General features: G+C 41.5%; 2 protein-coding genes across 4 annotated transcripts; both read right to left on the bottom strand.

Annotated features, from left to right (window-relative positions):
- Positions 1-1340: 1340 nt before the first annotated feature.
- On the bottom strand, positions 1341-48763 carry LOC116874314 (beta-galactosidase-1-like protein 2). 2 transcript variants are annotated; one of them, XM_032868984.1, is made up of 19 exons: positions 48662-48763; positions 34534-34731; positions 32951-33019; positions 32300-32395; positions 30442-30550; positions 25450-25542; positions 22518-22599; positions 16046-16116; positions 12815-12899; positions 11043-11180; positions 10376-10456; positions 9874-9980; positions 9065-9205; positions 5445-5516; positions 5089-5167; positions 2734-2821; positions 2322-2433; positions 1778-1894; positions 1341-1517 (listed from the first exon to the last, which is right to left on the bottom strand). In XM_032868984.1, exons 1-19 carry the CDS (start codon positions 48745-48747, stop codon positions 1431-1433), a joined length of 1911 nt encoding a protein of 636 aa, XP_032724875.1. In that variant the 5' UTR covers positions 48748-48763; the 3' UTR covers positions 1341-1430. The 2 variants fall into 2 exon arrangements, with proteins under 2 accessions (XP_032724875.1, XP_032724874.1); XM_032868983.1 differs by lacking the exons at positions 1341-1517; positions 1778-1894 and having other exon boundaries at positions 1992-2433.
- Positions 48764-59118: 10355 nt separating this feature from the next.
- On the bottom strand, positions 59119-100391 carry LOC116874313 (beta-galactosidase-1-like protein 3). Of its 2 annotated transcripts, none has more exons than XR_004383967.1 (20): positions 100352-100391; positions 99478-99603; positions 99106-99321; positions 92996-93064; positions 92379-92474; positions 91090-91198; positions 87639-87731; positions 86112-86193; positions 85078-85142; positions 71617-71701; positions 69952-70089; positions 69266-69346; positions 68507-68613; positions 67514-67654; positions 67121-67192; positions 66493-66571; positions 65972-66059; positions 65574-65689; positions 59346-59462; positions 59119-59205 (listed from the first exon to the last, which is right to left on the bottom strand). XR_004383967.1 is itself a non-coding variant. In XM_032868982.1 (20 exons), exons 1-20 carry the CDS (start codon positions 100372-100374, stop codon positions 59140-59142), a joined length of 1965 nt encoding a protein of 654 aa, XP_032724873.1. In that variant the 5' UTR covers positions 100375-100391; the 3' UTR covers positions 59119-59139. The 2 variants fall into 2 exon arrangements, 1 of the variants encoding a protein (XP_032724873.1); XM_032868982.1 differs by having other exon boundaries at positions 65578-65689.
- Positions 100392-113628: the final 13237 nt, after the last annotated feature.

Below are 113628 nucleotides of genomic sequence, written 5' to 3'. Positions count from 1 at the left end.
TCCCAAGGAGGTGTTGGCTTTCTAACTTTGATTACTATTGAAGATAATCCAGTGGCAGTACAATACAGATGTGACGTGTGAGGAAAACTCATCTGCTAACTCACCCACTAATGGAGAGCTCTTGGCTGTCCAGCAGATTCTTACCACCTGCCCAGCAGTGCCAGAATGGCTTCTGGCCAATGATTTCTCCTCCCCAATGGCACTTCCAATCCACAGTGACATTTCAGGCAGAATGAAGGTCAGAAGGGAGGTGGTAAGGAACCAGGGACTGGATCATCCACTAACCAGGTAAGTCAGTGTCAAGACTCTGAGTGCCAGTTGGGATAAATAGGTGCCTAACCCTACAACGCCTTTGCCGGTGATAAACAGGGGCACAGGATCAAAAAAGTATCACCAAAAGGGGTTTGATTGAATTCTGCTTTATTGCAATTCAGAACAGTGAACCTGAGCTAACCCAATGGATTCGATCCCTAGAACAAGCGCCGCAAATTTGGACAGACAATTGCAAAGGAAGGCTGCCTCTCCTCCCTGCTGCTTAAGTTACAGGAAGTAGAGGGAGCAAGACTGAGCTGGAGGCAAGATCTGGGTTAGACCTGCAGGCCCCGTGGCTATAGCAACATTTCAGGGAGACTACCTGCCCAGGCCCCTGGATCTGGGCCTTTAGATCAGGGTGTGGTTCCTACTAGGCTCTGCATTCCCTCGTCAGGTGATGCTTCTTCTCACTGAGTAAAACTGGAAAGACCTTCTAATTCAGGAAGGTAAGTAGCTGAGTATTTCTGTTTCTCCTAAGTTTGGCTTGTCATCCTGTCAGATGCAATTAGAGTAGAAATGAGAAGGAGAAAATGTGTGTGTCTCTCAAACGAAGTTTCTTCCAGAATCCCAGAGAAGACTTGGAGGTTTGAGAAGAACAAAGTTGATTCAGGCGACACATCCACCTGCTTCCCTACCCTCTGCAAATGGTAACAAATCTTCTCTTTCAGATGAAAAGGGCCAGGAGGGGTGTGGCTAAGCACAGGTGAGAACATCATAGGAGCAAATCTGTGTCTAGAAGTCATGCCCAACTGAGGGCCCCAGATGTCATCACGTGGACATCTGATTAGACATTCCTCCCTAGAGAGGCATCCCTCTGTCCTCTCCCAGAAGAGAAGGGAAGTAGGGAACATCCCATCAACAAAGCCCAGTCAAGAAGCCACTTAGGTAAGAAGTAGGTCCCTCCTTCCTATCCCACTTTTCTTCTTCAGTTCTTCAAAGTTTAAGGTCTTGAACTGAACTAGTGGACCCTGCTGAACATGTGGCTGCCTGAGGATGCTACTTCAGGCAACTCTCCCGCGTGGGTGGGTGTGAGGCAGCAGAGCACCAGGCTCTGGTCAGCTGGGAGGATGGTGGTGCTCTCCTGCTTCCCACCACCAGGGGGCGTGGGGCAGTGCTGCTCATTCAAGGTACTGGCTCCTGCCTAGGTGGGGTGTTTCAGTGAACTGTATCACAGGGCCTGCCATCTTCTCCTCAAAAACAATAACCTGGAGGGGAAAAAAGTGCTGGTATATGACAGCAGCAGAGGTTTGTCTTGGAGCCAGATGACAGTGCCTTAGGGGAAGGGACTGAGAACCACGCCCACAACTGGTTGGTACCAAGGAGGAATGCAGAAGGGGCAGGCTAAACCTTCTGCTCCCTCTCCCACCCTAACAAGCCTAAACAGACTGTGATCTGGGCCTCCCTGGGAAAACACTGTGATACTGGGGAGGGCTGAGATGCAGGAAGAAGTTGCAAGTGCTCCCACCTGGTTGCTGCCTTGATCCAACCAAGCACCTGGGAGGTAGAGGGTCTCCTGGGGTCCAATGTTCCAGTAGCGTCCAAGGTTTTGGCCATTGATGAATACAACCCCCTTCTCCCAGCCCTTTAAGCAGAATGGGAAAAGGATTAGTTGACCACAAAAGCCACCAAATATAAAGTCACATGGGAAGACAGAGATGGACACATGCCATACTCTTCTCTCAGCTTCTAAGATATCAGTGTGAATGAATATTTCAACACTCATGAGGTTAACACATGGGTATTCTATCTCCTGAATCCACTAGCTTTGAGCCTCCTCAGCAAGGTACCCAAGTGCACACCTGGACCCTGAGAAGTACCACCCGGTGGTTCTTCTGCTCTGAGTCCACTCCCCCACCCAAGGAAGGCCCCAGAGGCCCTTCAGAGAGGCCAACACAGAGAATCTCTCCGTGCAGATGGTATAGAGGGCTCCAGCAAGAGCAGGTACAGGGCTTGGGTTCAGAGCTCTCTGAGGGAAGACTGGAGAACCCAGGCAGGGAGGAGATACAAACCTCCAGCTTCATGAAGGTGTCAAAAGGGGAAAGGGAAATTGACAAGGCACCCAAAAAGAAAGCAGGGAACGTAGGTACTTCAGGGATAGGGCTCCACTTGTCAACGCTGAACCTATGAATAGAATGGAAGACAAGAAAGAAAAGAGGACACTTTCTCAAATTTGGACTCTGTCTCAAATCTAATTATAAAGGCATTCCAAATCCCACCCCCAACCTGTTAATTAACTAAGGTATCACGGAAATTTCCTAGTCTCTAGCACTGGTACTGCCCCTACCTTGGGCAAGTTGCTCTGGGCTCTGGGTCTGTTTATACTTGAGTGGGAGGGTCTAGGGCAGAGCAGTTCTCCAGGACTTCCTGGCTCTTACTGCACATTATCCATGGCTTCACACACTTCATGGGGTGGGGACTCACCTCTGAAAGAAGCTCTTTTTCATATCCAGGCTGTAGATTCTGAATTTTTTCAGGGGAGAATCATTCAGATAGATATTTCCAATTAAACCTGTGGGGAAAGAGGCAAGGAAACATGAATGAGGTCAAAGGCAGGGGCACAACTGACCCAGCTAAGGCCCTGCACATACATGGAGAATTTCTGAAAAGTTCCAGTTAGGATTCCTCCAGAAGTATATACTCCCTACAGAGCTCTTCATATGGCATAAAACCTTCTCTAGGAATCCCAAAGGAGAAAAGAATGAGTAAAAAGCAGCATTTGCCAGGACCTCCCAAGGATTTGCACAGAAGAATAATTCCGAGGGTAGTGAGAGCAGAGACCATCACTGGGTGAGAACAATCTCTAGTCTCTCTCTGAAGGGGAAGCTCCCATTTGGGGATAAGAATTTCAACACAATAAAATGAGGCCCAAAGGGCAGATAATCAAGAGGTCACAACAGTTCTAACTTAGCTTCAAGGTCAGATTCAGTAGGGTCCCAGACTAAACAGACCTAATAACTCAGCCAAAAATCTTCTACATGACCTAGGACTGAAGATAAATATTTAAATTGTGAACAGATGGCAACATGACTTGAGTATCTGAGTCTAAGGATCCACACACACACTTGCATAGTCATTAGCTAGTGGCTTGGGGAAGGGGCCAGCAATGTTAGTCCTGGAGCTGCTCCCATGGTCCTCACAATCATGGAGCCACTGAGTTTCTTGAGAGGTAATTTGAATAGGCTGGGGAGTGCAAACAGGTCTCATGGAGCCTGAAGAATCTTAAGTTGCAGGTACAGGCATGGATGGTGGGGGGTCCGTAACTTATAAACACTGAACTGTTCCAAGGGATAAGTACTCCACAGTGAGAGTCCAGAGCATATCTTATTCAGGAATGTGGGGAGGCAAAGACTGAGAGCAGGGTAAGGCTGGCAATCCCTTCCCACAGACAGGAGAGTGAAGGAAGTGAAGATAGGCCTGGAGATGGAGCTCCTTAGGAGAAGTGAAGATACAGAGAGGAACACTGGGGGATTGTTTAGGGGAAAGGAAGGTAAGCCTGGACAGTGCTAGAAGCTACCATGAAACCTATCTGGAGAGAGCCAAACCCCAGGACCCAAGAAAACCCCAATGGCTGGGGCCACAGTGCTTCCCAGGCAGGAAAGGAAGGGATGCACAAGTTTCCTCATTACAAAGGCAAACACCCATGAGAGAGCTGGGAGGCCACCAGCATCTCTTACCATAGTAGTATTTATTTGTCTGAATTCTTATGTTATAACATGAAACCACCTACATTTTGACAGATGAAAAGGAAGAGGCAAACTTAAGCAGAGAAGGTTTAGAAGACCAGGAAAAATAAAATGAGTTGGAATATTCCTAGGGGAGCACTCCATCAAGAGCATTTTGTTTACTGTATATACTACTACCTCCTCCCCACCACAAATGAGATCATCAATGGGTTTCCACAATGGGTCAAGAAAAGAAATTCTGGGGCACCTGAGTGGCTCAGTCAGTTAAGCGTCCAACTGTTGGTTTCGGCTCATGTCATATTCTCGGGGTTGTGAGATAAAGCCCCGGGTCAGGCTCCATGCTCAGCACAGAGTCTGCTTGAGATTCTCTCCCTTTCCCTCCCTCTCTTCCCCTCCTCCCACTCACATGTGCGAATGTTCTTTCTCTCTCTCTCTCCTTCTAAAATAAATACATAAAAACTCTAAAAAAAAAAAATAAGGAAAAGAAAAACTCAGTATGGAGACCCAAGAAGGCAGGGGTCCTATGCCATTTTTGGCTTCCTGGGAATCCCCTTACTTAAGCTTCACCACCCCTAGCCCAGCCCCAGCAGATAGTCCCCTGCTAAAGCAGACTACAACCCAGGGAGCTCTGGAGAGGCTTGCTCAGTGTTCCCTGTGTGTTCACCATGGACATGTGAACCACATGCATAAGAAAGAGGTCAGAACGCACATGGGTCTTTTAAGAAGGCCCACTTCCACCTCTCTCCAGTGGGTTTCCGTGAGTTAACTCCATCCCATGGGCTTCAATGAGTTAGCTCCCTCCAATGGGCCTCTGCAACCTACCTCTCTCCAGTGGGTCTCCATAACCCACCCCCTCCAGTGGGTTTCCATTACCTGCCTCCCTCCAATGGGCCTCCACAAATCTTCTCCAGTGGGTCCCATGACCCACCTCCCTTCAATGGGTTTCCACAACCCAGTTCCCTCCAATGGGCCACCATGACTCCACCTCACTACAGTCAGCCTCCATCATTAGCTGGTGCACTGGTTTGAAGAAGAGATAGTGAGGCATTGCTGAGGACTAGAAGCTCTTCTCTCAGCATGTGCTATGACCCACCTTTGCGCTGGTCATCAATGTTATTCCCGTAGTTGACTCGCCCGCGATTCTCCACCAAGATCCGCAGCCTGGTGTAACCCTGCCAGGAACATAGTGGTCGATAATGACCACCTGATTACCCAACCATAAGATCACAGCTGCACCTCAGAGTCTCTTTGTGGAACCCCAGCTCTTCCCTGAACTCTGGGGATGAAAGAGTACCCACTGATCAGAAAGCAATGTTTTGCCCCTCTTTCCATCAGCAGCTCTGTGGTTAAGGAGCCTCCTGTCTTCCAAGTCTTCCTCTTTGACTCCCACCAAACCTGCTCAGGAAGCAGCTGGTGCTAGCCATCACCCAGCTCCCCAGGATAACAAACCTGGATCAAGGGAATAACAATCTTCTTCCTTTCATAGTCCAAGAATCCTACAGACACTGTGTTCACAAATACCTGCAAATGAACAGACAGAAAGCATTCATGTGTCAACAGAAGGGAGGCATAGAAGGGATCTCTGATAAGCAAGGAAAGGGGTAACACTATGTATGTGCAGTGGAAACAGGGGTTAGCCAAGCACAGAAGAAAAATGAATGCCCATGATTATAGCTGATAAGGATGGCAGAGCTGATGGTGATGGGCCATTTCTAGTAACAGGCAGATATGTGAGGAGAGAGAGTCAGATGCATTTGGTAGGGCTTGATGACTACAAAGTCACAGGAAATAAGAGAAGATACCCCAAGATTAGAGGAGAATTTAATGGTATAGAATTTTAAAAAAATAGTAGAATAGACCAAGGAAACTAGGAGCTGGTTTTTTGAAAGAATCAGTAAGACCAATAAACCCCTAGTGAGATTTATCAAATATAAAAGAGAAAGGACCCAAAAAAATAAAATCGTGAATGAAAGAAGGGTGATCACAACCAACACCAAAGAAATATAAACAATTTTAAGAACATATTATGAGCAACTATATACCAACAAATTAGACAATCTGGATAAAACGGATGCATTCCTAGTGACCTAGGAAGTGAACCAGGAAGAAGTAAAAACCTAAACAGATCCATAACCAGCAAAGAAATTGAATCAGTATCTCCCAACAAACAAGAGTCCACGGCCAGATTGCTTCCCAGTGGAATCTTCCAAATATTTAAAGAAGAATTAATACCGATTAATACCTATTCTTCTGAAACTGTTTCAAAAATAGAAATGGAAGGAAACTTTCTGAACTCATTCTATGAGGTCAGCCTTACCTTGATCCCAAAACCAAAAAAGACCCCACCAAAAAGGAGTATTACAGACCAATGATGAACATGAATAAAGAAAAAATTCTCACCAAGATACTAGCTAATAGGATCCAACAGTACATTCAAAGGATTATTCACCACAACCAAGTGGGATTTATTCCTGGGCTTTAAGGATGGTTCAACATCCACAAATCAATCAATGTGATACATCATATTAATGAAAGAAAGGACAACAACCATATGATCCTCTCAAATGATTCAGGAAAGGCATCTGATAAAATACAGCATCCTTTCTTGATTAAAACTCTCCACACTGTAGGGATAGAGGGAACATACATGCATAAAAGCCATATATGAAAAACCCATAGTGAATATCATTCTCAATGGGGAAAAACTGAGAGCTCTTCCCCTAAGGTTAGGAACATGACAGGTATGTCCACTCTCACTACTGTTGCTTAACATAGTACTAGAAGTCCTAGCCTCAGCAATCAAAGAACAAAAAGAAATAAAAGGCATCCAAATCAGCAAAGAAGTCAAACTTTCACTCTTCACAGATGACATAATATTCTATGTAGAGAACCCAAAAGACTCTACCCCAAAATTGCTGGAACTGATACAGGAATTCAGCAAAGTAGCAAGATATAAAACAAATGCACAGAGTTCAGTTGCATTTCTGTACACTAACAGTGAGGCAGAAGAAAGAGAAATTAAGGAATTGATCCCATTTACAATAGCACCAAAAATAAGAAGATATCTAGGAATAAACCTAACCAAAGACATAAAGGATCTATACTCTGAAAACTATAGAACACTTATGAAAGAAATTGAGGAAGACACAAAGAAATGGAAAAACATTCAATGCTCATGGCTTGGAAGAACAAATATTCTTAAAATGTACATGCTACTTAAAGCAATATAATCCCTATCAAAACACCATCAACATTTTTCACAGAGCTGGAACAAATAATCCTAAAACTTGTATGGAATCAGAAACAATCCCAAACAGCCAAAGTAATGTTGAAAAAGAAAATCAAAGCTGGGGCATCACAATTCCAGACTTCAAGCTTTATTACAAAGCTATAATCATCAAGACGGTATGGCACTGGCACAAAAACAGACACATAGATCAATGGAACAGAATAGAGAACCCAGAATTGGACCCTCAACTCTATGGTCAACTAATCTTTGACAAAGCAGGAAAGAATATCCAACAGAAAAAAGACAGTCTCTTCAGTAAGTGGGGTTGGGAAAATTCGACAGCCAGATGCAGAATGAAACTGGACCACTTCCTTACAACATACATAAAAATAAATTCAAAATGGATGAAAGACCTAATATAAGACAAGAATCCATCAAAATCCTAGAAGAAAATACAGGCAACAATCTCTTGACCTTGGCCACAGCAACTTCTTGCTAGACACATCTCCAAAAGCAAGAGAAACAAAAGCAAAAATGAACTATTGAGACTTCATCAAGATAAAAAGCTTTTGCACAGCAAAAAGTCAACAAAACTAAAAGGTAACTATGGAATGGGAGAAGATATTTGCAAATGTCTTCTCAGATAAAGGGCTAGTATCCAAAATCTATAAAGAAGTTATCAAATTCAACACCCAAGAGATGGAGAGGAGAAGGGAGTTGGGGGAAATTGGAGGGGGAGACGAACCATGAGAGACTATGGACTCTGCACAAAACTCTGAGGGTTTTGGAGGGGTGGGGGATGGGAGGTTGGGTGAGCCTGGTAGTCGGTATTATGAAGGGCAGGTATTGCATGGAGCACTGGGTGTGGTGCATAAGCAATGAATTCTGGAACACTGAAAAGAAATTTTAAAAATAAATAAATTTTTTTTAAAAAATTCAACACCCAAAAAACAAAAAAATCTGGTCAAGAAATGGGCAGAAGACATGAACAGACATCTCCAAAGAAGACACACAAATGGCCAATAGACACATGAAAAAATGCATATAACCACAATGAGACACCACCTTACAGTGACCAGAATGGCTAAAATTAATAAGTCAGGAAACAACAGATGTTGGTGAGGATGCGGAGAACGGGGGGATGTAAACTGGTGCAGCCTCTCTGGAAAACAGTATGGAGGATCCTCAAAAAGTTAAAAATAGAGCTACCCTATGACCCAGCAATTATACTACTAAGTATTTATCCAAAGGATATAAACATAGTGATTTGAAAGGGCACATGCACTCCAATGTTTATAGCAGCAATGTCCACAATAGCCAAACTATGGAAAGAGCCCAGTTGTCCATTGACAGATGAGTGGATAAAGCAGATGTGGTATATATATATACACAATAAAATATGACTCAACCATCAAAAAGAATGAAATCTTGCCATTTGCATCGATGTGGATGGAGCTAGAGTGTACTATGCTAAGCAACATAAGTCAGTCAGAGAAAGACAAATACCATATGATTTCCCTCATGTGGAATTTAAGAAACAAAACAGATGAACATAAAGGAAAGGAAAGAAAAATAAAGTAAAATGAAAACAGAGAGGGAGACAAGCCATAAGACACTCTGAACTATAGGAAACAAACAGAGGGTTGATGGAGGGAAGGTGGGTGGAATGATAGGGTAACTGCGTGGTGGACATTAAGGAGGGCACGTGAATATATGAGCACTGGGTGTTACATGCAACTGATGAATCGCTAAATTTTACCTCTGAAACTAATAATGCAGTGTATATTAGTTAATTTGAATTTAAATATTTTTTTTTTTTAAAAAGAGAAATCACCCCTACCTGTCCCCGGTCACGCACAAGACCACTAAGGATGCCCGATGAAGCAATGGTGGTCTCATACAGAGTGTACCCAAAGGACTGTCCATTTCCATTATTTACTGGCAGGTTTTCCATATTGACTGGTTTTTCAGAATTGACTGGCTGCATAGAGGAGAATATGGGGAGATAAGGCTAGGAAGAGGAGAAAAGAGGCAGCAACCTCACCTTGAGACTTCTGGGGGAATGCAGGGTAGCAGACAGATCCCCACCTGGGACTAGGGGGTTGGGGGAAGAGACCCTCTAACCTTTTCTTCTAGTTTGACCTCTCACTATACAAACATGGAGAGCCAATCCAGCTGATAGGCTCTCCAAGCTCCAAAATTCTGATTTTTGACTTCTCATCTCATTAGCCCTAAGGCTGTCCAGGATCAAAGGGATGGCAGATGTGTGATAACAATAGAACAAAGCCTGGAAATGTACCAGACCTGTAGCCTTTCAACCTGCCTTCATTTCTACATCACTGCACTCCATTGGGTCAGCTCCAGGGGTGCACCCTCTTCTCAGAGGGGATACAGCCCATTCACATGCCTCTTTACCCTCTCCCTGTCCACCAAGGCTGGAGAGAGACTACTACCTACTGTATTACCCAGTTTTTCTTCAAGTTCTTTTTGTTCCTTTCCACTCCATACACTAACGCAAGTTTATTCTCTTTCCTCTGAGCTCTAAAGTCAGAGTGGACCTTAAAGCTATCAAATACTCGTTTTTCTCCCTCCACAGTCCCACTGGCCCACCTAGTGACAGTCCCAGCTTCCCTGCCCCAAGGCACTCACCTCCTCCATGTACTTCAGGGCATCCCACAGTGACAGGTATAAATACGGTCTCAAGGGCTCATACGCAGTCTTGGGAAGAAGGTCAGGTTGGGGAGGAAGAGGGACACCTGCAACACAGACAATAGGGTCATCCCAAGAGGACCCAAAATCACTGCCACCTCCAACCTCCCCAGGCCCTGGCTCCTTTCCGCAGTTCAGTGTGCTCCTTTATCCTAGAGCCAAGAGGGAAACATTCTTAGACTGCTTGGCCCCACTTAGAAAAGCACCACAGGGGTGGGGGGTGCAGGGGACTTGACTTCCTCATATCCTCAGGAGTCTTAACACCCATTGGAAGGTGAAGCTGGTGACACACAGACCATGATAAAGAAAACAGTCTCTCAAATTTGCCTGTCCTTGTCTAGGGACATTCTTGCACACAAGTCAACTGGGGTTGAGGTAGGGTAGGGAGTCTCAGAGCAAAAAGGGCCCAAGTTGGTGCTTGAGTCTTCTGTCTTCCAGGTACCTGAGATAGAGCCAAAGAAACCTCGGAGCTTGAAGTACTTGGCTGTGTAATCCCCAGCCTCTGTCAGCACTGCATCATAGTCTGCAAGACACCAGAATGCTGTCACTGGTCACCTGTGTCACAGAACAGTGTCCACAGCAGCAAAAAGAGAAAGGAGAAGCTGGGTACGGCAGCAAGGTCCTCACCCCAGCAATTTGGGAGGCACAACACTTTTGTGTTGTGTGAGCCATCAGTCCAAATACAATAAGTACTAAACACTATGAAGTACCACCAACAGTGCCATGGCCATGGCATGACCCACAATTTTCTGCAGCTTGCCTGACTTCAGAGGACTGTCAACCTAAAGGATTCAGAGGTCACACATTTCAAGGGCCTGAGTAGGGAGAAGAGGCTACCTTCATCAAAGGACCTTCCCTCACCCTGGCTGTACCTTTCACTTCCTCCAGTGACTTCCAAAGGCTCATAGGCATGTCAGTGGGCTTTAGTACCTCCTACTGCTCTATAAGTTTAAAACTGATAATCCAAGAAAAACCATCCCTTCCTCAGGCACTGTAGAACCAAATGCATTAAAGGTGACAGACACTGCCCCTAAAGGACTCTGCATAAAAAGCTCCAAACATGCAAATGTGGGGTGTTCCACGAAGGGCCAGTGTTGGGGAATACTTGCCATAGCTGGTGACATCAGATTTGTATTCATGAAAGTGCATGGCTCCATTTATGAAGCCAAAGTTGGTACCTCCATGGAACATGTAGAGGTTGATGGAGGAGCCAGCATCGAGGATGGCAGACACTGTTTTTAGAACCTCTGCAGGAGGAGGGGAGAAAGGGGATGTGCAGAGCGAGTCATAGTTTAGGACCAGCCACAAGTCCTGTTGACATTTCAGCTTTCCTGATCTCCCCCCAACCCCATCAAATTCAACTCCCTAGCTCTGCCCTTCAGCTTCCACTAGAGCTGCAATCACAGAAGATGAAGGGTATGAAGAGAAAAGGGCCAGCAAACACCAAAGCCCCCAAGCTGAAGCCTTCTAGTTGTTTGTTCCACCATGGCCAAGTCTCCAATGACTATGGTCTGAACAATGGCAGCCTTCTACCTCCACACTTCTCAACAATTACTCACACTTGGTAAGGTGCAAAAGACTGGACTCCTAATTGCAGCTGTAATTTCTGACCACCTCCCCAATCCCGCCTCTATTATAGAATTAACCAAAAATGTGAAAGATAACATCAAAGGAGAAATATACAGTATTAACATATACACACACACACACACACACACACACACATATATATATAGGCAATCAGATTGACAAATATTAAAAATTATTTTAATAACCAGTGTCAATAAATCTGTGGGGAATATGTATTCTCATTTAATAATAGTAAGAATTGCTGTAGTCTTCTGAAAGAGCAGTTTGGTACATATATATCAAAATTGAATTAATGCAGCATTCCACTGGTTAGGGAATTCTATCGGTTATTCTAGGGCACTAATATGCCAGGTATGCAAAACTGGATGTTCAAGCATGGTCGCTGCAATGGCATTCAATTAACAAAAACCACTGGAAACAACCTAAATGTTCATCAATAAGAAAATGGCTAAATAAATTGTTGTTTAATCATCAATACTACAGGGTTCTTTCTGTTCTTTAAAACGGTGATGGAATCTCTCATAGAAGTCTGTTCATTTGTGTCCATCAGGGCACAAGCAAGTAACAAAGAGCAGATAGGATTGCAAGTGTCCATATCTCTGTGCATGAATTTAGGGCTGCAGACAGACACACAGAACTGCCTGCACAGTATACAACTGACCCTCAAACGACACAGGTTTGAGCTGCACAGCTCCACTTATGCATGATTTCTTACAGTACAGTGCTGTAAAGTATTTTTTCTTTCTTATGATCTTCTTCATAACCCTGTCTTTTCTCTAGCTGGCTTTATCATAACAATACAGTATATGATACAGATAACATACAGAATATGTGTTAATCAATTATATGCTATCAGTAGATCTCTGGTCAATAGTAGGTTATAAGTTGTTAAGTTTGGGAGGAGTCAAAGTTATACCCAGACTTCAAATGTGCAGGGGGTCAGCACCGCTACCTGCCGCATTGTTCAAAGGTCAACTGTATTTGTTTTCTCTGGGCTCTGGGCTTTTTATTTCTTCTTCCTACATTTTCTGTATTTGCTGGGTGTTTGCAATAGGCATGCACTGCTTATCTAATTATAAAAAACATGATAAAGCAGTGTTAAGGGTCCTACCATTCACGTCAAATGTCAGGACACGTGACTCTGGAATATCAACAGCTGATTATGACATGCAGATAATCCAGGAGCCTTGTACCCTACAGCTCATTTACATCAATTAGCAGGTTATTTGGAACTGATTTTTATTTCATAGGTCAATACACATGCTGGGTTTAGGTACCGCAAAGCGCTTACCAGAAGAATCCAGGATGTTGTGTGGGCCTCCCCACGAGTCAAACCATCCTGTCCAGTACTCCATCACCATCTTGGGCTGAACCCTCTGCGCATCACAAAATGAGAAGTTAGCTGGCCAAAAGAGGCAAGGGGAAGTTCTTCCTTCAGGGAAATCCCAGCCCTTCTACCCTTCCAAATCTTCCCTGACCACACACTCCTTGCTGTAAGAGCCATCAAAAGCAGTGCACAGGTGAGGACCAAAGGCATCTGCACCAGCTTATCTTCCACATGTGGCCTCCACACTGCAGGTAGAAAGTGGAATGAACTACCAAAGCTGGTGCAGGAGACCCTGATGCCTTAATGTGGTTTTAATGTTACATACGGAGCTGGCAAGAGAACACAGGGATATAAGCCTGCATCAGAATGCAGCATGTACTCTGGGAGACTTTTCCTACATGGCTTTCTGGGTCAAACCACACTTTGCCTATCCTCTCTCAGGGAAAGAGAATGTTCTAACAGGATAATTCCATTTCTGACAGGCAGAAATGGAGACCCCTCAGCTGCTGTTTCCCTTTAGCTGGAAGAGTCAGAGGGCTATAGAGAGGGCCCCTCTCTGAGGTCTAGCTTAAACATAAGTTTACAAAACTGGACACGAAAATCAGGGGGTTATTTAGCACAGTGAGTCATGGTACAGGCCCTGCAGCCTCAGAATCTGGCTCCATACCTTGGCTAGGATGTTTGATAACAATTAAATCCTTAATATTACTTCAGAATACTGCCTTTGGTGCGGGGTTGCCCCAGGGATGTAGAAACGATTCCCAGAACCTTGCTCCACTGTACTGTTACTATGCTGTGTTTGCGGGAGCACCAGAGCATCAGGGGGGAGATATAAGGACTAACATGCTGGTGTTTCAGTTCCACACCAGAGAGCTGTCCTCATTCATCAAGTACTTCCTCCGTTAGTGATGGCCTTACATTTAGAGGGCAACACATACAGAGCAACAAAATCTGGTCCAGACTCATGGGGTAGATTTATTATCTGCTGAGTAGGAGATACCAACCATGCCAGAGGAAAAGCCAAAGTAGTCACAATAATTTTTTTAGCAAGGCTGGTGGCTGTCTACCTCCCAAAAAGGGGATACACTGTACCATGTTTAAGTCCCTAAGGGAGAAGTAGATTCTCTGTGCCACATGTCAATAGTCTCCACAGTTAAGAGGGGGCTCCCTGACTTGAGGGTGCCAGGGTCAAGAACTGGGGCGCCCACCAGCGGCACAGGTCACTGCCTTGCATGTTGTAGTTAAGAGATGAAGTTCTGCCTCAGTCAGACTGTGCTCTGCCTCCTCACGTGCCACTTACTGGGTGCTCTTTTTGTTCTCAAATCTGTCTCCCTAACTACACATCCATGACCACAGTAGTCAGCTGACCTGGTTCCTGGGAGAATTACATGAAATAATGCACATAAAGCCTTTAGCACATGGTGCCTAGCACTTGGAAAGTACTCAAGAAACACTCATGTTAATTATCTCCATCACCAGACATGCACAGGAGGGCGCGGTGGGGTGCTGTTGGACATCCCAAAGATTAGCAGAGCTGCGCCTGTCCTGTTTGATCATCCCAAGCAGACTCTGATCGAAGTCCCCTTTCTTGACGAAAACAGACATCACTGAACTGCGGACAGAAAGGCCGTTTAATGGAGCTTGTCTGTCAGCAGGATGACCCGGCCTGGGTACATAGGTGTGGGGCCCCTATCTAAGGATGACCATAAAGGAAACAACATGAAACCTTGCTTTCCTGGGTGCTTTCCAAATATTACTTCATTTGATCCTCAAACAACCCCATGAGTAGGTACTATCATCATCCCCACTTCACAGAAGTGGAAAGAGAAGCACAGAGAGGTGACACTCTCTATCCAGTAGGCAGAGACTGCTCACAGTGTTCTATACCTGCCTTAGACAGCACTCAAGTACGATTCTATTTAGTTGCTTGGCAATTGTTTCTTTTTGTTTATCTCCCCAGGTAGGTCACAAACCCCATAAGGGCAAAGACCTGCCATCTTAGTCACCACAAGGTAACAGGGCCTAGCCACATTCCACACACAGAGCTGGCACTCAGTCAACACTGGAGGAAGGAAAGAAAGGAAAAAGTGGCTAGACCTGGGCCCTCTGGGAGAAACTGTCTCTCCCTTCACTGGCCTAACAAAGTCTGCCTGGCGTCAGGTCCCATCCTGTCTCTTCTCTTCCTGGTCACCGGCCTTGCACATTCCACTTATCCTCCTAAACTCAGGTATTAGTCACATCATACACACAGGTGGCCCTCATGCTCCACAGCTTCACACTCCCCTGGTGATTTCATATGGATGTGCCTTTGGGCCTACTTCTGCTCCAAGAAATGAACAGGTAGAATGGAGAACAGCCCCAGCATCTCTTCATTTATGGGGGATACTCATGTTCCAATAGCTCCACAGTAGGCCCGGGGAATCAATGCCTACACCTAATAGGTGGTGACAGTTTGGGGCATTCACACCCTTCAGTAAGACAGTGAGAAATGGGGCCCCAGCTCTGTGAATGGGCTGCCACTACCATGGCCAGATCCCACTGGCCTCCTAAGGAGAGACATGTGAACTCAAGAGAAGAGAAATCAATCAGAATAGGATTTAACTATAAATTCCCATCAACCTGAAGGATGTGAACCTTATATTCAGAAACTCCTCTCTTTTGTGACCTGGAACGGCCCAGGCCTCCCATCTTGCTGATGACAATGATATTTCTAGGCCCAGGGGGGTCTTATGGGTTAAGGTCAGACACACACAGTATAGGTCAGGAAAGTTTCTCTCCTCAATCGCAAAATGAGCATATCTGGGGCTAATAGAGTCCACAGAATTCTAGTCCAGAGCCTCTGTGAACACACTAAGCCTAGGCCTCCAAAAAGGGCCCCTTTCTCAAGAGGCAAGAAACCACATCCATGCATCAGTCTATACAACACCACCTTGGAGAAACACTTACACTCCTACAGCGCTTCCCTACCTGAGGGCATGGCAACACAGGGGCCACAGGGGTTGAGAGTCACAGTGCAGAAGCTTGGCTGTGAGGTGAAAGTCTGAGTGAGCCCAGAGTCCTTCTCTCCCAGAGCCCTGGGTATAGCTGTAGGTACCTCACAGCACTGTACACTTCCTGACAGAGGCTCCACTTAGCTCTAGGACTTTCTACACGCACGCCAAGCAGAGCAAACAGCTGCCCCTGGGCCAGACTTACCTGCACACTTAAGAGAAAGTTGGTTAATAACTGCAGTTCATGGTGTGACTGCAAGTTGATGGTGGCCAGCACTGTGAATGGGAAGGAGAAAGAGAAACAAAGCATGTCTTAAAGGCAAGGAGACTTTCTGAGCTAAGCCAGATCTTTCCCAATTTACCGGCAAAATAAATTAACCTTGGCATTGTTTCCCACCTCCAGTTAGAGTTTAGTTCCTCGGATGTCAAGAGATTCATCTAGTTCCTCTCAGAAACTCCACCACTCAGCACAGAGCTTACAGGGCAATCATTCACTAGGCATCTGTTCTTGACTAATGTAATTTTTACAAGCAGAGGGTACATTTCTGGTAATTATTCTTTCATAGGAGCCTAGAGTCTGATCTTTGTTTTGCATCTCAAGCATCTAGTGCAAAGTAATGATCTAAATGAAGACTCCCCTTTTATTTCTTAAATGAGGGCTAATTTTCTATTCCATCCCACAATGTGTCCATTTTTTAGTTTAAAGTTATATATTTTTTTAAGATTTTATTTATTTATTTGACAGAGATCACAAGTAGGCAGAGAGGCAGGCAGAGAGAGAGAGAGAGGAGGAAGCAGGCTCCCTGAAGAGCAGAGAGCCCGATGTGGGGCTCGATCCCAGGACACTGGGATCATGACCTGAGCCGAAGGCAAAGGCTTTAACCCACTGAGCCACCCAGGTGCCCCGAGTTTAAAGTTATATTTTAAATGGCATCAGTGAAAGGTATGCCCAAGAAAGATGTGCTACGTTTGGCCTACCCCAGCTGCAGAACTTGGCTTCTGAGGCTCCTTGCCTGCCTGTTGTCTGCTTGGACAGCAGGCCTCACATGAACTGGGTTTGGCCTGAGCTCCAGCAGGTCTGGGAATGCATGAAAGAGATTAAGCAAGCCTGCCAAGCTGGCTACCCTGATACTCTCCTATTGGACATAAGCTACTGATTACCAGTGATTAAAAACAAACAAACAATACCTGAGGCTCCAGGAGGTTAAATAACTTGCCTCAAGATCACACAACTGGTAAGCAACAGAGTAGGGCTGCAACCCAGACCCATCGGACACTGACCCATTGTCCTGTGATAGCACCATCCTCCAGCAAGCCCCTGGATAAGACCCTACATCCAGACCCCTCCTCACCTAAAGGAGGAACCTCAAAGACAGGAGGCCTGTCTGAAAATAAGCAAGCAGAAATCTCAGGAGTGAACAGGATTAGCATGGCTAACAACATGGCATCTATTCCTAGTCTTCCTGAATCCTCACTAATATAAAAATAAAGGAATCCAAAGGTGGAAGGCCATAAAGAACAATATCTAGAGAGGAGACAAAGCAGAGAGGAAGTTTCAGGAAAATCTCAGGAGGCTGCAAAGAGCAGTGGGTCAGTGAATGGCCCAGGAGAGTGGAAGAAGCTTCAACCAGCTCCCCAATTCCAGCTGCAGTCCTTGTCTCAGATCCCAGGCTCTGTGCAGCCAGGAGCACACTTCCCTCCCCTGCCTCACACACTCCTCAAACCTCTTCTCCACTGGAACCCTACCCCAGGGGACCACATTCTCTGGGAAAGCTGAGGCCACATGTCTCCAGGTTGGAATTGGCACAGCAAAGTGTGAAATAAGGGATGTGCTGCAGATCAGTAAGGGCCATATCAGCCAAAGTATTCCTGTCCATATCTCCTGCTGGCTCCCAGGATAGCTATAGCAACAGACCAAAGGATTTGTCCCTGCAAACACTTAATAGAGCTAAAGACAGTATCTCCAACCACCAACATTTCGCCTTCCCTCCTGGAAAGAGCACACCCCAGCCCAATCACCCCATGGGAAGCACACCTTCCCCAGCCCCTTCTGGCACTCAGCTTCCAACTGGCCATTTAGTGCCTCCTCTTTAAACTGCTCAGTCAAGAGCCAGACAATTGAGAAAATCCCCTCACATGGAAGACTGAGAAGAACTGGTAAATATATATATATATATAACGTAAAATGTCCTCAAAGCAAAGTAAGAAAGATAGGGTCCATTTTAAAAGTATGCCATGAGAAAAGAAATATATTCAAGAAAAACAAGACGCAGGAAATAAGAGAAGGATTACATGACAGAACTTGAGGAAGTCACCCAAAAAGTGGAACTAAAGGGCAGAGATACATCAAAAAGATAAGCAACTTAGAGAATAGATATGAGAGTCCAATCTACAAATAACAGGAGTGATCAAAAGATAGAAAAAAGAAAGGAAAGCATACAAAAAAAATGCACTAACTGGATATTCCACTGGCAAGTACCACAACTGTTGTCAATTCAAATAACGCACAAAAGTTCCACAGAAGAGAAAAAAAAATCCCATACCAAAGAACATCATTGTGAAATACCAGGATACCGAGGATTAAGAGAAAATCCTGTTATTTTCTAGAATGGGAAGGAAACACACACACACACACACACACACACACACACACACCCCAACAACAACATATAAAAGGATCAGGAACCAGAATGTCCTTGTACTTCAGCAGTGACTGCGGGTGCTAGAAAATCTGGGCACAGTGCAGAGAAGGGATGGGGCAGGAGACCCAGAGTTCAGCCTCCCTCCGGTGAAGCCAGGTAGCAGGCTTCCATCAGGTCAGGGGTGGTGGGGTCTCAGACCCACCAAACATGACACAGAATCTGATATATACAGGTATTTGGAACACGTGTGACAGGAGTTTGGGAAATCTTTGGTAAAGGGTTTATTTTATTTTTTAAAAAGATTTTATTTATTTGACAGAGAGATCACAAGTAGGCAGAGAGAGAGAGAGAGAAGCAGGCTTCCTGCTGAGCAGAGAGCCCGATGGGGGACTTGATCCCAGGACCCTGAGATCATGACCTGAGCAGAAGGCAGCGGCTTAACCCACTGAACTACCCAGGCGCCCTAAAGGGTTTGTTTTAAAGAGAAGGTGTAGGGAACACCTAAAATTAATGTAACGTGTGTCAGCTGTGTGTGTGTCAAGTCAAATCTTTAAAAATAACAATAAAAGAGAAAGGGGAGAGAAAAGAGAATTGAAAAGAAAAATAAACGGGATAAATACACCGAAAGTGAAAACTAACCCCACCGAAAGCGAGTCATTTCACAAATACTGCCCCGAACACCGCTCGCACCGCAGCACCCACCGGGTCAGAATAGCCGGAAGGCACCGGCCAGGGTCGCGGCTGGGGAGGAGGAGGAGGAGAAGGAGGAGGCAGCATTTCTGGTATCTTTACTTTACACTTTACTTTAATTACGTTTTTAAGTAATTGAGAAAAGTTCTGCGGACAGCAGGCAGAGCTCAGGAGGTCAGGGCTAGGGTGCATGGCCCCGGGAGGGAAAGGAGGGAAGGGCGGGCGGGGGGTCGCCAACGCGGGGGGTAGAAGAGGGTAAGGAGATGAAGGGGTACGCGGGGCGGGGCGTCGGGGAGGGAGGCGGCACCGAGAGGGCGGAGGCAGGGAGACAGGCAAGGCAGGGGCGGAGGCACGGCGTGGAGGGTTGGAGGGAGGCGGCACCTAGAGAACAGAGGCTGGGAGGCGCGGAGGGCGAGGAGACGGGTAGGGGGCGAGGAGACGGGTGGGGGGCGGGGAGGGGTGCGGAGGCGGGGAGGGGTGCGGAGGCGGAGAGGCGGGGAGGCCCCCTCTGTTTAAAAAGGGGGGTGGGGGCGGCGGGGGGGGGATGCGGGTGGGGGGCGGGAGCGGGGAGTGGGGCACGGCGGGGGCGGGCCTTGGAGGAGGGCCTGGAGTCCCACGGCCAGCCTCGCTGACTCCCTCCATGCCCTGGAGGCCTTGCTCAGGACCGTGCTGACGCGCTAAACCTGTGCAGCAGTCTCCAAAAGAGACTTGCCTACCGGCCCTGGCCGCAGCCCCTCCCAGGCCCCCCGGAAGGACTGGGCCGGCGGAGGCTTTGGAAGCGGACAGAAGGGGACAAGTGCCATCGCGTGGAAGTGGCGGGAATCGCTGCTGGTCCTTGAGAAACCCAGTGGGTTTGGGGAAAGGGACTGACTTCTCTTGCACATTCATCCAAGTCACACCCTGAGTGGCCCCCGCAGGCCGTCGCTGGCCTAGGGCTGCAGAGATGAAAGGCCCTATCTGTTCAGTCTAGTAGAGGGGAGGGCGACGCCGAAGGAACCGGAACCGCGGCGTCTGGCCATGCAGTAAGCTGGTGGGAGCCCTCAGGAAGCATCAGGCAGCTGATAGGAGGCCCTTCCACCACCATCGTCCTTATGAGCATGAACCATGTCCAGGCACAGGGGCACAGCCAAACAAGAGGGAATCCAGGCCCTGGTGGAACTTACAGCCGCAAACAGGTAAATAAAACAAAGAAACTATCTAGAATGTTAGAAGGCAAAAATAAAGCAGGGCCGAGGGGCTGGGTGAACTCCAGAAGCAGCTGTATTTCAAATGGGTGCTCAGGGGAAGCCTCACTATGAGGTGACCAGGCAGAAAAGTGGGAGGATAGGGAACAGCCATAAATGGCTCTGCAGGAAGGCTGGGGGTGTCCAGTATGTTCCAGAAACAGATAGGAAGCCAGGAGGACAGTGGAACAGGATGGCAGGGGGAAGGGGACCAGGAGACACCTAGACAGGTCACAGAGGTCAAAGGCCAAAGGAGGGCCTTTGAGGACTTTCTCATAACTTGTGCTTCAGTCTGAGGAAGGCAAGGTAAACCTGCAGTTAAGGTGAGGCCTGAGGGGATCCAAATGACATTTGCAAATGCTGTCATGTTGAGAAAAAGTTGTGCAGGCGTCAACAGTGAAGAAAGATCAGTTCAGTGCTGTTTCAACAATGCACATGAAAATGATGGTTATAGCGGAAGTGGTAAAACTTACTTGGATCTGGATAAATTTGAAGATAAAACTAAAGATAAAAAGGATTTGCTGGGGCACCTGGGTGGCTCAGTGGGTTAAAGCCTCTGCCTTCAGCTCAGGTCATGATCTCAGGGTCCTGGGATCGAGCCCCGCATCGGGCTCTCTGCTCAGCAGGGACCCTGCTTCCTCCTCTCTCTCTGCCTTCCCTTCTGCCTACTTGTGATCTCTGGCTGTCAAATAAATAAATAAAATCTTTAAAAAAAAAAAAAAAAGGATTTGCTGTGTGTCACGCATACCCTGAGAGTGCCTACAAAGTTTAGGGCCTGGGCAACTGGGGGAAATGGAATTGCAATTTACTGAGAAAAAGACTGAAAGTGGGGCAGGCCCTGGGAGGAAGACAGTTCAGTTCCTGGCAGGTTCCAGCGATACGAGCAGACTTTCTGGGGTGCTGTATGCAATAGGCAGATGTACACCTGAGGCAAGAGTTCAGGAAGGTCGCTCATGGTGATATGCGTCTCACACTCATCAGCACACACATCAGGCTTAAAGGCACCTAGATCATATCACCAGGGTGGTGAATGTAAGGAAAGGAGGAACATTCATTCCAAGAAGTGAGGGGTAAAAAATTTAAATATCAGAACTCAGGGACAGAGAAGTGACCAGTGGGAGATATCAGTTAGGAATAGCCTGTGAGGTCAGAGAAAAACCAAGAAATTGGGTCTCAGACACCAAGGAAGAAAAACACTTCAAGGGAAAGAGATTGATGGTTGCTGACAAAATCAGAGAGGTCAGAGGCGACAAGGACAAGCATTTAAATTTGAAACATGGAAGTCCCTGGCAACCCTGAAAAGAACAGCGGCAGTGAAATGGCAAGGGTAACATGACCGCCACGGTTTAAGAGAGATGGAAAGGAAACAGACTGTAGCAGCCATTGAGCATGGCATGGGGAGATCTCTTGAAAGGAGAGCAGAGAAACACAGCAGCCTCTGGATAGGGAAATGAGCCAATAGAGTTGTTTTAGAAGAGAGAAATAACAACATGTTTATATGCTGATGGGAATGACCCAATAGAGAGAGAAAATCTGATGACCCAGGGCAGAAGCAGGAGTTGCTGGAGCAATGTCCTTGAGTAGCTCAGGGACAAGGGGCTTAGTGCACAAGGGTGAAGCTGGGCCAGTGCCTCTACAGTAACAGAAAGAGACAGAAAGAGTAAGGGGAACAGATGCCCTGTACTACTGTATAATTGCTGCCCAGCCAGCTGCCATCACCACAGGGGCTGGACAGTGGTCAGCCATCTCCATGATTTTGGCAGGGTTTGACTAAGCCACCCTAACAGGACACCCCATCCTGATTCATCTGCTCTGCCTTCTCTGTGGACATTCAAAAAGACCTTCCTTTAGGATGACCAACTCACCATTCCCGTCTTGCAGTTTGCAGAGCACTATTAGTGTCCTGAGAGAGTGCTCAGCAGAAGTGGGAGACCAGAGATCCGTCTGCCACAGATCCTCCAACCCTCTGAGGCCCAGAGCTTCAGGCCCGATGCCATGCAAATGGGAGAAGCTCAGACATCAGGGAAACTCCACTGGTGGCCCAGGCCATTTGGGGAAGAATGCAGAGTGAGGCTAGGGTGCTGCCTCCCACCCTCCCCCCGCACAGCTTCCAGGCAGGCACCTCCATCCATGACTCCCTTTTGCAGGCCATCCTTGTTGTCGGAAGTCAACAGCAATTCCACAATACCTCGGTCCTCCAAGGCCTGTGGGGGGAAAAGAAAACAAGTCAATAAACAAGTTCCTCAGAGTTGGGAAGGGACAGTTAGAAAGGAAAGAAGGAAAGTTTCAAAATAAAGCATTTACTTCACCATGGAAAGTGGACAGAAACCTATCCTGTTTATGCTCAACATGTTCAACAAAGCTCCTATCAGCTGAAGTCCAGCGGAGGAAAGGGCAGGGCTGTCAGACTCTGGAATCCCTTGGCTGCCACAGATCTGTTGAGGGGCCAGTTCTCGCTAATGTGCTGTTCCTAGATGGGCCTATGCAGAGGCCAGCTTGCAGGGGGTCCATGAGCAGGTCAGGACCTCCTGACCCTCCTGACCCTCCAGCTCCCCCCACATCAGAAAGAAGCAGCCCATTCCTCCCCTACACTGGGCAAGGGTGGGCTCTGTTCAACACAGTCACATGCCCAAGACATGCTGCATGTGCCCAGTAAAACAGGAAGATCTCCTCGAAAGTTTTCAATCAAATGAAGAAGTAGAAGAAGCACACGCTGTGCTGAAAGACAGTAACCATTTTACTACTCAGAGTAACTGCTACATTTATGAACCACTTACAATCATGGCAGGCCTTTTGCTAAATACATAGACTGTCCTATTCACTCTTCTCAATTAATAACTATACAGACAAAGAGCCTCAAAGAGGTTGGACAAAGTGTTAAGGGATACAGAGCAAATAAGATAGTATGGACCTGAATCCAGAGTCTGTTCACCTTGGAAGGCTCTGCTCTCGGGCTGTGGGCTCTTCTGGATCAGAAACCCCAGCAAGGGGAACTGTCCTCTAATTTTCCCTGCAGATATTTTGACAAGACTACTTATTTTAACCAAATTCTTTGGGAAATAGGTGAGATAGAGATAATCCAGTAGGTACATAATGTTCATGTCCAAAACCTACAAGCAGAGGGGGCCCTAATTCTCAGAAACAACAGAAGCTGCAGAAGTTCAATTCATTAAGCAGGGTGAGATTTTTATTAAAATCTGGACTCGGCACCTCACAACTCTCGACCCAGTCATTTGCCGATATATAACAGGCTTTGCCTCAGTTCCTACCTTACACATACAGCATCGTGTCGGTTGGGAGGGTGTAACCTTCTTTTACAGCTATACTATTTACACTTGACTTTTCACAAGCATTATTTTATTGACTGCATACCATAAGGGGTAATTACTATTTCCTGAGCACCAGTGAACTGTCAAACAGAGGTAGGGGTCTTGTGTCTGTAATCTCACTTCATTCCCAGAGCAGCCTTGGATAAAGGCATTCTTAACTCCACTGAGCACATGATGAAGCTAAGGCTCAAAAAGGTCAGGTGTTCGACCCAAGGTCATCCTATGCTGATGGTGTCTGTATATCTTCAATATCCAGGAAAAGCTGCATGGCAGCTCTAGGAGGGGATCCTCCCAAGAGCTCAGGATGACGGAGGATGACAGAAGCTGCAGCTTCTCTTTGTGCATCTGTCTCACATGTGGATGCCTTCCCCAGACACCAAGGAAGTTGAACTGGAGAAGCCCCTGAAGGGATTGCACTCTCCCCTCCACCCATCAGCAGAGCTCTCCTTCTCTACAGCTCAGGACACAGTAAACACCTTCTGGAGAAACCCCAGCATTTGAGAGACAGTCCAAGGAAAGGAGTTACAGAAGCCCTCCAATCCTGAGGCCTGGCTGGGATCTTTCTAGCTAATTCAAAGGCAAAGAGGAAGCTGGAAGTGTGATCTAAACAGGCTGCAGTTGGGCTTGACTATCAGAATGGAAGCTGATTCTGGAGCTCCCCTTCCCAGCTTTGGGAATGCCTCTTCCTGGAGACAGGCTTGCTCCCTAGAGACAGGGCTTTCTGCAGGTGATAAGAAGGGGGCAAGACTACATGAGAGCCTATAAGCTGGAGTGCTTGAGCCTGTGTGCAGGGACTGAAGTAATTTCCAAATGGAAAATGAATCTGCCTATGGCAGCAGAAGAGATGCTGACATCAAGGGCCAAAGCTAAAGCAGCTTTAATTAGGTGGATTCCCTAAGGCCACTTACCATTTCCTCAACCCACACCATGGCCTGTCCTTCTAAGTACTATAAAACCACTGCCAATAATCTATCAAAGTCTTATTTACTGACTACTTACTATATGGCTAGAATAGTCCTCAGCCAAGTGATCTCACACACATGCACAATTCAGAGAGGCAAATTTTCTCATTAGTCCAACTTCAAAGAAGAGAAAATGGAGGTTTAGAAAAATTAAGGCATTTGCTCAAGGCCTTAGCTACAAATGGATAGAAACCAGAGCAGAGTATATCCCTGTTCTTTCAAGTGTCATCTAGCCCTGCCCTACCCTGATCTGCCACACATTAAATCAGTGGTTCTCAAAATAACCCACACATTGGAATAAGAACCCAGAGATTCTTATTTAATTGGTATGGTAGATGGCCTGGGCACAGGGATTTTTAAAGTGATGTTCACATGTTTAAAGTGATGTTTAAGTTCACATGAAGCTGGGAACCCTTGCATTAGATGCTGGAATGAGAGCAGCCTCTACAGAGAGACTTCACTAGTCATCACACTCAATGAAACTTTATTTTCATCCCTTTATTTTCAGCCACTGCAATACCATATATGTACTACAACCCACAATTAGACTCAATTGATAAATGGTGATAAAAGTGATGACACCACTGAAATAAAAGTATGGTGAAAGGATTCACTAATTAATAAATGGTGCTAGGAAATTAATAAATGGTGCTAGGAAATGTGGTATTAATATGAGAAAAGAATTAGACCAACATGTCACATCATAGCCCATACTACATTTCAGAGGAAGGAATATGAAGAAATAAACCAAACTGACTCTTACTTTCTTGATGTAAGGCATATAGGCGGGGTCTTTGTTATAGGAACCATATTCATTCTCCACCTGCACAGCAATGATGGGGCCTCCATGCTTATACTGGGGAAAGAGATAAATAATCAAAAGCTGAGTTTGTAGTGGAAACTGTACTAATTTCACCACACTTATCACCAGTTACCAGCAAAAAATTCCATTTGAAAGCAAAAGTCTCAAAAGATTTGGTAATATAATTGAGAAGGATGTCAGTAAGACACAGAGTAGGTAGGGAGTTCCAGGTCCTCATTCCCTTATGGGAACATCGAATAAACAATTATAGACCGACTAAAATAACTTTTTAAGAGCTCTGGAAATGTTTAAGCAAATCAAGAAAAATGCATGTTTAAAAGCATAAGAAATCTCCTGGTGTTTTTCCTCACCCTTGCCCCACCTCCTCGCTGGCATAGCATGGCATAGTCAGAAAAAAGCAACCCAATCCCCAGTTCCCTCCCTGAAGACAGAAGGAGCAAAATGGAACTTGTTTGCAATATTCTGGACTGTCTGTAGGCTTCCCAGTAGACTAGTTTCTGTCTCATCTGACTTGGAGCTCATACAGGAAATGGCATAGCTTGGACCTCAGGTTGGAAACAATACAAGGCAATGAAGATCACAACATGTGAAAATTTCAGGGGGTCTAAAGGCCCATGTATGCCAGGTACAAGGGGTTATAGGTAGAGGAATATGATAGAACACCTAAGGCCACAAAAAAAAGAAAGAAAGAAAGAAAGAAAGAAAGAAAGAAAGAAAGAAAGAAAGAAAAGAAACTGAGGTGAGACTCTTTGGGAAATTAAGATATGTAAAAGTAGCCAGGGAAAATTAGGAGGAAAAAAAGGTGGCACACACACACAGGCCAGACTAGACACATACCCAGAAAACATCTGAGAAGATCTAAAGCCATCACTCCATTGTGATCTTAATGCTTAGGAGCCCGCCAAATAATGAAGGTGTTCCCTGCTAGTCTGTAAAGACTGAGAGAGGTAACTGTTGTTTCAAATGACCAATTTTCAACAACAACAACAACAACAAACACAGGCAAAGAAACAGCATAACATAGCTCATTCAAAAGGATAAAGTATATCTCTAGAAACATTCTTTAAAGAACACACACTGGACTTACTAGACAAAGATTTTAAAACACACACACACACACACACACACACACACACATACACATTTTTTTTTTTTCAAAGAGCTAAAGAAAACATAGACAAAGACATCAGGAAGAGGCTATATCAGCAAAGTGAAAATATCAGTAAAGAGAAAGTATTAAAAAAATAAAATTTCTGCAGCTGAAAAATACAGTATCTGAATAGAAAAATTCACCATAGAAGTTCAACAATGGATTCAAACAGGAAGAATGGGAAAACTTGAAGACAAGTCATTTTAAATTATTCCGTCTGTAGAGCAAAAAGTGACAGAATGGGGAAAAGTGAACAGAACCTGAGGGACATACACAACATCAATAAGCAGATAAATATACACATTGCAGAAATCCCAAAAAGAAGAAAGAAACAGGACAGAGAGATTATTTGAAGAATTAATGTCTGGAAACCTCTCAAATTTGAGGAGACATAGATATACAAATCCAAGAATCTTCAGTTAACTCCAGGTAGCATTAACAAAAAGACCAAACCAAGACACATTACAATCAAACTGTCAGAGCCAAAGACAAAAAGAGATTCTTGACAGGAGCAAGAGAAAAGCAACTTGACATGTATGAATGATCCCCAATAAGACTATCAGTGGATATCTCACCAGAAATCTTGCAGGGCAGTGACAGAAGGATGATATAGTCAAAGGGCTGAAGGGAAAGGAAAAAAAACAAAAAACAAAAACCCTATCAACCAAGAATTCTACATCCAGTATAACTGTCCTTCAAAAAATGAGGGAGAAATTAAGACATTCTCAAATAAAAGTTGAGGGAGTTTGATAACACTAGAATTGACTTATGAGAAAGGCTACACAGAATCCCTCAAGTTGAATGAAAAGATGCTAGACAGTGGCTTGAAGCCACAGGAAAATACAAAGTTCTCCAATAGAGGTGAATGTCAAAAAGAATGAAACCTTGCCATTTGCAACAATGTGGATATAACTAGAGGGTATTATGGTGAACAAAATAAGTCAGTCAGAGAAAGACAAATACCATACAGGGAGGTAGAGGTGTAAAGGAGTAGTTTTTGTGTGTAACTGAAGTTTAGTTGGCACCGATATAAAATAGAGTGTCATAACTTTAGGACAGTATCTGTAATCTCCACAGTAACCACAACGAAAATACTATAGAATATACACAAAAGAAATGAAAAGGGAATTAAAACTTGTAATTATAAAAAAACAACTAAATACAAAGGAAATTAGTAATGGAGGAACTACGGGAAAGAAAAGCTATAAAACATAGAGAAAACAAACAAAAAATGACCAAAGTAAATGTTTCCCTATCGATAATTCCTTTAAATGTAAATGGACTAAATTTCCTAATGAAAAGACTTAGATTTCGACTCGAACAATGCTATAGATCAAATGAACCTAACAAATACATAGAGAACAGTCCATCCAATAACACAATACACATTTTTCTCAAATGTATACAAATGGAACATTCTCCAAGACAGATCATATGTTAGGCCACAACACAAGTTTTAATCATTTTAAAAGACTGAAGTCATATAATGTATCTTTTCCGATCACAACAGAATGAAACTAGAAACCAACAGCAAAAAGAACAATGAAAAACTCACATCTCAAATTCCCAGAAATATGTGGGAATAAAACAACACACTCTTAAAAACAACCAATGATTCAAAGAAATCAGGAAATATCTTGAGACAAATGAAAATAAAAATTCAACATAAACTTACAGGATGCAGCAAAAATGGTGTTAAGAGGGAAATTTATACCAGTAAACACATTAAAAAGGAAGAAAGGGTCTTAGGTCAACATCTAACTTTTCACCTTAGGGAACTAGAAAAAAGAAACAAACTAAACTCAAAGGTAGCAGACGGAAGGAAATAATAAAGATTAGAATAGCGACAATAATAGGTAATTAAAAAAAAAAAAACAGAGAAAAAACAACAAAACCAAGAGTTAGTTCTTTGGAAAGATTAACAAAATTGACAAAACTTTAGTAAGACTAACTAGCATAGCAACATTATTCACAATAGGCAGAAGCAACCTAGGTGTCCATTCATGAATGAGTGGATAAAATGTGATACAGACATACAAAAATTATAATTCTGTCTTAAAAAGGAAGGAAATTCTGACACCTGCTATACGTGCTACAACACGAATGAACCTTGAAGACATGCTAAGTAAAAGAAGCCAGTCATAACAGGACAAACACTATAATTTTACTTATATGAGGTACCTAGAGTGGTCAACTTCATAGCAACAGAAAATAGAATGGTGGTTGCCAGAGGTTATGGAGAGGGGAGGTGGGACATTAATGTTTAATGGAAAGTTTCAGTTTGGGAAGATGGAAAAGTTCAGGAAATGGATGGTAGTACTGTTTGCACAACGATGAAAATGTATGTGAACTCTACACTTTAAAATGGCAAAAGTAGTAAATTTTGTGTTATGTATATTTTGCCACAATAAAAAACAAAATAATTATGTTATACCCAGAATTTTTTTTTTAAATTTCTGGTACACTACTTCCGTACTTAAGAATGCTTCTGAGCCATATTCCTGGATGACCTTCCCTACAACCCCCGCCTCTACCTCCAGCACCCAATCTACTACAAACTGCTGAATCATCTCAGTAATCCCATCTTCCTTGCAAAAATCTAGGCTAATAATTTCCTGGCTTCTTACTTCTTTCATGATTAGGGTTTCTAGGTTTAATTAAGAAGTAAAAAATACAAGATAGTCAGCTAAACTTGAATTTACAATGAATACATTTTTATGTAAATTATGAATATTATAATGTAAGTACATCCCATGCAATATTAAGGACATATTTATACTAAAAAACATACTCCTTGTTTAGCTGAAATTCAAATTTAATTGAGCACCTTGTGTTTTATTTGCCAACCCTATAAATAGTCAAGGAATTCCTTTGGTCTGTGTGTGCTCTGAACATTCTAAACGATTGACTCAAAAGCATGGTTTTTTAAAGATTTTATCTATTTGTCAGAGAGCGAGAGAGAGCACAGCAAGGGAAGCAGTAGGTAAATGGAGAAGCAGGCTCCCTGCTTAGCAAGGAGCCTGATGTAGGACCCTGGGATCACGTCCTGAGCCAAAGGCAGCCACTTAACCGAGCCATCCAGGTGCCCCAACTCAACAGCAATTTTTGTAGATGTACTAATTTTTTTATAAATGTACTAATTTCTCAGCATGATTCTTCTAATTTTTATATACTATTGGATTAATTATTCCCATTCCTGCCTTTTTATTGCCTCCAAATATTACATACAAGGATAAGATACTTTCTCCCCAACACTGATTTTTTATCACCTATGTTTTGAATAAAATGTGTACCACACAGCACTTTTTTGGTAGGTAGCCAAAAGATATACCTTGAAAAGTCATCAACTGTAATTTTATAACCACAAAAATTCCTGCTGTCTTACAGGTAAGGGCCCATCCGTTTACGCTCCTCTCCATGTAGGACTGAGCCAGTAAGTACACCACTGGTACTGGTACTGGGTACTGGTACTTGCACAACACCAGTTGGCGGGTTTTTCAGTTACCAAGACATCACATGTGGCAGCTCTGACACTGTGAAGATGAATATCAGTCCTTGAGCCTGTCTATCCCTTCAGCACTTTGCCACCTAAGACAACACCGAAATATATCTTTTAGAAGACAACTATTACAAACCCCTCCAATTACAGATCTCAGGCAGTGGAAAAGAATGCATTCCTGTGTTGAAAGGAACTGTGAGCCCCTAGTCTGAGAAGTCACCTAGGACTATTTACTCCCGGTAGGAGACAGCTGAAGATCAAAGAGAAGGCTCCTTGCTTTTACCTGGAGTGGCACCACCCTGGACATCAGGTGATCAAAATAAAGGTCCACTGCTTCCGTGAAGCCCTTGTAAGTTGTTCTCAGCCTCATGCCAGAATCTTGGAGTAACCAGCTTGAATAAAAGGGGGGGTGGGAATTAGTTTCACTGTCTGTGAGTTTATTCTGGATAGGATGATGGTGGGGGAGAAAAGCAGCTTCAGAGTCCTGGGGGGAGTGAGACCATTCCCACCCCACTACCTCCACTCAGCCAGGAAGGCAGATTGTGCAAACAGATCCAGAGACAAACACTGCCACAGCTCCAGCCCTGCACTCTGCACTGCTTCCCTACAAAAAGACAACCAGCATGGCTAGGGATTTTATTTCCAGTTTTATGGCTATATAGATAGGTCTGGCTGCCAGGCAGTGTGAGAAAAGCTTTTCACTGAACGCAAGGCCCAGCGTTGAAGCATTTACTCTAAAATCTCATTACAAAGCAGTGAAGCCAAAGGGGTTACGGAATCACTGGGGCCAGATGCAACCTTCCAGTGTCACCCAGAAAACCATTCCTGACACAGAGGCCATCAGAGGCTAATCAGACTTCTCCCCACTGCTCTCCTGGCTGGCGGGGGAGGGGGACACATTAGCATCAGCCTCCTCAGCTCTTCAGACTTCAGCTCAGGGGAGTTGCCGGTGAGGAAGAAGGGGAATGTTTTCCACAACTTGTCCATTGTGATTGCATTCCCCAGATCATATCATTCCTTCCAGAGCTGGAGTCAGAAAGTTTTCCTTCTCACCTGAAATTTCTGAGAAAACACTTATATTTTCTTATAAAAGCTCTGATGGTTCTCCTAATTTGGAAGCCCTGAACAGGTCAGAAAATGATCAATTTATGTTAGGTAAAAATGCCTGAGGAAAGAGCAGCTTCCTCGAGACGGATACCTCCACCCTCCATCTCACCTAGAAGGGTCTAGCTTCTCATCAACACTGGGTCTCTGCTATTTGGGCCTCCCTAGGGTGTGCCCACATGCCAGGATATGAATGGACAGTGCTGCCCAGGAGGAGGGCTAAGTGCTGGAATTCCCGCTGCTTCTGAGCTAACACTTAAATTCTGTCCTCCTGGCAGCTCCAGCTGAGCCTGAGGACATCGCTGACACAGAGATTTCTAATCCCTAGGTGCAGGGGGAGGGCACTCTGGCTGTGTGCACAGCCTTGTCAAGGGCACAGAGACAAGGAGGTGATCCTAGGGATCAAAGGAAATGGAGATAGAGGCTGCTTGGATCCCTAGGGTAGGGCTGGGTTGCGCTGGAGACAAAAGAGAAAACAAGGCCTGGGCTGGTGGCTGTGCAGTGGGGAGAGGCCATTCCCGAAGGAGCCCACAAGGCAAACAGGACCAGTCTTCCTCCCTCTTGGGGCAGCATGGGGTAGAGAGAAAGTGGATCTAACCATCTGGAACACCCTAAGGATGGGAAAGATTATACCTATTAACAAGAAAGTCTTTTTTGTTGAAAGTTAATGGCAGTAATAATGAGGACAAGGAATGAATGTGGTACCAGGTGATTACTGTCCAGATTTCTACTCCAACCGCAGAGAACTCTACTGACCTTATTGGAGATTACACATCCTAACATAATTCACTAAAGCCTGAGATTTGAAGATAAAACATAAAACAAAAACATTACTTTGTTTCTCTTATACTTTATCAAATAAAGTGACATCATTTAAAATGGCCTCCTTTGGTACCACTTATTCTGAAAAAGAATTTCGGTACAAAATGAAAAATATACTTTAGTAGCAAAATTAAACCTACATTTGTAATCACTATTTTGCACAAGCACAGAGGACAGTTCAAGCCACAGCTGGAGCCCCACATAGCCCCACTCACCTGGGCAAGCCCCCGAGGTCAATCTCACTGCAGATATAAGGGCCTGGACGCAGAATCACCCACAGCCCGATCTCCGCAGCCATCAGCACAAAGGCCCTAGGGAGGTCAGTGTCAGCAACTCTCAAGACACAGAGGAGGAGGCTGGAGACAAGCCCAGCATCCCAAGGTGGTGGAGCTGCCCAGCTCCTCTCCTCCCTGCCTTCAGAGGCCCTGGGAGCTTGGTTCTCACCTGCTCCCAGACTAGGACCTTCTCCACAGCCCCACTGGGGGCATAAGAATGAAGGGTATTAGACAGGGTAAGGGGGTCCTAACAGTGAACCTGACCCCAACCGCCTTGCTACCATAGAGAGGCAACCCCTGTCCCAGCCCAGGTGGCTGGATCACACTGCAAAGCAGGACAGACACTGGGGTTTAGGCACTGCTGGGCTACTGTGAAGAGGTTTGGACTCAGAGTAGGCAGACCCAGACCCCCAGGAGTAACAGGTTCATCGCGAGATAGCATGTGGGTCCTGAGAATAAGGCTCCTGACCCGCCTTTCTGTGGTTCTCAAAGCAGAACCGAGATGGTCCCATGGTTCGTAATCAACCCCAAGGGGTCACCTCTCTGCCTCCCCACCCCAGGCCAGGCCATAGAAGCAGCAACAGCACTTACTCCAGGTCCAGGTTCCCAGAGAAGTCAAATTTGCCTCTTTCTGGTTCATGGAGATTCCATGGAACATAGCTGTAATAGAAGATAATTACAGGATTGAGCTTTTCATTTATTCCACTTTGTCATCTAGATTACCTTCTTTATCCCTAAAATGCCTGAGGATATATTAGGTACATTGTTGTAATGGTGTCAGGATTGTAACCAAGAACTAAGTGAAGAGATCTAGGGACCTTAGAGAATCCAGGGCCAGTCTCTGGATGGGGTGTGGGGGCTAACATGTCATCTCCTTAGGAGAAGTGAGAGAAGGCCAGTAAGATTTCAGTAAAGCCTAAGATGGGACCACAGGTCAGCTTGAGCATGCACTCCACTCCCCCTACTTCCTCCTCCCTCCCCACCTCTCTCATTTTTCCTTCATCAGAGGAAAAAAAAAGTAATTTATTAAAAGAAAAAGTTAAAAGTAAGATAAGAGGAAACCTCAGTGGTCAGTCCTATTTTTACTAAAGAAACCAAAATTCCAAAGAATTCTTTCCTTGTATTCTCTTTAGAAGATAAGTTATTTAAAGGGCCCAACTCAAGAGGCAGAGATATGGGGTGATGTATGACAGTAACACACATCAGTAACCAGTAACAGCTGGTCCTCTCCTGGACCCCCACCCACCCCAGCTTCCAATGGAGCCCTCTCCAGCTGCAAAGAACGTGCTCAGGTGTAGGGAGAGGTTTGCTTGCTTCCAATTCAGACTCAGGAGTTCCGTGTTTGAGAAAATACAGATTACCTAGCTTTAATAACATAGAATGCTTAGCTTGCCATATTCCCACAAGATTGAGGATTCCTATGATGTGTGAATGTACCCCTAGGACCAGAATTTACATATGCAAATAAATGGATCCTTTTAAGTAATCTTTCTGGAAAATTATATACATTTGTTTCAGCTATGTTGTGATGGCCCAGAACATTCCTGTAATTCTTTTTAGAAATTGTCTACAAAGCTACCTCATAAACTGTTCAAGAAAATCCACATCCTTGATCTATAATCACATATTTCTGCCTGAAAATGCTTTCCCAAGGAAGCTATTTTGAAAAAGATCTTACTCATTTGCTGAATAAACTATGGGGTGGTATGTTTGTTTAAATATATCTATATCTATATCTATCTAGATATAGGTATATTTATCTATATAGATATATCGATGTAAATAGATATAGACGTATATATATTCGATAATTTAATCACCCCCTACACCTACACTCACCTCCTTCACTGTATACCTTTGTATGCCATTGCTCTTTCTATTCCTCTAAAGCTTATGCATCCAGCCTGTCTTCTCATCCTCACAAACGGGGAGCGCTGTGCAGGTGAGGGAAGGCAGTTGTCGTACCTGGCAGTCCTGTGCAGAGGACTGGGCTCCTCCTATATTTTTCCTCACAAAATTCAGCCCAAAGATTCTCTTCAGGGACAGCTCACATTCAGGATCTGGCAGGGCTGATCCTGCCAGATGGAGACCCACAGTCTGGGCTGCGTTAAAGAAGCCCAATACACAGATGCCACAGATGCCCATGCTTGGTGGTGGGGTGGGGCAGCACTCACGTGGTGAGGGTATTCAAGCCACAGGCTTTCATCTTCAGCAAGCGGTCCCTCCAGTACTCCTTGGGCACCCGGAAATAGTGCATGGAGCCCCCAAAGATCCAGAAAGTGGAGTCCTCCAGCATGAAGTATTGGCCGTTGGCCTGCAGCCCTGACTGCCGGTGTCTTAGCCATGCAGGGATCAGATTATACCAATCCGACCTGCAAAGAGAAAAGGCAGCTGAGACCTTGGCTCCTTCTCAACAGTGAGCAGGGGTACAGAGTCTTAGGAGAGAGGCTTTTTATCCTCCTCCACAGGCCCTCCTTATTTCTAAGACGTCCTGCTTCCGAGGCCTTCAGAAAAGGCTCCCCACCCTCTGATTTAGTCAAACGTTAGAAGGAGTCTTTCTTTAGTACACTCATCTGCACCCCACTGCAAGGGAAGAGCAAGCTGAGGCCATAGTCAGGAACAAGACAAACACAAAGGTCAACAAGGAAACTATGTGCTAACAGGAGAGAGGACGTGGTGGGGGCACACAGCATGGAAAGGGTATTCGCAGGGGAGTACAGGATACCCAGGACAAGTGTGGCACAGCTTGTTCCTACAATGGCCAGCTCTTCCAGGCCATTAGACTTAACATCAAAGCAGCAGCTACTTCAAATGGTACCTCTGAGCCACCCCACGGTCACAGCTGCCCGGCTTGAGGTGTAAATACCTAGAAGGAGGTTAGAAACAGCATCTGTTCATTGACCAACTTTCCAAGTCTTAATTATTATCTAAAGATTAAGTTCAAGAGATAATCCAGCACAACAGAGAGCCCCATCTGGGAGGGCTGTTGGAAATTGTTAGTCCCTAAAAAATCAGGTCTTGACCAAGGGGAGTCCCCTCAAACTAATCCTCATGATTAGAATTCCCTCCCTCTCTTATCCCCAGTCTCTTAAGGCCATGGAAGAAACCCAGCAAGAGACGCTGGGGGAGCCCAGAAATTGAGGAGTTTGAGGACAGGAAAGAGCAGTGTGAGTCTGAGAGGAAAGCAAATTTCAGCTGATCTGCCTTTTCTGCACCCACTTTTCATTACAGTTCCTGACATTAGAGGGCGTAGTGCCCCTGCAGGGCTCTTCTACGTTAAAAAAAGCTCCCCAAACTGCTGCCCACCTGTCTTTCCATTCATTTTGTAACACTGGCTACAACTGTGCCACTGAGAGACATGCTCTGTTTAAGGCCCAAATTGCTCCACTCAATCAATATTGATCATCACTGACTGGAGACTGTCATCTCTTAGAAGAAACAGAGATGCATGAACAAAAATTAGGCTGAGAGTTTCCATCTTGATTCTGGATTCAACAATTTTCTGTGTCCTTCAAAGGGGCAGCTCCTTCACAGAGCTTTGGTCTCTCTGGGGTCCAGTAGTGCAGGTCACGGGGGCACAGGGCACAAGCATGTTACACATCCATAGATGACTCTCCCAGTGTGATCATGGGATGAGCCACCCCTTCCACTCTCCATCTCTGCCACAGCTCTGTCCTTTTCCTACGTCCTTTCCCTACATGCCAGCCAGCTTCTCCTCTGCCTACAATGCCAACTGCTTCAGCTCTGAACATAAACTTGCATACTCTACACTGCAAAACAGCCAGAGCCCTGCTACTGATGGAAAAAAAAAATGTTAATGGCATTTAGTGAAAATCCAGTGCAGGGGTGCGTGCTCCTCAGGAAGCTGGCTCCCATCCTAACAAAGCTTCTCCAAGCCACAGACCTCACGGTCCTATACGGCATTCTGACACATACAGTCTTTCTACACCTCAGTGCACACATAGATAATTACAAGTCGGTGTCAGAGTGCTGTTGTAAGGCAAGCACAGAGATAAGCCCAGGGCTGGCCTCTGGAGCATATGACCCATGGAATCCTCCAGGTCCCCATGCTTAGAAGGCTCCCTTGCAACAAGTAGTTAAATAAACCATAGAGATCTAATGCACAGTATAATGAATATAGACCATATTGTACTATAATTATGTCACATGATAAATATTGTTAGAGTGGCAATCACATTACAATATATAAATGTATCAGAGCACACACTGTATACATGGTTTCAGACACTATCTCCAACCTGAAATTCTCAATGTTTTTTAGACAAAGGCCCTATATTTTCATTGTGTACCAGGCTCTACAAATTAGGTAGTCTGGCCTAGAAAGGGCAGAGCACAGTAGCTGAGATAAATATACATATATACACACACACATATGTAATTGTCAAATGAAGAAATTATCTAAATTATCCAGGTAGAGTCAGAGAAAGCTTCGTCCAGAAGATGACACTGTCACAGGTTGGAAGGCAGACAATATGAGAAAGCAGAAATTATCTAAATTATCCAGGTACAGCCAGAGAAAGCTTTGTCCAAGATGACACTGTCACGGGATTGAAGGCAGACAATATGAGAAAGCAGAGGGAACTAGGGGCAAAAGCATTAAAAAGTGAGAGCATATCTACTCAAGGACTAACAAGCAGACAGGTGAGGAGGCTGTGTGAGCACGTGGACAGCCTGGGGCCCCTCGGCAACACGGGCCTGGCCTAGCACACACCAGTCCCAACCGCAGGCTACCAGTCTGTAACCGGTACAGAAACTGAGATACTGGGGCGCCTGGGTGGCTCAGGTGGTTAAGCAACTGCCTTCAGCTCAGGTCATGATCCAGGAGTCCCAGGATTGAGTCCCTCATGCATCCAGCTCCCTTCTCAGTGGGGAGTCTGCTTCTCTCTCTGGCCCTCCCCTCTCCATGTCCTCTCTCTCTCCCTCTCTCATTCTCCCTCAAATAAATAAATGAAGTCTTTAAAAAAAAAAAAGAAATATACTTTTAGAGCAATACATGTCATTTTGTGTCTGTTGAAGATCATCATAAAAGACTTGGGCACGTACTTTGTGAACCTTTTCATTTCCTTTTTCTAGTACCTGTTTTCAATGTATTCGATAAAGTAACATGGGGTGGGGAAGACTTTTAAAGAAGAAAAGGAAAATGATGCTGCAGCACAGACAGATTGAGAAGTACTGCTTGAGACCAGAAACAACAGTCTGTCTTTGGGCAGTTGTGATCAGAGCTGAGAGGACAAACATATTGACCCATTGGGTTTAACAAGCTTAGTAACCAAATGGATGCAGGACGCGTGAGACCAAAACGGTGTGAAAACGCTTCATCAGCACCCTTCCTAGCACTTGACTGAGGTCGGCCGTAGGACAAGAAGGGAGGTTCGGGTTTAGCCACAGCGGTTTTCACAGCTGGCCCCATATCTGAATCACCTGGGAAGCTTAAAACTAAGGAATGCATAAACATTGGGGTACGGATGGCCCTTCTTTTCACTACATCTGTATCTTTGGGGTAAATACCCAGTACTGCAATTGCAGTCACCAAACTGTGGAAAGAACCAAGATGCCCTTCATCGGACAAATGGATAAGGAAGATATGGTCCATATACACTATGGAGTATTATGACTCCATCAGAAAGGATGAATACCCAACTTTTGTATCAACATGGACGGGACTGGAAGAGATTATGCTGAGTGAAATAAGTCAAGCAGAGAGAGTCAATTATCATATGGTTTCACTTATTTGTGGAACATAAGGAATAACATGGAGGACATAGGGAGATGGAGAGGAGAAGGGAGTTGAGGGAAATTGGAAGGGGAGATGAACCATGAGAGACTATGGACTCTGAAAAACAATCTGAGGGTTTTGGAGGGGTGGGGGGTGGGAGGTTGGGTGAGCCTGGTGGTGGGAATTATGGAGGGCACTTATTGCATGGAGCACTGGGTGTAGTGCATAAACAATGAATTCTGTTATGCTGAAAAGAAATTTAAAAAAAGAAAAAGAAAAAAAAACTAAGGAATGTGCAGGCCCCACCCCTGACCAATTAATGACAGTGGAGGTGGAGCCCAGGGATTGGTGGTATTTACAAGCTCCTCCACAGACCCCATGAGGCTGAGCCCCTGGAGGGTTTCACAGGAGGGCTTGGGGCAAATCAGGGGCCCCAATGGCCAGAGATGGAAGAACAGAAAGTGCCATAGATATCACTGACCACTTGGAAATTTTGTCGACAGCCACTCATGGGCAAAGAAAATTAATTTGACCCCCTCCTTTCTACTTCCCACAGCCCCCAGGACCCAGAACTCCTATTGCTCCACAGGACTGCAGTTGTGTTATATTACAGTTCAAACGTCATTTGTGGATAACCTGGGGACCTCGTTACTATCTTCTCTAAAGAGAAAAGTTCCATTTTCCAAGTGATTTAGAAAGGATATTTCAGAATACAGTCCTAGGGGCACCTGAGTGGCTCAGTCCATCAGGCCCTGAGATCAAGATCTCAGGTCATGAGTTCAAGCCCCATGTTGGCTCCACACTGGGCATGGCACCTACTTAAATTAAGAATAAGAATAAGAATAAGAATAAGAATAAGAATAAGAATAAGAATAAGAATAAGAATAAGAATAAGAATAATACAGTTCTTCCAAAGGACCACCTATATGGGGAAACAAAAACAAGAACAGTATCTGTAAGAGGAGGATCTAGACACGAATCCTGGCCCTAACCTTGTAGCATGGCCTCCTTGGGTCAGTGAAACTAGCCGTGTGGGAATGAGTTTCTTCCTCTGTGAAACGGGGTGAATGCCTGTCCTAACTGCTGTGAAGGTCAGATATAAATGGAATACTCTGTAATGTGTTATAACAGAGTTTGTCACCATTTGAAATAAGTTTATTTTTGCATGCTGTGCATATTAGAGAATAGCCTCAGTGAGGTTTTTTTTATGTCCTTAATGTGGAATAATCCCAATCTTTCCATTCTTCACCATTTAATTTACTGTCTAATCACATTTTATATGGAAGATTTTGTGACATCATATTACAATTTCTAAAATGTTACAATGAAAGTTCTATCCACCAGGACCCTGTCAAACCAACCCAGCCCCCCAACCAGTGTCAGCAAACCCCAGGTGTGGGCCAAAGCCACCCTGCCTCCTGTCTTTGTGCAGCCAGCAAGCTACGAATGTCTTTCACATTTTTAAGTGGTTGGAAAAAAACTAAAAAAACAAGATTTGGGGACACAAAAAATTATATCAACTTCACATTTCACATTTCAATGTCCATAAATAGTTTTACTGACACCCCGCCATGCCCACTCTTTCCAGTCCTGACTGTGGCTACTTTGGGCCACAGTGACGTTGCTATGATAAGAACACCGTACAGTCTGCAAAGTTGAACACATTTACAGGAAACTTTTGCCAATCCTACCCTAAAGGATGAGGCCTGGGATACTCAAATGAGGCTTCAGGTCCCCTATGACCACAGTCTGGACCTCCTAGCCACCTCCTTGCTCTGGCTCTTCCCAACCCCTCCACCCCTCCACCCCATTCTTTCCTTTGGCCACAAGCTCCTGGTGGTCTGGCTGTGTCTGAGGTTTCTCATACCACACGCACAGGAGAGTTTGGTGTCCCTTAGTTTTCATCACATCTGCTCCAAAGCACACACTCTGCCTTCTTGCCTCATGTACTCACTAAGCTTTATGTACTCTCCCCTCCTGACACCCCCAGGCTGGCCCCAGGCTAGAATGAGGAAGAACTGATGGACAGATTCTCTTCTTAAACTCAGGGAGTGTACTGACAGTCCAGTGGTGAAAATACACACATGCACACACAAAATTTCATTATTTTTAAAGACAGTGAAAATACAACTTAGCAATCGCTCCACTGGGCAGCACTCCTTATTCACTGGCCAGAGCTTCAAAGGAACAGTCTCCAACTCACCAAGCTCATATCACTGACCTTGACTTTAAGGTGTCTCCCAAATGCTGTGAGAGCCTCCCTTTCCCTACCCACTCAGTGCAGAGGTATATACAGGGCTGAAAGTGCTCTCTGTGACCCCTTGTTCCAACATAATCTCTGCTAGTAACACACTCTCCCTAATCTGTCCCCTAGCTAATCATTAGGAATTCTCCTTCGGGCAGGGGGGTGTTGTCTCCAGATGTGGTCTACACCTGCAGAGTATCTTCATCTGGAATTTGCTACAAATGCAGAAACTCAGGCCTTAACTGAGACCTGAATCAGAATCCACATTTCAACCAGACCCCAAGGTAAAGTTTGAGAAGCACTAATCCATATCTTGTCCTTGATATATGTATTTATCATCCCTTCCTGGATAGAGCTTCTATTTGCTACTGTCTTTATGTGCTATCATTTTCTAGATTTTTTTAAAAAAATATTTCCTCTCAGTGCTTCTTAAGACACATGAAGCTAACACTGCAAACAACTAAAGCTAGCTCATATCAAATTCCAAATTCTGGAGAATTCAACTGTTTCCTTTCTGAAAATCTTCTGGTAGGTTACTAAATGAGTTTTTAATATATTAATGAAAAGGATGAATTCACTGAGAAAATGAGGATGATAAGTGTGGGGTTTCTCCAAGGAATTCACTGTGAGGAAATGAGTTAATACACATTAGAACTTCATAAACGAGAAAGCACCATGCAAATAGTTATTAATACTGATAACAGTCATTAGTACTAGAGATCATAAATTAATAATGACCCCCATGCTTCCTGAGTTATTAACTCAGTAATAATAAAATAAAGAAAGTGGAAACTGTTTGGTTACATCAGGTCAGAGAGACTTTCCTTCTAAATTAGGCCTGTTACCAAGGAGGTAATCAAATCTTTAAGAAACCCTTATTTCTTTTGCTTTTCCCAGTGAGCAAGTAATTCATGTTGAAACTTTTTTTCTTTGGATTGTAGAAAGCTTTTATTTATTTATTTAGATTATGGAAAGTTTGTTTTTTGTTTTTGGGTTTTTTTTTAAGTAATCTCTGCCCAATGTGAGGCTCGAACTCAAAACCCAGAGATCAAGAGTCAGATGTTCCACCAACTGAGCCAGCCAAGGAGCTCAATGTTGAAACTTTTTTTGATGAAACCAGGGCATCTGCCTTCTTTCTAGCTGAAGCATATATTACTTTTTCCTGGAAATTTTGTTGCCTTTGTATCTTTGCTTCATTGTAGGCTAAGTAAATTTTCAGTCTGAGAATAAACTTCTTCCTAGAAGAAGTCACACGTGTCACAATTTCTGACAAGGCCTCACACCATGTAACAAGACCTCCACATTCTGGTTGCTACCATCCCTTTTGGCAGGTGATAAGAGGTTGTGCAAGCTATAAACTTAATAGGTTACAGCAGAAACTAGGCAGAGGACTTGGGGCCAGAGTTCCCTATGGTGAGGAGTTGACATTAGGCAGTGACTGGGAGGATGTTGGGGGTGGAGGGACCAATCCTTCTTATGCTTTATCCCTTTCGTGGATCATGATGACAAAGGACACAGTGCAGGTTCCACACAGGCCGGATGACACCGGACATGATCAAAAGTGCTGGGTTAATCTGCTTGAATGGAAAAAGGCAGATAAGCTGGTGACAAGCTTACAACTTCTTTCATGTGAAATGGGCCCCTGAATTGATTCTCAGCTCTCAGAGACAGTCTTTCAGGTGGGGTGGGAAAAGAGCCAGATCAGTCACCTACTTGAATGATCTCCTTCGAACAGAGTGTGCTCATCAAGGTGGGTCTGAAATGGCCCTTGCCATGCCAGAAGGCATCCCTGTGTCACCTGTACCTGCAAATACTGCTCAGTAATGGGGGCCATAGTAGGATTGGGAGGCTTCACTTGGAGTCACAGCCATCTCCTTCAGCTTTCTATCATGCACACAATGTGACCAGATTCAGACAAGCCAGTATCCACTCAAACAGATGTGGTAGAGACACCACCATCTACTGAGGCATACTGGCCTCCAGCAGAGACCAGGCAATGCCCATGCAATTTTAAACTGGCCAAGGGTATGGACAAGCTCAGTACACGAGGTACGAATCTGCAGATACAGTTCTTCAATTTACAGAGCATAAGTCTTCACTGATCCTAAAGATTGGTTCTTTTGTCACTATACATAACGTATAATTGAGAGATAACTTACAAATCCAATTTCCAGGTGCACTGTGATCCTATTAGGGCCACTCTATGCAGAGGTTCACCTTCATCTGAGTCCAATGCATCATATTAAAGATACTGATCAAAAAACACTAACATTTTGGGGCACCTGGGTGGCTCAGTGGGTTAAGCCGCTGCCTTCGGCTCAGGTCATGATCTCAGGGTCGTGGGATCGAGTCCCGCATCGGGCTCTCCGGTCGGCGGGGAGCCTGCTTCCGCCTCTATCTCTGCCTGCCTCTCTGTCTACTTGTGATCTCTCTGTGTCAAATAAATAAATAAATAAAATCTTTAAAAAAAAAAAAAAAAAAAAAAAAAAAAAACACTAACATTTTCGTTCATCCAAGTGGTCATGCCAGAGACTATTATTTAGATGGCAGTTATGTTAAACTGCCCAAAAGACATCATCATACATAGAAATCTCCTCACTTGGATCTAAAATACAAATTTTCTAGTCATCAGTCCGACATTCTGATATGGTTACAGGTTCCCATGAGGTCCCATTTCCTTGGGCATTCCATTCCTTTCAACTGCCCCCTTGGGGATGTTTCAGCCTTAACAGTCTTTAAGCTGTACACTCCTCCCTCAGCCAGGGAACTTGAGGGCCTAAGGAAGGACCAGTCCCTTCTTTGGCCAGGCCAGTACTCTTAATGTCTCTAATCCAGAATAATGGCTCTTGGATCAATCCTGGAACCCCAAAAACTTCAGCTCCAGCAAAACAGAACTCTGTCCTTGTAGCTGATCCAGCTTCCTAATTGTGATCCTTGGCTTGGGGCCCAATGCTTTAGGCTCCTGCTTTGCTGGGACAGCATTAAATACTTCCAAAGGGCTTGAACCTTCCATTCCAAAAGCTAGTATACTTGTTTGGCAGAGATGTGAGGTCATTTTGCAGCATTTTGCAGGTCAATGGCACTACTGCAAACTTCGTACCTCTGTCCTTCCCTCTGAAAAGGCTTCTTGGTAAGCCAGGAAATGGCATAGCACCCAGGCTCCAGCAAGTCAGGCCAAGTGGCTGCCTACATGATCCAGGGACATGCTCTGGATCATTTAAATACTATAGGAAGTTTATATGTGAATAAACACTAATTAGACCAAAACCTTGAGACGCATGGGTGAAGCAACAAAACTGCCCAGCCACATATTAATAATAGTAATCAACCACATTTTAGTAATAAAAAGTATCCTGATGTTATGTGACAGAAATTTTTCATTTGGAGAAAAATTTCCATTGTGGCATCATCAATAAAAAAAAAAGGGTTATATCTCAACCTAGAAAGGGGTGAAAATTCTGCTAGATAACCCAAAGGACTCTACTGATAGCAAGACTCTGCTCTTGAGATGCTTGTGGTATCAGAATAAAAATATTTAATGAAACAGGGGAAACATAAATATGTTCAATATTTTTTAAAATGCACCACATGATACTTATGTACATAGATATAGAAGAGATGGACTAGTTCTTAAAGATACGAAGAACCCATATACATGCAGATTAAACAGTATCTCCCCTTCAGATGACAGAGCTGAGAATCTCCCTCACATTGATCCACAAAAATAGAATGTGCTACTTTACTTATTTTAACTTATTTTTACTTACTTATTTTAAACGTCTGTCAGGTTTTAAAGTGAATATCTCGTATGGTCAGCAATTCTAGGAACAGAAATATACCCAACAGATATTCATTGCAACTTTGGGGGTTTTTTGTTGTTGTTTTTACTTTACATTATTTTGTTTCAATTCCAGTGTAGTTAACATACATTGCAATTTTGCAGTAGCTAAAAGATTGCAAATAATTGATGCCCATCAATAAGGAACTGTTTGAATAAATTATATCCCTAATGGACAATGGGGTAATACATATAGCTGCCTTCTTATATATGCACAGAATACCCCTAGGAGAAGCCATTATTAGTAATCACCTCTGGTGGGGTGGAGAAGGGTGCCTAAGGGCCAGGAGTGGGGGTTTTATTTTTCTCCTTATATTATTTGAATATTTAATCCTTTACATAGATTACCTACTCACAAAATAACCTTTGCAGAAAAACACAGCATGTTCTTAAAAGCAAAAATGCTACTATCTATCTGTGGGAGCATGAAAGCAGTGAATATCATCACCTAAGGGTCTCTACTTAGTAGACCCCAGTGAAGAGTTATTTGTTTCATTACCATTAGCCTCTAAAAATACCCCTGCCCTTCTTTCCCAGGAGAAGTCTCACACAACAGGAACTCTTTTTCAACATGACCTTTAAGATCCAGAGCAATAGATTTAAGCAAGAAATAAAACTGAGTGGGGAGGAAGCAGCAGAAGAACTGTGCTGGATGATGGGGGAGGAACGAGGAAGAGGGGGGCTGGCCTCCAGAGTCTGTTTCAGGTGCAAAATGCTCTGAAAAGACCTCTCTAAACTCCAGCATCTCCTGAATCTTTATTAGAATAGCGTTCGAGGCAATACAATGGAACTCAGTCATTTCATCAAAGATTAAGTGCTTTTATTTCACTTGCTACTTCCTTGACCCAAGGTACAGATAACTCTTTGGCCAACGTTCTGATACTTCTGCTGCCAAGGCTGTGTAGCTTTTGCCCTGAATCTCCTGGGTATCCCAGTCTCTTTAATCAGAAATATAGCAATAATGTCTATGCTCTTGCTCTAAGACACTCTGGTCCCCTTCGGTTGGCTAGTATGGCAGTGAAAAGAATCCCAATGCCAACTCTATCTTCCCAGCACAGGGTGGCTCAGACATCCTACCTCTCTCTTTCTCTGACTAAGCCACTGCCCAGGTAGCCATGTTTCTCAACTTGTGTCAGAGAAATGACTACCTGCTGAAAGACACTTCCCAGATGCTGAAAACTTCACTACTAGAAGATGAAAGGAACAGTGTTCAAAGAGTTTGAACATTCCAGGGAATATGACTCAGGCCTCAAGCAGGGTAGAGTCCTAGAACAGGTAAAGCTCATAAAATCAGTGACCTCACAAAAGCGCAGGAAGAGAGACACAATTTGCCCACACATCCTTGGAAGGCAGGACTGGCCATGATTTGGATCAAAGGTGACCAGGTCATGTTGCTAAGTTACCCACCTTCTCTAGAGAGAAGATGTTTATAGGCTCTCCTCTTTTTTCCTTCAGGAAGAGTGGGGTCTAGAATTCAAATAATGCCAGTGTAGGAGCACTGAGTGAGGTAGAGCTGGGCAAACAGATGAACTTACCTTTGAGAAGGCATGATGCAGGGTGCCTACCTTGCCACTTTCCTCTCCTGACTTTTGCCAGCTAAAATATCAGGTATAAGAGATGCAAAGTTAATTGAAATATTGCTCAGTGATGCATTTATATTAAGTAAAAAGAATCACGAGTGGAACCATGCCTTGATCATATCAAGCAGGCATTCTTGCGTCCATGGAGTGGGAGGAGGAAAGACAAGGAAAGGCAACCAGATTAGACATGGTTCACACTGATATGCATCAAAGATCTCCAAATAATATACTGAGTAAAAGAAGGCAAATAAAACAGAGTACATACTTTAGGATTACATTTCTATAAAACTCTAGAAAATGCAAACTTGTAATATATGGTGAAAGCAACAGATCAGTGTGCTTAGGAGTTGGGGAGCAGAGAAGGGCTGGAGAGAGAGATGCATAGGGGTAAAAGTAAATTTCTAGGGCTGATAGATATTTTCACTCTCTTAATTATGATGGTATTGTCACAAATGGTGACACCAAAACTTATCAAACTGTATAAGCTAAACATGAACAGCTTATTGCATGACAATTATACTGCAATAAAGGTAATTTCAGACCACTGTTCAAGCTAAAAAATAGCAAAGGTTGAAATCATCCTCAAAAGTCATCTTGGTCTTCCTATTTCTCGGATACGATATAATCAAACAGCTTTGACTGACCGTGAACCAGCCCAAGGTAAAGTACATGGGGAAAAAAACAAAAGCTGGAGCCCAGAAGGCCCCTCCCCCAACCAAATACCTGCCTTCTGAGGTACAGGAAAAGGCTGATCCTGGCAGCTCAACTCCACAAACCTGCCTGCTGAGTAGCAAATTCCCATGTGACCTATATTCCCCAGGCCATATCCACATTTCCAGCAACAGCTGGGAGGGGTCCCCACTTCCCTTTCAGTTAATGATCCAGTCAAAACTAGAGCAAGGCAAGAAGAGGAAGCGACAAAGAGTGAGTTCTTCTCTGCCCTCCAGAGATAATCCTTGGTTTCCAGCCCATGACAAACAGGAGGAATTAGGCAAAAAGCCCAATACCATGAAGGTGATAAAATTTAAAAGATGCCCAAAAGACACATATTCTGAAGGACCCTAAGAGATGGCCTCGAATTGGGGTCAGAGCTTCTCTGGCCTCTAACTTACCTGCTGAGAAATGAGAGATATCAGGAATAACGACTTTACTAAGTATCTCAAACTATTTCCTCAGGCTTTAGTTATAGCTCTTCCCAGGCACCTCCATAAACCGGGAGTGACTCCTGTTACGGCCATTCTAACCTAGGCAGGGACATGGTTAACTCAGTTATGAGAAGCTCAGGCTTCTTCACAGACAGTCAGTTCCCTGACATCTCATCTTCTTTCCTGCCAGACACCAGCAAACACCCAACCTCCTTCTTATACCTTTTCCTGTGGACTACTAGGGTGCACTACCTGGTCCAACTCAAGCCTCTCAGAGCTACCCCTCAATGCCCCTGCATGGACTGCCATATCCTTGACCTCCAACAATGGACAAACCACATGCTAGTTGCACAATTCTGGCCTTTCTCTCTGGGGTGTGGGCTTCTTGACACTCTGCTGTATTAAGTAATCCTCCTGGGCTTTGCATCAGCCTTGCATCAGGAGGAATGCTGAGCATCCTACAAGAGCCAGGAGCAGCCTTCAAAGAGGAATGGATTAGAGATCACTGACAAGATGGAAAAAAGTCTTGGGAGCAACTCAGGAAACAAAATGCCTCTTTAAGTTTTCTGGACCCCAGAGTGAGAAGAGCACCATTTCTTTCTCTCAAACAACATTATGACATCCTCATCAATTCCAAAGCCAAGAAGAGGTAAAACAAAGACACATAAGTCTGAAAAAGGTGGAAGTAGAGTCACTGAATGTGTTCTGTGCCAGCAAAAACATTCAGATATTCATCTCCATCAAAAACTTCCCTATTTTCCAGAGGAAATTCAGAGAAACTAGCAAACGGGGTTAGAAGAAACAAAAGATATAGCTGAAGGGGTGGTGTGTCTGCCCCATCACCTGCTTCAAAGTTAACTTGCAGTGCCAAAGCATTTGATACTGCTGGTCTGCCTTCCCAGAAACACTGAAGGTTTTGAATATGAAAAGTGCCAACCATCGACTTGAAAAACATGGTCAGGACAGTAGAATCCTATAAATAGATACAGTTTATGAAAATTCTGGGCCACGGCACCCCCTGGCTGTGGGTAAGTCCTTTTGCCATTAACACAACCACTTGCCACAGATAACACTTTGTAAAAGGGGGTTGGGAAGGAGTGAGCTGATGACTGACGTGGGAAAGTGGAGAGAGAAGACATATCAGTCTTAAAATGGGGCTAATAAATCCAGGGTTGAGGACCTTGAAGGACCCGTGGGACAGCAATCTCATGACTGCGCTGGGAAGGCGAGATCAACCACATCTGTGAGCCTTGGAGCTCTGGCTTCTGATGAATAGAGAAGATTCCCAGCAGGCTTGGCAGGAAATGTGGGGACCCGGGAGAACAGCAGAAGTGGGCTCCCCAAGGAGGACTAGAGAAAGAGCAGTGATCGGGGGACATCTGACAGAGTCCTGAAGGCTACCTCTGCTGCCCTTCCCAGAGAGCTGGGGGTATCCACGAGAAAAGCAGAGCCCGGGCATCACAAGCTTCGAGAAAGTGGGGAAGTTCTAGGGCACAGAAGCCTGGGGACTGAGAGCACAACGCCTGGTGTCACCCGGGAAGCCTGGATCTCGAGGTAGGAGCAGAGAGCCTTGTGATGGAGAGGGACGCCAGACCCAGCAAAAAAGAGGCCGAATACGCCTTTCCAGTGGGGTCTCGCGATTCGCGGGACGCGGACTCCTGGGGCTGCTTCCCTCAGGTGAGAGGGGAAGCGAAAACCGTGGGTGTGGAAGGCTGAGATGTCCGGAGTCCGGCAGGTGTCGGGCGGGGCTCTCTCACCTGCGGAGCACCAGGAAACCCACGATCACCAGCAGCAGGAGTCCGAGTGCGCGGCCCGGCTTTCGCCCAATGCTCCACTTGCCCATCGCGCGTTCCCGCCCCGCGCAGGGACCGCAGCCAGCACTGTAGCCAGAGCTCAGCAGCGCGCGGGAGGCTCGGGGCGGGTGGGGGGGGGCGGGGCCGCACTCTGGTCGCCCGGGCGACCGGACCGCGTCCCCCGCCCCCGGCCCCCAGGCTCTCATTGGCTGAGCCCTTCGGCCCCGCCCCCCGCGCTTCAAGTTAAGCGTAGGCGGGGGCGGGGCCTGACGGAGGCGGGGTGCACTGCCTCCCCGAGCAGTTTCCAACTCGGGGAAGGTTCCCGGGAGGCTCTCCGGCTCTCCTCCGCCACCTCCCACTAGTCTCAGGGAGGCGCTGGTTGTTTCTGTTTTCCTTCACGTGGTATGCAAACAGGTGCAAAGATACTGGGCGCCTGTTGCCCAGTCCTTGCGGATCGTAGAGCACACACACCAGCGCTCTACATTAGCAAGCATGTATTGAAGGCGGTGCCTGCAAAGCCGACACAATGTTTTAGAACAATTCAGATTTTGAAGTAGTGAACTACCATATGAAAAGTCAGAACATTGTGAAATTTCCTTTAGACATGTTTTAGGACAGTGTGGTTCACGTTTGAACAGCGTGGGGGGTGGTGAGGTGAAGAGGAAGGAGCACCAAAATATTTTTTGCCTTTAGTTTCCACAAGTCTTGTTCTGGTCCTGACTCCCAGTAATTTCGGTTTTTCATCTTTAAAAAGTCCAGATAAAACCCTCACATTTTATGAAAGGACAAATACAATTCTTATGGGTACAGAATTATGTCACAAAGGATATTGGGTAATATTTGGGCAAATTTATGCTTTCTAACAATCACACACCCAATTCATTTTTCATGAATTGGGTGTGTGCTTAACTTTTTCATTTACTGAAAGAAAATCTGAAACATTTTCTAGGAAGGCTAATGTTATTTCAGAGCATCCGAGGTTCTAGAAAATATCCCCTGTGGCGTGTTTAAAAGATTTGTTTTAAATTCATTTGTCAGAGAGAGAGCACGCACAAGCAGGGGGAGCAGCAGGCAGAGGGAGAAGCAGACTCCCTGCAGAGCAAGGAGCCCAATGCGGGACTGGATCCCAGGACCCTGGGATTACAACCCCAGCTGAAGGCAGCCAGGCAGCCCTCTAACGGACTGACCACCCAACTGTCCCTGTTCCATGTTTCAAAACCATTTTCTACACATGTACATAGTTTTGAACTTTTAAAGCTGATAGGGACAAAATGATATTTTACTTCTCAGAACAAGTTCAAGTTGCAGAGTTCGGTGTGAAGTATCCTTTTACAAGTATTAGGCAAATATTTACTAGGGAGAAAGTTAAACAAAGAGAGGAAAAAACAACCAAACAAGGGTGGGGGTGGGGGGAGAGATAGCAGGGCCAGAAACATTCTTGGAGACATTTAGAGAAGTAGCTCTCCTTTCACACTTTATAAAATCAGTACTTTTCTCTATTTTTTTAAAGACACATAATTGCTTGATAGTTATTAGGACTATGGTGAAAACATTCTTCTATAACTGAGATAAAAGCTAGCCCATGAGATATGGAGAAAGTGTCAAAGGTTAGCCCCCTTTTTACCTTTGGAGACCTGGCACATAACCCAACACTCACCCTTCCCTCCTTGTGACATTGCTGGGGAGTAGTACAATCGATCACACATCAGGGTATCCTGAAGTTAATAATCAATACCATGGGGCTAATAATACACTATATGTTAATTAAAAAAATAAACCATTTATTAAAAAAATACCAGCATCTCCATATTTTCTTCAGATATTAGTAAAACCTGATAATGAGCTATAAAACCTCTGAAATTCTTAGCCCATCCCTGTACCCCTCATTTTTATTTATTAAAGAAAATAAAAATAACTAAGCTCTTTAAAAAAAAAAGTCATTAGGGGCGCCTGGATGGCTCAGTGGATTAAAGCCTCTGCCTTAGGCTCAGGTCATGATCTTAGGGTCCTGGGATCGAGCCCCGCATAGGGCTCTCCGCTCAGTGGGGAGCCTGCTTCCCTTCCTCTCTCTCTCTACCTGCCTGTCTGCCTACTTGTGATCTCCGTCAAATAAATAAAATCTTAAGAAAAAAAAAAAAAGTCATTAGCCCTTAACTTTCTGGGAAGCTCAGAACCATAGATACAGCTACCCACAATTTAGGAACAATTTCACTTTATCTGGCTTTAATGATACCACAGAGAGTGTTGCAAAGATAGCACTAGTCTGAGAGATGTTTTGCTGAGGAGTTGAGACTTTTGGTTTTTAAAATATTAGCAAGATACTCCTTCAAAATACTCCTTTCCAAAATATGTAATGAATTTAACCCAAAGTAGACAATGACATACTCAAATCCTGGGAGCAGAAGCTACTGTTAAATGAGCAGGCCTGGTAGAGATGTAAAAACTGTACTCTGGCAAAGTGTATGGGATGAAAACAAATCCCTGATGTTCAGGAATCAATCTTCACAGGCTACCTTTCTGGCGTCATTTGTTTAAAAAACATACAAAACTTTTGTTTTTGTTTTTTTTTTTTTAATGAAGTCCTGTTGTCATCCTCAGCCCACGACTTTAAGTTAGAGCTCCAACAGACCCAGAGAGCTCAGCTCCTTCTTTGAGAAGTCACCTATCCCACATAGTATACAAAGAACTCCAGAGGGGAATAAAAGCTATAGTCATTCAGAATCAGTACAGTGGAGGCTCTCAAGAAAAATAATCATATCAAACTAACCTTATTGTCTTTTTTAATAGGTAACAAACAGGTTTATAGATCAATTGTGTCTTATTTTTTAGTGCACTGTACTAATGCCTTAAGAGTTATGTATCTGAGTAATGTATCTGAATTTTAGAAAAATATTTGATGAAATCTTTCTTAAAGTCATGAGAACAAGATGCAAAATGTGGCTTCTGTGATAGAGCAGGTCCTTGGGACCCTGGACCGTGGTACAATCAGCTCTTCTTCACCCTCCTCCTTAAAGACAGACATTTGCACCAGCCCTCCTCACCCACTCTCTCCAGCTCTTTTGCTCCAGGTTACATGACAAAACTAGTTATGATGTCAAGTTGCCGAAGATTCTTGAGCAAAGAAATTAAAAACATGGAGGAATTTCTGGGAATAAATGAGGACAATTTCAACCATAGATAGAAAGTCCCAAGAAGGTGATTTAGGCCTTGGAAAAAGAAAAAGAAAGCAAATCCAAATTAAGATAAATAAGTCCTCTCACCCCAGGAGATATGTCAGTGGGACTGGAAGGGACATGGATGCATTGGGGAGGGATGCACTGAACTTCATCATTGGCCTTTACAGTCCAAAAATATCACTCTTCAGCCTCAGCCTTTGAAAGGCAGAAAGGCCAAAGACCTAATTCAGTATTTCATTCATTAAGAAGTAAGCAGCAAATATTTAATGACTACTATGAGCTGAACACTGTTTAGGTACTTGCAGTACCTCAGTGGAAAAAAGAGATGAGGATAAAATATAAATTTCCCTTTGAAATTTATATTTTAGCTGAGGAAGAAAGACAACAAAAATTAACAAATTAATGAGTAAATTATAGAGTATGTCCAGAGATAATAAATTGCATGGCAAAAAGAAAGTAGATAAAGGAAGGAGATTGTTTGAGTGTGTATGGCGGCTGGGGAAGGGTATGCACAGAGGAGGTCTTACTGAAACGATGTTAACTGAGCAAAGATCTGAAAGACGTGAGAGTTAACCATGCATGCAAATAACTGGAGGAAGGGCTATGCAAGCAGAGAGAACCCACAGTGCAAAGGCTCTCAGGCAGGAGCATAACAGAGTGTTCTGGGAACTGCAAGGTCCGTGTGGGAAGTGAAAGGGAAGGGGAAAACTACAGGCCGTGAGGACAGAAAAGTACAGGGGCCTAACGATGGAAGGCTTTTCAGAGGACTCGGAAGTGAAATAGGAGCCATTATAGGCTTTGGACATCAGTTATGCTTTGAAAGACTCCTCTGGTTCACCAGGAGTGGGCAAGAGCAGAAGAAAGAAGACCAGCTTTGAGGCAGCAATCCCAGTGGAAGATGATGCTGGCTCACACAAGGGTGGTAGGAATAGAGGAGGTGGGAAGTGTTGGACTTCTGAAAATAGTTTGAAAGCAGAAACTGGAGGACTGTTGTGATTCCAGGATCATTTGTGAGGTGAGAGAAATAAGGAGGATTCAAGAATGACTCTAACATATCAGAAGCACAAATTGGGCTAGTTGAGTTTGAGATACCTGTGAATGTGCTAGGAGAGATATCACATAAGCTATTGAATGCACAAGCCTGAAGTTCCGAAGAGGGGTCTGTCATGGAGATATAAATTTAGACACTGACATAGAGTTGGTATTTAAAGGCAAGAGTTTGGGTGAGCTCACCAATGAAGTAAGTGCAGACAGAGAAAGAGGACAAGGATGAGCCCTGGGGCACCTGACACTCAGGAGAAACCAGTGAAGTTGAACTAAAAGGAGCAGCCAGTAAGGCAGGAAGAACACTCAGAAAACATGGCATCCTGAATGCCGAGAGAGAAGTTACCAAGGAGGAAGCAGTAATGGCCTACATTACATGGTGCTGACAGGTCAAGTTAAGACTGATAATGAATCAATGGATTCAGTACATGGAGGATTTTGGTGACTAGGATGCCGGCAGCTTAGGTGGAGGTGGGGGTTAGGGGCAGGGAAGCTGATTGGAGTAGGTTTATTTTTTTTTAAGATTTTATTTATTTATTTGGCAGAGAGACAGCACAAGTAAGCAGAGCGGCAGGCAGCGGGAGAGAGAGAAGGAGGCTCTCTGCTGAGCAGGGAACCCGATGCAGGACTCAATCCCAGAATCATGACCTGAGCCAAAGGTAGCCGCTTAACCAACTGAGCCACCCAGGCGTCCCTGGAGTAGGTTTAGAAAGGATGAAGAATCTAAGAGCGAAAGGGGAATCAGTAATTGGAAGAGTAGCTGGTGGTTCTCAACTTGGAGTCAGGGGTAGTATTCTATCTTCATTTCTATTTTGGATAGAAACTACCACGTACTTGTACGTTGACAGTGATCATGACCAGAAGAGATGAAAACTGTGAAGCAGCAGAGCCCTTACAGAATCTCTGGAGCAATGTCCTTGAGTAGGTGAAGTGGCTAGCGGCTGGTGACCAAGTCACCATACGTCAGCATACGTAGGATCGTTTAAGGTCTCACTGCATTCTCTGTGATAGAATGATCACTTAGGTTAATTTCAAATACAGACAGTACAACATTGTCAGAAATGAGAAATGGACTCATCATTTGAATTTGTTGTTAATATCTGATTATTAACTTTCAAATGTAGGTATACATTTGAGATGTGACATGAAGTAAAACATTGAAATTTTAATGATAAGTTTAAGCAAAATAAAGTAATAATTAATGATTATTATGGAAACATTACCATAATGTACAGAATTATTAAGAACTTTCAAATACTTAAGCACATAGAGAAGTACATTAATAGCCAGTAACAATATTAAGAGAGTACATTAGCGTTACAAGTTCTAAAGAAGAATATCCTCTCTTCTCTGAGCCAACAAATGTATGTAAATAGATGGTCTTTGGAAAATAAAGAAGATAGGGGCACCTGGGTGGCTCATCAGACTCTTGGTTTCAGCTCAGGTCATGATCTCGGGGTTATGAGATCAAGCCCTGCATAGGGCTCCTCATTCAGTGGAGAGAGTCTGCTTAACATTCCCTCTCTGCCTCTTCCTTTTCCCTCCCCCTACATGCACTCTCTCTTCCTCTCTCTCTCTAAAATAAAGAAATACATCTTAAAGGTGCACGTTTTTTTGAATTAGTATTTTTGATTCTTCATGTAAGTACCAAGTAGTGAAACTACTGGATCATATGGTATTTCTATTTTACATTTTTTTGAAGATTTTATTTATTTATCTGACAGAGATCACAAGTAGGCAGAGAGGCAGGAAGAGAGAGGAAGGGAAGCAGGCTCCCTGCCGAGCAGAGAGCCAGATGCGGGGCTCAATCCCAGAACCCTGGGATCATGACCTGAGCCAAAGGCAGAGGCTTTAACCCACTGAGCCACCCAGGAGCCCCTCTATTTTACATTTTTAAAGCATTTCCATAGTGGCTGCAAGAAATTTACCTTCCCACCAATAATGCATAAAGGCTCATTTTTCTCCACATCCTCACTGACACTTGTTATTTCTTACTTTTTTTCATACTAGCCAATCTCACTGATGTAAAGTGATATCTCATTGTGGTTTTGATTTGCATTTCCCTTGTGATTAGTGACACTGAGCATCTTTTCATCTGTCTGTTGGCCATCTGTATGTCTTCTTCAGAAAAATGTCTATTCATGGTTTTATTTTAAATCAGATCATTTGTTTTTTTGGTGTTAGGTTGTAGGAGTTCTTTTTATATTTGGAAATTAACTCTTTATCGACTGTATCATTTGCAAATACCTTTTCCCATTCAGTAGGTTGCCTTTTTATTTTTTGGTGGTTTCCTCTGTTATGCAAAAGTTTTTAATTTGGTATAGTCCCAGTTGTTTATGTTTTCTTTTATTTCCCCCACCTGGGGAGACATCTAGAAAAATAATGCTAAGGCTGATTTTCAAGAGTATACAATCTATGTTTTCTTTTTGGTGTTTCATGATTTCAGGTCTGACATTTAGATAGTTAATCCATTTCAAGTTTACTTTGGTATGTGGTGTAAGAAAGTGGTCCAGTTTCAATATTTTGCATGTAGTTGTCCAATTTTTCCAGCACCATTTATTAAAGAGACTGTTTTATTCTTGTTACCTTAGTTGTAAACTAATTGACCGTATAGGTGTGAGTTTATCTCTGGGCTATTTTGTTCTATTGATCTATGTGTATATTTTTGTGACAGTTCCATACTAGATTACTACAGCTTTGTTATATAGTTAGAAATCTTGAATTGTAATATCTCTTTGTTCTTCTTTCAGCTAGTTGGGGTCTTTTGTGGTTCCATACAAATTTTAGGATTCTTTGTTCTAGCTCTGTGAAAAATGCTATTGGTATTTGATAGGGATTACACTGAATTTCTATATTGCTTTGGGTAGTATGGACATTTGATAATATTAGTTCTTCCAATTCATGAGCATGGTATATTTTTCCATTTATTTGTGTTGTCTTCCATTTCTTTCATCAATATCTCAGAATTTTCAAAGTATAGGTATTTAACTTCCTTAGTTAAATTTATCCTTGGTATTTTATTCTTTTTGATGAGTTGTTAATAGGATAATTATAATTTTTCTTTCTGCTAATTCATGCATGGTATTTTTTAAAATGATTTTATTATTTACTTGCCAGAGAGCGAGCAAGAGCAAGAGCAAGCTAAGAGAGAGCATGCACAAGCAGGGGGGTTGGCAGATGGAGGGAGAAGCAGACTCCCTGCTGAGCAGAGAGCCTGATGGGACACTCGATCCCAGGATCCTGGGATCATGACCTGAGCTGAAGGCAGATGCTTAACTGACTGTGCCACCCTGGCGTCCTGTGTGGTATGATGGTTTTTTTTTTTTTAAGATTTTATTTATCCATTTGACAGACAGAGATCACAAGTAGGCAGAGAGGCAGGCAGAGAGAGAGAGAGAGGAGGAAGCAGGCTCCCCGCTGAGCAGAGAGCCCGATGTGGGACTCGATCCCAGGACCCTGAGATCATGACCTGAGCCAAGGCAGAGGCTTAACCCACTGAGACACCCAGGCGCCCCTGTGGTATGATTTTTTATCTTAACTTTCTATCATGTTGTATACTATGTTAAAGGTGTATTTCTTGTAAAACTTATATATTTCATTTTTTTGTGTCTGACAACTTTTACCTTTGGAGGGTTTACTACATTTACAAAATTTACTATGGTTGTTAATATATTTGTATTTATTTCTACTAACTTAGTATGTGTTTCCTACTTGTACTTATTTTTTACATTATTGTCTACTCCCTTTTACCTTTTATTGGTTAAGTTTTTTAGTTGCCTTTTTTTTCCTCATTCTATTTGCCCCCTTCAGGTTTTTTTTTTTTTTTGAAAGTTAGAAGCATTATGTACATTAAACAGTTAAGCTAAATTTAACATACATATTCAACAAATTCAAAGTTAATATCTTAGCATTACGAAAAGCTTAGATCTCCCTTGTTTTTGCTATCACAGCCCTTCCACCATAGATATTTTCTCCTAGTCTTAGAATTTTATACAGATTTTGCCCTCAAAGTAGACATTAGTATATTTTTTATTGAATTAATGTTTGTTGACCTGTATTTGCATATTTGTCAATATCCTTCCTTTGTTTCACATTTTTTCTTGAATCTCAGATCTTACCACTGGGGTCATTTTCTTTCTGCTGACATATGTTCTTTAGGATATCTTTTCTCCACTGAGGTTTACTGAGAGACTTAAGATGTAATGCCCTAAGCATCCATGGTCTGTAATGAATTAGCTTTCTTGGTATGCTTCTATAAATTACAATAAGGAACTAATCACTGAAAATATTTCCCGTAAGGTGGAATGGAACCCCAGTAAAGAAAGGCTGCCTCAGAATTCCCTTTAGCACATGGAGCCATCAAAAGAAATGAAATCTTGCCATTTGCGACGACGTGGATGGAACTAGAGGGTATCATGCTTAGCAAAATAAGTCAATCAGAGAAAGACAACTATCATATGATCTCCCTGATATGAGGGAGAGGAGATGCAATATGGGGGGTTAAGGGGGTAGGAGAAGAGTAAATGAAGCAAGATGGGATAGGGAGGGAGATAAACCATAAGTGACTCTTAATCTCACAAAACAAACTGAGGGTTGCTGGGGGGAGGGGGGTTGGGAGAGGGGGGGTGGGGTTATGGACATTGGGGAGGGTATGTGCTATGGTGAGTGCTATGAAGTGTGTAAACCTGGCGATTCACAGACCTGTACCCCTGGGGAAAAAAAATATATGTTTATAAAAAATAAAATTAAAAAAAAAACTATATAGCAATGGATCTTTTGATGATATAAAATCTTTTGGCCCTTGTTTGTCTGTAAGGTCTGTATTTTGTTTTCTTTTGCTTTGTTTCTCTTGAAGGACCATGTTGCTAGGTAAAGAGTTTTAAGCTGTGAGCCCTTTTCTCTAAGCACACTGAAAACACTATATCTTCTGGATAGTACTGTTGCATTCATATCCACATTCATAAAAAATGACATAGGTATGGAGCTGAGGTATAATAATAGAAGAAGAGGTATAAATCAGAGATACATGTATTCAAACATCTCTTGAACCTTGGTTTCTCCATCTACAAAGTGGAAAAGCTTCATGGTTGCTAAGATTAAAAATAACATATACATTACCTGAAATATAATACATACATATGATTTTCAGGATTATTATTTGTTTTTTCCCTTGGTCTATAGATTAACCTTAGATTTTATGGGTTTGAGTCTACAGCCTCAGAGAATAAAGTTTTATGTAGAAATTTTGTGGGTGCATGATAAAATTCTCCTTCAGTGAGCCAGACATTCAGACTAGTGGGAGAAAAGATCATCTGACTCCTTAGTTCTCATCCCACCCGGGAAGGTTCCTTCTTCCCTTTCGACACCAGATTATTTGCTAAATTTGTTGAAGCTCTAAATTTGTTGAAGCACCATATCTAGGTGCCTAGGTAATAAGATTTTGTTGTAGTGCAATGGTTCAAATTTAGGTCAAGTGCTATAATTTGATTATAAAAATGTGATTCATTTCCAAAGGTGTCATTTGAGGAGATTCATTTGACTAATATTTGTCCACTATCAGTAAGAAACTTGCCTATATCCAGATAGCTGAGAAAAATAAGACACAGAATGCTCCATGGCAGGCTTTGCTGTCATACCTGTCAGAATCAAGCAACCAAATTGCTATACCTTCTCCGAGGTCACCTTGGAGACACACAGGCTGTAGGAAAATGCCTGAAAACATTGTTCATGGCACCTTGTATTCCCCCCCTCCTACAACACACATACACACACACACTCTCTCTCTTTCACACACACACATCAGGAATTTGCCATTCAGCATATACAGTATTTCTTTGGCATAGAGAGAACACTAATCCTTACTCTCTCTTAAGCCAGAGACTCTTTTCTTCCTTCCAAATGAGTCAGAAATAAAATCTAGTATTATTTTATTCATATCTTCCTAAAGGCACATTTGATTAGAGAATAAGAATATGCTAAGGATTAGGCATTTAACTAGGTAAATCAGTCATTAAAGATTTTGAAGACTTTTTAAAGCCTAAAAATTGGCATCACATGGATATACTATAATATTCATAACAATTTCCTCTTTTATTTTTTAGCTTATTTTTACATTTTTGCTATTGTCAGCAACACTGATATTCTCGACATAAATCTTCCTACTTAAAAAAAAAAATGCTTGTAGGTGACCTGTAACAATCCTAGAAATGTATTATAACAGTCTTACAGGATGGGTTCATTTGTAGTTCGGATGTATGACCCACTCTTCCTTTTCTCAAACAGGATGATCTAGGGAGAAAAGAAAGGCTAACAGTAAGAAAGGGTAAGCCTATTCAGTACAGAATGAGAAAGACACTGAACTGTATTCTGGGCATGAAGGCAGATCTCAACATTCATGAAACATAAAAGCAGGGGTAGGGGTGACTCACCTCATTGTCTTCTGGATGAAGCCAAACACCAGGAAGGTAAAGTGTTTTCTGAGGTCCAATAATTGAATATCGCCCAAGGTTACGTCCATTGATGAATGCAAATCCAGAATTCCAGGTCTGGAAGGAATAGAGTCTTGAGACATAGGAACAGATTCACACTGGCAAGGTAAAACCTAAGGCACCTTTGGGAGTGAGAGCAAGACTCAATGCTTTGTGGCGATGGAAGTGGCAGTGAGTTTAGAATGGTATGTTCGAGAAACTCTACTGAGATGTAGCTGATCTAGGGGTGACAGAGAAAAAACATGAATCAAACCTTTAATGCTAATGCTACTATTGTTCCTGACCCATGATATATAGTGGTATGGTTTTTTTAAAAAAGGAGTTGTTCTGTTTCCAGAGATAAGTATTAGATAATAAAGATGAATGCTAAAGCTAAGAAGTTATAAAAGTTATACATTTTTAAAAACCTGCTCACAATACCATGATGAGTGACAGGACCAAGATCTCGGCAAAGAAAACTGAGAGACAAGAAGACACTGAGACAGTTTTTCCAATAGCAGCATCTGCTTATTCAGGAAGAGGTGGCTGAGAAGCTTAGCAGAAACGTCTATAGCCTCACAAGTTTAGGGAACAAAAACTGGATACCAAGGAACCTTATTAAATAATTTACACTCTGGGTCATGATCCTGAGCGCCTGCCTAAACCCAAGGAGAAGAGTGAACTAGAAATAGTCTGGCCATTGTATGAAAGCCTTGATTCAAATCATTTCTGTCCTCATAATTGTACTAAGGTAATTACTAATGCACTTAATCAACTCCAGAGGTGGATGTAAATTCCTGATAGCATCTTAGGCTTTAAGTTATTTCTAGCAGTTTTCATATGTAATTTCTGGAGCTCAAAAAAATCAAGCAGATGGAGTTAGGGAAGACAATATAATAAAAAATACTACACGGAACAATAGACAATAAAAATAGATGCACAGGTGATGCAGATAATGGATTTATAAGTACCAGGCTTTAAAAGACTTATTAAATTAGTTTGCTCATAGGGATGAAAGATAAAAGCTAGAATTTTGACAGAGAAGTGGAAACTATTAAAAAAAGTCTAAAGTTATAGAATGAAAATTCTAAAATTAAAAAATGTAATAATCAGAATTAAGAATTTAACAGATATTTTGAATAGCAGATTCGATAAAGCTAAATAGAGAATATAGCTAAATATAGACTCAGTAAACTGAATAATAGGAAAGAAAGTTTCCAAAATTAAGCTTAAGTAAAGAAGAGTGAGAAACACACAAGACATGAAGAAACAAAAGGAGATATAACAAAATGGTTCCAACCTATAAAACTGGAGGCTCTGAAATGCTCCAGGTAAAAACAAAGATTGCTAGACATTAAATAAAGCAGTTATATGATACTCATAAGAAAACCATTTAAAATATAAAGGAATTATAAAAATAAAAGAATAACAGAAAAAGATAAAACAGATAAACCTTAAGCAAAAAGAAGTTACTACAGCTTCATTAATATCAGAAAAAAAATTTTAAAGATTTTATTTATTTGACAGAGAGACAGCGAGAAAGGGAACACAAGCAGGGGGAGTAGAAGAGGGAGAAGCAGGCCTCCTGCTGAGCAAGGAAGCCTAAGGGCTCTAATCCCAGGACACTGGGATCATGACCTGAGCTGAAGACAGCTGCTTAATGACTGAACCACCCAGGCACCACTAATATCAGAAAAATTTGACATTTAGGCAAGAAGCACTACTAGAGATAAAAAGGAACAGCTCTCTATAATAAAATTCTTAATCTAAGTGAGAATGATATATATATAAAAGCTAAAACTATAGATTCAGAATATCTAAGCAAAATTGATGAAATAACAGGTGAAATAAAATTCATAACCATAATGGAAAATTTTCAAACAATGTTTCAATAGCTAATAGATAAAGCAAACAAGAATCAATAAAGACATAAAACATTTAAAATAAGGTAATTAACAAAGTTGAACTAATTGACATATATAGAACATTGATCTAATCCATGCAGAATATACCTATTCTTTCAAGTATACACAATAATCTTTATAACTTTGACCCTATATTGGACTAAACAAGTGTTGTATTTTAAAATTCTCAGACCACAGTACAGTTAAACAAGAAATTGATAATAAAAAATTACTATAAAGTATCCAAATATTTGGAAATTAAGAAACATGTACACTTCTTTTTTAAAAGATTTTATTTATTTATTTGATGGAAAGAGATATCACAAGTAGGCAGAGAGGCAGGCAGAGAAAGAGGGGGAAGCAGGCTCCTTGCTGAGTGGAGAGCCCGATGCCGGGCTTGATCCTAGGACCCTGAGATCTGGACCTGAGCCGATGACAGAGTCTTAACCCACTGAGCCACCCAGGTGCCCAAGAAACATGTACACTTCTCAATAACGCAGAGACCAAAGCAAAAATCATGAGGAAAGTTAAAACATATTTGATTTGAGTGGTGATGAAAATAAAACATATAAAAACTTATGGAGTACATATCCAGAATAGGCAATTCCATCGACACAGGGAGAAAATTATTGTTTGTCAGGGGTTAAGGGGAGGGGAAGAAAGTGCTTAGTGAGTACAAGGTTTCCTGTTAGAGTTATAAAACTGTTTGGAACTAGATAGAAGGAAGAGTTGCATTCATTGTAAATGTACCAAATGCCTCTGGATTGTTCACTTTAAAATGATTAATTTTATGTTAATGTAAATTTCACCTCAATAAATGTTTTATACTTATGGGATACAACTGAATTCATACTTAAATGAAAAATCGCCTAAAAGAATAAAGACTAAAAGTCAGTTATCTAAGCACCCACCTCAAGAAATTATAAAAAGAAAGAAGATAATTCCTAAGATAAAAAGTAGAATGAACAAAACACTTTACACCTTCAGAATGGCTAGTATCAAATAAGTAAATCAATAAATAAGATATAGCAAGTGTTAGCAAGAATGTGGAGAAAATGGAACCCTTATGCATTGTTGGTGGGAATACAAACTGGCACAGCTACTGTGGAAAACAATATGGAGGTTCCTCAAAAAATTTAAAATAGGATCACCATATGATCCAATAATTCTAATATGGGATATTTAACTAAAGAAAACAGAAACATTAATTCAAAAAGATATATGTACCTCTATGTTTATTATGGCATTATTTACATTAGCAAATATGGAAGCCATCCAAGTGTCTATAGAAAGATGAATGGATAAAGAATATGTGTGTATGTGTGTGTGTGTGTGTGTGTGTGTGGACAATAGAATATTACTCAGCCACAAAGAAAAAAGAACAAAATCTTGCCATTTGCAACAATATGGATGGACCTGGAAGGTATAATGCTATGTGAAATAAGTCAGACAGAGAAAGACAAATAACCATATAATTTCACTCATACATGGAATTTAAGAAACAAATGAAAAAAGAGACAAGTTAATAAACAGACTCATATACAGAGAACAAACCAGTGATTGCCAGAGGGGAGATGGGTGGGGGAATGGATGAAATAGATAAAGGAGATTATGAGTAGTCTTATCTTGATCAGCACCAAGAAATGAATACAATTGCTGAATCACTATATTGTACACCAGAAACTAATGTAACACTGGATATTAATTATACTTGAATTAAAAACTTTAAAATGCAAAACAATAGGACTAGGTAATAAGGGAAATTATTAGTATTTAAAAGTTGTGGGGCATCTGGGTGGCTCAGTCAGTTAGCCTTTGGCTCAGGTCATGATCTCTGGGTCCTGGGATTGAGCCCTGTGTTGGGCTCCCGGATCAGTAGAGTCTGCTTCTTTTTCTCCTCTGCCCCTCCACCCCACTCGTGCTTTATCTCTCTCTCAAATAAATAAATAAAATCTTTTTTTAAAATGTTGAACAATTAACATAACATGTATTAGAAACATACTAAAATGTTTAATATGTTTTTATTTTAAAATAATTTTAGACCTATAAAAAATTTGCAAAGATAATGCGGGAGTTCACAAAAGAACAAAATAATAATAAAGAAAATGGCAGAAATGAAACAGAAAAGAACTATACAATATAGTAAAAGTCACAGCCAACCACTGATTCTTTGAAAGATTAACAATTTGGTAATATTCTGATGAAATTTACCAAGACAAAAAAAGACGTTACTACAGATGGTCTAGATATTAAAAATGAACAATTTAAACATAATACATTGAAAATTCAGAGGAAATGGAAAAATTCCCAGAAAAATAAATTTTATGAAAACTCACTTTTAAAGAAACGAAATCTGACTAGTACTTCAATCTTGATGGAATTTAATCCACACTTACAAACTTTCCCACAAAGAAAATGTTGGCCCTAATTGTTTCCACTAGTAAAATCTACCAAACATGTAAGAAGTAATATCAGACTTACAGAGACTCTACTTCCCAAATCATTTATGGGGGTCTTAAAATTTGGTACCAAGACATGACAAAGACATCTCAGGAGCAAACATTAAAATCAAAGAAGTCTTAATATTTATAATAGCCAAACACTGGAAATAATACAAATGTCTATCAACAGTAGGATGGTTAAATAAAGTATGGTATTTTATGAAATGGAACCCCATACAATACTGAAAATGAATAAATCACCACAATATCACTTAATGGCTGAATCTTAGCAAAAAACCAGGCACACAAATTAAGAAGGCATGCTATGCAATTCAATTTACACAAAGTACAAGGGAAAGCACTGAATTAGAGTGTTAGAAGTCAAGATAATGGTTCACCTTTTTTTAATCTGTTTTTTTTTAAGATTTTATTTATTTATTTAATAGAGATCACAAGTAGGCAGAGAGGCAGGCAGAGAGAGAGCCAGGGAAACAGGCTCCCCACTGAGCAGAAAGCCCGATGTGGGACTCGATCCCAGGAACCTGGGATCATGACCTGAGCTAAAGGCAGAGGCTTTAACCCACTGAGCCACCCAGGTGCCCCTAGTATGTTTTCTTTAAAGATTTTATCTATTTATTTGACAGAGAAAGACAGTGAGAAAGGAAACACAAGTGGGGGTGGGGGAGCTGGAGAGGGAGAAATAGAGGGCAGCTGGAGAGGGAGAAGTAAGCTCCCTCCAAGCAGGGAGCCCAACACGGGGCTCAATCCCAGGACACTGGGATCGTGACCTGAGATGAAGGCAGACGCTTGACAACTGAGACACCCAGACACCCCTAGATAATGGTTCACTTTAAGGGACAAGGAGAGATAGTGATTGGGAAGGGTGCTGACAATATTTTACTTTTTTTATCTCAAAAGAAGTACATGGTGTTCACTTTGTGATAATTTATTGAACTGTGCATTTATTATGTGCATTTATACATAAAAAGCTATAGGAGGTATAGTATTTTCAAAAAGCAAGTTGCAGAATATAATTTAGGGAGTGAACCCATTAGTGTAAAAAGTAATTGTGTGTATGTTTAGGCAAAGTTATATATGAAATCCCACAAACTTTTAGCCTAACCACAAACTGACAGCCTAACCCCTAAATTCAGGAAATTTCTAGTAGAAGCTTCTGCCTGTCAATGTTATCTTTTAGGAACTAATTCCTAGAGGCTTCTGTTGAGCTGTCAATTTTATCTTTTAGAAAGAAACTAACAGACTGCTAGAATAGAAAAAGAAACATTTGAGGGCCACACCTGTGCAGATGAACCAGAAAGTGCCAGAAGTGCCCTCAGCCTCATGGTGTTAAAATCCCCTTCTGAATATTCATCCCAAACCCTAATAAAAGAGTCTGCTTTCCCATCTTCAGGGAGACAGGACTTTGGAAATTATTCCCCACAATCTCCTTATTTGCATAAATAAATGACTTGTGATGCAACTTCATTTGGTATAGTCTGTCTATAACTCACTGAAGAGCAGCCCACTTTGGTCCAGTGACACAGGTAGTGTTTAGTTCTGAAAAGTAGAAAGTAATTGGAATGGAAGGTGGGTTGAAAGGAGAAATTCCATCATTTGCTCTCTCCATCTTATTATTTCAGGTTTTCTGTTGTGTTTTGATTTATTATTTTTTAAATAATGATAATTAGGAAGTTTGAGAAATGTTGGAAGTCTTGTTAGAAGTGAAGAACAGAAAAACAAGGAAAATGGGGAGGCATTCCCGCCAGGAATACTACAGCTTTGTTTTAATACTCTTTTGACAAGAAGAGGTGGTTGGGACACCAAAACAAATGAGGGCAGCTCACCTACCAGTAGACTAAGGAAGGTGTCCTTGGGTGAAGAGTCAACCTTCAAGGTACCAAGGTAGAAGGCAGGGCCCAAATAGTTCTTTGGGACACGCTTCCAGGTGGCAGAGCGGAGTCTGGAGGAAGAGCAGAGCCTTGAAGAAGAGAAAAGACCCTTCCCCACTCTAGTGCAAACACTGACCCTAGATTTCCCCACCCAGGTACTAGGAGATGTATTAGACTAGAAGCATTAAAATCAAGAGTCAGGAGACTTGTTCTAGGGTTCTAGTCCTGACCCCAAAGCACTCTATAATCCTGGGTAAATCAGTTGTCAGGATTTTAGCTCTTCATCTGCAAAGAGTTCGACATCTATAAGCCCCTTGATCCCTCCAAAGGTTTAGGCATAAGGAGGAACATACCTTTCAAAGAAGCTCATTGTCATTTCCAGAGAATAGATAGCAAAACCATTCAGGGGAACCTTATTGATAGTAACTGATTCAGTTAGTCCTGCAGGTGAGAGTAAGAAAAAATACAGGGATTGGACATTCTCCGGTGTCTGGGATAAAGAAATTCAGACTGTATATGCCTGTGACAAAGAATCAGCCAGGAGGGCAAAGACTTGCCTAACCTGCTATTACCGAAAATTTCCTGTTACATGGTTCCATATTATGAAGAAAGTTTCCCACTTAGTATCAGTACTTTCTCTGAAATTCCCAATGGCAGACTGGGTCCAGCTCTACAACAGGCCAGAGCCCTATCTAACCGTTCTGCTTTTCCACCCAGGAGAACTGGAGAAGGCAGGACAATGGAGAGGGAGCCTTTGGTCCAGGGACCTAGTCATCCCACTGCTCAAGGGACTCATTTTCTCCTCCCAACAGCAACATCGTCCCAATCTGAGAATCCAAGTAACTACAAAGAGAGCTTACAGCCTGTTTCCCACCTTTCCGCTGATCTTGAATTTTCCACGAAAAATTGACTCGTCCTCGATTTTCTACCAGGATCCTTAGAAGTTGACATTCCTAAAAAGAAAAAGAAAAAATAAGAAGGAAGTTGGCATTCCTGCTTGGGATAGACCATTTTACAGAGACTACATGTCCTCGCAGAGTTTTTACTCTCCAACGCATTCTTTTCTCTGAGTCTCAAATAAAAAGACAAGCAAATGGGAGAAAAGGGGTCTCCAGAGCACAGCAGTCCTTCTCTCTCATGAGGACCCTTTGTGTTCCTGTTCCAAACTCAATCTTCCCCTTCATCTGCTGATCTGCCTTAAGAAAGGCAGAGAGGCTCAGCTGTGTGCTTTTGATCAGAGACCCAAGCAGCAGCTAATGATTGACTCAGGACCTAACGGGAAGTTCCATTTACCCCATAGCATGTATGTTGCAACTCTGCTACACCTGGACCTGGGAGATGCAGTTATGCTTATAGCCCTAAGCACTTGTTGACGGAACCCTAAGTGAGAAGCAATATCAAAGGGCAGTGGCAGAGAAAGGCAGTATTCTATCTCAGGACCAGGCTACGCTTGCTTTTGAGTCAGATGTCTAGGGCAGCACCAAGACTCTTGAATCACATACCCTGATTTTAGGAATAATCAACGTCTTAGTATGATCATCCAGAAGTCCTATACTTATCTCATTCAAAAACACCTGCAAAAGAAGAGCCAGCATCAGACTTACTGGCCCACCTGAAGAAAGAAGAGAGGCTCTGGTTTAGGAAGCAGGTCATTTTGAAGGAAGAGACTAGCCTTGGTGATCACAGATGGCTACAAGCTGAACAGGAGGACTTCACAGGCTTAAGTTGTAACAAAGCCAAAAGCAAATCTCTTTGGCTTGACTTTATATTCCCAATGCCTCACAAATAATAGGTGCTTGAAAATACCATCTAATAGTAAAGCTGACCAGTGACTACCCACCCCAATAACAGAGTCCGTTTCTGCTTACCTCCATTTATAGTCTGTTGATACCTACCTGTGCTGTATCATGAACACTAGCATGGAGAGAACCTCCAGAGCAAATGGAAGTTTCATAAAGCACGAATCCATAGGACTGGCCATTCCCACTGTTTATAGGGAGGTTCTCCATGTTGACTGGTGTATGAGATATAACTGGCTAAGAGAGAGACATAGCAGAAACAGGGGCCAGGGTGGTGAGAAGTTGGGATTCTTCTTCCTTAGGCCCTTGTCATTTTTTGTTGTACATCCTAATGGTCCCCAACAGTTCTTTGGGTAAGAAATATTAAACCCATGCTATTTGATGATTTTCATCATCTCCACTGACCAGGAAACTCAGGGGATAGTAGGAGCATCATAGAGGGAACAATTGCTGTAATCATGAGAATTAATGGAGTGAATAAACTGTATTTTAACATAACTGAAGTTGAATAAGAATTATGCACTAAAGCAAACATTTAGTTAGCATCTACATTATGTGCCAATAACTGTATTTATCTAAAACAGCAATAGCAGAAGTGAGACTAATATGAATTCAAGAGTTAATATTTTTCAAGCAATTTTCACCTTTTCTTCAAAATAGGACAGGTAGTCTAATTTTAAAGGGAGAGAATGGACACGTAAAAGTTCAGTGATTTGGCCTATTGGATGGTGAAGAAGAGTCAGAAACTCAGTTTTACGGGTTCCTGGCTCTCAGTGTTTCCTATACGGATTATGCAGTCCCACCTAAGAACATCTAGCAGATGGTTGATCTGAGCTGGGAAACAGGATCCTCTAATATCCTGCTTTCCCCCACCCCAACTCATTCTTCAAGTTCAAACCCCTTTACAGTCTACCCAGAGAAAAATTTTGTGGTTCTTACCCCATAGTTCTAAGTTTGGACAAAATCTAAAAGATTTATTTTCACCCTTCCCATAAAAAGTCCTTGAAAGAATCTCTACTCTGTGGCCTAAAGCTCTCTCCCACAGGTCCCCAGTAGCCAATCCCCCATTCAGGGCCAGGTAGTACTCACCTCATGTAAGTACTGTAGAACATCCCACAGTGGCAAGTAAAGGGATGGTTTCACAGAAGGATACTCAGCCTTGGAAGTGAGCTTGGGCAAAGGTGGCAGAGGCATTGCTGAAATGAAAATAAGCCATGGGGCAAGAAGGGCCTGAAATAACTACTGCTTTCTCCAAATTTCCCCATTCCTACCCATGAACTCTCATATCCCAGGGCCAACAGGAGAAATGGGTCCTATCCTAGCATATGTGTATAATTCTCCAAGAGTGATGAGAAACTGGAAATAACTAAATTGGAATGAGTTTTATGTGCATGGTAACTGATAGTTATAGACCTCTATAAGGTAATGTCGGTCATAGGGACTGAAGGCTCTCAGGGAGCAAGAAATCTACCTTGCGCCTTCTGGCAATGCCAGTGCTCACTTTCTAGCACATAGCAGATTATTAACTGTATTTATTTTTGCTATCGTATGTAAGGGTACCATGCCATCATACCAAGAGATCTACAAATAGTAAATTATTTAATCTTCACAGTCATTATAGGAGATGGATATCACTGTCTTCATATTTTAGTGAGGAAACAGGCTTCAGGGTCTTGAAACACTCATGAAAAGCCCCTCATCTTTTAAGTGGGAAAAACGGGATTTGAACTTAAGGTTGCCGTTGCCCTTAAGGCTCCAAACTTTTGCCCATGGGGGAACCTTCCCTTCCCTCTCCCTTCCACTTCATGAGGAAAGCCATCCCTCAAATTAAAAGTGATTGCGGAGTACCTAAGACAGAGCTAAGGAGTCCTTGAAGCTTGAAATATTTTTCTGTGTAATCCCCGGCCTCTGTCAGGACAGCATCATAGTCTGCAAGACACCAGAGTCACTGGCCAGGCAATCTTCCACAACAGACCCTGTTTCAGCACTGCTGGCATGAGATGGGCCAGGGCTACCAGAGGGAGAGAGAAGATACATCTTCCCCATGCCCTGGACCAGTCCATCCCAGGCTGGGATGTGTGTGTGTGGGCAGGGGTGAGGGTGTGTTATGTCACTCTGGGAATACTCCCCACAATCCTTCCTGGGGATCTGAGGCTGCAGAGACATTGGACTCATTCTTCTGTTTTATAATGGATACCCTTTTCTTCCCTCAATCTGGATTGCCCAGGTGTGTCTATCAGTACCAGCAATCACCATTTGTATTCTGTGTGTCTTAGAAGGTTCAAGTCAAGGGGTGATATATATCATGAGTGAAGCAGGGTTCTAGGTCTGAGGCCCCCATCTACTGCAATGACAACCTGCAGGGGGCATTATGAACATCACAGAAGAAAGGAAAATAGACAGGAATATCCTGAATGCTCAACATAGATTGTAAGTCAAGAATTCAATGATGTTCAGAAGATGCTTTTCGAACCTTCTCTGTAAAACTCCAGTACCACTTATGCTGAGAGGTGACCATACCAGCAAGCACTTGCCATAGCTAGTGACAACAGCTTTGTGTATCCCAAAATATGTGGCCCCATTCATGAAACCAAAGTTGGTTCCACCATGGAACATATATACATTGAAGGAGATCTCAGATGTGATAAATTTGGACACAGTTTCCTTAACATCTGTAGAGGAGGAAGACAAGAACACAGGGAAAATTAAAAATTAAGACAGAAGTCTTTGGTGAAATCTTATTCTCATCCCCACCCCAGAATCAACTTAATTGTTTTGTGTTTCAATCTCCACTAAGATTCTAAGGAGAAAATAGGTGGAATTGGCCAAAACTATTCCAGGAAACCAAGTCTTATCAATACCAAGAGCCTTTTTAAAAATTGTTTTCCTCAGAGTATAGACATAATTTAGCTCCATCTTATATCTATTAAATAATAGCCTAAGAAACTTAATGTCACTTAAATATCTAATGTTCATTAAATTTTCTGAAATTATACAAATAATTAGTATAATCTCATTACTCCCTTCTAGAGTAATATAAAACCACTGCAGTAGTCCACAAGTAGCTGTTCCCAATCTTTAGCCACAGAAACTCTTATTTTTTCATCATGACTTTAAGAGGTATGATCAACCTTCCACTGGCCATTATAGGGAATTGGTTAAAAGTTAGTCAGATACGGGATTCAATTCTGGCTGTGCTCTTTACTACTTGTATTAACTTGGACAACTTCTATTTCTCTCAGAGCCTCTGTTTCTTTATCTGTTAAATGAAAGTCCTAATTTCTACTATCTCATAGTACTGATGAAAGAATACAGGTAAGAAACACACCATAGTGCCTGACATGAAAGCAATAAAAAAACTTGTTTGTTGGGGTGGGTTTTCTTTTGTTTCAGGCCAAACAGGCTTTCCTCAGTTAACTGGCATTTTTCATTGGTTTACGTTACTTCTGGTACAAGTGAGCTTATTTTCATAACATCGACAGCAAAATATCTTTAGCAGCAAAATATTTTTACTAAGTCAACATCAGCCAGGCACTGTTCCGAGTTGTTTACTGCACTTAACCCCCACAACAACCCTATGAGGTAGGGAACATGATAATTCCCATTTTCAGTGAGAACACTGAGGTTTAGCAGACAAGGAAAGCTGCCTTGGATCATGCAGCTAGTCATGCAGACTAGCAGAGCTGAGGCTGAAATCTTGATCTCTTCGGCTGCAGGACCCATGCTTTCAACCATCATTGCATGTTATTTCCTGACAATGACTACCACTTAGCTGACATCGCCATAGCAATGGCCTGCGGTTTACCAGAGATTATTAAGACTTTTAGCAAATGCATCCCCTTCTTCAGAGATGTTGCCTTTCCAAGACCCTTTCCATGACCACCTTGCCTTACCTCTGCAGGCTTGTCCCTCTCTTTTCTGTCACTGCACCTGTTTGCTTCAAAGCTCTTGTCAGATGTGGAACCCTTGATTTACTTCTTAATTATCTGGCAACGCTACTAAATAACAAGCTCCCTGGGGGAAGGGACCAGGTCATTTTTATTCATCAGTTCACCCTCAAGCGTAGCCAAGTCCTTGTACACAAAAGTGTTGAATGAATAGTTTGGGCTGAATGAGCTAATTCATTAGCAAAGAAATGTATGAATGATCCATGACTCAGAACCACCTCTACTTGGGGTCAAACACTGCAAAACACTTACCCTCAGCATTAGCAACTGAATGTTCACTTCCCCATGTGTCAAACCAGCCAACCCAGAATTCCATGATCATAATGGGCTTATTGCTCTAGAAACAAACCAAATCAAATACCAAGTCTGAGAAAATGTAAAAAGAAAATCAGAAAAGCTAAGCACAACAGACGAAAATTTAAGGGACTCATGCTTTTCACTTTTTCAAAGTTCAACACTTCATTCTCCCTCCTTTCCCATCACCCCTTTACCATCACCCATAGCTTTGGTTTCTCCACCTCTCCTAAACATTCTCCATACTCCTTAAACTTTGTATGCCTCACTGCTGTACCTGGATAGCACCATCTATGATTCCAACCTTGTCATATGTGAGGCTGGTTTTAAAAAAAATTGGCTTTGGATAAACAAGGACCTGACTGCAATTCACAAATATTGAGGCTCACATATACCAAAGGCCCACAGCTAATATTATCCTCAATGGGGAAAAACTGAGAGATTTTCCTCCATGGTCAGGAATAAGACAGGGATATTCACTCTCATCATACTATTTAATATAGTACTAGAAGACTTAGCCTCAGCAATCAGACAACAAAAAGAAATAAAAGGCATCCAAATCAACAAGTAAGAAGTCAAACTTTCACTATTTTCAGATGACACGATACTCTATGGAGGAAATCCAAAAGACTCCACCAAAAATTTGTTAGAATACATGAATTCAGCAAAGTCACAGGGTATAAAATCAACATACAGAAATCTGTGGCATTTTTACTTGCCAATCATGAAACAGCAGAAATAAATATTAAAGAATCAATCCCATTTATAATTGCACCAAAAACAGTAAGATACCTAGGAATAAACCTAACCAAAGAGGTAACAGTCTGTACTCTGAAAACTACAGAACACATACGAAAGAAATTGAAAAGGACACAAAGAAATGGAAAAACATTCCGTGCTTGTGGAATGGAAGAACAAACATTGTTAAAATATCTATACTACCTGGGGAGGGTATGTGCTATGGTGAGTGCTGGGAAGTATATAAGCCTGATGATTCACAGACCTGTACCCCTCAGGCTAATAATACATTATATGTTAATAAAAAATTAAAAATTAAAAAATAAACACAATTTTTAAAAAATCTGTACTACCCAAAACAATCTATAAATTCAATGAAATCCCTATCAAAATACGACCAGCATTTTTCACAAAGCTACAACAAACAATCCTAAGATTTGTATGGAACTACAAATGACCCTGAAGAGCCAAAGCAGTCCTGAAAAAGTAAAGCAGGAGACATCACCATTCCAGACTTCAAAGCTATATTACAATGCTGTAGTCATCAGGGCAGTATGGTGCTGGCACAAAAACAGACACATAGATCAATGGAACAGAAGAGAAAACCCAGAAATGGAACCCACAACTGTACAGTCAACTAATCTTTGACAAAGCTGGAAAGAAGATCCAATGGAAAAAAGACAGTCTTTTCAATAGATGGTGATGGGAAAACTGGACAGTGACATGCAGAAGAATAAAAGTGGACCACTGTCTTACACCATATACAAAAATAAATTCAAAATATATGAACGACCTAAATGTGAGACAGGAAACCATCAAAATCCTAGAGAATACAGGTAGCAACCTCTTTGACCTTGGCTATAGCAACTTCTTACTAGACATGTTGCCAGAGGCAAGGGAAACAAAAGCAAAAATGAACTATTGGGACTTTATCAAGATAAAAAGCTTCTGCATAGAAAAGGAAACAACCAACAAAACTAAAAGGCAGCCTACAGGTTGGGAGAAGATATTTTCAAATATCTGATAAAGGGTTAGTATATAAAATCTATAAAGAATGTATCAAACTCAACACCCCCAAAAAACAAATAATCCAATTAAGAAATGGGCAGAAGACATGAATAGGCATTTTTCCAAAGAAGACACCAGATAGCCAATAGACACATGAAAAAATGCTCCACATCACTTGTTATCAGGGAAATACAAATCAAAACCACAATGAGATACCACCCCACACCTGTTAGAATAGCTGAAATTAACAAGTCAGGAGACAACCTATGTTAGCAAGGATGCAAAGAAAGGGGAACCCTCTTATACTGTTAGTGGAATGCAAGCTGTTAGAGCTACTCTGGAAAACAGTATGGAGGTTCTTCAAAAAGTTAAAAACAGAATTACCCTATAATCCAGCAATTGCATTACCAGATATTTACCCAAAAGATTAAAAAAATCCAGATTCAAAGGGGTACATACACCCTGCTATTTCTAGCAGAATGGTCAACAATAGCCAAATTATGGAAAGAGCCCAAATGACCAACGACTGATGGATAAGAAGGTGTGGTATATATATAAATATACAATGGAATACTACCCAGCCACAGAAAAGAATGGCACCTTGTCATTTGCAACAATTGTGGATTGAGCTAAAGTGTATTATGCTAAGCAAAATAAGTCAGTCAGAGAAAGACAAATAACATATGATTTCATTCATATATGGAATTTAAGAAACAAAACAGATGAATATATGGGAGGGGGAAAAAGAGAGAGAGAGGGAAGCAGATCATAAGAGACTCAATATTAGAGAACAAACTAAGGGCTGATGGAGGGAATGTGGGTGGGGGATGGGCAAAATAGGTGATGGGTATTAAGAAGGGCACTTGTTATGATGAGCACTGGGTATTATATGTAAGTGATGAATCATTTAATTCTACCCCTGAAACCAATATTACATTATACATTAACTAGAATTTAAATAAAAATTTGAAAAAAGAAAAAAAAACTGAGGCTCAAAAGTCACATTGCTGGTAAGTGCAGAGCTACAACTCAAATCTAAGTCTAAGCTGAACTATCAGCTACTAAGTTATACTATCTATCAGGTATTTCATTCATTTTCTCCATATTTAAATTATATTCTCCATAATTAAATTTTATTCTACCTCATCTGTATTGATCCACTGTAATTATTTTTTATTTATTTTTTATTTCTAAAAATTCTTATTTTGTATATATTTGCTAATAAATACTTTGATATATAACAATTCATAAATGTTATTATGTCTTTATGGACTATACTTTTTATTTATATAAAGCAATTATTATCATATTAAAATAACTAATGATCAAACTTTTACTATGTACCGAGTACTGCTTAAAGTACTTCACTTACTTTGTTCTGTGTGACAAACTATAAAGTAGATATTATGAGTCTTTATTTTGCAAATGAAAAAAATAAGGTTAGATAACCCATCCAAGTTCACTCAGCTAGGAAGTACTAGAACTGGGATTTGAATTCAGCCAGACTAGCTTGACTCCACACTCCTAACCAATACACCCTATTGCATCTGGAATGTAAACGACTTATTACCTAAAAGTAGAGGAGAACATATCAAAGCAATTCCATTTCTCAAAACTTCTAAACTAACTCTTGCCTTAAAACATAGGCATCTCTTTTAAAATTCATGTTACTGATAACCTAAACTGTCAGACACCATAGGCTTTCAGTCTGATACCTGCATTCCACGTCTAGCCCAACATTTTCAATGCTCCAGAATAATGCACGTTCTTTTTTAAAAAGTTGACATCTTCTGCACAGCAGGAGAGGCTGTTAATATCCCATGGACATTACAATGGAAAATTATGGTGGGCTTCTCTTGGGGAATATGTCAGGCATTCATATTGTGCATTCTCAGTTTTACTCCTGGAGTCCTCCAGCATCCTCCCATGATCAAAAAATAATCATACTGAAAATTGGGAAAAAAAAAAAAAAAAAAAAAAAGGTCATACTGTAAGCCTGAAGACCTGTCCTCCAAGGCCTTTTCTCAGCTGATCCCTGGAGTTGAATACGATGTTTTCTGGATTCTATGTGTTCTTCTATCTTGGCTTAATCCCTTAGTTCTGCATCCTCCAAACATTTACATAAAAAGGCTGTATAGAAAATAAGTAATCTGAGCCCTTAAATATCTGTATTCTGCAATACAGTTTCTTCATATTTAGACTGAGTATAAAATTCTAAGTTGAAACTCACTTATCCTCAGAATTTTAAAAGTATACTTCATTGCTTTGCATTATCCAATGTCAATACTTAAAAATCCTGATTCTCATTGTTTGGTACATAGTAAGCCTATGGTTTTTCTTTCTGAATAATGTTAATTTTACAATATGGGTCTTTTTTTAATCATTTATTGTGTTGACCATTGAGGAGTATTTTCAATTTAGAGATACATATCCTTCAGTTAAAGGAAGTTTTCTTACATTAGTTATTTGTCATTTCCTTTTCTCTGTGTTCTTTGTCCTCTTTTGATAACTACTATTAGTAAGGTGTTGGGCCTTCTAAATTGATCTTATGAGACATTTATGTTCTCTCATATTTTATATCCTACTGACTTGTACTATTTCTAGGAAATTTCCTCAACTTTACCTCCAACTCATATTTAACTTTTAATATTAGATTTTAATGTCAAAGATTCTTTTTGGTCCTCTGGTCCTTTTCCTTAATATCTTATTCTTCTCTCACACATAAATAATCTTGTTCATATCTTTATGCATATTAATAAGCATTTTTGATGTTATATTGTATTTCCTGAATTAAGTGTATACTCCCTGGCTTCCATTTTCTTCTTTTTTGGTAGTTATTATTTTTCACTGGAAACTTTTATTAAATAAATACCATTTGCATTAAAGAGGGGAAACTGATTTCTGGTATTAAAAAGTTACTGTGCTATTGGTGCACTCGACATACTCCTCTTGGAAATCCTCAAAATCATAATGAAAAATGAGAAATAGAAACACAAACAACATCTTCTATGAATCCAATGGACATCTGAAACTTCAAAGCATAAATTAAAAAAAAAAAAAAAAAGACTGCCAAAGCCCTGAAGTTCTAGCAGGTGTTGAACAAACGTAGAAAGAAAGTGCATTTTGTTGAAGATTTTAGTACCAGCACAGAGTACCAGCACAAATTTCTTCCAAGTAGAAAGCATACCCTATAGAATTTGACAATTTTGTATTTGTAATTACAGAATGGGGTTCACAAGCTGGTAAAAGGAGTACATTTTGCATAATACAATGTATCAGAAGCTTTAAAGAAAATAATTATTGTAGAATTGGGGATAAATTCTGACATCAAGAACACAAAACATGGGGGAGGGTAATAAAAATGTAATTTTAGAATGTATTTGAACTAAGTTGTTACCAACTTAAAATAGACTGATATAAATTTAAGTTATTTCATGCAAGCCTCATGGTAATCAAAAAGCAAAATGTATGGTGGATATATGAAGGATAAAGAGAAGGGAATCTGAGCATACCTTTAGAGAAAATCATCAAATCACAAAAGAAGGGAGCAAGAAAAGAAGAAACAAATGAATTATAAAACAGTCATCAAATAATGAACAAAATGGCAATAAGTACATTAACTATCAATAGTTACTTTAAAAGTAAATGGAGTAGCACCTGGGTGGCTTGGTTGGTTAAGCATCTGCCTTCAGCCAGGCCATGATCCCAGGGTCCTGGGACCAAGTCCTGTGTTGGGCTCTCTGCTCATCAAGGAGTCTGCTTCTCCCTCTCCTTCTGTTCCTCTCCCCTCTTCTTGTTCTCTCTCTCTCTCAAATAAATAAATAAAATCTTTAAAAAAATAAAATAAAATAAAATAGGGATGCCTGGGTGGCTCAGTCAGTTAAGCATCTGCCTTTGGCTCAGGTCATGATCACAGGGTTCTGGAATCAAGTCCTGCATCAGGTTCCTCGTTCAGCAGGGAGCCTGCTTCTCCCTCTGCCTGCTGCTCCCAGTGCTTGTTCTTTCTCTCTCTCTCTCTCCCTATCTCTCTCTCTGAAAAATAAATAAAAATCTTAAAAAATTAAAAATAAACAAAATAAATAAAAGTAAATGGACTAAATTTTCTAATCAAAAGACATAGAATAGTGGAATGCGTAAAAAAAAATAAGACCCATCTATATGTTGCCTACAAAAGACTTACTGAACATTTAAGGACAAACATATATTGAAAGCAAGAGATGGAAAAGATATTCCCTACAAATGGAAACCAAAAGAAAACTGGGATAGCTATACTCATATCACACAAAGTAAACTTTAAGCCAAACACTGTAATAAGTGATAAAGAAGGTCATTATATAGGGGATCAATATAAAGAGGTCAATCCAATAAGAGGATATAACATTTGTAAATATTTACTTAATAAGGTTAATAAATATAAGATGATCCTATCAAGCTCTTTTCCAAACATAATAGTATAAAACTAGAAATAAATTACAAGAAGAAAACTGGAAAATTCAAAAGTATATAAAGATTAAACATTCTACTGAACAATTAATGGGTCAAAAAAGAAATAAAAAAAGAAATCAAGAAATCTTGAGGCAAATGAAAATAGAACTACATATCAAAACTTAAGGGATGAAGCAAAAGCTGTCTAAAAGGTAAATTTGTATGATAAATGCCTACATTAAAAAGCAAGATCTCAAATAAATAACCTAACTTGACACCTCAAGGAACTAAAAAAAGAACAAATGAAGCCCAAAGCTAATAGAAGAAAGGAAATAATAAAGAACACACTAGAAATAAATGAGAGAATAAAAACACAATAGAAAAGATCAATAAGGGGTGCCTGGGTGGCTCAGTGAGTTAAGCCTCTGCCTTCAGCTCAGGTCATGACCCCAGGGTCCTGGGATTGAGCCCCACATCGGGCTCTCTGCTCAACAGGGAGCCTGTTTCCCCCTCTCTCTCTGCCAGCCTCTCTGCCTGCTTGTGATCTCTGTCAAATAAATAAATAAAATCTTTAAAAAAAAAAAAAGATCAATAAAACTAAGGGCTGTTTTTTTTTTTAAAAGATAACAAAATAAACAAACTATTGGCTAAACTTAACAAGAAAAAGAGGATTCATATAAATAAAATCAGAAATAAAAGAGGACATATTATAATTGATATTAATATAAGAAAAGTAAGAGACTGCAATGAACATGCAATGAATATGCTAAAATATTGGACAACCAAGATGAAATACATAAATTTCTAGAAACATACAACCTACCAAGACTGGATCATGAAACTACAGAGAATCAAAAACATCCTAATAAACAAAGGTTCCAAACCAGATGGATTAACTGGATTAATTTGAATTCTGTCAAACATTTAAAGTAGAACTAATGCCAATCCTTTCCAAACTCTTCCAAAAAATAGAAGAAGGAAGTATTTCTAACCTCATTTTCCAAAGCCAGCATTACCCTGATACCAAAACCAGACCAGCACGCTGAAAGAATAGAAAATATCAAGCCAATATACTTGACGAACATATATGCAAAAATCTTCAATAAAATATTAGCAAACTAAGTACAACAATACATTAAAAGAATCATTCACCATGAACAAGTGGGATTTATCTCTGCAATGCAAGAATGGTTTAACATCCACAAATCAAACAATGAAGAACAGAACTGAGAGCCCAGAAATAAACCCACACGTATATGGTCAATTAATTTACAACAAAGAAGCCAAGAATACAAAATGGGGAAAGTTTAGTCTCTTCAATAAATGGTGTTAGGAAAATAGGGACAGCCACATGAAACAATGAAACTGAACTCCTATCTTATACCTTACATAAGGATTAACTCAAAATAAATTAAATACTTGAATGTAAGACCTGAAACCATAGAATCCCTAAAAGAAAACATAGGCGGTAAGCTCCTTGATGTTGGTCTTGGAAATGATTTTTGGATCTGACATCAAAAGCAAAGGCAACAAATGCAAAAATACAATGGAGACTACATCAAACTAAAAAGCTTAAGTTCAGCAAGGGAAACCATCAACAAAATGAAACAGCAACCTATTGAATGTGAGAAAATATTTCCAAACCATGTATCTGATAATATCCAAATTATCCAAATATCCAAAATACGTAAAGAACCCATACAACTCAACAGCAAAAAAACAAATAACCTGATTTAAAAATGGGCAGAAGATATGAATAGATATTTATCAAAGAAGAAATATAGATATGCAACAAGTACATGAAAAGATGCTCGACATCACTAATAATTCAGGGAAATGTGAACCAAAAACACAGTGATATATCATCTCACACCTGTAACAATGACTCTTGTCAAAAAGATAAGAAATAACAAGTGTTAGTGACGATGTAGAGAAAAAGGAACCCACTGTTGTAAATTGTGTAAATTTGTGTAAAATTCATAAAATTCTGTAAATGTAAATTTGTGGAACCACTATAGAGAACAGCACAGAGTTTCCTCAAAACATTAATAACAGAAATACAATATGATTCAGCAATTCCATATCTGGGTATTTATCTGAAAAAAATTAAAGCACTAACTCAGAAAGATTTATACACTCCCATGTTCATTACAGCATTATACAATAGCCAATGTACAAAGACAAACCAAGTGTCCATCGATGGATGAATGGATAAAGAAGATATGAATAGAATAGAAGTTAACCAAAACTGAACTAAAAAATAAAGAGAAAAAGAATAGGAAAAAAAAACCAGCATCCAAGCAGTGTGAGACAATATCAGATGATCTTATGTACATGTAATTAGTCCTGCAGAAGAAGAGAGAGAGAAGAAAGGAAATATGTGAATAAGTAATGGCTGAAAATGTTCTTTTTTTTTTTAATATTTTATTTATTTATTTGACAGAGAGAGATCACAAGTAGGCAGAGAGGCAGGCAGAGAGAGAGAGAGGGAAGCAGGCTCCCTGCTGAGCAGAGAGCCTGATTCGGGCTCGATCCCAGGACCCTGAAATCATGACCTGAGCCAAAGGCAGAGGCTTAACCCACTGAGCCACCCAGGTGTCCCAGCTGAGAATTTTCTAAAGTTAATTACAGACACCGAACCACAGATCCAATCTGTGAGAACATCAAGCAGGATAAACTCTAAGAAACAAACCATGCCTAAGTATCTTATACTCAAGCTTCTGAAAACCAAAGAGAATGAGAAAATTCTAATGGCAGTCAGAAAAAAAAATCACCTACAAAAGCCATAGATAGGGGCGCCTGGGTGGCTCAGTGGGTTAAGCCGCTGCCTTCGGCTCAGGTCATGATCTCAGGGTCCTGGGATGGAGTCCCGCATCGGGCACTCTGCTCAGCAGGGAGCCTGCTTCCCTTCCTCTCTCTCTGCCTGCCTCTCTGCCTACTTGTGATCTCTCTTTGTCAAATAAATAAATAAAAATCTTTAAAAAAAAAAAAAAGCCATAGATAAGAATTACTACAGACTTCTTATCAGAAACCATGAAAGCCAAAACAAGACAAAGCAAAACAAAAATCAACAGAATAGAATGGCACTTTAAAATGAGGATTTAGGAATATATTATTATAAGATATTAATAATACATGTGAAGCAGTTCAGTATTTGAAAGTACTTTCAGATTAATTTAACATGTGTATTTTAAATCCTTGGGCAACAGCTAAAACTTTAAAACCTGAGAAAAGTAATTAGTCCATAGAGGAGACAAAATGTAATCATAAAATTGCTCAATGAACTCAAGAAAAGGGAAAAAAGAAGAAAAAAGAAACATAACAAGTGCTTTTCAAAACAGAAAAAGAATTAGCAAGATGCTAGATTTTAATCCAACTAAATCAAGAATCACTTTAGATGTGAATTATCTAACTATATCAGTTAAGAGGCAAAAACTGTCAAATTAAATATTTTAAAAAGTAATACATAATTATATGTTGTCTACATATATATCCGCTCTACATAAAAATCCACTTTATATACAAATACTTAAAGAAAGGTAAAAAGTAGTGCACCTTGGAGGCTCAGTCAGTTAACAGCTCAGGTCAGGATCCCAGGGTCCTAGGATTAAGCCCCAAATCAGGCTCCCTGCTCAGTGGGAAGCCAGCTTCTCCCTCTTCCTCTGCCCCTTTGGCCCACTTGTGCTCTGTCTCTCAAATAAATAAATAAAATCTTAAAAAAAAAAAAGATAAAAAGTAGAAGGATAAAGAAAAATACATCATGCAAACCACTAACCAAAAGAAAGCTGGAATAGCTATATTTATAGTAGACTTCAAAACAAGGAAGATGGTCATTACATGATGAGAAAAGGGTGAATTCTCCAAGAAAATATAACAATTCTAAATGTATATATAACTAAAAACAGAGCTTCAAAATACACAACACAAAAATGGATAGATCTGAAAGGACAAATGAATAAATCCACAGTTATATTTAAAGATATCAAAACTCTTCTCTTAATAATTGATACGGTAAGTAAATAGAAAATCAGTAAGAATAGAGATTACCTAAACAGTACCATCAATCAACCTAAGCTAATGGAAATATGTAAACAAATGCAAAATACACATCTTCTCAAGTGTACATGGAACATTTACTAAACTGACGATATTATGAGTCATAAAACAAACCTTAACAAATGTAAAACAGAAATCATACAAAGTATATTCTTGGATTTTAACAGTATTAAACTAGAAATCAACAACAGAATAATACCTGGAAAATCTCCAAGGATTCAAAAATTAAGCAACATACTACTGATACATAGAATAAAGATGAAGTCTCAAGGGAAATTTTAAAATGTTTTGAACATTTTTTGAAACATTTTTGAAAATGAAAATACAGCATATCAAACAGTGCATTCGGGGAAATTTATAGCCATAAATGCTCATATTAGAAAAGAAAAAATTATCAAGTAAGTAATCTCAGCTTCCACCAAACAAACGAACAAACAAACAAAAAAAAAATCCAGAAAACGTAGATCTGATTCAGTCCAAAGGAAGCAAAATAAAAAAATGTTAAAGAGCAGGGAAGAAATCGCTGAAATAGAAAACAGGAAGTAAATAAAGCAAATAAATAAATAAGGCCAAAAGCTAGTTCTCTGAAAAGATCAATAAAAATGATAAACTTTTAGTCACAATGACTGAGATAAAAAGAGAGGAGACAGGGCGCCTGGGTGGCTCAGTGGGTTGAGCCTCTGCCTTTGGCTCAGGTCATGATCTCGGGGTCCTGGGATCGAGCCCCGCATCGGGCTCTCTGCTCAGCAAGGAGCCTGCTTCCCTCTCTCTCTCTCTCTCTGCCTGCCTCTCTGCCTACTTGTGATCTCTCTCTGTCAAATAAATAAAATCTTTAAAAAGAAAAAATAAAAGGAAAGGAGACACAAACATACCAATATCAGGAATGAAAGAAGAGCGACCACCACTGACAACTAAGATTAGAAGGATATCAACAGAATATTACAGACAACTCTGTGCCCATGAAGTCATAAACTTAGATGAAACAGAACAGAATAAATCCTTAAAAGACACAAATTACCAAAAGTTGCTCAAGAAGAAATAATCTAAATTATGCTACATCTATTAGAGAAATTAAATTTCTAGTTAAAAGTCTTTTTAAAAAGAAAACTTCAGGTCCAGATGGTTTCACTGGTGAATTTTACCAAACATTAAGTAAGAAACGCTATGGATTCTATACAACCTCTTCCAGAAAATAGAAAAGGAGGGAATATTTCCAAACTCACATTATGAGGCCAGCATTGCCCTGATTCTAAAATAAAGACATCACAAGGAAAGAAAACCAAAGACCAATACCCCTCATGAAGGTGGAAGCCAAACTTCTCAGTAAGACATGAACAAATTGAATCCATTGGAATATAATACATCACAACAGAGGAGGATTAGTCCCAGGAATCCAAGACTGGATCAATTTTCAAGACCCATGTTTAACCATATTAGTGTATGAAAGAAGAAGGACATATGAGAAAAACTGCATGACCTGTGGCTTTGTTTATGACCTTAAACATAGGATACAAGAACGTGATCCTCTTGGCCATCAAAAGGAATGAAGTACTGATTTATGCTATAGTACAGAGGAACTTCAAAAACATCAAGCTTCATGAAAGAAACCAGATACAAAAGACTAGATCATGTATGATTCCATTTATATAAAATGTCCAGAAAAAACAAATTTATAGAGATGGAAAGCAGACAAGTGTTTGCCTTAGGCTGCAGATAGGAGCAGGGGATTTAGCACAAATGAATGTGGGGAAACACTTTAGATTGTGGTAGTGGTTGTAAAACTCTACATCTTGGATTGTATACTTACAATAGATAGATATAATAGTGAATAAATTATATTTCAACAAAGTTGCTTTTAAAAAAAGTGACAATCAGAGAAAGACAATTATCATATGGTTTCACTCAAATGTGGAATGTAAGAAACAGTGCAGAGGATCATGAGGTAAGGGAGGGAAAACTGAATGGGAAGAAATCAGAGAAGGAGACAAACCATGAGAGACTCTGGACTCGAGAAAACAAACTTCCTCAGGTTGCGGAAGGTCATGTGGGTGGGGGAATGGGGTAACCGGGAGATGGGCATTAAGGAGGGCACATGATGAGCACTGTGTGTTACATGCAACTAATGAATCATTGAACACTACATCAAAAACTGATGATGTACTATATGTTGGCTAACTGAATTTAAATAAAATAGTAATGATAATAATAATAATTTAAATTTTTTAAAATAGTGACAAGAGAAAAAGAACCAACAACAATAAAAAAGAGACTTATTACAGCCATTAAAAACTAGATAGCCATGGATCCAGCCCTGGCAGAGTCCCTTCCATTTATTAGGTCAGATGTGTAGAAATCAGTGAGAAGAGGAAATAAGATTAATTCTTCCTTAATTAAAACTTGTGTAGAAGGGTGTAAGGCACTTGAGGAAGCACCTTGGGATGTTCTGGCTAAGTGAGCAGTTCGCCCCATACTTTGCAGTACTGAAGAAGGCCTTCCTGCCTAAGGGAGAAGAACAGTGCGGGCTGAGCCTTGCAGACCCTGGCACCAGCTCTGGATATTAACCTGGGCACAAAGGAGACCCAGGAAAGTGTGTTAAGCAGAGGAAACCATAATCAGTTTTGTCTTTAAGAGCTCGATCCAGCTGTTCTGTGAAGAAAGGATATAATCCCCAAAGGCATGGTCTATGATTTTCCCATCTTTGAAACTATCACAAGGGACGACCCACTGAGAGGAAATAGGAGCTACTCAATCCATGGCTGTTAGTGAATTCATGTACATCAGTTATTCACTCCCATAATTTGCAGTCTGGCTAAAATAGGCTAACTCCAACAAAGCTAGGTATGAGTCCTCTCTCAGCAATGTATATAGCCCATTTCTGAACTCTGTCCTTGCAGGGGAAAAAGAACATCATCTCCCTTTGATTTACCCCACATAATTCCCTCACCTTCGCTCTAGTCATCTCCATGTGTTGCTTCACTAACAATGGTGATAGAAGCAGGACTTGCTCTTCATTCCCCATGACAAAAGGCATGAATTCCCCAAATTGCTTTGGAACCCAGCTGAGGCCCTGGGGGTTGCAGGGAAGCAGGGGTTTCCTTTCCAGGCCTGTTCTTATTGAACACCAGCTGCACAGGCTAAGGAGGTTTGGGCAGGCAAAGGAGGAAAGACTCTTCATCTCTAAGACATCCTTACCTGCAGGTGGGAAAGCTGCTCAAAAGCACTCTTCTCAAATTTGTTCATGTTGATGGTGGCCAGAACTATAGAGAGAAGAAACAGGTGCTGCGTGAGGTACTGTGCCAGTGCCAGCAGGGGATGGTTGCAGGCCCACACCCTGCACACAGAAGGAAGATGTGCTAAGGAGGAAGGATAATGGGACTCTACTCATAGTCCATTTTGCAAAGCACAAAGTGCTACCATCTATGTCCTCAAATCAGTGGACACTTGTAAGGACAATGCAAGATAAGAAGGGCAGTTAAAATTAATCACATTTTGTGTAGAGAAGTAGAATATGCCAAGATCATACAACTTGATTAGACCTAGGAACAGAATACAAGTTTCCTGATCCAAGTTCAGCATACTTCTCACTGTACCATAATAACGAGGTGGAAGAGCCACCAAAAAGAAAGGGAAAACAGCAATATAGGGAAGTAACAGGTCTGAAATAAGGCCTACCTAACAGATATGCCCCTGGATTCAAATGACTGCTGATAATACCTTGGTCATTTCCCTCACTATTGTTACCTTATGATTCTGGTCTGAACTGTTCTGTTACCTCACTCTTAGGATGAACTCCACTCAGAGTCCACAGTGACCTCCAGCTGTAAGATCCCAGGACTAGAACTTGGCCTATGCCAGTTTCCTGTCACATGTGTTATCTTCTGATTCTCCATGTAGCTCTCCATTGGAAGAGTTTTCTCTTAGAAGACCTGGATTCTAAGCCATGCCCAGCACCAATCCAGATTCTTGGCCCATGGAAAGATTACGGAAAGGGTACTGAGGCCATAAGATCTTGATTACAGCTCTGTTTAAAGACAACATGAATGAGGGAAAGAGATGGGGTTTTTGTGAGCTCTTCACTTGGACCTTGAGTCCTCTTCGGTATCAAGTTTCTGGAGTTCTCTTCAATGTACATGGGAAAAAAAGAAATCCAAGATATACCTGGTTCAAGATTCAAGCTGGCTGGTGAAGAGCCTCAGTTCTTCCTTAAAATAAGTCTAAATTTGTACCTCCTTTTATGCGGCCTTTTAGCAGATTTTCTGCATCATCCGAGGTCATGAGCAGTTCTACAATCCCTCTTTTCAGCAGGGCCTGTGGAGAAAACTGGACAAAATGAACCTACTTCCCTTACTCCCATAAGAAGAAAAAAACATAAGGAAATTAGGGGAAAAATATAGCTTGGGCTCACTTGGGCAATGTGTGAGCTAGAGAGAAAGGTTTGAATTTTGAGTCTGACCATCCGCAATTCAGTAAATTATGGGAACCTTGGTCTCTGTCCCAGCCTATGTTGTTCCCTAGGATGACCACAAAGGTAGCTGAGTTACGGGCTCTGCCAGCCATGGACACAGCCTCAAGAGAACAAACACAAGGTTGACATTTATGAGGAAGCACTTGAGGGAGGCTCTAAATCCAAGAGAAAGAGAGAAATGAAGCACTTTGTGCTTGAAGGGAAGAGGCCAAGGCTGTGGGGACCACAGATAAACTTTATAAAACTTGGATCCTAACTGGATACTCAAGGGAAGCAAGGAAGTCTGTCATGGCTTCAGGGAATGGGGGGAATCTAATTTGCAAATTGTATTTACTAAGGGCTGAGGAGCAGACAGATGGCCAGAAGGCAGGAAGACCCTATCTGTGCGTCTTACATGTTCACTGAGCCATGTCTAGGCCTGGCAAGGTAGTCAAGTAGTAAATATGGAAATCAAGAAAACACAATGCTAACAGAATGAGATTGATTTGATGGGGGTCTAACATGATGCTCCTGAGAAAAGTTAGAAGGGGGAATCCCTCATAGATCTTGTCCAGCCCTAGAGGCCACAGCTGTATGGCAGGAGCCAGAATGTCCAGGGAGCCCAGCCCTGCCCTCCTTCCCCTTCTGTCACCTACTCGCTCTTCCTTGCCCAGCTGGCAGCTCCTCCCCACTCTTCCCCACTGCTTTCCAGGTCACCCCACCCAAGGGTCTCTGTGTGGACACAACTAACATGCAACCCCACATTCTGCTCAGCAACCTGAGGAGGAGGTCCATGTTACACTCGAAACTCATCAGCTTCTTCACTGTGGGAAATCAGGGACAGGAAGGGGTCTGACCCATCAGAAAGGCAACCAGGCAAGACTCCAGTCATTTCCTGGCCTGAGACATTCCCCCCCATGGAGGAACAAAGACAATAGAAGAAAGAATGTTAACACTACAGGTCAGAAAGCTGCAGGATGAGAGCCATCGTCACTAAATACATGAAGCATTATTTGCTATGGATGTAAATTTACCAGCCCCCAGATTTAAGGAGAATTATGGGTCACAGGGATAGCAACAGAAAGGAATCATCTTTCCACATCATGTTTTATCTCCTAAAAAAGTTATTTGAGTACATCCTGACAACATTGCCGACTCACGGAGACTCTGAACTTGATTTCACATATTCTCATCATCCATAGCACCTAACACAGGGTCACCCATGCAGCAGGGCCTCAAAAATGCATGCCTATAAAGGTGACAGAGGAAGGAAGCATGCAAATATGAGAACAAACCAAATGTCTCTTACCTTTCGAACATAAAGCATGTAATCTTTATCCTTGGCAAATGAACCATATTCATTCTCCACCTGCACTGCAATGATGGGGCCTCCCTTATGGTACTGAGAGACAAGGAGATCAAGGGGGAATGTGAAGTGACTGGTGGAAAAAGCCTGCAGTCTCCGAGTTTCCTGCTAAGATCACACACCTCGTGGGTGAGCTTTGATCCAAGTAGTTACCTCGTGTTCCTTTGGTGCTCCCTCTCCACCCCCGGGTCCTGGAGTCAGTCCCCTCCAGGCACTTCAGCTATGCACAGAAGCCTGCCTTCCCTAGTCTTTGGAGATAAGCAACTCCCACAGTTTTCCTTCTATTTCTCATACTAATTATCTGCTTAAATATGAATCTCAACCCTACAAACTCCTCTGCTTGCATGCCCACCCTATTCACTTTTCCCAACAAATGAAAGAAGGAACACCCTTCGTCCCCCTGCCTTAGGATAATGCCACCACTTGTGTGTGGAGTCCCCCTGCCTCCTACTGCCTGCTCTCTGCCCTGTTCCCGCTACCTTCAACTTTCAACCTTTCCTTCCAAACCAACTGACTTCCAGTATCATGGAAACTTATTTGGAACCCGCATAGCAGAGAGGGAGAGCTCATGCACCCCAGGACCGTTTCTCTACCCACATTTCTCTTGCTCTCTCTCTTTTTTTTTTTTTTTTTTTAATATATTTGACAGAGATCACAAGTAGGCAGAGAGGTGGGCAAAGAGTCTTGCTCTCTCCTTAAGAGCCCTGTGTCTTCAAAGAGTTACCGGTTGTCTACACTCACTTTTCTCTGCATTCATGCTTTATTCTGTTTGGTTTGGTTTGGTGGCTTTGCTTTCTCACTTTGACTCCGCCCCTCAAACCACCATGGTAATTCTTCCCATGCTATTGTGCCCCCTGTCATCAATAGTACCCGAGCTGAAATTATACTGAAATTGTAAGTTTTTAATGTTCAACTTAATCTTTCAACATCCTTCCACACTCAACTGCAGAAAGAAGACTCTCCATACTGAAGGCAGGGTGAGCTCTTGACAGCCTGACCACTTCATCCCCCACCCTTCATCCCCCCTATTGCCTATAGGGTAACCGCCAATTGCAGAGTGAGGTATTCCCTTTTGGACAGTGGGACAGGAGAGAATGAGCACGTGTGGTGGGATTTCCTCTACAGCCTCACCGTTTCCCTCTTTCCTACCTCACTTTCTATGCCCCACACCAGCTGAACTTCTTCCCGGTCTTCAAACTCCTCATTCCATTCCTTGCTCTCTGATCTTTACCCATGCTGGAGACTCCTGACCATTGCTAATGCCTGCCCATGCCTCAGGTCACTGTTTAAATTACTTTTTCTGGAAAGTCATACCCTGAACCTCCTTTTCTCCCCTGTTTCTACCCTATGAGGGGTGCCCTGCACTTCTCCTACTGCAGCAATTTCTCCTCATATTGGAAGTGACCATTTGTCTCCATGGGGCAGGAGCCATGTCTGTCCTTCTCATCACTAGAAGCTTAGCTCCTACACAGCACCTGGCACATAGCAGCTGCTTTTAATTCCTTGCTGAGTGAACATAAGTATTCCACACTGATGAATTAAGAAAAATTGTTTGTATTATTGAACCATATCTTCTCCCCAACCTGAAGGGTGAGATTCCTAAAAACTGCATCATAAATTCACAGTTGACCTTATAAAACAGTGTTAGAAGAATAAAAGTCCCTAGCGAAATAGGAAAGATACTCTAAAAATTATTTAAATATAATACTTAAAACAATGAAGACAACCAGATAGAAAACCTTAAGATACTAACAATTTAATAATAATAAGTCCTATAAATTTCATTTGCACTTGAAATTTCTTGCTTCTTAAAAATTTCCTAGGATCTCCTACCTCATGATTCCAGTGGGGAATTTGTAAATTCGCTTTGCTTGCTGCATCTGTACTGATGGTATGTGGCATTTGTACGTGTGCCTGAACTTCCAGGCAAACATTCAAAATCTTTCTAGTTTTAAGGATTAGAGATTTTTGCCCCTGCATCTTATACTACCTATATGGCAGAAATGCAGCCAGAAAACATAGGGTTTTCAGCCCTTCTAATGAAAGATGTACCTCAACTCAGCCTAAGAGACCCAGAGTTTAATCCTAATGATGATGTCTTCTTCCCCACAGCATTGCTCATCTCTCCTAAAGCTGTATGGCAGAGACATTATTCCTAATCTTTCCCTTTATTTTCATTCCTAATCTGCAGTTGCTTTTCTTTAAAATTATTCTAAGAGTAATTCATAATTCACAATTGAGAATTATTTACAAAGAGTTAGATCTGCATCATATTTCCCCCCCACCAAAAAAGAGTCTAAGATAATAAGCTATTGGTCTACTACCTAATAACTGGTTTTTATCCTTGCTCAAGTTTTATCAAGATATATGCTCTCAAAACAAGATTTATTTTTATTTAAATAACAACCATGTGTCTCCTCTTGTTTGGAAGAGAGTTGTACTTTAAAAATCAAGCATAATGACCGAATAATTGTTGTCTTGTAGACTGCAGGATATATATATATTTTTTTAATCCCAGACTGGTCTGCATGCTGTGGTTACCTTGCATAGATCTGGAGACTCCATGAAGAAAGGAAAATGCATGGTGTCTGTGCTCTGTGCATTTATGAAACGAAAACAAACTGAAATGTAAGCAAGAGTAAAATACTCACACAGGTACAAAAGGACATATGAACCAAGTTATGCATCACAGCATACACTTGAAAAATCAAATTTCCATGATGAGGTACTAGTTAAATAAATTATGATATATTCAAATTGTGGGGTACTATGCAGATATTAAAAAGAAAGGGTTTCAAAAACATATTTTTAATGAAAAAAAGTCCAGTGGGAATTGTGTATTTTTTTATGCAAAGGTATGCATAAATGCACATATATATGTATGTATAAATAACTGTATGTATAAATAATTTGCTTCTATATGTGTATGAAATCTCTGGAAAGACACACAAAAATTTGGCAAAATTGATTATCTTCTGAAAAGGCAATTGAATGGCTTTGGCTCAAGGTAAGAGGGAAGAATTATTTCACCAAAAACTCTTTAATACTCTTGAGTTTTATCACCAAGGGCTTGTATTAAATATTTAAAACAACAAAGATAATTTAAGAGTAAAAATAAGCAGTATGAAGATCAGTAAGCTTAACGAATATCAATTACATTCAGAACAATGACAACCACAAATGAACACCCTTTGTCAGTCTCTTGTATGATGTGTGTCTTTCTAGAAACCTTGGGGTAAAGGGTGTACTTAAGACGAGGGTCTAGAATTGAAAATTGCAAGAATGTCGGCTTCAGTTCTCATAGAGACTGGGCATGGTCTATTCTGTGAACATGCCATAAAAACAATTTTCCTAAAGCAAAGATAGGAAAGAAGGAACGGGAAATTTGCTTTACCTGGAGAGGAACAACTCTGGAAATCAGGTGGTCAAAATACTTATCAACTGCTCCCACAAAGCCCTTGTAGGTTGTTCTCAATATCATCTTGGGATCTTGCAGCAGCCAGCTGGGGGCAAAAGGAGACAAGCTCAGTGTCTGAGATGGGAAGGTAGAGGTGAGGGTAAGTGGGGTGGGGCTTTGGCAGTTTTACATCCTTTGAGCTCATGTCCATGGTCCTGGAGCACTCAGGGGTCCTAAAGGGATATGTCCATGTCAACTTTTTGCACCATTCTCACAGATTTAGAAGAAAAGATACCAACTCCATCCACATGACACTTTACAAGCTACTATCAAGACTTGTACTCCCACATCTTAACAAGAGGTAATTTAACCTTTCATTGAATACTCTCCTCTATTCTTCTTCCATTCACTAAAAACATTTTTCTTGAGCACAGTGTATACACCTTAGGCAGAGGGTTGCATTTCCTCTAAGAGCTAAGACATCCAGCACAGAGCAGGAGCACATAAACCAGGAAGCACACCTCCAGATCATCTGTAAAGTACTGGACAGGGTTCCAGCTAACCATGAATTGCTACTTCTCTGAAGTACCCTCTTCCTTCAAGGTTATGTATTTTCTGTTCCTGAGCTGGGATGGGAAAAGGTGCTCTTCTTGGAGAAAAACAATGCTTTTACCTGACAAAGGGAAGTAAAACCTCACCTGGAGCAGACCCATGGACTAAACGGCCAGTCCTGTCAGCTTGTGACAGTAACAGAAGAGCATTATTGAATTCTCACCCTGAACCTTAGTTGTTTGCATTGACGGCAATCATCACAGATGAGAGAGCAGGCAAAGAAAAATGAGAGGGAAGGCAGGGGATCCGAGGGCTCTTAGTACAGAGAATTTGGTCTTCCATTGATAAAATAAGAGAAAAATCAGACATTGTCAGAACTAGCCCATTCTTCACTGTCTAAAGCTTCCCTTCCCATTCTTCCCATCACAGGACAGAGTTGGGCATAGCTCCCTCCAGTGGGGAAAGAAGGCTATGATAATCCTGATGCTTTTCCCTCTGCACACTTAGTCACACACCCAGGGCACCAGTACGAAGTGTCATCTATATAATGGGGATGACAAAGGCACATACACCTCACCATATTACTGCAACCATTGCCTGAGATGATGTATATAAAGCACGTAACAGTGCAAGACACAGAGGATGTACTCTTTTGTTATTAGACTGAAGTTTTATGTTTAGTAAAGCCAACAACTTTACTACAACCCCAACTCTGGACTCATATCCCTGCTCACCTGGGCAAGCCCCCGAGGTCAATCTCGCTGCAGATATAGGGTCCTGGACGCAGAATTACCCACAATCCGGTCTCCGCAGCCAACATCACAAAGGCCCTAGGAAGGTCAGCGTCAGCAACTCTCAAGACACAGAGAGGAGGGTGGGGACAAGCCCAGCATCCCAAGGTGGTGAAGCTGCCCAGCCCCACCCCCAACCCTGCAGAGGCCTTGGGAGCTGGGTTCTCATCTGGTCCCAGCCCAGGACCTTCTGCATAGCCCCACTGGGGACGTGAGGACCAAAGGCATTAGACAGGGTATAGGAGAGTCCTAAGAGTGAACCTGACCCCAATGGCATTGCGACCATAGAGGGGCAAACCGTGTCCCAGCCCAGGTGGCTGGACCACACTGCAAAGCAGGGCAGACACTGGGGATTTGGTACCTCTGGGCTGCAGTGAAGAGGTCTGGGTTCAGAGGAAGCAGACCCAGACCCCTTGGAGTAACAGGCTCATGGAGAGCATGTGGGTCCTGAGAACATAGTACCCGACTAAGATGGCCTCATGGTTCCTCATCAACCACAAGGAGCCATCTCTCTGCCTCCCCACCCCAGGCCAGGCCATAGAAGCAGCAACAGCACTTACTCCAGGTCCAGGTTTCCAGAGAAGTCAAATTTGCCTCTTTCTGGCTCATGGAGGTTCCATGGTACATAGCTGTAATAGGGAAGGGGGAAGTACAATAAACATCTTCTGATTTCTTTCCTCTAAATTAGTAGGTCATCCCCAAATCCATGCCAACACATCGGATAGTTCTATTTTGGAATAAGTAAGAGTTTCAATGACAATTAAATCTGTATTACATGAACAATGATTATTGTCAGTAGTTCCTTTGTTTATTACCCAGCCTTGGTCCAAGCTGCCAATAATCCTATGATTCTACATTCCTTGAATTTATATATAAATTATCCCACTCACCACCCCATTCTATGTAATACCATTAAACACATAATGAAAAGGATCAAACCCTCAAATGCCCAAGAAATTTTTGCTAAGAATTAATTAAAATAGGAATGGAGGAGGACTTCCTATGAGGATAAAGGAGATGTAGTAAAGAAAATTGCCAGCTTTAGATTTAGCAAGAAGGAAGCTGCCAGGCACCTCCCCCTTAGGGCTGAACCTGTAGGGACAAAAGGATATGTGTAAAAATTTTATTGGGTGCTATTTTTAGTAGGTGACTGTCTTTTTTGTGCGTGTCACCAACAAAGTTCTTGAGCATTGTGCCTCTAACTTCATGTTTCTCATCAGCTCTATAGTTATTACACAATTTTGTACAATGTAGACTTTTCAAATCCATATGTTGCATTGTGGTAGAACTGACTATTTAAGATCTTTCCTTGTGAGGAGGAATGAAGAGTTGGTTTGCTAAAGACTTAAATATGCCTGATAAAGTTGATAGCTATGCACTAAGAGAACAAAATGAAAAAAAATTGCTAAATGATGCTTATAAAAGTGACTTACTTTAAAGGATACTGCTGGAAAAAGTTGAAAACAAAAAGATGGAAAATTATATAGATGAGGCAAAATTATTCTAACAATCTTACATAGCAGGCAAACTGAATTTTACGGCGAAAAAAAAAAATCCCTCACAAATAGATGTTGAAACGCATCAAATTATAAGAAAGGAAATGATCCATCAAGAAAATACGGTAATCATGACCACATGCTCTCTATAACCATAGTTTCAAGTAAAGGAGGAATTTACTGAACCAGAGAAGAAAGGGATAAATCCACAGTCATCGTGGGAAGATTTAAAATACTTCCCCGGGAAACAAGGAAAATAACAGCAAAAACTAGAACACAAATGAAAGGCTGGGGATCTAAGAAATACACAGAGAACTCAGTACCCAAAGGTGGAGCACATACATTCTTAAAAACACACGCAGCAGTCATAAAATACAAGATAAATCTCAACAAATCTCAAAAACTTACATCACGTAGTCCATAATCCCAAGACAAAGGCACATTAGAAAATTATGCTTTAAAAGCATAAAAAGTAAAATAAATAAATAAAACATACAGCATATTCCCAAATAACTGAAATGTTTGAAACCAAATGACATTCAAAGTATTACACAGCAAAATTTATGGGATATGTAACCAAAGCAATAATTAGAGGTACACTCATATCCCTGAATAAATATATTAGAAAATGCAAAATCCTGGAAAGAAAATGAGCTAAATATTCAACTCAGGAGACAAAGAGAAAAGAAGCAAGTGGAGGGGGAAGAGGGGAAGGGGAGGTAGAGCAGAAAGTAGGGGAAGAGAAGAAGAGAGGGAGGAAAGTACTAAATCAAATAAGGTAGAAGAAAAGAAATTATACATAACTCAGAAATTATAAACTAGAAAACAAAAAGATACAGAGCATATTAATAAAGCCAAGCTAGTTCTTTGAAAAGAATAGACAAAAAAAAAAAAAAGTCCCAAATACACAATATGATGTACAACTACCAAGAAAGGAGAATTTTTAAAAGTCCTAGTGAATCCAAAAGAAGAAAGAAAAGGAAAAGAGTTCTACAGGATAAAAATAGTGTATACTCTAGCAGAAAAAGCAGTAGCCTTTCAATAAAGCTGAATCTTCACCTCACAACCACAAAAGATAGTAGTCACAGAGGTTTTACAGGTGAAATTTAAGAAACATTCAGGGTAAAGAGAATTCTTTTTCAAGATAGTTTGAGAGAAGAGAAAAAACATATAGTCACTTGAAGAGTTTATTATAAGATTCATATCAAAACTGAACAAGATACTAAGAGAAATACAATTTTAAATCAATTTCAATTATAATCATAAACATATATCTGAAATAAAACACTGATAAATGAAGTCTAGCAATCTGTGTGTGTGTGTGTGTGTGTGTGTGTGTGCGCGCGCGCGCACATTCACATGTGCATGGCTCATAATCAAACAGAATTTATCCCAGAGCTGTGGATTGGTTGAATATCAGAAAATTTGTCCATATAATTTACTACTTTAATAGAGTGAAGAAAAACTATATAATTTTTCAATAGATGTATAAAAGCCTCTCAATAAAACTCAACAGTTATTTATGATTAAGTTCTTTGTATATTAAATGAGCCAATTATCAATTTACGGCTTCCCAGCTTCAAACACAGCCTTTATATCAGCTCTGCAGGAGTGGATGGGGCCAGCCCTTAGAGGCATTTTGTCCTTTGTAGTGAGTACCGTGCTTAGCCTTGCCACAAGAGGGCAGTGGAGAGACATTCAGGAGGAAAGGGGCGTCACTTCGGATTTCAATGCAGGTTTTGCATTTCTATGGTCCTGCTAGCTCTAGTCTGCGGTATAAGTGGGTGAAGACATCTGGTGGTTCCTTGTTTTTTTAAATAATGAAAGCATTGTAAGTATAATCCGGAACAACCAATGTAGTATTATCCCAGAAAGGCAAGAGAACTCAACTATTTTTTGAATTAACATAATTAATATAGTTACAGATGTTAAACATTACATTAAATGCTCCATAGAGTTTTGCTAACATTTTTCTGCTCCTTCCCCTTCTATATTATAAGTTTAAGCTGCTCAGAACTGCCTTTACTTTTTCCTGATGTTACTAATAAAATCTCACAGCTTGACCATGAAGACAACATACCCTTCTGACTGCTGGTGACAAACATCTCATCAAGAAACAGAAAAATGAGTTCTGCCTCATAAAATGATAAAATGCCCTGCAGAGGGGAGTTAAGTTTACAAGACTTCAAAAACGGGGTTGCAAAACGCTCTGAATGTCATCTTCAATCTGTAAGTGAAGTCCACAATTATGAAAGGCGGTTGAGCTGCTTAGCAGCTCGAACCAGGTGCCTGACTGAATTTAAAGCACAGCTCTGCTAATACTACATAGTCTTCAAGCAATTGCCTTAACCCCTCCCCACCTGAGTTTTCTCACCTACAAAAGAGTGATTACACTACTCTCCACATACTATTTGTAAGGACCTATTTTATATTTTTATATTTTAGCAAGAGGCTTTCATTGAGGTTAAACAAAAACCTTGTTGTTTAACCCTTAAACTGTCCCTGCTCCCCCTCCCCCAGGGGATTCACTTAAAAACAAGTCCCGGAAACCAGCTCCAGGTAACAAAGCCCAGAAACAAGGGTGGGTCAGGCTAGGTAGAGACATCAATCGGTGGGGGGTTACATACTGTCTCCCTAGCTACCAAGGAGTATGGGCCTCCCCCCCCAACCCCACCCACCGCCCTTTGGGAGCCTTTTTGGCGCCAATCCTAATCAAGGTGTAATAGGCTGGGTCAAACGTCTACTAGGGTAAATTGTAACTCAATCAGTCACCCAGCATCACTGTGGAGTTTCCTGTGTGTGTTACAATCTCATTGGTCACCTGTGTGTGGCCAGGCCCGGCCACATGGCCTTTGCCCTTAAAAGCTAGTCTGTGAAACAGAGAAGGGTCGCCCTCTCTTGTAAGAGGTTCGTCCCCGAACGACGTTCAGTTAGATTCTTGATGCTTGGCGCGAAATAAAGCTTTGCTTGACCTTCGCTTTATATCAGTCTCGCTCCTTTAATCACGGACCAAGTATTGGGGCATAACACTATTGATACAGTGACAATGTGAATTAATATTTTCCAGGGTTTAGAACATGCCTGGCTGAGTGTAAGTGCTAGAGACATGTTCACTGAATAACTAAAACTGGTTGTCTTACCTTACATTGTAGACGTATGTAGACTGGGATCTCAGTGTCCTGTCAATGGCAGCATTGTTATACTAAGGGTGGGCTCCCCTGCCTTTTCTCCAGCTCCAAAAACACATTCCCATGAAGTTAACCTCACATCCTTTCATGTGCACCTGTTACAGTGCTGCCTTCCATGGAATAGTTTCTTTAGGCTTACCCTGTAACCCATTTTTATTGACTCCCAATTTTTTTAGTTTCAGGACTTTTTTGGAAATCGATTTGTTACGAAGGAATCTCCACTGTTCCTAATTCAAATGTGATTTTTGCTTCCAGCTGGTTTTCATTTGACTGACCATCTGTGCACAGACAGGAGCCCATACCTGTATGTACGTGACCTTGGCAGTACCCTCACTCACAACTTCATGGTCATACCCTGAGAAGATGGTGGATGAAATGAGCAAGCTAGTTTAAAGCCCTCTATGCTTCTGTTACTCTCCCCCTGCACGGTGAGAATTACACTAGCCATCTCACAGGACAGCTAGTTGTAAAGATTGATTCTGTGAAGATGATTACAAAATGCCCAGCCATCAGTAGACCCTAAATACACGTTACCTTTGTCACTATACACCTAATCACGTTAAAGACCATGCTAAATTTATCATGTTAAATGCATATTTGATCATGTTACATTTATATTTAAATTCTTATGATTGACTATAGTAGGTTTGCATTTCTTTATTTGCCATCATAATTGAATGCATATACGTGCCACGCATTGGGATAGGCATTTTTCACATAAACAAGGCAAAGGTTTTATCTCATTTGATCATCAATACAAACTTATGAAGCAATTTTTATTTTGCACATTTATAGATGAGGACACCAGGGCCCTGGGATGTGATGTTTGGAGGCAGAGCTGGGACCCAAGACAGGTCTGTCTGAGTCTGCATCCCTATGTTCTTAATCATTAAGCTACAGTATTCATTCCCTTAGTGCCATTAAATTTAACTTCAGTGATACTGGTATTTCCTTTGATGTGTTCATTTTTTTGACACTACTATTCCTTTTCAAGCTCACCTCCATATACATAAATAAAAATTGTTTTTAAAACACCATGTACTGGGGTGCCTGGGTGTCTTAGTTAAGTGTCTGCCTTTGGATCAGGTCATGATTCAGGGTCCTGGGATTAGATGGAGCCCCATGTTAGGCTCCCTGCTCAGCGGGGAGTCTGCTTCTCCCTCTGCCCCTCCCCCCAGCTTGTGCAGGCACGCGCGCGCGCGCGCGCGCGCGCGCGCTCTCTCTCTCTCTTAAATAAATAAAATCGTTTAAAAAACACACCTTATGGGGTGCCTAGGTGGCTCAGTGGGTTAAAGCCTCTGCCTTCGGCTGGGGTCATGATCTCAGGTCCTGGGATCAAGCCCCTCATCGGGCTCTCTGCTCAGCAGGGAGCCTGCTTCCTCCTCACTTTCTGCCTGCCTCTCTGCCTACTTGTGATCTCTCTGTCAAATAAATAAGATCTTAAAACACACACACACACACCTTATGGGGGTGCGGGGGATCAGTCATTAAGCATCTCCCTTTGGCTCAGGTCATGATCCCAGTGTCCTGGTATCTTGACCCACATCTGGCTCCCTGCTGGGCAGGAAGCCTGCTTCTCCCTCTCCCACTCGCCCTGCTTCTGTTCCCTCTCTCGCTGTGTCTCTATCAAATTAATAAAATCTTTAAAACACATGGGCGCGCGCACACACTCACCTTATGTATTTATTTATTTGTAAGTATACTTTGAGCTTTTGTCATTAAACTGAGAGCTCCTAAGGGACCCAATGACCCGCTCCTTAGAGAGATTACTATGGCAATCACTTAGTGCTTCTGTCTTTCTCTCATTAACCCCTATCCAAGGCTGTGACCACAGCCAATTAAGTGTGAGGTGTGACCCTTAAGCTTATCAGGCACATGCTAGAAAAGATTAGGGATCCCAAATCCAGAGGTCCTGCTCCTGGGTGCAGGGGTTAGGAGTTCCTGTAGGGTAGCAAGTTCACAGAGGAGTAGAGAGCCAGCACTCACGTGGTAAGGGTGTTGAAGCCACAGGCCTTCAGCTTCAGCAAGCGGTCCCTCCAATACTCCCTGGGCACCCGGAAATAGTGGATGGAGCCCCCAAAAATCAGGAACTTGTGACCCCCCAGGGTGAAGTATGGCTTACTTCTGACTCTGCTTACAGTCTCAAGTCCCACAGATCGGTCCTTCAGCGTGAGGGGGGTCAGGTGAGACCAATTAAACGTGCTGAGAGAGAGAGAGAGAGAGAGAGAGAGGACAGGCCGCCATAGCCTTAGTGGAAAAGAAGTTCTGGCGGCAGGACAAGCTCTAAGCATCCCACTGCTATTGTCTTCTCCAAGAAAGGAGAACCCTCCCCTTCCCCCCACTCAGGCAAACACCTACCCGGCTGGGTGTAGCTGTGCATTTGCATATATAAGACCCTCTTTATCTTTCACTCGGGGAGCAAAACTTGCTAAGATAAGTGGCAGGAAAAAGATGCACAGGATTCTTTTGCAGGAGAGACTCCGGCTGAAAAGAGAAAGAAAAAGCAATGATCGGTGGGGGGAAGGCACTGGACTCGTCAAACTGTAAGGATTAAAATGCGACTTCAGCATTTTAAGAGGCTCACATCAAGGTAGGTCCTCCAGGCTAAGCCTAACGCGCTGAGAGACTGTGGCTTTACCTGGATCCACCGAGGTCCCCTGTACCACGGTCCCCTATGGCTGCCGCACAGCCCACCTCAGTCCCGACAGAAAACTGAGGATAGACTCAGCCCTAGAAGCCCACAGCCAGGAACGGAACAAGACAGACGTGGGAGCTGGGGAAAGGGGGTCCTGGGAAAAGGTGGAGGAGGGATAAGGGGCTCAATGAGAGGTGGGAGCACTCCATCCACCAGGTTCAGAAAGGCTGCAGTGTCCGATCCCTGAAGCATTTTGTCAGCGTCTACACGCTGATCTTCTCTCGGGGATAATGGACAGACTCTTAGCAGAGCTCGGGCTATCTAAGGTGTGGGCAGAAGAGCTGGAGGGACGAAATTTCCAAAGGCGAGTGGATAAGGAGCGGCGCCCGCAGACAGGAGGACCCAGGGGCAGTCCCAGTCCAAAGGGGCCCTTGCTGCACGTAATGCCCCGGGGGCCCAGCCAATAAACTCCTGTAGATGACCGGGTGACTAAGAGAACAGGCAGGGAGGTTACCCAGCAGCCGCGCTGGGCGCGAGGGTCGCGCGGAGCCTGGAACCGCGTGCTCTCTGCCGGCTGCGCTGCGAGGGCAAGGTCACCTGAAGCGCGGAGTGGGGCCCATCACGCGTCGCCCGCGCTGCTCCCGCTGCCTCTCCGCAGACTCAGACGCTGAGCACCGGAGCTGGGGAGCCTGCCAAACCGTGCCAAGGAGGTCTGGGGCTCTGCGGGAGCGGGAAAGGCAGAGCACCGCACCCGACCCACCGCGTCGGAACTGCCTGGGTGCGCAGATGACTTAAAACTGGGGCGAGTAATGTGGGAGGGTCTTGAGCTATTGGCCTTGACCTTGGTTTTCCTGTACTGTTGTGTCACCAGCCAGCTGGGAGGGAAAGCTGCGGTAAGTGGGAGTAAAAAAAGACAACTTGGCCTAAGCGTGTTTCGCGGGCTCAGCAACTGTGCAGAGTGCCCCTCTGGCTGCAGACAGCGCGTTCAAACCAATGGATGGAGTGTGCACACAGACGAATAGTTCCAAAACGATGGGTAAATGCCAAAATAAAGGTGTCACAGGACGCAACAGAGGTGCAGATGAGGGACACAGGCTACCCTGGAGGAGTATAGTTTAACCAAACCGAGTCTGTAAATTAAGAGAATTACCAGAGCAAAGAAGGGAGTGCTGTTCCTATCAGTGAAACAGTTTGAAAGTATTCACATAGGATGTGCAAGAAGTACAGTTTGGAATTCTTTGGTTACAAACTAGCAAGAGATGGGGCTGGAGAGATCAGATCAGGAGGAGGCAGGCCAGGGAGGGCTGAGGAGGCAATGAACTGCTTTAGTTCAGCCTCTTTCCAGAGATTTCAAGCAGAAACTAAGTTAGATAGTAATTTTCTGAAGATGAGGAGCCTGTAAGGTGTAGGCTAGATGGGAAACAGACAAGTCATCCCAATAGACCTGGTGATCCCAGGATAAGGGCTGGAATTGTTCGCATAGTGTTTAATATTAAGCAAGAGGACAGAGTTGATTTAAGAAAATTTGGGGAGGTAAAACTGGTAGCTTTTGATAAGTGATTGGATGAGGCAGGCGATACAGAGAGAGGAGTCTGGGATGACACTGTGTTTCAGCCTAAGTGACTGGGGTAGATGGTGGTGACATTTATTGAGATGAGAAACACAGCAAGTGACAGAGGTTTGAATAGACAGAACACTGATGAACCCAGCTTGGAATGTGCTGGGTTTGAAGTCCCTGTAATGAAGAGAAGTCTCCTGATTTTTCTCTTTGAAGCCGTTGCTTTTTCTCTCCCATTTGAATGAACAAAGCCTGTGGCATCAGGTTGAAATTAGGACTATAGTTTTCAGAAAATATGATGAGTTTTCTTCTCTTGTCTCATTCATTACAGGTATATATATATATTAGAAACTCTGTAGATTATCATCTTTTTTCTCATTCTTAGGTTGGAAGTAATGGACTTTGGGGTCTTTATACATGTTACACAGAAGCATATTTTTCTTCTTTGAATATACCGTTTTATAAATTTGGTTTTAACAGCTACAAACCTTTATTCTTCTTTGCCAAGATTTTAAAAACTATTCTAGGGCTGGTGCCTTTCCATATAAAATGTAGGATAAGCTTGTCTCTTTCTACAAAAAGCCATGCTAAAATTTGGATAGGAATTGCAGTCAACCTACAGATCCAATTGTGGAGACTTGACATCTTTACAATGTTGACTCTTCAAATCATTGAACATGATATGTGTCTTTATTTCTTTTGGTCTTACACTTTTTTAAATCAGAATTTTGTGATTTTTTTTTTTCCCACACAGATCCTATGCATGTTTATACCTCAGTGTTGCAATTTCCTTTGCATGATTTTAAATATTATATTTTTAAGTTTGGTTTCAGTATGTTCAGTCTTAGCATCTAGAAATGCCATTAGGTTTCTTGTATTGATGTTGGATTCTGTGACCGTGGTAAACTCACTGATTAATTCTAGGCAGTTGTTTTAGGAATTAAAAATCCGATTCCTTGGGATCTTCTACAGAGGCAATCATGTCATCTACAAATACAGTTTTATTTCTGTTATCTAATTGTGGCAGCTAGAATTTCTAGTACTATGTTGAGTAAGAGTGGTAAGAGCTCACATCCTTACTTTGTTCCTAGACTTAGATAAAAAAATGTTCAGTCTTTCACTATTAAGTATGATGTTATGTGTGGGGCTTGTTTATATCTTGTTTATCAAGTTGAAGTAGTTTTCTCTATTCCTAATTTGCTGAGAGTTTTTATTATGAATGGTGTTGAATTTTGTCGAATACTTGGATCCTGTCTTCATTTTTTATAGCATTACTATCCTAATTTTCATCCTGAAACATACTTTTGCCGGATACAGAATTTGCAGGTGTGTAATATTATGTGATATAATGAGAAATATATATTTGGTCTTCATTCCCAGTTCCTGCTACACAGCTCCTAAAATATTTTGAATTTTCAGAGTGAAAGACAGCAGAAGAGCATTTTTTGTTATTCATAACAAGCCTTTTTCAAGCATGTCTGAATTTATGTTAATGAGGTAACTTTTGGAAAGCTACTCAGGATGAGGAGGAACTGGTTTCAAGGGGACTGACCCTTGTGATTAGAGAGTTGAAACTTTCAGCATCTGCTCCTCCCTCCCCAACCAACTCTGACCTCTGGGGACAGGAGAGGGGCCAAAGGTCAAGTTAATTACCAATGGCCAGTGATTTAATCAATTGTACCCATATAATGAAGCCTCCATGAAAACCCTAACTGAAGCAGTTCAGAGAGCTTCCACGTTGATGGACATGTGATGAGGTGCTGGGAGGGTGGTAAGTCCAGAGAAGATAAGGAAGCTCCATGCTCCTTCCTCCTATCTGGCTCTATGCATCTCTTGACACCTGGCTCCTTTGAATTGCATCCTTTATAATATTATAATAAATTGGTAAACCTAAGTCTTCCCAAAGTTCTGTGAGCAGTTCTAGCAAATGTCAAACATGCAGAGGGAGTTATGAAAAACTGATTTGTAGCCAATCAAAAATACAAGTGACATCCTGCAACTGGCATCAAATGGGGTTAGTAGGAGACAGTCATGTGAGATTGAGCCCTTAACCTGTGGGGTATCTTCCTTGCAGAGGGTAACCATTATTGCTTCAAAAATACATCTCCTCAAATTTACCAGTCTGGTGATCATTATTTTGCTTTTAACATAAATAAAAAGGCAAATTTTTATGAGCGCCACTGAATGCATATTTAAACATTTGTTCATTTTGGTTGTGTTTTTGCTTTTTGTAATCTGAAGTAGCAAGGCTCAAGGCAACTGATTATTTTAACTAAAGCAGCTACTTGAAAAATGTGGGTAGGAGAGGCCTGTGGAAAAAATACAAACAATTAAACATTAGTTGCTCTAGTAAGATAATTTTCAAAAAAGTGGCCCAAAAGTGCCATGGAGGAGTTCACTGAGTAGTCATTATTTGTGAGATGACTCTGGACAGCATTCTCCTAAGTGAAGTACCTCACTGTCTCTGGCATAAGTCATGCCCTGACTCGGTGAATTTTTATTCTGTGTGCTTTGGTAGACAACCAACTGATTTCTTCAGCCCCAAAAGAGGAGGGCTGGTAACCAACAACAATCTCACCCTTCTGTCGAATCTTAAAATTTCTAGAGAATAAATTCTTTGATCTAAATGCTGTGGGTGGAAAATCAAGTCTATTTAAGCCATTAACAAATGTGAACAACTATTTTTTTAAAGATTTGGTTTATTTGACAGAGACACAGCGAGAGAGGGACCAGAAGCAGGGGGAGCAGGAGAGGGAGAAGCCGGCTTCCTGCTGAGCGGAGAGAGCCCAATGCGGAACTTGGTCCCAGGACCCGAGATCATGACCTGAGCCAAAGGCAGACGCTTAACAACAGAGCCACCTAGGCGCCCCACTGAAGAACAGTTTTTAAAACTTCAAATTTTAATGCATCAGAGTTTGGATGAAAGTTAGAATTATCATTTTAGTTGTTGCAGAGGCTAGCATTTTGTTGAATCTTAAAATGGCTTTTGAGAAAGAATGACATTGTAACCTGGTAAAGTAATTGTGTGATACACATTGACTGTATCTTAATGCCAGAACTCTCCTATTCCTTGCTACTAGTGGTGTGAAGACTTTTTTAAGTGAGATCACTAAATATTTTGATCCTGTCCAACTCAGTTGAAAGAAGGTAGACTTGGAGTATGTCTAGTCATAAAGGTCAACCAGAGAAATGTTAATATGCCAAAATTATTTAGCCTCCAATTTAAATTATATTAGTTTATAAGTACTACTATCATTATAACTTTACTCAGTTAGATATGATGCCAGCTAAATTCAGGAATATGTTATTTACAGTGCTCACATTGGCTTAGAATACAGGATTTTAAGATTCCCCAAACTTGTGCTAAAACATTTCAATAAAATCATGCTATCTCTTAAAAAAAAAAAAAAGTACCCAATTCCCACTATTAAAAAACAAAATTCAACTGAATAAAGTTCAAGATATAATGGGGGGCGCTTGGGTGGCTCAGTGGGTTAAAGCCTCTGCCTTCAGCTCAGGTCATGATCCCAGGGTTCTGAGATCGAGCCCCACATTGGGCTCTCTGCTCAGCAGGGGGCCTGCTTCCCCCTCTCTCTCTGCCTGCCTCTCTGCCTACTTGTGATCTCTGTCTATCAAATAAATAAATAAAATCATTAAAAAAAAGATATAATGGACTTTATTCAATGATTCACGTTGCAGGCAGCATCCCATCTAGCAGATGGAAAGGCCTGAAGAACTGAACAGAGCAGGGGACTTTTATACACATAAGAGGGGAGGGGCAAGGAAAGAGCAGATTAACTCATTTTTCTTTTGGGAATGGAAGGGGTTTGTGGGATGAATTAACTCACTAGTGCTGACCAGAAAATTCCAGATTTTTGGTTTAAGATTACCTTCCTGGGAGAGGTTGAAACTGCAATTAGGTTAAGTATTAAGTTTTGGTCTGGTTACATGAGCTTAGCAACCAAGTGACTCCATTTTTTATCTGTTGTCTTTCTTTCAACACCACAAATTTCTGCTCTGTGAGGGCAGAGACTGTGACTGTCCAATTCACTATTGAATCCTAACACCGAGAAAAACTTCCTGGCCTGTAACAAACCTTCAACAAGTGCTTATTGACTACATAAATGATTTAGACAACTGCAGGAGAAGGGTTGAGTGTTCCAAATAGGAAAGAAATGCCAGCCTGAGGTGTGAAGTACAGGCTCAGAAGGAGGGAAGCCTCTGGAGTCTTGGGAATGAGTTTTAGAAACAAGAAGCAAGAGCACAGGACTGGCCATCCTTTGAGATAAAAAGACAAGTCATCGGTCTTTGTGAAACTAGTTAACTATGCTTCCACTAGGAAAAAACATGCATGACTTAATAGGAATACTACTAGAACAGAGTTGTCAAAGTTGTCTTGGTTTTCCAATAGTCTTTCCACTGAAATGAATGTGTACTCTAATTTTACTAGGGAGTGCAAAATAATAAAAATATCTATAAAACAAAGAACCATGAGTTCACGTGTCTCCATAACTAATTCTGTGATCTGAAGTTAGTACATTTTAAAATCCAAACTTAACCCAGTGGGAGCCAGTAGACACCTGCTGTTCTCCCCACAAATGGGACTGGCATCCATATTATCAGGAGTGGGGAATGTAGCCCAGGAAAACCCATAAAAGAGTCTGTGGCCAGGGTAGGAACAGGATTCAGGACCAGATGCTGTCACTGAAGAGTTGAGTATATATATTTTTAAGCATGACCTATAAACTGGCTTTCCAGTAATAAAAGAAAGAGGCATCCAAAGTTAAGATATCTGATGGCTGTCCTCAATGAAGCAGTTTCCTGTTCAGTCACTCTAAGAAAGAAATTTAACCGACGATAGATTGGAAACTATGCTAGCTAGAAACACATCACTCCAATACAAGGAAAGACCTAAACAATAGACCCTAAAAAGCCTGATAAGTGAAAAAGAGTAGTTTGGTTTTCCACCAAGGAGCCTTTCAAGTAGAACAGCTGTAGGATTGGGGTCTAGAAAGTTCCCTTTGGCTTAAAAAAAAAAAAAAAAAAAAAAAAAAGTGAGGGCAGCCTAGGTGGCTCAGTCAGTTAAACATCCGACTCTTGCTTTCAGCTCAGATCATGATCTCAGGGTCATGAGACTAAGCCCTGCATTTGGGTCTGACCTCAGTAGGGAATCTGCTTAAACCTGGTGGTGGGTATTAAGGAGGGCATTGCATGGAGCACTGGGTGTGGTGCATAAACAATGAATCTCGAACACTGAAAAAAATAAAATTAAGATGTTAAAAAAATTTTTTTTAACTAAAAATAAGAAAAAGAAAGATCTCCCTCTCCCTCTGCCCCTCCCCCTGCTCATGATTGCTCTCTCTCCCAAATAAATAAATAACCTTTTTAAAAAGTGATATACGATACAGCCAAGAGGCAAAATAAATTAAAGGGTGAGGATATATATATATATATATATATATATATATATATGTAAAACTCATCTCACGTTTCACTGATGTAAGGTGGAGCCAGATAAGAGAGATAAGTCAAAGGGATGGAAGTGTGTGGGTGGTAAAATTGAGTGGGAGAGAATAGAAATCCCCTGGGGATTGTGACAAAGAGCCCAAACATAGGGTTCCTGGCTTGAAGAAAGGCAGAAAGTGAAGATGGAGGGGACTCTCCCCTGCCCATCCTTTAACTAACCCCCCCCTCCTAGTTTAAATTTATCCAGAGAAAACAAGGAAAAGACAAACCAAAGGAGATTCATATCCCTCACTGTTTTCTTCACAGGCCACCTAGGAACCTGCAGAGCAGCCCCTGACCATGTGGAAGTCAGACTCCATAGTGAGAATAAATGCAGTATAAGACTCTAGATTGTGTTGCAAGTTTGCTATGGCTGTTTTTTCTAATTACAAGCAAGTACAGAGATGTTACCAAAGCTCTTTGATGTGACTACTACAAAAAAATAAACGCTAGCAATCAACCTGATCTGAGAGAAATTTATGTTGACTAGAAAGAGAGAAACAAAGTCCCTTTTGATGCTTTACGTGAGGATACATAAAGAACTGAGTATCTTTAGGTGACAGAGTAGAAACACATCAACTGGTCAGCACAGAGCTGGGAACTGAAGAAAAGATATTTGCAAAGAGAAGAAAAAGTACATCCTCAGAATGTGAAAACCAGAATTCTGACCTCAGCTTCTCAACTGGCTAAATGTACAACTTCAGAAAATGTATTTAATTCTCTGAGATGCTCATCCTCATGGTTAAATTTAGTCCTATTTGCTACTTTGCCACTGTCCATTGTTGTGTTAGGTCCTGTACAAGACAAGGAGGAAGCAGTAACAAATGAGATCTGGCACAGGTCCTCCACAAGATTACCTTTAACCAGAGGACGCAGATAATGTTTCAAAGAAATCACCTTACTTCCTGAAATTGAGAATTAGAAAAGGATGCGCTACATAGAAATGATCAAATTTTTTTATTTGTCTGGAAATATGTGTATCTCCCAGGTGATACTGTGCTAGACTCAAAGATATGATACAATATGATAACAATGATATGTTTCCTCCCTTCAGATTGTTTGAGCCTTGATGAGGTGACAATCATATAAAGAGATGTTCAAGTCTCTGGACAATATTAAGCACCACAGTGGAGAGAGCCCTACACAGCCCTGCAATGCCTATGCAGGCACTATGAGGAGAAAGGGATTCATTCAGGCAGGAAAGGGTTTATTCACTTGAACAAGCTCTTGAAAGGGGAGAAGTTCTCCAGGTTCTCTTTTTTTTTTTTTTTTTTAAGATTTTATTTATTTATTTGACAGACAGAGATCACAAGTAGGTAGAGAGGCAGGCAGAGAGAGAGAGAGAGATGGAGGAAGCAGGCTCCCCGCTGAGCAGAGAGCCCGATGTGGGGCTCGATCCCAGGACCCTGGAATCATGACCTGAGCCGAAGGCAGAGGCTTTAACCCACAGAGCCACCCAGGCGCCCATCTCCAGGTTCTCTTTTAGGCCATAACAAAATGTGTAAAAATAGAATGCCAAGAAATTACAAAGGATTTTCCAGAAGTAGAGAAATACAGGTCCTTGGAATTCCTAAAGTAGAACCTGCAGCTGAGGTTACAGAAGCGGTGTTCAGACTACACTAGGAGTTTAGACTTGACACTTTAAGGAAAGAGGAGTCAGTTAAGGTTTGGAACAGAGTCATGTGCTCAAATTCATATTTCAGCAAGCACTTCTGGGTGGTAGCAGAAGGAATGCAATTGCAGGGGTTAGTAGAGGTTACACTATAAAACCATTAAAACGCAGAGATCAAATTAATGACATGGAAACCAGGTCACAATACTGTTTAATTTAGAAAGCAAGTTACAGAATATTATGCACAGTACAGTCCCATTCATATATGAGTTGCTTGCTAAAAAGATCATCGTAACAGTAACAGCTTCTAAGTTTTGAGAGCTCACTGTGCTTCAAGCATTCTGCTCAATAATAGACAAAATGTGCTGTTATCTCACTTTTGCCTCGTAGTAACCAACTGATATCAGTGCAAATATGATCTGCATTTTCTATCTGCAGAATGCAGGCTTTGTCTGAACAACTTGCCCAAAGTCAGAGAGCCCAGAACTGGATCTACAAAGTCCTGAGTGCACCTGCTCAATTCCTCCACCTGTACCAACCTGAAATCATAGAAAAGGGACATTTTAACAGAATAAATCTGCAGAAGTTATGGGAAATATATTAATATTTCCGCAGTGATGCATCTGAATATTCATATTAAGGAGGATAAATAAAGACAATCAAAAAGTGTCAGGTCAATTCAAAACAGGTTTTATTAATTAATTTGTTAAATTAATTCACATTGCATCAAGATGTGCTGCCAAATGACTTGGGGGGAAAATGCAAGTCACAAAATTTTGTAAAGGCCAGAATTACGGATAAGGGATTATAAAGTTGAAAATTTTAACATTCTTATTGCAATGTACATAGAGTTCTAGTTTCAAGTTAGCTAAGTGGACATATCTGCAATCTTCCTCCCTTGTACCAAATGGTGGAAATGATCAAGAAGACAGACTTAAATTTTCAAATAAGCAAATATAACTAAACTCGAAAGCAAGGGATTTCAGAAAACTGGAATCCCATAAAAACAGAAAGCAAATAGGATTATGTAAGAGGATAGCCACTTAGAATGGCGATGATGAGGACCTGTCCCCACAAAAGAAAGGGGAAACCTATGGGAGCCCCAAGCTTAGAGTGGTGAGATCCGGGAGTTACAGGAGGCCAACAGACAGACTGTAGACAGAGTGTTTTGATCCAGCTGCAGATTGTGCTGGCTCTGGTAGCAGCTTTGGCCTTTAGGCCTACAAGTGGAATTGGCTTCCCTATTTCCTGCTGGTGCAAGTCCTGAAGTGCTTCATTATCCCTCACTGGTTTTCTTTAAATTCACCCCTAACAAAGCTCACCTCAGTCATACCCCTTCTGAATGTACCCTTCTTCCCTGTTGGAAACCTAACTGGTAGAGTAATTGATAGCAGAATTAGCCTCAGATAATAAACCCTTAAAATGAGGTTACAAAGATGTTTAGTAAACCCGTAGATAACTTTCTTGGTGGAGGGAAATGAGATGTCTTTGGTGTTGGTTGATGCATAATTACTCAAATTGTCACTATGACAGGCATGGGGTAGAGTGCAGATGGAAGGCGGGCACTAGGAGATCAAGGGGCTGGGCACTGCTTCCTATGGCAACAAAGACTGTGAAGTACACAGGATGTATGCACAGCCCAGGAAAGTGGAGAAAAGACAACTTAAAAGCTTTGAATTTCCAATTCAGGGAAAGGGAAGAAAATAAGAAACCTTTGATGGAGTTTGGCACAGTATGAGTGGACTCAGTCATGGCACCAGCAGACACAAATGGAGCTGAGAACAAATCCTTCCAAACTTCCCTTAAATCAGCCATCCCCCATCCCACCATGGCCCACTAGCAGAGTACAAGTCCTGGTCCAGGAGAAAATGGTCTATAGATTTAAGAGTGTCAGGAGTTAATCAGCTGGTATCAACAGGAGTCTGGGGATCATGTATGGGATTTGGTTCTAAGGGTGTTAAGCCAGGCCAAGAGGGACAAAAATATAAAATTAGAACAGACAGAATTCACTAAAAGGATTTGATCTCAGGAAAAAATATATAAAGAGATAGATGCAGATGATAATGGGTAGAGTAACCCTTAATAAATGACAAAACAGCATTTAAGGCAAACAGATTTAATAACATTAAGGAATGATAGTACTTAAGTGAGGAAAATGGAGTCTGCATAGAAAACAGCAATCCTGATCACATAAATTTAACAATGTAACCTCAAAATACATAAAGTAGAAAGTAGCATAATTACAAAGAGAAACTGACATTCAATGTTAAATAGGGGACTTTATCATACATACATACTGAGTGTATGTATGTATCATACATATATACTGAAAACCCTTAGCTCAATCAGACAAAAATTAATTCATTGAATAATGTTTTTAATAAGCTTAAGCCAAGGGGTATATAGAGTCTCTTATAGGTACAACAAACACATACAAATTTTTTCCACATTTGACTATATATTAGGTTCCAACAATGTGTCAGAAAATTTTGAGTAATTGACATTTTATGAAAAGTATTTTCCATACATAAACACCAAATTGGAGACGCTTGGGTGGCTCAGTGGGTTAAGCCTTTGCTTCGGCTCAGGTCTCAATCCCGGGATCCTGGGATGGAGCCCCTGGAATGGAGTCCTTGCTCAGCAGGGAGTCCCCTTCCCCTCTCTGCCTACTTGTGATCTCTGTCTGTCAAATAAATAAAATCTTTAAAAAACAAACAAACAAGCAAAAACATTTAAAAAATAAATAAACACCAAACTGGAAATCAGGATCAAAAAGATAAAAAAACAGGACTGCCAACTCAGGAAATAACAGATGTTGGTGAGGATGTGGAGAAAGGGGCTTACACTGTTGGTGGGAATACAGACTGGTGGAGCCACTCTGGAAAACAGTATGGAGGGTCCCCAAAAGTTAAAAATGGAGCTACCCTACAACCCAGCAAATGCAGTCCTAGGTGTTTATCCACAGGATACAAAAATCCTGATTTGAAGGGGTATGTGCACCTATATGTTTATAGCAACGCTATCAACAAAAGCCAAATTATGGAAAGATCCCACGTGTCCATCAACAGATGAATGAATAAAGAAGATGTATATATACAATGGGATATTTTCAGCCACCAAAAAGAATGAAATCTTGCCATCCGCAAACAGCATGGAACTACAGTGTATAATGCTCAGTGAAATAAGTCAGTCAGAGAAAGACAAATACCATATGATTTCACTCATGTGGAATTTAAGAAATAAAACATGAACATAGGGGAAAGGAAGGAAAGATATAATAAAATAGAAAACAGAGAGGGAAGCAAACCATAAGAGACTCTTAGCTATTGAGAACAGACTGAGGGTTGCTGGAGGGGAGGTGGATGGGGGTATGGGCTAAGTCGTGATAGCAATAAGGAGGCCACTCATTGCATTGAGCACTGGGTATTCCTTTTAATTAATTTATTTTTTAAAATTATTTTTATTAACATATAATGTATTATTTGCCCCAGGGGTACAGATCTGTGAATCATCAGGCTTACACAATTCACAGCACTCACCATAGCACATACTCTTCCCAGTGTCATCACCAGTGACCCTTTCCCTACTCCCCCCACCTCCCAGCAACCCTCAGTTTGTTTTGTGAGATTAAGAGTCTCTTATGGTTTACCCCCCTACCGATCCCATCTTGTTTCATTTTATTTCTTTTAATTTAAATTTGATTAGCCAACATATGGTACATCGTTAGTGTCAGATGTAGTGTTCAACGATTCATCAGTTGCATGTAACACCCAGTGCTCATCACATCATGGAGCACTGGGTATTATATGTAAATAATGAATCACTAAATTCTTTCGAAACCAATACTACGCTAGATGTTAACAAACTTGAATTTAAATAAAAACTTGAAATAAACAAATAAAAGTCTGTTTGAACAGTTCAACCCAAAACATGGACGTCAGACCAAATCATACAGTTTATATCAACGATATAAATGACAAAATTAAAAAAGAATTGAAGAGATCCCTAATGCCCTGTTTTCTCAGTTTGGCCATATGGTGCAGTATTATTTGGTACCTGCAAGTTATGACATTGCTTTTGTTGAATTTGAAAATGATGGAAAGGCTGGAACTGCTAGGGATGCTCTACAGGAATTTAAAATCACACCGTCCTATGCCATGAAGATCACCTATGCCAAGATACAGCCTATGGGATAGTTGTCTTTAAAGGGCTTGGTGTCATTTTTAATGTTTGTTTTGATAACATTTGGTCAGGCCATTTTAATAGTTGGAGGGGAAAGAAAGAAATTTTTATGAATTATTAAAGAAAAAACACCAGGTCTTTGGCTAGCCTTAGTGAACTAAGTAATATATAGGCCTCAATTTTGTACAATAAACTTTTATTTGTATTCCAAAAAATATTTAAGAACCACGCCTTTGGAAATGAAAATCATATAATAAAATAATCCATGGATTAAAAAAGAAATTAGAATACATATTTTTAAATATTTAGAACTGAATGAAATTGGGTGTGCTACACATTAACATTTGGAGCTTTATGGAGCCAGACCACACATGGGAAGTGAATATTCCCTGCTTTTCTCTGCATTCTGGGAGGACAGAGGTCCTGCATTTTTCCACCGCTTCTGTGCATGAGTGAGCGGGCACTGATCCCAAGCACTCCTGATAAATGCCCAACATAGCACCGCCGGTGTCTGTCTCAGAGGCAGCAAGACTATAAGCCCAAACAAGGTTACAGGAGATGTTTACAAAAATAGATGAACTGTATCTCATACAAGTCATTCCAGATAATAGAAAAAGAAATCTAAGTCCATTTTATGCAATAAATCAGCTAAACAAGGGGAATGTAGGGAAAGAAAGAAAATAATAGTAAATGATATAGTGAAATAATAATGAATAATAATACAATAATAATAAAATGAGATAATATTAAATGACTAATAAAAACAGATGTAAAAATTCTAAGTACATATAGGAAATCCAAGCCAAAACAATAATTAAGTTGGGTTTATCTGAGCAAAGTAACTGCTCATTTCCAACATGGGGAAAAAAATCTGTAATTTACCAATTAAGAGATCAAAAGAAAAATACCATTTAATCATCTCAATGGATGCAGAAAAGCACTCAACACGCATATAAAATTAAAAATAATAGTTTCAGAAAACTAGGATTGTAAATTTTTACATAAAAGGTACTGCAT

Source organism: Lontra canadensis, unplaced genomic scaffold, assembly GCF_010015895.1.
Source record: "Lontra canadensis isolate GAN:19392208 unplaced genomic scaffold, GSC_riverotter_1.0 scaffold36, whole genome shotgun sequence".
Lineage (NCBI taxonomy): Eukaryota > Metazoa > Chordata > Mammalia > Carnivora > Mustelidae > Lontra > Lontra canadensis.
Note: the sequence above shows the minus strand (reverse complement) of the source record. Positions and strands in the feature narration are given on the sequence as shown.

Bases quoted from the DNA above. Each gene is read 5' to 3' on its own strand.
- LOC116874313 (XM_032868982.1), bottom strand. From the start codon at position 100,374: ATGGGCCCCACTCCGCGCTTCAG. The intron at 99,604-100,351 runs GTGACCTTGCCC...TTCTCTTTTCAG, and splicing joins GGCCCCACTCCGCGCTTCAG to CCGGAGTCTCTCCTGCAAAA. The intron at 67,193-67,513 runs GTAGGTATCAAC...CTTCTTTTGCAG, and splicing joins GTGTTCATGATACAGCACAG to GTGTTTTTGAATGAGATAAG.
- LOC116874314 (XM_032868983.1), bottom strand. From the start codon at position 48,747: ATGGGCAAGTGGAGCATTGGGCGAAAGCCGGGCCGCGCACTCGGACTC. The intron at 16,117-22,517 runs GTGCCTGCCTGG...TCCCATTCACAG, and splicing joins AAAGGGAGTCATGGATGGAG to TGCTGGCCACCATCAACTTG. The intron at 9,981-10,375 runs GTACCTGGAAGA...TCTGTGTTGCAG, and splicing joins TTTCTTTGGCTCTATCTCAG to GTGTCCCTCTTCCTCCCCAA.